The sequence below is a fragment of the Eucyclogobius newberryi genome, unplaced genomic scaffold, assembly GCF_026437365.1.
Source record: "Eucyclogobius newberryi isolate DKJ021-1_F unplaced genomic scaffold, fEucNew1.0.hap1 SCAF_10, whole genome shotgun sequence".
NCBI lineage: Eukaryota > Metazoa > Chordata > Actinopteri > Gobiiformes > Gobiidae > Eucyclogobius > Eucyclogobius newberryi.
The window spans coordinates 27,555,321-27,699,499 of NW_027315724.1; the positions used below are offsets into that span (position 1 = coordinate 27,555,321).

The 144,179-nt window shown below is 42.0% G+C and overlaps 3 protein-coding genes across 4 annotated transcripts; 1 reads left to right on the plus strand and 2 right to left on the minus strand.

Annotated features, from left to right (window-relative positions):
- The first annotated feature begins 2,804 nt into the window (after window positions 1–2,804).
- arhgap42b (Rho GTPase activating protein 42b) lies at window positions 2,805–94,954 on the plus strand. 2 transcript variants are annotated; one of them, XM_072453029.1, is made up of 25 exons: window positions 2,805–2,990; window positions 17,038–17,133; window positions 22,885–22,946; window positions 53,197–53,268; window positions 73,043–73,144; window positions 73,361–73,471; window positions 74,860–74,964; window positions 75,828–75,957; window positions 76,280–76,380; window positions 76,772–76,881; window positions 77,536–77,592; window positions 80,241–80,319; window positions 80,786–80,825; window positions 81,102–81,164; window positions 81,306–81,380; window positions 81,802–81,886; window positions 82,068–82,126; window positions 83,170–83,275; window positions 83,468–83,627; window positions 86,689–86,836; window positions 91,777–92,139; window positions 92,618–92,756; window positions 94,052–94,114; window positions 94,180–94,259; window positions 94,722–94,954. In XM_072453029.1, the coding sequence occupies exons 1-25, from the start codon at window positions 2,837–2,839 to the stop codon at window positions 94,808–94,810; spliced, it is 2,649 nt and encodes an 882-aa protein (XP_072309130.1). In that variant the 5' UTR covers window positions 2,805–2,836; the 3' UTR covers window positions 94,811–94,954. The 2 variants fall into 2 exon arrangements, with proteins under 2 accessions (XP_072309130.1, XP_072309131.1); XM_072453030.1 differs by lacking the exon at window positions 77,536–77,592.
- Window positions 94,955–96,091: 1,137 nt separating this feature from the next.
- On the minus strand, window positions 96,092–111,373 carry LOC140369899 (progesterone receptor-like). The gene is made up of 8 exons (XM_072456989.1): window positions 110,760–111,373; window positions 100,193–100,302; window positions 99,611–99,727; window positions 99,142–99,444; window positions 98,768–98,912; window positions 98,535–98,665; window positions 96,338–96,495; window positions 96,092–96,247 (listed from the first exon to the last, which is right to left on the minus strand). The coding sequence occupies exons 1-8, from the start codon at window positions 111,371–111,373 to the stop codon at window positions 96,092–96,094; spliced, it is 1,734 nt and encodes a 577-aa protein (XP_072313090.1).
- A 20,449-nt stretch (window positions 111,374–131,822) lies between these two features.
- LOC140366870 (progesterone receptor-like) lies at window positions 131,823–135,478 on the minus strand. The gene is made up of 7 exons (XM_072453068.1): window positions 135,362–135,478; window positions 134,455–134,571; window positions 133,986–134,288; window positions 133,612–133,756; window positions 133,379–133,509; window positions 132,316–132,473; window positions 131,823–132,225 (listed from the first exon to the last, which is right to left on the minus strand). The coding sequence occupies exons 1-7, from the start codon at window positions 135,468–135,470 to the stop codon at window positions 132,070–132,072; spliced, it is 1,119 nt and encodes a 372-aa protein (XP_072309169.1). The 5' UTR covers window positions 135,471–135,478; the 3' UTR covers window positions 131,823–132,069.
- Between the last annotated feature and the right edge of the window lie 8,701 nt (window positions 135,479–144,179).

Genomic DNA, 144,179 nt, shown 5'->3' on the forward strand with positions numbered 1-144,179 from the left:
CTGCTGCAGCAGACTGGGGATCCAGGAGCAGACTGACAGGGCCATATTAGAGCCACAGCCCATTCTTCCCAACAGTGATGGGAGCAGACTTACTCATGTTTGCACCAAATGAATCAGAATGAATTTTACCCTCATCATTGTTGGGGAAATCAATGCATGTTCTGCAGCCATTCGTCATCTTCATTTGAGCACACTCCCACATATGGGACAGAGTATAAGCATGTAAATATCTACCTTGGTCTAGTTTTGTCTTTGTGGACCAATGACATGTCTGAATGTACAAAAGGTGGAACAACTAGAACACATCTTTGTTAAGTTTCATCGTAATTAAAGATGATTTCACTCAATGACTCCACAGGCAGCTATTTAGGTTGTCAATTAGCCACGCGTCAGACCACACCAGTCTCACTGTGTGTTCTGTTTTCACAGCCTGAAATTACATGCAGCTGCTTCCTGTATATTTGGCCAGATATATTCTCAGAGAAATGCCTGTGCAGCCAACCATTACGTTTCCCTCCATCCTGCGACTGGACCAGGCCTGCAATGGCAGAATAATGACAGCAGTAATTACATATCCCCCAGCAAACTGGGAACCCTAACCCTCCATGGCCAATTCTGTTTTCTGAATGTTTAATATCATTTTAGCGGTATCCCCAAAGAGGGTGTTACACTTCCAAATATTTTCAGGGTTTATAGTTGGTTTCACTGCCGGGCTTTAAATTTCATCACCTCTGATGCAAATGTGTGCGAGCAGATACAGGTGCTCTGTCCTGCAGGTGCAGCCACGAGCCTGCCCCAGTTCTCTGCAGCTGTCCTTCCTCAGCCGTCTTATTGCGCTACAAAACTTAAACAAAAAAAGAACAAAAGAAGTTGTTCTTGAATAAAAAATAAAACAATATCACGGTAGCTGTAAACTGTTTTTGTATAAAATCTCCCTCTGCTTTTACCAAAATGTACTTCACTGTAGTGAGTAAATATGAATATGTTTAATACAATACACAGCATTATGTTTTAATATAATGTTGGTGTTGGGAATAGTGGATTATAGTGGCTGCTGGTGGAACATGACATTAACACAGTAACAACTGTAGAGCAGTGTCTGCATGGTGCTGCAGAGGAAGGTTATCTGTCGCACATGATTTATCTTCCTGCTTCCTCCAGTCAAACCAGGCCTCTTATTAGTAAAGGTTGTGTGCTAGTTATCAAGAAAGAGGGGGACAGGGCTGCCTTCCAAATGACATTGAGAAAAGACTACATTCTGTCTATGGTCTGGTCTGCACCTGATAGTGAGAGTGTAAATAATGTATGCATTTTAATTTGTCTGTGGCCAAGGCTGCAACACCAGAACTTCCTCTGGCTTAAGTAATGGCCCTGATGCAGCGTAAAAAAAGAGTCATGGGCTTAGTGCCACTGTAGTGACAGGGCCTCTGCTTCAAGCCCAAAATGCCATAATACTTATTTGAACAGTGATATCATTATCCAAATCTTTACCCAGCAAGAAGAGCATGACATTTCCTTCAACTCTAGTTAAGAAAAAGCCTAATTACCTCAATTTATCCAGGTTTAGCTGAAATCCCACAGCTGAGACCAGCAATAATAAATCACACTTCCTTTTCCTAAAGTTTGTGATGACCTGAATATATGGTGCAACTATAGCAAATAGTTCCCCAAAATGTGCTAAAATAATCGGCTTACAATACACACCAGTCCAACTGTGCCACGTTAATATTACGTTATTTGTTCTCAAATTTACTGTTGCCATGGGAGGCAAGGACTATTGCAGTCTCTTACTATTAAATACTGTACAACTGAAGGCAATTTGGCCAAATACCAATACAACTATTCCAGGTGACAAATTGTAACACCAGCCACATTAATATTAAGGTTACTTCTACTATTTAGCATCATACAAACGATTGGCCACTGGCTCCGTCAAAAGCCAGGATTGTTATGTATGCAACCGATATATGTATCTGCACCCACTGTCCAAGAATGAACACTGGAGTTTAAGAGTTTAATTCTGTAGTGGAATGAAATAAAAACAAATTAGCTTTATACTGTGTAAAAACGTGCATGTCGTGCTGTAAAACATGCTCTTTTTATAAGAACAAATATTTTCCAAAACAGGAAGAATAGGGGATCCAAATAATAAATAAAATAAAACAATAAAAAAGGTTAAGGTATATTGTATTATTTTCAAACTAACTAGGCCCAGTTTTTTTGTAACATGTCTTTTATTTGCTTATGATTGTTTTTCATATTTTACTGTGCACTCTGAGCTTTTTGCACAGGTTTCCCTCTGTAGTTTAAATAAAATAAAACAAAAACTAAACAACACAACACTTTGCAGAGTTGTGTTGGGCCATAGCAGAGTCAGTGATTGAAAACAAATAGCAGACATGACAAACAAATGAAAAAAAAAAAAAAAAAATGACATTCAAACTTAATTTGGAAACGGACAAATTCATTAGACCTTGGACAAAATGGGACCTTTGCTTTTCTATTATGCTCTCTGACTGTTTTGCTCTGTTTATTTTAAAAAAAAAAACATTGTGGAATTGGGTAGAAAATCTATCTACAGTATATAAAAAACAAGAAATGAATAGCCTAAAAAGTCAAAGCTTGCTCTGAGTTTCCAGCAGGAGTCAGAAGACCACCGCGCGCTCTCTGAGGTGAAGACATAGGGGGAAAGTTGAGGCGGAAGTGATGAAGAGAGAAGAGCAACAAAAAGTTTTTAGGGACCCGGAGAGGCTTGTGCACTCCTGAGTGAAGAGAAAGAAAGAAAAAACAGTTCCATGTCGAGTCCGCTTTGAAGACATCGTCCTTCTCCGCGACAATGGGACTCCCTACGCTGGAGTTTAGCGACTCCTTTCTGGACAGCCCGGACTTCAGAGAAAGACTCAAGTGCCACGAAATCGAGCTGGAGCGCACCAATAAGTTCATCAAAGATCTGATCAAGGACGGCAACATGCTCATCACCGCGCTGAGAAGTAAGTGCGCGGCGCGTCTGACGAGCGCGCCGCAAAGAATCTGCGCAGTTGACGTAAAAAGCCGCGCGCGCGTCTCGTAATTGATGCCGATGCCAGTCTCTCCTGGACCGGACTGACCACACGTGAGGTCTCCATGTCTGGGGGGGAAAAGACAAATGAAAAGCACTAAATGGATGCTTGTAGAAATAGTTGTGTAGTTAATATTTCTAGTGCGTTTATCTCCGTTTGTCTGCGCAAGGGCCGGTGGTAATTAGTTATTTATGGCCCTTGCATAAAGTGACCCACGAGCTCAATGGTTCAATATGTTCTGTCTTATAGTCTGTATCTGCACGCAACCTGCACAATATTGTAAGTCATTATTTATGACTTATTAATTAGTCAGCTGGACTTGTGCCAAATTGATTCCGGGGTTTATTAAAAACGAGCTTTGAAGATCTTTAACAGTCTGATTGTTCTTCTGAATATGCATCTGAATACAAAGACAGATTTACAGCATGTTGTTTTTGCACTTGATGACTTGATGAGCGATCAGAAAGAGAGGAGGATTAATTTAAAGTTGTGAGTCTTAAATCACACACAGTGTCAGTTGTCAGCTCTCTCAACCCACTCCAGAGTGAAACTCAGGCAGCTCCACTGATTAAACAACTTCCTGCTCAGACAACAGTGAATCAGTGGCATAGTATTTCCGTGCATTCAGTAATTTGTAACTTTATTTACCCTCAACAAATGCTGTTGGGATATTCTATTTGCTCACACGATGCGCTCATGGCTGCTAAACCATCACAAACACTGCTATATAAACGTGTGAGTTGAACTGTGCAGATGTATTTCTCTTCCTCCTGACTGTGCAGTGTTCTCCTGTAGCTCGTGACGTCCTCTCCTCAGACTACAGCGTCTTTGTCATTGACATTCAGACGTTCAGCTGCAGTTCACTGTGTCGTTACTGTGGGGTAATTTCATTTCAAGAGGAGCACTGGGAAGTGAGCAGCAGGCATTTGGATTGAAATGTTTTATCACTGTATTTAAAAGAATCTGCCATTCCAAAGGGCACCTGAAGGCCAAATCCATTTCACAAGCCTTTTTTCTTGAAAACTGCCCCGTCAGTGCAGAGCACCTCAGGTGGGCTGTAAAATTCAATGGTTTATCATGACACAAGAGTTATGGAAAAGACCCATATAAACCAGTGAGACAGTCATTGGCCTATTTTCATATGCACGTAATAACAGTTTAGATATCATAGACATTCAGTATTTCATTGGTATTTAAGGAGTTGGACATTTAGAAGAACGAGGCGAGAAGTGTGTGCGTGTAGAAGTGTGTAAAACTAGAACATAAATATGCTAAATTACAATTGTTCCATCCTAAACCAGACTTATAATCAGACTGAACGCCTCTGAAAGTCCTGCTTTAGACCTGCACTAAGAAGGTGCACAGACATGAATTATTGATGCCACTTAACTTAGGACCCCTCTAAGGTTTATGACCCTTTATGACCTGCCATCAGTGGCGACATTGCAGGCCGACCTTTAAAAGACCTTTTTAAATAGTAATCCTCTCCAGTTTAAAAACGGCGCTGTGGACCATAATTCTTTGTTATAACTTGTGCTGTGCATTAGAACAAGGCAATTGAACCAAGGTTGACTTTCATATAATACATCAGCTGTAATAGCCCCACTGAACGCTGAAACAGCAGTTTCAACAATGTGTGCAAATGAAGTTGTGTAGTATTCATGAGAACATGATTTAAGACAAAGTGAACCTTTCCCTGTGAAATGATCAGATATAATGCCATTTTACTTCATTGCTGAAACACAACTATAAAATAACATAAATAGCTACACATAAAAGGATATTATCTTCTGGTTTCAGGCGCATGTGTCCATACGACGCTCGGTCAAACTCATGCTATTTTTGTAAATGAATGTTTTAAACTATTTGAGCAATGCAGGATAACAATGCCATGTTAATGAATGACTAATGTGATCAATGTTCCCATAGTCTGGTAAACTCTGTAAATATTTACTGCCTGAACGGGAAATCTTCACCTTTAATAATTTATGTCGCTCTAAATTTCATATTAAAAAACTTTGCCCCACAACTTCCTCTGTGGTGAAAACTTGTATGTGGCTTCTGGGAAAAGCTGGCAGAGGTGAGGCGCTATCTCGTGTGCAGAAGACTGGATAAGACCGTGACTGTCTTCTTGCCACGATGATCACATAGTTCGCTCAAACCAACTTTAACATTTGACAGCAGCTCAGCGATAGGTCAGGCTGCTATACACTGGACTGCAGCTCTGTAATTAATCACATTTTAACTGAGACTCTGTCATTTCTAATCCAAGTGATATGTTTGGAGCAGAGTTCAGATTTTGAGGGAATACATTTGACCTTTTTTGAGTTAAATGTCACTGCTTAAGTTTGTCTCGCTTCTGTAATGGAAATTAATACTGAAAGACCTTTTTATTTTAGGGCTGCAATTAATAATGGACTAATCCTGACTAGTCGAGTATTATTAGTATTAGTATTAGTATTACTTTAACAAAGACATTGACATTATTAAATAAAAATGTCAAAAAATAATAAACTATTTCTGATTTTCATATGAATATCAATAGACTTTATTCGTAAATTGTCTAGAAGCCTTTATTTACCAAATTCCAACCTTTACTTGGTTAAAAATGTATTTAAAACATAATCACGGACTAGTTGGTCTCAGGCCAAAGGGACCCTGCTAAAATCTCTCAGATCTCTGTGTAACCAAGCAACTGACCAAAAAACCCACTTCGTTATCACCATTGCAACAACCTTGGTGAAAACAAAATGCTCAGTTTTTTACATTTTATTTAATTTTGAAACCTACGAACTCTATTCAAAATCCTTAATAAAGCCGCTTCACCTCCCTTGAAAAAAGATGTTCAACTTTGCTCTGAACAAACGATCCACAGCGAGTGGAAGCTGCACCGGCCCGAAAAGCTCCTCTGCCTTTGCATAATTGGCCTTTTCTTTAACTCTCAGACACTGGACAGTCTGGAATTGTCTGTAGATATTCATAACTTCATTCAGCCTAAAAAAGCCATCAGCCAAGTTACATTTTTGTTCTTGTAAATTGAGATGTTTTATAGTGTATTTTACAGTGCTAATGTTAAAAATGAATGTACTTGTAATGAAATGTGTACTTGTTTATTACTGCAGTTGTGTAATCACCTGCCCAGGGACTGCAGATGGAAAGAAGCAGTAGAAAAATCTGGTGCATCTTTTCTCTTGAATATTAATGATTTTGTTCATGGTCCTAAAGACTAAATTAAAACGAACTAGTCGACTATCAAAGAATAAATACATATAGTTGTTGTAACCCGATTTTTAATGTATGGTAATTTTGTGTATGTGTGTTGGTCCAATTAAATATTTTAATATATATATTTTTCAACCTTTTTAGACTGTTAATTGACATTGTCTGTGTCTTGGAGATTCTGTACACATAATAACAGAAAATAAGTTATTTAATGTAAATTCATAAATGTATTAACTGAACCAACAATCTATTTAAATGTGTTTTGAAATACTCGATGCCCGTATCGGTATCGGTGCCTCCCTAATATTTATGAGTGATTTTTGACAACTCACGCTGTGGGCACTTTGTCATCTGACATTTCACACCGGATTATTGGGCTGTGAGTGTTTGTTTGTCTGGGGACCGATGATGCTTTCAAGGCTTGGCCACAGGAAATGTCCTGTAAACACACTTGCATAACCTCCCCCATCCTCCCCCCATCCTCCCCCCATCCTCCCCCCATCCTCCCCCCATCCTCCCCCCATCCTCCCCCCGTCCTCCCACAGATAGCGTTTAGCTTCATGTCCTTGTTTGTGCGTTTGCGAGTGTGTGCCGTTTGCTTTTGTGACTGTGACGGCGCTGAGGGATTATATATTATTCCTATTAGCGTCAGTGTGGCCGCTGCTTTGACCATTTTGCTGAATCTTAACTCGTGTAATGAAAATGAAATCTATGAATAAATTATGTGGCTTGTTTGGCAGCAGCAGCACCACATGTGGCAGCGCGAGCCGGTCGGGGTGTTTTGGTGGGCAGATTTTGATAAAAGGATTAGACATTGTGTTCCTAAAAGCTGCTCCCTCCTCTCAGGCGGGCCACAGACATGTCTTGGTCGCCGCACAGAGTTTGTTGTGCTGAGTTTGCCCTGCCAGTCAGATGGATTGCCACGGCGAACACACTGACCGGTCCTTTTAGTGGGAGGGTCACACAACAACAATGTTCACACGATGTCAATCCAACAGAAATGTGTTAAAACATGTTTTTAGACGCGTTGGTTTAGGTTTGATTTTCAGACAAATGTTAAATGTCTGTCAAATGAATCCAAAAAGTGCAGAAATCAGCTTATACGCACTTATTTTGTCCTTTTTCATTTAAATGTGTTATTTTTGTAGCATTTTGTCTATAAATGGCAAACTAAATATTCAAATATCTTCACAACAACCTTCACAATCTGAATTACGATATATTGCCCACCTCTAGTTAAATCTACAACACTATTTTAATGTAATGATTAAAGTTGGGGGACCTTTCTCCAAGACTATTGACCCACTTTTCCCTCTTTTTCCACTTCCGTTGTAATCGCACTTCCAGTCCAGCGGGAATTCCGTCGGTTTGAATGGAGAATGAAATATGCTTTAAAGTAGATTGATTTGTGTAAAATATCCAATGTTCACGGGACCAACAAGTCAACACTGCACGATTCCCTGGGCGGCCCGAAAAACGGCCTTTTAGTCCGTGTAGAACTTATTTTTTCTTGAGGTCGGCAGCCATATATGTTAACTAATACAACGGGAAGAAGTGTGTCGTTGCTCGGACGGGCTTCCGAAATAGGGTGAATATATATACATATTGTCAATGATATTGCATAAGTCCTATAGAAACTCCAAAACTCCTGCGCCCCCTCTAACCTCTCCAGTCGTGGACAAGACGGGTGAAATGTTTCCCCCTGAACACACACACACACTGGCTGGAGCCGAGGATGAACAGCACCTTTCGCTTTGTTGATGCTTAAACCCCTGAAGTCGTAGTTGTAGATGTTCTTTAAGCCCAGAAGCATCACATTTTTTGCTGTAAATTGTGCTAGAGTCAAGGGGGACACAACTGTATGTATGTTTTTACCCTGCAACATTAAAGGAAGACCCTCCTCAGTGAAAAGCATATTTTGCATTTGCATAATGTATATTGTTTGTCCTGGGAACTCTGCGCATTTGCCCAAAAATACGCGTATCCACAACTCTCTAGTGCCATACTGTGAAAGCAATGTGTGCTGTTACTTCTCATTATTATGGGAACATGTAATGGTATTTTGCATCTGTATAGAACCACAGTTAGTGTGCTTTTATGTGTATGTATGCTATTATAATCCATTTACACATGGTATAGTGCAAAATATGTGATTTTAATAAGCATGTACCCAAGATGAAGGTGTGAAAAGTAATATACTTCACACCTCTTTCACTCAAACGTTTTGCACGTCTATTTTTGTGAATTCTTCTTTTGAATTGTCCGGGATTTATGGTGTTGTTTGTTGTTGTTTTTAATACCAGTTATAGACACGGTGTGAAGAAGTAAAGCGCACACGGAACTGTCACCTAATCAAGCATTTTAGTTGCACTCTTCATCCTTCTTTGGGGCTAAAATGAGTTTATCGATTATTGGGATGATCAAATAATTTAGTAATTGAATCATGTTCATCTGGAGAGTGTGCGCGGACTCCCAAACACGCCATGTGCTGCGACAAAAGGTTCTGTGGCTCGGATAAAGGAAACATAAGCATTTAGTGGTTTTGATGAAAGTCTATTTTGTCTGCAAATATACTCGATCAAGATGTCCTCAAGCGACGCATTTAGAAAGAATCTTAAATTCATCTTTCGCAATCCAAACAACGCATTAATTCATCAAAGGAGTAATCGCTAGATGAATCAAAAAGCAAAATAATTGTGTGTTGCAGCTCTACTCTAATGCTCTTCTCGGCTTTGCATTTTCTCATTAAGTTATTAGCAAAAGGAAACTAATTAGCATGCAAACAACCTCGCTGGAATGACTAATATTCACTGCAATATATTGTGTCACCTGTGGAAAATATCAACACTCGAAAGGCTTTTGATCTTTTTCAATAGTAAAGAGTCAAATAATAGACACGTGTTACTTTATTGCACCGGGGCTAGTACAATGCTGCATCTTGGTCATTGTTTTATCGTGACTGGACCACCGTGTGTCTCGGTGGGCTTGTTACTTGTCGGAGGCAGCAGCTGTGGGACTAAGGCGGTGGGTGGGCGCGGTGACTCCTGCCTGCTGGGCCTCTGACAGAAAGAATCACAGGCGCTCAGGTGAATGAGCCCTACCTAAAGGCGCTATCCGCGGGTTACACTCCCTCCAAATGGAATCAAAGTGCCACAATGCACCCTACTGTTGCATCAAAGAGATCTACCGTTTCTCGTTAAGTTGGTGCTTGCAATGCTCCCCCTTTGAACACCTTCTCATCTCGAATCAGTGGCGCCTCGCTGACAAGATAAAGAAGTAGCGTCGGTGTTTTCTTGCTACAGGCTGATGTGCGAAAACCCTGAACTCACTGCCTCTTCAAACCGACTGCCTTTCCACACAATCCCTTTGTGTATGCTTCTTGTTAGCGCTTATGAAAAAGAAGCATATAAACTGTGCTAGCATATATGTTAGCGACGCTGTAAATAAAGTAAAATAATTCACTTGTTATTGATGAGACTCTTTGTTGGTTTTGAATAGAAAATGTTACAGTATGTGACTAAAAAGCTCGTTCAAGTGCATCATCCTTAAAGAGGTGAGAGCCAAACACGCTGAGGTTTGTAATTATTGCTGTGTGTCATTGAGTCAAAACATGTCTCAGCTTGAGCCCTTTAAGAGGACCTTTTTCAAATAGTTTGTTACCAAATATGCGAGCACAGAATTGTGTGGCATGTAACACAAACTATGCTATACCATGTTTTGGACCATTTGTCCTGTGGCGATGGTTTGTGTCAGACACCTCTGAATATATATATATATATATATATATATATATATATATATATAATATATATATATCATATTCCTCCAAAATGTGATTTCCATGGACTTAATTCAAACCAAGCACCCAAAATGCGTTACAAAAATCTCAAATATTGACTAAAGATATAAAAAATTAACTTAATTATTAGAACTCAGATCAATATTTGCTTTTATTTCTCTTTCCAAAAGTAAAATATTATGACCCACAAATCTATAAGTCAGCTGTGAGTCACCATAGACCAGGGGTGGGCAATTATTTTCCTCCGAGGGCCATATTCGATTCCAGGCAAGTAGCGGAGGGCCGGCCTGCCATCATTGGTGTGAAAAAAAAAAAAAAAATCAAGTCAAATATAGGCTATTGAATCTATTGTTTAATTACATCATATGTATTAAGGATACACGTGCAGACAGATGCCTGAGGGCAAAAAAGAAAAAATATATATATGTATTCATTTTTTATTTTTTTAATATCACTTGGACAAACTTGGCGGGCCGGATTGAAAGGCCCTGCGGGCCGGATCCGGCCCGTGGGCCGTAGTTTGCCCACCCCTGCCATAGACACATAAATGTTCTTTAATATTAAATTGAATTATATTTGGCAAACACAATGTACATAAACCTCACGGGTGCATCATATTTTTGTATGTAATTATGTTATGTATGGGCTGTCACTACTAATTATTTTATAAGTCAAATATTTCAATAATTATCCTTTTGATTAGTCGACTGGTCAAACAATTATTTCTAATTCAATGTTTATATTTTCTTTCAACACTTTTTTAACCAGGCAAAGATAGAAATACTGTGACCGAAGGCTTTTATAACGTGTATTCTAGATGAAAATCTGAAATAGTTTTTTTCTTGTTCTACATTTTTGTTGTTCTACAGTCTTTTGGTTTGTGCTTTAGAGTCGGTATAGTCCAGATAACAATTTAGATGATCAAAAAATGACTATGATTATTTTCTCAAGTCATGATTAGTCAATAAATCGTTGCAGCCCTAATGCTTTGTGTGTTCTGTGTGTGCAATAGAAATGCCAGGGATGTTGTTTACTCCTACATGTATTGTATTCCAACAAAACGTAAACCTTTACCATTCCTCTCTGGAACTGCACGCGTGTAAAGCAGACGGTATCATCTCATTACCTGGTTTGCCCTGTGCTTAAATAGCCATTTCATCCAGATAGAGGCCGTAAAACGCTGGCTCTATCAGGCAGAGGCTTCCCTGCAGTGTTGTCTGTGTTTTGTCAGGGGTTGTCAGCAGATGGAATTTGGTCGTATGTGGTTGCCCCGGAGACAGAGATAAAGGATACCCATGAGGCCGAGCAGGGTGCGGTGAGTGACAGCAGTAGTCCTTCCTCGCACACAGAGAAAGAGAAGTGCTGTGTGTGTGGTCAGGACTTCACCTTAATTACAGCCTGTGCTCAGGATGATCCGGCCCCGTCTCTGTTTGTTCTCCACAACACGAGCAGTGCACTCTGGGAAACCGCCATTACAGAAGGTCACGCGCCACGCCACACAAGTTCCATGCGGGGTGCGATCAAAGCCTCAGTGAAGTGTAGAAATTGTACTTTTTTGTTACTGAAAACGACACACCTATAACTACTTTAAGCATCAAAATACAATTGCTGACATATAGACCCTTTAAAATGCGTCTTGAATGGAGGCGTAATGAAGTAGACCTTTCATTTTCTATAATTTACTGGGTTTAAGTATTCAAGTAAGCAACTATTTAGAGTTTTCAGGGTTAAAATGTCAGTTTGTTTGTTTGCCGATACAGTGGATAGAAAAATACTGTTTTCTAGCCTCAAAACTTATTTGTAATTTGTCTCAAAGTACTGTATGTAATATATTTGTATACAATGAAACAATATTATGGGGTCAACATTTCTGTAGTATTGTCCAGTAAAAGTAAAAACAACAAAAATCAAGATTTTGCTTTTATCAAAATGAGAAGTGTGTGTATTCTCCTATTAAATAAACAAACAAAGTAAAATACAATTTTAAATGTCTTTAAACCAGGCTCTGACATCACTGACATGTATCTGAATGGTTTTCATTTGCCAAAATCAACTTTTCACATTTGATAATATAATGCATCTAATTCTCTATTGAAACTGCATTATATGTCAGTAATTTACCTTTCATTCCAGATTTACAACACACTTTTAAAGGTCTATAGTTTTAACACATTCCCGCACTTTTTTTGTTGAGTTGTTATGGCATTATAATTGTTGTATCTTGAATCTACAATACAATTTATGCTTTACTCTACCTGTAAGTCTTTTTCTAATATGCGCTGTTCATATTTTTTACTCTTGCCATATTATTTTCTTGCTCTCCTGGAGGCCACAGCGGGACCCTGTCAGCCAAGTCTGAACGTTTTTGAAATCTTGGTTCCGTCACAGATGTAAAAAAGCATTGTGTGTAACGTCGAGGGAGCCACAGTACTGAAAGGTAACAAATACTCCCAGGCATTACTTTGTTCCAAGTGGTTTCGTTTCATCTTTTACAGCACTTTCTGTGGCTTCAGTTCAGTGAAACATAAACCATCACGTAACAACTCACACGACTATTGATTGTGAATAAAGCCAAGACTATTTCACATCATAAAATATAAAGGAAGCTCAGTATTAGGAGTACAACTGGAATATTTGACTAGAAATGCAAAGATTATTCAAGTCACAGTATAATTGAAAGAACAAAATAAAAGGAAAAAATGTAAAAGCAAAATTTTTCAATCGATTTTTCAAGTATTTCAATCTACACTAAAGTGAACCTAGATGTGTTGTGTATTTTCTTTTTTTAATTTAACCTTAACCTTAAATATATCACTGAAATTAGACATTACTGAATATCTCAATTCAAATACAATTATGCCATATCCTGACCTGGGAATACCAATATTGGAGCATATGTTATGTAATGAGAGTGAATTATGGATTTTGCTGCTGTTTGGCCATGTTGTGATGATACTGTGACATCCCTAAATTACACTGTACTATCTTTTGTTTTATTTCACTTTCCAGTTAACAAATAGTGCTCATATTCCAATGTGGCCGACTCATTTCCATATCCTTTTGTTTGGATTGATGAGTGGAAAATAATTGTTTTGACTTTCTGCTTTCGTGCTTCCTCAGTACCTCACAAAACGACACAGAATACGAATCATCTGAACTCAAATCTGGTAAAAGATATTCATAGTTTTGCAGGATCATCTTTACTGCAATCCATGTTATTGCTTTCAATCTGAAAGACATGCCTACACCTGCAGCAGCTGTACACAACCGATACGTACGCCGCGCTCTGATTATACAGCGGGTGCAACAAATGGCTCCAAGCTTCACCCCTCTGTTGGTGGATGATGCTACGAGGGAATATAAAAAAATATCAGAATTTTTCTCGGTTTCACACGTGTTTGAGTTTGAGTGACAGTGTTTTCCAGGAATTTGTTGAGTCAGTTGACAGTGTTGTTTGAAGTGTTTGTTTTTTGTTTTGAGGGTTTGGGCTTGTCTGTAAGCCAGAGCCTAAAAGATCATCCATTATTGATGACTCTGCGAGCTCTCCAGACAACCGCAACACAGTATTGATCTCAAATCTGCAGTTTTACAGTGCAGGCTGCATCGATAACAGCCTGTATATCTCCTGGGCAAAAATTAAATCATGACCATTTCAGACAATTTATGGTAGTTTAATATTTAGAAAAGTTATTTGTTGACCAATATCAGTTTTATTAACAGTTTTGCTAACTTTTTCTGAGCATGTTCTTGCCACAGTGTAACGCTTTCATCTCCCAGGGCTAGACACTGTAGAGAATTACAAAAACTAAAATGGAAAACCTAAGGAGGCTGATTGTTCTGGTGCTTTGGTTGAGATGGGACCGAAAAAGCAGCAAGATGTGAGCCAAGTTTGAGCTTTCTACATGCAAATACTACTATCACAATTTTAACACACAGCTATCAGATAAAAAAATGTATTTACTTTGCGGAGGTACAAGGCAATTAGTGCAGCTCTGGTTAAATGAGGATTGGTGCTTTGTGCTGTGCGGTTATGTTTTCTTGTGATGAATCCTTTCTGTTCGCATCGGCTTGAAGTAAAGACAGAGCAGTTAATGAGTCATTGTCAACACAGAGAAATAATAAATGCGAGAGAGGAATAAGTACTTTTCAAACTGTGTGGGCTGCTATTGAAAATGTCAGACCATTTTAGCAGCCTAAATTTGCTTTGGTTGTAATTATAAACTCATCTAAAATATAAAACCTCCCACTCTCTCCGTATAGCAGCGCAAACACAGTTGCTTTGACCCACGTGCGTGAGCAGAAGACCCACATAGGAACCTTTATGTAACTCCGATATTAGATAAGTGGAACCAGCTGCATAATAATGTCATTAGTGCAATTAGAAGAGTAACAATACATTTGATCGCAGTGTTTGAACCCCCTGATGTGTTAAAAGCTTGCCAAATTGTGTTTTAGATATTTGCTGTTCAATTACTTTTCTCTTGTCGCCTTGAATACCTAAACTCTCATTATTTGTAGTAGGGACAGGACAAACACTTTTCCCCGTGTTCACATTAGGCTAGAACAAAAAAGGGTTAAAGCCGCGGTACCTACATACCTGTAAATTAGCACGTTTTGTGTTTTCTCCCAAAAGATTATGTTAAAAGGTGGAGTATGTGACCAAAATAAGGCCGATGCACATTGTCACACTCACATAAGTAATAATAATAATACTTTCTTTCTTGTCAAGCTGGAAATTTGGCTGAAAAGATGAATTTCACTTTAAATGTCTGAAAAAAGCTCTTCTCAAACTGTGCACGTGCCTGAAATGTATGCACGTGTATATTAGAAAGAATTGCAAGGCCAAATTCGTGAACTGAACCACACAATGTGATATAAATTATGTCTAAATCTTATCTTAATCTCATTATGTAAATCTCATCTGCTCTTTTGGGAAGTGTATTGAGAGGCTTGAGAGACATGACATAGGACTAGAACTATTTGATCGGGATCTAATCCCTGTAATTCTACGTTGGTATTAGTGTTATATTGTGCTTCAGTGCTTCTCTGTTATTGTAGCCCTCGGCTCAAACACTCCTTTTTCCCTCCCACTTCTCCTATTGGTCGTCTCCGTCTCGCTCTGAGTGAGTGACATGTGGATTCAAACAATCACAGTGAAAAATAGAAACAAATTTGCTTCTATTTACAGGCAATATAAACATACAAAGGGTACACACATTGATATAAGTGATCAAATCAAAATTGTAATATAACGTTTATGACATATCTTCCCCTGATTGATTTTGTTTCCTTTTCGTTCTTTTTCTTTCTTTTTTGTCTAATCTCAGAGACATTGAGTGCATTTTGGAAGTTCTTCTCAAACCTCTGCAGTGGTGTAGCTTATGTTAGACGTCTTCAGCGCAACTTCCCTTGTTTTATTATGTCACTTTCCATCAGATCAACAAACCCTGCTCACGCTGCAGTTTGAGGGCAGGCTGCTGCACATGAATCAATAAATCCTGAATGTACAAGTAACAGAGGCAGACTTGTCACTACAAAGAGCGGTGAAGCACGCTCTGATTCAGACTGGGTGTTAAGTAACCTTATGAGACCGAGACAAACTGCTGCACTATGACTTTTGTTAAAACCCAAAACATCATGGGCAATAGACAACATCTTTCTGCCCTTTTTAATGCTTGCTTAATGTGTACCGTATTTTTCATACTATAAGTGGCTTTTTTTTTTCGTAGTTTTTGGCCGTGGTGCGACTTATACTTATATTTATATTTATACTTTTACTCCAGAGCGACTTATATGTGATATTATTTGTTATTTTCACCCTTGCAACTCCAGTGCAACTTATATATGTTTTTTTCTTCTATTATGCATTTTTTGGCTGGTGCGACTTATACTCCAGTGCGACTTATATATGTTTTTTTCTTCTATTATGCATTTTTTGGCTGGTGCGACTTATAGTCCGGAAAATACGGTAGATGCTTTTTGCAAGGGTTACGATGAATTACGATAAGTTTATTTGTCGGTGGATTATGTCTTAGTCGCTCAACGTTTGTATTTGTTGACAATTTTATTCAAACTGTAAGGATTTATATAGACAGCAGAAAAAATAAGTTATGTAGTGAGTTAGCTGGAGTTTTCAGATAATTTCTATTCGCAGTTTGGATATGAACACACTGTTTACTTTAATACACAAACTCTTTTGAGCCTGTGGTTTGTTTGTATGTTTATTTGGATCCCCACTAGCCAAAGCTTTGACTCGGTGAGTGCAATTCAGGTCACATTCCCTGTGAGATCATCGAGATACTTAATAGTTTGAGAGCTTTTTACAACACCTCGCACAGGAAACCTTTTTAGTCGACCAAAATTTGCATTAAAAAATGGACACCACAAGCAAAAAATATGTTAAAAATAGATCATCTCAATACATTTATTTCTTGTGTTTCCAAAGCACACTTATTTCGGAATAAACAACAGCTTGCAAATAATTTCACAAAGCTGGACAAGTTTAAGACCGCTATCAATTGTGTTGAGACGATGCGAGGGCTAGACTGGCTCAGCGTCTTCACCTCTTGGAGTGTAAAAGTCTTTTACGAGAGGATATCAATATCTCACCAGTCACCTCAACTATAAAGCCTTTATGGGTGTTGCAAATCTCAGCAAAAACATTTCATTATTGGTATCTATGTTTTATGTTTTTACCTATATGCCTTATCTTTGTAACTTTTCGGACGCAATGAACCACACTATGGGCATCATTGATTCCCAGTAAATCCACACGAGTATTGAACTGCATTTATTCACAGACAAGTTTGTGTACCACTATCAATGATGGACTGATTGAAGATTTAGCCAAGTTGTGCTCCACTGTGAGAAGCTCGTATAGTATCTCTCTCTGCATTTTTGAACTTATCCTGTTCAGCCAGACTTCCTCACTCATTTAACCTCTTTCTAATCTTGCAGGTTTTTCGGCCGCTGTCCAGAAGTTCTCCCAGTCGCTGCTGGAGTTTCAGTTCGAGTGCATCGGTGACGCCGAGACTGACGACGAGGTGAACATTGGTAAGTGCAGTATATCCCTGGACTCTAATTTAGATTCATTGCATTTTACTATTTATTCAAGCCTGAAACTTTACCAGACATTTCAAAGAACTATAGAAAGACCTGCTGTCAAGATTATCCTCTTCATACAAAATGAAACATCCCAAAAATATACATCTGAGTAAACGTATCGATTAAGAAAGCTATTGTTTTGGAAGATGCTGTGCAAATGTGTGCCATGTATTTTTGAATGGATCTTGGAAGTTGTCTACTCTGCATGGATAATTAATGCTATTGATTTGCTTATGATGTTTCCCCTGTTTCTTCTAAAGCCTATTGTAAATCAAAGGGACTAATTGTGATCGGTGTTAGAGATTAATGGAGGTGCCACAGCCTCCATGAGGAATATGAAAGCAGCTGCGCAGAGGGCCTTACACCGCTAATGGGCTGGGCTCACAGTCTGCTTCCTCCTCACTCTGCTTTTTAGGCTGTGCTCATTATCTCCGGCTTGAGCCCTGAGCTTCATGGGGCTTGGGCTGCTGAATTACTGTCCATCTGTGAGGGCTAGACTGGATATCGACCTCTCCGACATGGGGCCGTAATGTTCATCTGAATGCCTAATGAATAGTGCATTTTCCTCCTCTACTCTTTCAAAGCAACTGCTGTAGCATGATGGGCAGGAGAGGAGAACAGCAATTATGTATATTGGACAAATCCACACCCAAATCCAAGAATCATTAGAGTCAAACATGTGGTTGTTTGAGGAAACGTCTAATATGCCTGCTTTTTCCATTCACAACCACAATGTTTGTCCTATGTGGAGCAAATAATAGGCATTTTGTCTGACCAGCTGGTAAAGTGGGACGAGTCCAATGTTTACAAAGAGCTACCAGCGCGCTGCAGAGGGTTGACGATGATGGCACAGGCCCCATTTTTAGAAAATGAGCTTTTAGATTCGAGGAAAAGACAACAAGAAATATTTGAATGGTATAAAGATAGTAGACTTCATAGTTGTATTTGGTACACTCTTAAAATTCCCAGAAGGTTTCAGTAAGTTGAAGTACTATTAATGGTAAGTTGTATACATAGTGGAAATAAAGAAACAAGTGTTACAGTTTGTGTGAAAAACCTTGTCTTCACCGGTGTGCAGCACGTGCCCTTATCAACCAACGTAGGCCGCACATACAACTACTGACCAACAAAGTGAACGAATCAACACGAGAGCTGATGGTGCGTTCAATACATAAATCAATTGATACAGTGCATAACAACATTGAACTATTACACAGTGGTGTATGAACAAATCACAGGAATTTGAGATAACTCTAACATTAGGATATTTATTTATTTTTATTTAGGTATATTTATTTATGATTGCTTTTTATATTACTTTTCAAAAATGTATAAGCATTTTTTTAACTGGCTCAGGGTCAATCCATGCACTGTGTAATGGAGAATCAGCAGAGGCTAGTAAACCCAGGCTAAACTTTCAGCAGTCAATGTGCAGCCGAGTCCAGGACAGGTTGCAACATCCTTTAAGCAGAAACCAGAGAACAGGAAGTGAACGAAGATACAGTGCGCACATGGATGTTGCTTTAGAACCAGAGCGGCACAGGAGGAGAAGGTGATCCGTGGCCCGTGGGAGGTGTGACCCTCTCGTCACGCCGCGTGGATTCATCGCTCTCTGCTGACACTTTCTTAGGAGCAGTTGGATGAACACCTGCTGTGAAATGCTCCAATTATGTGAAATATGAGTGTCGGGGCCACATGTAAGCTAAATGTAGTCTTTTTATTACTGGAAATAGGCTCTTATAAATGTTAGATCATGATCAAACATGATATTGTAGAAATGTCAGCAGTTTTTGCCTGTCTCTAACGTAGGTTGGATCATTTCATAGCTTAAGAGCTTCAGAACTTTTACGCCTACATCTTCTCTGCCTCCAATTTAAAAATGTTGTCAAAGTTTTGCAGAAAATATTTAATGAACTTACATACGCAATGTTACGCATGCAGTAGGCTATATGCAAACAAATGCCGCTGGGTCAGTGAATTTTGGAGACGGGCTTTTCCTGCCCACGAAACAGACTCCTGTAGGTTACATTGTCACTTTCTTTTTACGCAGACGCCTGCATATGCGGTGCCTGACGAGTATGTTCTCTCTCCTGCAGTTTTCTTTGAGGTTTTTATGGTCCAGTTTGGGCAGTGAATGGCATAATAAAAGCATAAAATCAACAATGGCTGCAACCATCCGGTACCTGTAAAGGGCTGATTTCACATCATGCAGCTCCACTCTGCTCCGCACTGCGCCTTACTTACACCCATTGTGCCCAAAGTTAATGAAGGCCGTTCCCCTTCCCGTGAATGTGTTCCTCAGGTCAGCGTCACGGCTCTGCCACTCCACCAGCCTCCGACCAAATTCTTTTGCTCCCGAGTCTGGCCAGATCAAGCTCCACGGTTCAGAACACACCAAAAAGGAAAGAGTACACGAACAACGTTCAAATACGCAAATACAGTGGAACATTTCATTCAAAATAGTAACATACATGGTGAAAAGCAGGTGGCGAACACTCATAGTGCACCTTTAATACAATATGAAATCCTGAATGTCATTACCCTGTCTGAAAATTGGTGCAGTGGTCTGTTTTTAATAAAATCAGGAAAAGTAGATTAGCATTTATTCTGTGAGTTTGAAATACTAGTTTACAGATTTTGATATTACACCAGGCGGAAGGGAACATACGGTAATGTATTTTTAATGGCTTGTGGTTCTCTTGTTTAGCTCATACTGCATCGACCACATTTAGCTCATAATAAATGTTTCCTATTTTCCTGTTGTTGAAATTCCCTGTGCTCGCCCTTTGTGCTCGGCTGCCCGAGCTACCGCAAAGGCCATGGTCACACCTTGGAAAATATGAAATGCGTGTGGAAATCAATCACCTCATCAATGTCCCCAGCCTGTCAGACTGACACAGTTGCACCTCTGTGAATGCCAGACGAGAGTCAGATATCGGATCTTTGTGCTCACTTTGATGCTGCTAACTTCCACACACAACATGGGAGATTGTATGTGCCAGCTGCCCCATTCGCCTGACCTCTTATCGATTTCATTCTATGACTTCCTGCAGTGACATTCACATTCTACACCAGTTATCTAGGAATCAATGGGGGCAAAAGATTGATGTGGTCGCAGAAATTAGAATTTTCAGAAAAAGTTACATGCTCCCCTCACGGAAGGTCAAGCCTAGTGTCTCTAAGGGCCATCTCTGGACTGCTGGTATGAGACAAGGCCGATAAGTTGAAAAACACAACTCGTTACAAGCTCAAGAAAATTACAGAAAAAGAGGAGAGGTTTGACAGTATATATATATATATATATATATATATATATATATATATATATATATATATATATATATATATATATATATATATATATAATATAATGCAGCAAAATCATTACTCAATTGAAAGATATGTTTTATGACTTGACAGTTCCATTACAGAATTACTTAAGGCACTTACAATATAGCCATCGGTGACCAAAAGCAATGAGACCTTACAATCTCAACACTGAATTTAGTTTCAAGCAAAAATCGTTTGTTTTATCATCACAGATTTGATTAAAGCCTATACTTGCCAACAATAACTACTTTCTCCCCTGGTATCAATCCATTTTCCACCTAACCTTCTTGCGTTCTTTTGATCAGGTTAAAATTGCTCTATTTGTGTAAAATAGCATTAAGGTGAAAGAAAATACAATAGCAAAATCCTTCTGGCTAAATGTAACTTAACGAGAAAATGTTGACTATTAAGTTGCCGCCCCAGAACAATATAAAAAATCTATGCTGCTTTAATGCTCATGAGTCTATTTGGTAAATACTTCCACAGTAAGCACACGATACCTCTCTGCCGGTTGAAACATTTTATTCTTCTGGCTTTTTCTTTTGCTAGTAAATGGAATGCTAAATCTAAACTCCCTTTGACACTATTTCCTCTCCTCGCCGTCTAATCCTGTCCCATCACTGGCCCCTGCTGTGGCCTTTACCCCCCGAGAGGCCAGTTCTGTTGATAAAGCAGCGTTAATAGGCGGACTGGGCTGCCCGCTGCATTACGGCATAAAATCATTGCACCTCGTTCTTTACAAAGCTTTATTGTGTAAATGGACCAAAGTGTCTGAGATGATTCATGGTCTCTACTGTGCGCCTGGCCCCTGCTGTTGATAATGCTGTTACTGTGTTGGCAGGCAGGACAGCAATAATGTGGCTAACTGACGGGCTAACCAACAAAGACCCTACATGTGTGAATCTTTTAAAGCTGAGTTGGCCAATATTACCAATGTTATACAAGGCATTGTAAAACCAAAGCCAGTGACTACAACTCCCTGGAGCCAAATGTCACCACCACCCATAAGCAATTAAAGGAGCTGTACCCGATTTTCTCTAAAGAATTAAAATGAGACCACAGTGCGCTGTCAGCATCTAAATATAGGGTGTTCTAAGTGAAGCAGGAAGTGCGCTGTTAACGTGCAAGATGTTGTTAGCGTTACCGTGGCACATAAAAACATAATTAGGATTTTCATAATATATTAGGTGAGCAATACAAGGGCCTTTAACTAACATTATTATACCATGAAAACTATACGGACACGCCCTCGTACCACAAGATCTCGCTTGTAGATAAAATTGAGTGCACTGATGATGAAAGATATCATGAGATTGTACTTTCTTCTGTTCACATCGACAACAAAACAGTTAAGTGCTTGTTAGTTACAACTCTTGAGAAGCGGTAGTGTTACAATCGCCACAAAATAATAGCAAATCAAAAATGGTGAAGCCAAATTGTCAATAGATTGCGTGATTTATTTGTTGTAATGATGTAATGATGTAAAAATCTTGTCTTGCCTCAGTGTCATGGACCCAATCTTATGTCTCATCTCATCTTTGTGGACATACTAAGTCTAAGAATGCTGCTAACAAGAATATAACAACCTTTTTTTGGCGTGTTTTTATTCTTTTAATTTCCTATTTTCTATATTTTTCTTTCTTGTTTTGTATACGTTTCAGCACTGTTTCTGTACAGAGCAGGATGTACATACGGTATCTGCCACATCTGTCTAATGTGAGACCTGCTCTAGTAATGTGGACGTCCCTTCTCAAAATATACCAGCTCAATTATATTATATTGTTCCAATTTGGTCCAAAAGAAAAAACCTTTTCCCTTTTAAAGACGCAGTGGCTGTTTCGAAGCACAGTATTACAGCAGACAAGCTCCCCTGTACTGTACGCTGAATGGTTTCTGTAGACTGTAATAAGCTGCCCAAGAGAAGCCCAGATGGAGTGGACAAACAATATCTCTCTCCCAGTACGTCAGTTTATTTTAAGACCGAGCAGGGGAACAAAATAAAAGGGAAGCAATCAGCGGTCGCCGTTCAGCTGAAGTATTGTTTTTTACTACACGTCTTGAGCTTAAATTGGACAGCTGCATGATTTTATTAGGTTCTAAAATGTGCGGTATCGAGAGCGTTGGGGAGCAAACATTTCACCCCCCCATGTGCGAGAAAGCTCAAGGGGAGCCAGCGACATAACGGCCAAGCTGCTTCACTTTTTAAATATCCTTTTTATTATGAGACAACATGTGGATCTGTGTATTTGAATAATTATGACACGGTTCTACGAGCATCATATGTCGGGTTTTAAAGATTTATGGACTGATGATAAAACATATATGTACGTCTTAAAACCTGTTGTAAGCCGTGTTTGTCTTGTTTTTCAGCTCAGTCTTTCAAAGAGTTTGCCCAGCTTCTTAACACGGTGGAAGAAGAACGCCGGCGTCTGGTAAGAGTGCTCGTGACCTTTTCAAAAAACCAAACAGCAAAAAATGAAAATGCGTCACACAACTTTCCACTGCAAAATGTTACACTGTGACTTTTGGGTGTCCGTGATGCTGCAAAATGACAAAATAATTTGGTTGACGCTCATATTTTTCAGAAAGGGTAAAGCATGCAACTTGGTGACCTCTTCATTTCCATCTAAAGTAACGTGAGACGGATCAGTACATACAATATTAAAAAGGAAGTCCCCCTTGCTGTTAAAAATTACCCAACTATTCAAATGTTGCTGCTCTTTCACAGTTTCATGACACTGTTATAGTCCATAACGGTGTTTTACTGCGATAAGTTCCCAAGGTCAGCTGAATATCAAGGCTGCAGGTGTAATTTTTTATGTTGTAAGAAAAGTGGCAGCTTTGTCCCTGTCTAAAGGTCGGAAAACAGACTACGCCGCATGTCTGGAGACAAACCAGGCATGACGCAAAGGCCAAGAACGATGGAGGAGGGGGGCCCAGGGTCATATGTCCCACCTAGTATGTTAGCGGACTGCCCCCTGGGTGGTATACAGTAATACAAACCCCCAGAACACTAGACGGCACGAGGAATGCTCTTCAGCCCTATTGGTATTCACAAAGCTAACCATTGCCTCTCACTAGTTTGTCTCTCATTTAGACCAAACAACCCAAGGCGATCAAAAAGAGATGCCTTTTACTGCTATTTAGAGTAGCTTCATTTAAATGGATAGCTTTTGTACCTGTCTAGTTTGTTAGAATTTCGAAGTATTTCCCCATTGATTTGAATGGTAGGTGCGTGTGAATCGGAGGGTGGTTTTCTGTGGCGCCTCGGGGTGGAATTACCTCAATCTGCCCGGAGCACTAGAACTGCCTGTCTGACTAACCAAGTGCAATCTACATATTTTATCGGTTTGCCTTCTCTATTTCTGGAGAAAGACATGTCCACTTCCAATAAAGGTGTACGTTAAAATGCTTTGGGTGAGCAATTAGACCTTCTTGTCTCTTAACACAGTGAGTTTAATTGTTCTTGCTTGTCCCTTCACAAATCCGAATCCTCATTTAGGCTCTACTTTCGAGCTTCATACAGATGGATATGCAGAGGTTTCTGTCCGTCCTCTGCGCTGTTCTGTCCCTGATTTGGTCCAGATGTCATTTGTCTGCTCACTGCTTATGGAATGCGTCGCAGGCAGCGCTGTACATGTCCTGACCACTGGGGACAGTTGTGAACACAGCGCGACAATGGAAGAGCGAAAAACACCCTGGTCTTTGGGTGCATGGGTGTTATTGGTTTGCCATAGATGGTACACAGTATGGGATTAAACTTCTCTATCTCCATGGAGAAAAGCAGGTAAGTCGAACCAGCTCACAGTAAAAATGTTTTTTTCTAAATGATTTCCGTAATTGAATAAATGCAAGATAGATAATACCATACTATGGAATGTTCCAGGAAAAGTGATAACATCTCCATGAAGACAAGCAGGCGGAAGACTCTCCATCAGAAATGTTTTAGGCCTCACTAGCAGCCGAGCTAGTGATCCATACAACTAAACAAGGGACTCCAGATGCCTTTTGTGATTTTTACTGACAGTCCTTATATTTTGTGAAACTGCAATAAAGCACATACAAAAATGTACATCAATATACAGTGCTCAAGAGTGATTTCCAATAATAAACAGCTCAAACATTAACAAATAAATACAGACAATGTTCAAACTAACTCCAAAAAGAGAAGCCAGGAATGAGGAGCCGCCATTTTGAAAGACACATGTTTAGAAACAACTACTTCCTGTCCAGAGCTCTTCTTCTACTGATTCTAATAAGGTGTAAATTATAACAACCACTAGATAGCGCATTTTTTACCAACAAATAAACCGGAGATGACCAAACACAGTAAACACAACAAGAAAAGTTACATAGGTCGCCTTTAATTACCCTTAGTGAATACTTGTGTGTAATTTGAACACGAATAAAGTGGCAGCGCTGTCACTCAATGGGACGCCAAAGCAAGCCTTCATAGTTTCACATTTTCCCGTGAAAGCACAAGCCATGGTTCATCTCAGTAAATCGCTGTCATGTTTTATGATGTGCAGAAGTGCCCTCTGTAGATGAGGTCAACTCCATGTACGCTGTGTATTGAATATTATCATCCTAATCATTCTGACAGGCATAAAGCCACAGATGATAAATTTAAATTGCCTAACTGATTTTCTTTCCCTTCAAACTCTGACCCTTTTAAATTGTTTAACTGCTGCTGATGATGCATAGCCTATAACAGCTGTCTCATTTGAGGTTGTAATCTCGGTCTTGTACGACAAATCATAGCATACCTTGTGAAAATGAACTTGATTTGCTTCTATCTATTAATACTGTACAACTATTACTTTACTTTTAGATTAATGTGGTGAGTGTGGCATTCATTCATTTTACTCAATCAAGACTATTTCAATTCAAAGTTTTCTCTTGATATTCTCCCTTACCTTTTAAGTCATATCTCAAATATCTTAAGTTTGATCAGTACAGACTCTTCACATGTTTACGCGCTCTGTTTCATTTACGTTTAAAATACATTTCATTTGGCAAAGCAGAAGCAGAAAACATGGAGCTACAGATTACACTGGGCTGCTGTAGGCCATCTACTGTATATACTCATCCATGCAGCAGAATTTTCTATAAACCCAGAGTCTTTGCATCATCTTTTCTTTTGAGTGTGGTGCTTTTGTTTCAGCACATCACAGGAGTCTCTTCTGATCTCTGCACTTTGAGCCCGGCTGCTCTGAGGCATTCCATTGACTCATTCACTTCATGAAAAAATATATATAATTGAAATAGTAGTTTACTTAGTAAGATAGTTATTGTGGAATCAGGCTAGTCAGGTCCAAAAGGAATTCAATTGGATTATGGATATAGAGCAAAAAGTAAGTTTATGATTTTTTTGGTCCAAAGTTGAAGCAGAAGTAAGTAACTCTGGCAAGAGAGCTCCCAGCAGCTCCCTTATTAAAATACATTGTCAGGAAATGGATGCAAAAGCTTTTTCACATTTCTTCCTTCCGTTCTTTATCACAAGAGTAAAATCACATACATTTCACATTGTCAAATGTTTCAAAAAAAGAGCCAGGGTTTTGACGTGGGCAAATGTTGCAATGGGGGTTTTCTGCTCAGAGACAACAAGGAGCAACAACGGACACTTAAAGACGTTCTATAAGTTAAAAATGTTACTTGGTTTGAATTAGATGTGTCCATTCATTTGCAGCTCTCACAGGACAGAGACAAATCCCCTTGTTCCCCTGGCTACAACTCATCTAAGTATCAGACTTTTGAATGTAAAATTAATTAGGTATTGGACTGATGGCGCCAATTTCTGGATTTGTTCGGACTTTGACTCAGAGCCAATCTACTGCTAAAAAAAATATTTATACACTTTGTGGGGGAAAAACCTAACTGCTTATGACCTTAAGTGTGATCACTTAGCTTTGAGCATCACCTTTGGAACTAATTAGCCACAAGCTGCAGCATGTTTGTTGTGGCACTGAGCAGAAACATTTGTGTCTCAAAAGTTCCACATCACTTCTAGAACTTTATTAAAGCTGTACCGTTACAGCAGTTACAGTAAATAACTCAGAATGCTCCAGTCAGAGTAATAAGGCTGAATTTAAGATGAGAACTTTCAAATTACACTTCACATCCCGGTCTGAAGCAGCTCCAGGGTAGGTGGGGCTGTCATAGAAATAGCACTAGTGGAATCATCTGCATCTGTAGAAGTAATAAGCTCAGTACTTGTTGTAGAAGTATTGTAGTTATACCACTACTCTGAGATTGTGGCTGGGTACTTTGATGGGGCACCACTACTTGAACAATACCTGTTTTGAGTACTGGTACCTGAACTTGACTGGTATATTGTCCTGTAATAATAATGAACTAGAAAAACAAATAAGAATGAAAATAAATAAGTTCCTTGAAGAAAAAGAGTATTTTTTTCCCACTAGTGGCCATAGCTGCTTGCCAATGCCCGATCTTGTCAGCTCTCAGACGCTAAGCAGGACAGGGTCTGGTTAGTACATGGACGAGAGAACGCTGGAACACCAGGTGCCACAGTGGGGCGCTAGAGGAAATGTCGTTGTGTCCTTAGACAAAACACTTTACCCACATTGCCTAGTAAAGCCCTTTGATTGCACAGACAATGGGAACGCGCTATGTAATTACACTTTAATAATAATTTAAATAAAATAACATTAATGTGTTGTAACTTTCTGCTCTCCCAGCACCCAACAGGCACTTGTTATACATATTTTTTTTCAGTACCATTAATTTCATTTACCACTTTCTACCTTTTTTTGTGCCATACTGGTACCTTTAAACTAAAAAACTAAGCTTGGTAAAATATGCATTCATTTTTGCCTGGCCAGCATATCAAAAGCATACACATTTCTTCAATAATACTTTATGAAGTTGACAGGGATCTCCTGTACAGAACCTACAGAGAGAACCAGTCTGGGTCTCATCTTTATTATCTTTATTTGAGCATTGTCCATGAGCTTCTTGTCCACTTAAGGCTCCCGTTTCCATGAATTGATCTACAAAATGTATTTATTTTTACATTGCACTGGTATTGTAGTGTTTGTACATGAGAAAACTTGAGGACTTGAAAGGTATTTGTGCATGTTCATGTTAGAAAAATAAAACAACACAAGCTCCACTTCACACCGACACTGAGTCAGTGCCTTTCACAGTCTTATTTACCAGATTCATAGAGCCATCCGAGGATTTGGTCACATTTGTTTACTTTGCTGCTTATTCACAGTCACAGTGTAATGCCAGCTCAAGTAAGCCCACGTTTAATGACACGGCCACCCTCAGTGACCTCTCTGTGTGCGTGTGTGCCAAGTGGAGTTAGCTCAGTATTCACAATTACACCACAACAATATTCTCGTCCAATTCAGGGGTCACAGATCCTGCCAGAGCCAATATCAAGTGTCATGCCTTTGTAAGAGAAACAAACATTACTCATTTTGGATCCGATATCATTTTGCACCAATAACACTATAATTGCTCGACCTGGACTGACAGCGGAATCTCATTAGGCCAATTTTAATCTGTGTATTTGATCTTAAATTAAGAAGTGGCTTAAAGATAATCATCAATGTGGTCTTTAGTGATCTGTCTGTAAGAATTATTATAAATATTTAAATCTGTAGTTAGAGTGTTTATGAGGTGGTCCCGCTGCTGGTGATGGGTTGGTGGTGTTTGTTTGTCTTTTTTAAACTGTATTTTAAATATTATATGGCACATTTTTGGATCACTGTTGACCTTCTGTCACTTTGCCTCTGCCCAGGGATGACACATGAAAATTAGCGTGTAGTTTCTGGTTTTATTGTGCAATGTCCCTGTCAAATACATAATTAAGAGAGGATAATCTGCTATAGATACATTAGTTAGCATGAGTATAGTTTATTCAAAGTTTCACAATATGCCATACTTGACTTATTATAAACCAAATCAAATATCATACTATTGTGAAAGTTACTACCTCTGCTAGTATTATTTTTGCCATATTCATCCACTTGGCTGCAGCTTCATGGATGTTGCTCCAAAACAAATACGACCCACTTAATTTGTTTTCTAGTGCAGCCTGTATATTCTAATTGACTATCATATGCAATAAGGCGGTGATAATGCACTTGGTCCGCCCACTCACTGGTAACCAAGGCTACACACACTCTGCAAATTTTCATGAATCTAGAAACGGGTCTAAACATCTCCTATAAATCCAGTTTCTCATATATCAGTGTTTTCTGCTCTGAAGATGCAATCGATCCATCACAGTCTGCGGCTGAATTGCCTCCAGTCATTGAAACCTGTAGCAATTTAAGCATGTTTGGAGCTGATAAAGAAGAGCAGCGGTTTGTCTTTTAATCAGACTCTCTTCACTGGAAGCTGCTGGAAAGCCACAGTGAGCTTAGCATGTTTTAGTCAGAGTAATTAAAATCGTTGGTGTCTGGTTAAGAGAATAAAGTTACTTTGAACCAACAGCAGAAACAACAGTGACCAACACGATTGTAGTGACTAATCACAGCAGTACTTAAACATATAATTTCTATGCATATTAGTATCGTAAATAATTCAGATATGTTAACATTAGTACCGATAGAACTACAGTCTAATAGTATTCTGGTATTTGCAAAGAAGAAACACAAAAACAAATCATATCTGAAGGGAAAGTATAAGTGTTCGAAGCGTTTAATGTTGTTGCTATACTGTAAAACGTTTGTCACGACAGACTTACTAACAGTGGGAAGAGAAATAAGTAGGAGCACTGTTACTTTAAACCAAATATAACTCAAGTAAAAGCAATGTATTAGAAGACTACTCTGAAAAGTATCATTTCTCCAAAAAGGTTGTGAAACACTGTTTAAACCATGGGTTGGGTCCAGAAACAGAAACAGTGAGCGCTTATTATGATTCATTCATATTATTGTCGCTGCTAAAAGCCTTTTTACGAAGCACAAGGCGAAATAACCGTCCATTTTCATAATTTAGAAATTTGGCAGCTGTTAAATAATAATTATGCCAAAAAACTGTGTTAATGGATTGAAATGTATTGTGAATACAGAGGAAACTAGAATATGCAGCGAGATAGTATTCTTTTTCACGACATTGACTGCACAACAAGCTGCATTCAGTCCATCCATTACTGTGATAAAGACAAAGTCAAAGTCGGCAACAGAGGAATAAGAAAAAGGAGAATGTTTTTAACCAAGCCAATGCCAGAAACTTCCTAAGCATTAGATTCCTCCCTGCTTTGTATTCATCTTGTTTCTGACAGCTGTGTCTGTGTTAAATGTAATGAATGACATTTCCAAAGAGTACACTGCATCTTGAGCAATAGAGATAAAAAATAAAGAATGACAGGTAAAAAGTGCAGAGCTGAGTGTTGTGTAATGGGAAACTGTCGGGAGAGTGTCAGATGTGCATAATCACATGTCTGTCACCGCGTTAAGTGTCAGAGTTTGAAAGACTAAAAGGTGTTTTGTTAAAGCACTCGACATTGGACATTTACCGTAGGTTTAGAAGTCACTTGAGTGGGACAAGGCGTTTGTTTGTAGCTTGTTTCATTTGAACTTGGGCCTTGTCTTTTCTTGTTTATTTGAAATGGAGTGTGGTGTTGACTGCTGTCTGACTTCTGTGCTTGTAGTAATGTTTGCAGCTTTGACTTGCAATGTTCGAAGACAACTCAAATAAAAGCATGCACACGTAAAGCAGTAGTACCGGTAGTTCAGCTGGCTGAGCAAAGTGGTTAATGTAGTAGTTTAATGCATTTGTGCCCTTAGGCAAGACATTATTGTGCCTGTGCAAACACTTGACTATGAGAGCTTTGCTGGGTGGAGCTCTGAACGCACTAATGATTATTTTATTCTTAAACTCAAAATAATATTTCTACTGCTCTTCAATTTGTTTTTATAAACTGTATTCAGAAAAGAAGCTAAAGAAGTAGCTAAAGAAGCTAAAAAAAAAAAACATTTACAAACGAGTGACATGTAAACAAGTTATAATTTCATGAAGAGGTGTCTAATGTCACCTGCTTCTTCTGAAAGTTCACACTTCCTTCATTGCAATTGGTTAAAATTGTCACTCACTCAAAGCATTCCTGAGGCTGACCAATAGGAGGAGTGGGTGAGAAACATTTTTTGTTAGTTTCTTTTTTTTTTAGAACAAAGAGCAGAATTCAAGAAAAAATGCTGAATATGGCGTTTCGATTTGATTATCTATCAAACATATCGCCCAGCTAACTCTGTTGTTTGTCCTTTAAAATGTCCAAATGCATGTTCTTCTTGTCTGATGCCTGATCAAACCTGTTGAAAAATAGTATAGATTTAATCCATTGGCCTTGCAAGGTTAAAACTGATGGAAATGTATCAGAAAAGCCATGCATCAGTTTAATTAAGTGATATCCAATATGGGAATACAACCCTTTTGCTGTGAGGCTGCAGCACTTTCCACACAGCTGCTGATGAACACTTGTGAAAGAATCAACTGTCAAACACTGTATTGACTGGAGTGTCAGAGACAACAATCGGTGCCAGATGGTGTCTCCGTTTTTAAGGTTAGCTGCTCGTGTATTACAAGAAACATATGTGACATTCAAAGCCACACGCTCTTCACAAATGACTCTGAACCCCAACAAAGAAAGGGTTATCTCTTTGACAACGCATCGTCTTACTTTCAGTCACTTCTTGAGATAAAAATAGAAAGCCTGGCTGATGAACTTGAACCCAAATATCTCAGGGCACCAGGAAAAACTATGTTGATTTTAAAGCCTAACTTGGTGCAAGAAAACGGCAAGTGTAGCCCACGTCTATTCTAAAAAAAGCCACTTTCTGCTGCTGTTGTCAAGCGTAAAGTATTTTATTGTTTACTTACTCGGCAGGGGGGAGCGCTTACACTTTTTTTAGCCAGCCTGTCACTCATCCAAGTGTGCGATTCATTACAATAATTCCCAAATTCTGCTGCGAAAGACTCCTCGCGAGCCCTTTTGAGCTGCATAAAAAAAAGAGTCAATGTGGTTCAAGTTCTGCATGGTTTGAGCGGGTTCAGCACTGCCGAGCACGGATGGCATTTGGAAGGGAAGGCCAGTGCCCCGGTGTTGTGGCTTTTGGAGTGGTGATTGTGTGCCCCCAGGAGGTTGCCTTTTATGGTCGAGCTGGAAAACAGATACTGTCTTCCTCTTGTTGTTGGGGCCTTTGTGAATGAAAGGAGAAGGGTGTCAGGTCTGCCTCTTTGTGTCAGTCAGGAGCTACAGTCAAAGCCGAAGTGAGACCTTTCTTATAGATTTTTTTTGAAAGCCATTAATATTGTATCAGTGCAATGGAAACTTGAGTCACTCCTTCTTTGCTAGGTTTAGTATTGGAAAAATCGCCAACTAATCAGAATAATAAACGCGAATATCCAGGTCACCATATGATCTTGACAACTAAAAATAATCACTGTGAGAATCGTTGGCAGCAACAATGAGACATATTCTCCAAAAAACAAGTATTTTTTTTACTGGTCTGTTTATGTGTTGCCTGGAATATCTCTCAGTATTTACAGATTGATTTAAATCTCTCTGCGAGTTCAATTGGGCGTGACTAACAGTTGGATTAGCCGAACATGCATTGTCCATCCGTGTCAACGCAAACATGGCTGCTAACGAGTAAAAACGATTATAGAAAATATCACAGGGCACTGAAAAACATTTTAATTTTTTTTTAGATTTCTGCAGAATCAATGAGTGAAGCAAAAAAACACTGATCTGAGAAGTTTGCTTTTGTTCAACGTGATAAATCAGCAATGAACTCCTCACACGGAAGTCACGGAAATAAACAAACCCGATTGCACATTTCTGTTTGAGTTTGGCTCGAGGCGCTCTGGAGGAAGAGGTGACCAGACTCATTCTTCATAAAGAAAACTGTTTATTCTGGATCAAAAGGTAATATTAGGTAATAAAGGTAATATTTAGGTGACAATGATATTACTTTTACATTCAGAAAGTAACATTTCATGAAACTAGTGAGGAATGGCGATCCATTAAACGTGTGAATGAATGCGGAATGTGGATTTCTCTGTTTGGTCAAAATTTCAACAACCATAAAATTGTGATGTTTCTTCTCACAATAATCACAACATTAAAAGATGATATTGTGACATTACTAATACAGAGATATTGAAGAGATCTTCCACATTTTTATGACAATGTTGTTAGATGGGCTCCAGACGCTCTTTTAAGAAAAGACAGTGGTGCAGCTTGTCAGACAAATCCTCTGCCTCTAACAAAATATGTTTGCTATAAATCGTCTAATCCATGTCAATCTGTCAAAAGAAAAAACACGTAGGCCTTCCTGTAAAAGCTTATATAAACTGTGAAAGCACAGACTCAGAGGCGCTGCAAGTTTTAGAATATTTTAACGACATGAATCACAATACATTTATTCACTTTTGTTAATGTAAAATGTTTGACAGTGGCAATTTAGGATCACTTTCCTTTAGCTGTCAAAGCAAGATACATCTTGTGATTCCATTTGTCAGGCAGAGACAAACATCAGAAACACTCTGAGGCTCTTAAGTGCTGATACTTAATACAAGGCCTGACTGATAAGATGATTACAAACTGTACCAGAAATACATCAGGGCCGCAACGTCTGATTTCACATAAACACCAGTGAAATGCCTCGCCACATCAAAATCTGTGAGTAGTTTAAACAGTTACATATTGGACTTCTTACATCAACAAGAGCGTAGGGCAGCACGATATGGGAAAAAAACCTTCTTCACGTTTTAAACTCGTCCAGGAGATTTTACAAAAAGCAGCTAAAATAATCACATTTCATTCTTACAGATTGTACAGATTTAGACTTCAGGGTTATTAAAATGTATGCAGGTTCTGATTCTGACCATTTTGTCCATTTAAATTGCGATTAAAAAAAATATTTCAACTTCTACAGCTCGCTTTTCTACTTGACATTTTGTGTGTGAGGCCATTTTTATTACCTTTTGTTAATCTCTTATTATACTTTTTAAAGAGAAACGTTTGATTGAACTAACGCTAAAGACTGCTCGAGGGCTTCATATGGGTGCTGTATGTAAAATTACACCTTCATAAAGTTGAGTTAAAAATAAGTAATATGTGAAAGTGGAGTGATAGCAGCCACTTCTCCAATAAAAGCCCGACTATATCACACACATAAGCTGTGCCATGCGCCATCACAGTTCAATATGTGTGGGAAGTCTCACACCGAATAATATAGAGTGTATAAGTGGTGCACTGACTCATTTAGCATTACATTTTCACCTATATCATAAAGTGTCGGTGTAATCCCTCATTCGTCCAGGCGTGTTCCATAGTAGAAAAAGCTTCAGTTGTAGTCATCTGGACTCAGTTAGAAAAAATAGACGTTTCGACTCTCATCCAAGAGTCATTGTCAATAAAAGAATTTAGATCGAGAACTCCGATATTAATACTGTTCTGTGGTAAGACCCGCCCATTGGGCGGAGCCTTCCTGAAGAAGAAGGAGTTGTTTGTTTCAACAGAAACTCCCCCCTTGTATCTACCGAGCTAGCCTATTCAGAATTTTAATGGGCTATTAGAATCCTCTTTGTCTTTGTGAGACCCTGGCTCAACCACCCTGAGGACCTGATTAGCATCTAAATGTCCTGGTCCTGGTCCTCTACCTTTCCAAGGGTTCAGTATACCATTATAGATACCAGGAAGATTGAATCTTAGCCCTCCATTTCTGTTTAAAGAAGGTCTTTCTTTTTTAACAAAAATAGCTTCCTTCACTCCTCTTTCAAACCATCTTTTCTCCCTGCTTAAAACCTTCACCTCGCCGTCTTCAAACGAGTGATTAGAGGCTTCAAGATGGAGATGCACGGCGCTCTGTGGTCTTGTATTTCTTCTGTGCTGATAGAGCCTCTTGTGCAGAGGCTGTTTCGTCTCACCTATGTAACGTTCTTTACAGCTTTCTTCAAATCAAATCAAATCAAATAAATTTATTTTTTTGAGGCCCAAAATCACAACAACAGTTGCCTCTGAGGGCCACAGGGAGAAATGAATCAACAATGTCTGTGGTGGCGATGAAGTCAGACAATGTCTGTGGTGGCGAGGGAGTCAGACAATGTCTGTGGTGGCGAGGGACGATGTCCCAGGGTCCTCTGTCCTTAGACTCTCCTTCTCGGCCAGGAAAAACTACAAAAAAAACCTCTTTGGGAAAAAAGCGTAGAAACCTGGAGGAGTTCCAGTGAAGGAGAGATCCGACTCTCACAGACGGACAGACGGACACGAGGGAGACTGGAGCTGGACCCACTCTTCAGGCAGATGAGGGACCGACTGAGGCGAACTGGACCCACTCTTCAGGCAGATGAGGGACCGACTGAGGCGAACTGGACCCACTCTTCAGGCAGATGAGGGACCGACTGAGGCGAACTGGACCCACTCTTCAGGCAGATGAGGGACTGACTGAGGCGAACTGGACCCACTCTTCAGGCAGATGAGGGACCGTCGGAGGCGAGCTGGACCCACTCCTCAGGCAGATGAGGGACCGTCCACACAGGGCAGGGACCACTTCACCAGGGGAGGGGCATCTGGGTCCACAGGTCCTCAGGAGTGAGAGAAAGAAAAAGAAGGCGGTGAACAGTTTGCAAGTGGAATCAAAAAATAAATATTGTTTGATAGTATAAGTAGTCAGAAGAAGAGGATAGTGCTCAAGCTGTCATACTTCCCCCAGCATAGTTACTCCTAGGGCAGCGTAGCTAAAGCTGTGGGTTTATGTTTCTGTTCCTAACTAGTCTGACCATAAGCGATTTCGAAGAGGAACGTTTTAAGCCTGGACTTAAATGAAGAGACTGTGTCAGCATATTTAACATGGGTCGGGAGCTGATTCCATAACACAGGAGCTTGGTAGCTAAACGCTCTACCGCCTACAGTACTTTTAGAGACTCTTGGCACCACCAGAAGGCCGGCATTCTGAGAGCGAAGAGCTCTGTTTGGATGATATGGTTCTATAGCATCTTTGAGGTAGGATGGGGCCATGTCATTTATGGCTTTGTAGGTCAAGAGTAGAATTTTGAATTTGATTCTAAACTCGACAGGGAGCCAGTGAAGAGACTTCAGCACTGGCGTAATGTGCTCTCTTCTTTTTGTTCCTGTTAGTAATCTTGCTGCTGCATTTTGAACCAGTTGAAAGCTTTTTATGGAGCTTTTAGGACACGCTGCAAGCAGGGAGTTACAGTAGTCTAATCTAGTTGTTACAAATGCATGAATAAGTTTTTCGGCATCACTTTTAGGCAGGATTCTTCTGATTTTGGCTATGTTGCGCAAATGGAAATAGGCTGTTTTACAAGCTTGATTTATATGAGCTTTAAATGAGAGCTCCTGGTCAAATAAGACTCCAAGATTTCTTACAGTAGAACTGGAGGCTACACTGACATTGTCCAGTGTGACTATCTGCTCAGATAGATCGTCTCGTAGATGCTTAGGGCCAAGCACAATGACCTCGGTTTTTTCAGGGTTAAGAAGCAGGTAGTTTAGTGTCATCCAGGTTTTTATCTCCTTCACACAAGTACTAAGTCTGTCTACTTGATCGCTCTGATCAGGTTTCATTGATAAATACAGCTGAGTGTCATCTGCATAGCAGTGGAAGTTAATGCCATGCTTTCTGATAATGTTGCCTAATGGCAGCATATAAAGAGTAAACAGAATTGGACCGAGTACCGAACCCTGTGGCACACCGTAAATTACTTTAGAGCAAGGTGAGGAGCTCTGGTTTACATTAACAAATTGGAACCTATCAGATAGATAGGATTTAAACCAGCTGAGGGCTGTTCCTCCAACACCTACATCACATTCTAACCTCTGCAGTAGAATGTTGTGGTCAATGGTGTCAAACGCTGCGCTGAGGTCCAACAGAACCAGGATTGAGACCAGTCCATCGTCAGCGGCTAATAACAAATCATTTGTGACTTTAACTAGTGCAGTTTCAGTGCTGTGGTGGGCTCTGAACCCTGACTGGAAAACGTCAAATAAATTGTCCTGCAGGCGGCGACAAAGCTGTTTTACTACAACTTTTTCAAGGATTTTAGAGACGAAGGGAAGATTTGAAATAGGTCTGTAGTTTACCAATAGGTCGGGATCTAGATTAGGCTTTTTCAGAAGAGGTTTAATGACTGCATGTTTGAAGGACTGTGGAACATAGCCACTTTCGAGTGAAGTATTTATTATATTAAGAATAGGGTCTATAATTAGGGGGAGAATGTCTTTGAGGAGTCTGCTTGGAATGGGGTCTAGGACACAAGTTGAGCTTTTAGAGGACATAATGGCTGAAGTTATCTCTGCTTGATCAACAGCTGTGAACCTTTCTAGGTTTACAGGTGGATTTATATGGGACGTTAGATTTACAGCTTGGGCTAGTTCAGGGCTAATAGCGGGGGTAATTTCATCTAATTTATCTCTGATTGTTTTTATTTTATTGTTAAAAAATAGGAGGAAATCATCAGAGCTGAGTGTAGCTGGGATTGAGGGCTCTACTGCACTGTGACAGTTTGTTAGCCTAGCTACAGTGCTGAAAAGGAATTTAGTGTTACTTTTGTTGACTTCTATTAGATTTGAATAATATCTGGTTTGGGCCTTACGCAGAGCCTGCTTATAAGACAGCAGGCAACTTTTCCATGCTTTTAGGGATTCTTCGGTGTGAGAGCAACGAAATAATCCCTCTAACTTTCTAACTCTTTGTTTATGTGAACGCAGTTCTTGGTTGTACCATGGGGAGGCACGCTTTGGCCTAATGACCTTCTGTTTTAACGGCGCGACAACGTCAAGAGCAGACAGAGAATTCATGGTCAAGTCGACAAATTGATCACTTAAACTGGGACTAAAGCTGTTCTCAGCAGGATCACATGACATGTCACTGAATATTGGCTCTATTATTTCTTTGAATTTTGAGATAGATTTTTCAGATATTGTCCTTTTCATTATAACTTTATTTTGTGGGACTGGATGATCTTTAAGAATAAACTGAAAGGTAATTAGGAAATGATCTGACAATATAGGGTTTTGAGGGAGGACAATGAGGTCACTAATCTCTGTTCCATACGTTAGGACAAGATCCAGAGTGTTCTTGTGAGTGTGAGTCGGTTTATTTACATTCTGAGTGAAACCAATGCTGTCTAACAAGGCGCTGAAGGCATTACTGAGAGCGTCATCACTCATGTTCACGTGGATATTAAAGTCTCCAGCTATAACTATTTTATCCCAGGCTAACACTAAGTTTGATGTAAAGTCAGAAAACTCTGTTAAAAACTCTGAATAGGGACCAGGAGGTCGGTAGATAACTATGAACAAAACTCCTTTTTGGTTTTTCATATTTGGACATGTGATCGACAGCATAAGGCTTTCAAATGAGTGAAATGTTAGTTTTAGGGCTCATGAGTAGGCTTGAGTGGGAGATCACTGCCACACCACCACCTCGGCCTGTGCTCCTGGCAGTCTGAAAGTTAACATGGGTGGGTGGGGTGGACTCATTTAGTCTGACGTAGTCGTCTTGTTGAAGCCATGTTTCAGTTAGAGCTAGAAGATCTATGTTATAGTCACTAATTAATTCATTAACTAAGAGCGATTTGGAGGAAATTGCTCTAATGTTTAGCAGTCCACATTTTACGTGTTTATTCATTTGTATATTTGTGTCATTTGTGATTATTATTTTCCTTAAGTTATTTGGTCTGACGCCTGAAATATTTTTTCTGAGATGTGACTTTTTGGCATTATTTGTACGAGGGACACGTGGGACGCACACAGTCTCTATTTGTCTTGAATCTGAACACTTCACATGTAACAGAACGGGCGAGAGTTCAGCGACAGAGGAGCGTCTTAAACTGCTGCTCTGCGCCCAGGGCTCATCCCTAGATGGTCACTTAACACGACTAAGACTGTCGGTCAAATTCCGAACTAATAGGGATGTACCCTCCGAAGTCGGATGGATGCCATCCCTGCGTATGAGCCCGGGCTTTCCCCAAAACACACTCCAGTTATCAATAAAGACAACGTTGTTTTGTTCTTCACTGCATTGGATCGAATAAACTACATTGCTCTGTTTTTGAGTCGGCAACTTGTCCTTAGGATGAACCAGTTTTTGTCTTAAAGTGTTTCCTGGTTTAAAATAAACAGGGACATTGTGTTGTCTAAAAATTCTCTGCAGTTTTTCCGACAGGCCAGACACATAAGGGATAGAAACACCCTTCCTTCTCTGTTCAGTTTCCCTTTTGTCCTGCTTCTTGGTTCTCTTCACTCTGTTGAGAGCCCAAGCGGGGTAACCACAGGCTGAGAGGGCATTTCGGACATGTTTTTCCTCTTTCTTCTTGCCCTCTGAGCTGGTGGGCACACCTTGAGCTCTGTGTTGTAAGGTTTTGATCACACCCAGCTTGTGCTGTAGTGGGTGGTTGGAACCAAAGAGCAGATACTGGTCCGTGTGTGTAGGTTTCCTATATACTTCTATTTGGAGTTTCCCGTCCTCTCCTCTGATCGTGGAACAATCAAGAAAGGCCAAGCGATTCTCCTTAGCATCTTCTCTTGTAAACCTGATATGTGGGTCCACAGCATTGATGTGATCAGAGAAGGTTTCCAGCTCTTGTTTCTTGATTCTTACGAAAGTATCATCGACATAGCGAAGCCACAGTTTTGGGGCTATGCCTGAGAATGAGGCCAGTGCCTTCTTCTCAAAGTGCTCCATGTACAGGTTGGCCACTATGGGAGAGACGGGCGAGCCCATGGCACAGCCATGAATCTGTCTGTAAAATTGTCCCCGGAATTGAAAGTAAGTGGTGTTCAGACAGATGTCCAACAGTTTACATATGTGTTCAGGTGTCAGTTTGGTCCTTTCCTGTAGGGTGGTGTCTTCCTGCAGTCTGATCCTCACTGCTGCTACTGCATCAGAGGTCGGGATGCAGGTGAACAGGGACACAACATCATATGAAACCATGAGGTCATCTGGGTCCAGTTGGAGATGTTTCACTTTATCCACAAAGTTGTGCGTGTTTTCCACATGATGTTCCGAATTCCCCACAAGTGGAGCCAATATAGTTGTTAAATGCTTGGCCACATTGTAAGTGATGGAATCTGTGCTGCACACTATGGGTCTGAGTGGAACATCCTTTTTGTGTATTTTTGGAAGGCCATAAATGCAAGGCATGGCTTCACCAGGATACAGTCTGTAATACAGAGGCCGGTCTATCGCTTCCTCTTTTTCCAGCCTTTGTAAACAGTCTATCACTTTCTTCTTGTAGCCACTGGTCGGATCTCTTTTCAAGCGCTCGTATGTGGTCGTGTCCTAAAAGAGGGTGTGGACTTTGGCTTCGTAATCAGCTGCGTTGATAATCACAGTGCAACGTCCCTTGTCTGCTGGGAGGATGTTGATACTATGATTTTTTTCTAGTGCTGAAAGTGCTTTTCTCTCTTCAGATGTGATATTTGAAGGAGGTGGTTTGGCACTCTTCAGAGTCGCTGTGACACGTAACCTCAGGTCTGCAGCCTCCGATTCAGTCATTTTGTTGTTCCTAATTGCCGTTTCAGTGGCTGTGATGTAGTCCTCTGTAGGGATGTGTTTAGAGGTGACAGAAAAGTTGAGCCCTTTAGAGAGCACCTCCTTTTCTGCCTGTGTCAGAACATGATCTGATAGGTTCTTAATCCAATTGTTTTTGCTGGTCGCTAATTTGTCTGTCTCAGTCCTAATGTCTAGCTCGACCTCACCTGCATTCTTTTTGTTCAAAAGAATGTTGAACTTCTTGATTTGGCGTTCCTTGCTCTTCTTGTGCTGTGCTTCTTGTGCTGTCTGTGTAAAATCCAGCACTCTTTTGAAAGCTTCTTCAGGGAGTATGCTGGTTAATTTCTCCTGTAAAGTTCCTGTTCTGTCTTTCAATTTATCAATTCTGATGTTGTTTTCCTGGATCCTTTCACTGAGCATCTGCATAAGGCTCCTTCTCCATTCTGAATAGGCTAGCTCGGTAGATACAAGGGGGGAGTTTCTGTTGAAACAAACAACTCCTTCTTCTTCAGGAAGCCTCCGCCCAATGGGCGGGTCTTACCACAGAACAGTATTAATATCGGAGTTCTCGATCTAAATTCTTTTATTGACAATGACTCTTGGATGAGAGTCGAAACGTCTATTTTTTCTAACTGAGTCCAGATGACTACAACTGAAGCTTTTTCTACTATATATCATAAAGTCTTAACAATTAGCGATCTCTTAAAAATGACGAGATAAGAATAAATCAAACGCTGGCCCTTGTGGATGTGGAGCGCATGTGGGTGCCTTGTGTGGCGTTCTGTGAGCTGAGGAATGTCCCATTGACCCTGAGACAACACTGTGAAATGAAGGCAGCCATTGTTCTGGCCAGAGTTCATGGAGGCTCGTTTAATGAAAGTCTGACAGTATCAAACCTCTGTGAAGTGAACTGGCCAGAAAAAGTCCACTTAAGTTGCTGTAGCGTACACCGAAATGAACCTTTGTGAAATACGAACTGAGACACGATTGGACAAGATTGTGCCATTATTTATGTTAATAAAGCTCTGGTCCTGTCTTTTTTGTGTGTTTGTTGTTTTTTTTCTTTATTTTGAAGTCTATAAATCTGGTTTTAGTGCGGTCACATGCTTTGAAACGCATCACCAACAGTGTAAGCACATTCAGGTAACGGCACCATTAAAAATACATAACTGAATAAGAAACATTGTAAAAACATGAGTGATCATCAACATCAACACCATGAGGAAACCTCTGAGTCACTGCAATCATACATTATTCATGTGTTTACTTTTGAATAAGCACAAACCATTGCTAATGTTTATTTTCAGTAAGAACACTGGTTGTACAGAAAATGATTATGATTATTACACCTAATCTGTCTAATGTAATGTTTTGCCTGTGTTGGTGGCAAATCAAGATAAATCACAAGATCGTTCTTCATTTCGGGACGAGAAACAGTTGCCGTTGGATGTCACATAATCTTTTCTCCAATCATTCATTGCAGTTGTGTCCGTGCCATCTTTGCTATAAAGAACGGAGTTAAAAAGCACTTCCTCTTTGTATCCTATGACTGTATTTTGAAATTTTGTTGTCACAGCTACAGTTCTTCCCAGTGAACAGATATATTTTTATTTATCCGCATTGATTAGATTCTGTTGCTTTGTGGCTCTCATAGATATTGCAAATCCCGATATCCACCATTTTAAAATGAAAATATCAACCTAAAAAGGAAGTAAAATAAGACGTTTTTGGTTATCTTTCCTACAGAACAAAAAACAATTGATTCAAAAACAATCAATTCACTGAAAAATCCTCTCTAGAGAAGCATGACCTCCTTGGCATAATTAACAAAACCCAGAAATATAAGATCAATGTACACTCTGTTCAGCTGCTGTTGGTCTCCCCTCGTCTCTTTGTGCAGGGGCTGCTCGTGCGCTGATAAACCAACAGAACAAATCTCTTAGGAGCTGATCAATGTTACTACTTTAAACCCCGTTCGTGTCGCACTCCATTGCCTCTTCTTCCACTCACTGTTGTCATCGTCGAGTGGCTTTCTAGTTGTTATGTGTCACTTCAGTCTCACAAGGTCGTGATAGCAATCTTTTTCTGCTCTTATGATGCAAACCTGAAGATGGCTGTTTGGTGTAGTTGAAGGGGAACATACTTGGGCCATAGTCAAATCATGGTGGAGCAGAAACTGAAATATTGTATTGTTTTTGCAATTAGTCCTGTCAAGATAATTACTCTATCGACTCATCATTCAATAAATACTAGGTGGAACAATAGATTTTGGAATTCATTATATAGTTTGTGTAAAGGTGTCTATGGCTCATTATTGTTTTATTCTTTGATTATGGCTGCTCATGTTTTTTAACAATACTGTACATCTAGAAAAGGATTCACTGGGATTATCCTCCTGACTTTTATTGTGTTTGTGGCTAAAACTAGTTTCAATTTTATCATTTATTGTGATATTTTCTGTGGTACAAAATGTGGTATTTGTGACAGGTTTCCATGCAATTAATAGCTCTTTCCAACAGTTTATTTTTTTTTATATATAGTTTATTTTCTTTTTAATTGCTTTACGATATTACAAAATAATTACAGAACAAAACAAAAAACAGCACAGAACACAGAGTTAAAAAGCACTATTCTATTTGTACCTGGAACAACAATTATGTTGGTTGCTAACAAGATTTCGTGTCAATAGAAAATGCACCGTGGTGTTTGGTTTTGGTTTGTTTCGAGCTCAAACTGTTTTATACTAAAACAGATAAACAAAAGAAGACATCTACTTTCAAACCAGCGATCAAGCACAATTATGCATCCAAAAACCAAACTGTTCTAAACAAACAAGGGGACGCTCTTTGGGGACTCACAAATCAGCTCCTTTCCGCCTGTAACAACTTCCTCATATCCGCCCTCAGTCGTATGCTTTTTATGTGCAGGGTAAATGTGTCACACTCACTCAGTCGCGGCCCAGTGTCTGTCTGTTAATGCTTGTTTTGGTTTCCACACCTCATAAAAGTTTAGACTAATGTGAGTGTTCGAGTAGCTTACGGAGCCAGTGCTGCTGCAGATGAGGATTCAGCTGTGAGATTGTTCCCCTTTGACACACATCGAAGTCGACTTTTTATATCGGTCGCAACAAGGCATCACCATGAGACAATGAGGGCAATAGTGTTGATTATCGTTTACACCTTCTTTAATAAGTCGGGGTAATTCTGTGCGCTTGTCATTGCACTTATTGGTACAAGTGTATAGGGGATATTTTGAATTGATGCCTCTGGCTATCATTAACTATAATAGCACACGAGACAAAGCCAATGCAAAGTGGCTGTAGCAGGTGAGATACTTCTTCTCTTATTCAAATTCTTAACTAGATATTTCAGCGTCTCTGCATAGACATTCTCACTTTATAAATTAGCACAATTGAACATCTAAATAAAGTATCACTCATAACATGTCAAGCTAATAATGGAAGTGTGATTGCCAATCTGCAGCTGTAAGTCCCCTCTACCACCGCATCACATTCATAGGCAACAAAGTGTTTTATCCAATGACTTAAAAACAGTATGCTCTAGAAAGTAGAGTCTAAGTCACACAACCAGATACTAATCGATACTAAAACAAGTATTGAAACTAGAATCAAGTATCAAGTCTGAGAAGGGGGAAAAAATCTGTATAGGAACTATTATAAGGCCACATGAGAAACTGCTATTATTTAGTCTTCAGGTCTTTGCACTGGCTTCAGGCTCAGAGAATGGACTTTAAAGTAGCTCAGCTTGTGTACAAATCTCTCCCTGGCCCACCAAAGAACATCTCAGACATGTTTGTGCCATATGAACCATCTCGGCCAATAGCAGCCCTCAGACTATGTGTATCCGTACCTACAATGGGAATTAAAGACAACTACTGATTTCACTGTCCTCAATATGATTTATTCTCCCTATAATTTGAATACTAAAATTGGATAAATGGAGTTTGAAATATTTTTATTGTTAAAAACTTTTGTGTTTCTGGGAAAGCGTTTTAACTCCTGAGCCACAGCCACAATCTTGAAGCAAAAGAAGCAAAAAGTTCTAAGCAAATACAGTAGGTCTGAGCCTCCTACAGGATAAATGCTGCAGGTGATGTTCTTTCATCTGCAACACAGTATTTAAACCCAACTGATGCAGTCTCTGGCTTCTCATTTCTGAAACAAGCATGTGGAAAGACAAATCCTGTTTGAGAAGGGTCAAATCATTGGCATCAAACAGAGAAAACATCTAAGGAGAAGCAGAAACTAATCTACCACAGATCTGAACCCCAGTGAGAGTGTTTGGGACGAGCACAAGGATTTGTGCAGTGGTCACTCTCTCACAGCATCAATACAAGATCAACTGGTGGAAAATAATCTAACGCTGGATTGAAATACATGTTTTAATATTGCAGGAGCTTATGGAAATTATTTCACAGTGAATGTTTGCTGTAATCAAAGCTAAAGGCGCTCTACAAAATGTGTCCCTTTTTTCCTGTGGCAACTTTTTTTAGTCAGGCAGTGTATTACTTCATTGTAAGAATTGAGAGAAAAATGTTCTGCTATTACTAACACAACTACAGCTGCTACACTACCATTGCCTACTATTTCACAGAGCTCTTCTCTTTTCCTGCAATCTTGGACTGACCATACACAACATGACCTTCTTCAACTTGAAGCATGAAATACAGACAAGTCTATGTTGCTCTAGTCTGACTCAAGTGTCTCTCATATATATATATATATATATATATATATATATATATATATATATATATATATATATATATATATATATATACATATATATACACATATATATATATATATATATATACATATATATACACATATATATATATATATATATATATGTGTATATATATATATATGTATATATATATATATATATATATATATATATATATATATATATATATATATATATATATATATATATAAAGTTACCTGTACTTTTATTTATTTTTTGAGATTAATGTTCCATCAGAGTTTCCATCTTTATTGTACAGACTTCACATAACAAGGGCTCAGGCGCTTCTAAAGCAGACTGTCTCTTCACTGAAATCTCTTCCCTGCTGACTTTCATATTGCGAGAGGGAAGTGCTTAACTAAACAAACCCTACTTTTTCTTTTGAAATACAGTGACCGAGAAGTCTTTTATGACACCTCCAGAGCTGGGGAGATTGGACTGTGTGCATTTAACTACAGACAGATATTCTTGATTTGTTGCCAATGTAAAATGCTGCAGGGTACATTAAAGCAGCTTTTTATTGTGAGGACAGTGAAAGAAATACAGGGAAAACTAAAATATATGTGCGGTTATGGTCTTGCATACTGCCACCCATGTGGCACAGCAACCAATGTGTAACCAATACAAACTGTTCATCCAGTCAAAGGGTGTCGAGCATTTAATAAAGTATAGTTGTGGAGCGGATTGTCAAGATTAAGGTTAAGAGGTTGAAGGGTTAGGGTTATCATTTGATTTATATTTACTCAAATTAACCCACAGATTGTTTAAAATATTACACTATATACACTGCCGGTCCTTATAAGAAGTTGCCACAGTAAAAAAGGGGAACACGCTCTATTATTAGGTAGGACCACCTTTAGCTTTGATTACAGCACACATTCACACATTATTCATTGAAATAAGTATTTTAATATTGCAGAAGCTTGTCAGCTTCTGCAATATTAAAATATTTATTTCAATCCAGTTTTGCATTATTTTCCACCAGTTGATCTTGTATTGATGCTGTGAGAGAGTGACCACTGCACAAATCCTTGTGCTCGTCCCAAACACTCTCACTGGGGTTCAGATCTGTGGTAGATTAGTTTCTGCTTCTCCTTAGATCATTTCTCTGCTTGATGCCAATGATTTGACCCTTCTCAAACAGGATTTGTCTTTCCTCATGCTTGTTTCAGAAATGAGAAGCCAGAGACTGCATCAGTTGGGTTTATACTGTGTTGCAGATGAAAGATCATCACCTGCAGCATTTATCCTGTAGGAAGCTCAACCTACTGTATTTTCTTATTTGAATCCAAGTGACGACTTCTTTTTTGGACAGGCAGTGTATTTGCGATACAATATTAATTTTTATTTCTTAAATGCCATTGATTTATCTTAATGATCTCCTTTCACAACACAGCAATTTAAATGTATTTTACTCTTTTAAACTCTATCCATGTATTAACGTCATGTCATTTTTTATTTATTTTTTATCATTGCACAAAATAAAATTAGTTTTTTTAAACTTAGAGAATTCATCCATTTAAATCAAACCACTGTTTAACGTTTTTGTGCTCTTCGTTTACTACTTTTGTATATTTCTTCCAGAATATAAAAAAATATTGTATTGTATGATCTCATCAGATAAAATACTTTTACAAAAATCATAAAATAAATACTTTTGGCCCAAGAACTGAAGCTTATTTTGTGTAATTATAGAAGAAAAAATAAACAATTTCAGTTCAATCTGTACTCCAAAAAAGTGCTGTTTTGAACCCCCCTGTTGACATTGGGGAAAAGTATTTCTAATATGTTGAAATGAAGCAGCCTACGTGCGTCGGGTGACAAGTTTAGCAGGCACAACACTGCTGCTCATCATGCCACTATCATCAGATTTTTAACTGATTGTGCATGTCAAAAATCATGACTTTTCAATGAGAATGTTTTATTTCACACAGCTGGTCATGGACTTAGATTTTGATGGTCTTGGAATCAATTATAGTGAATAATCCTAAAATATTCCTCCTCACAATAAAAGTCTAAATTTTGATACTGCGACATCCCTAGTTGTAGAGTTACTTTCATAATCATGTTTTTACAATACGGCTTACAAGTATCAGTAAAGTATCAGTCATTTTAGCCTTAATGTTATGAGTTAACTCTTTGTTTAGTTACCAGAAGGATATCAAGTTTGTATTATTCACCCATTCATCTTTTGATTTGATTCTTTTTAAGTCAGGTATTGATGATGTACTAAAACACTGGCATTTTGTTCTCATGGTGTCTCTGAACTAACCGTAAAGCAATATTTTGGACCCGCTTGATTCATAGATGGTTAAAATATAGCAGCAGCAGCAGCAGCAGCGACAAAGTGTGGGCACATTGACATTCCTCTCTCTATCTGGTAATGAAATTGCTTAGCGCTATTGCATCCTTTCAAGCATCACACTGTGCTCGCTCATATGGATTTAATCCTGTTGAGAGGGGCTGTTGCTGAGGGCATTTGGCACAATGCCAGTTTGAAAGTAATCCATTGAGTCTCAAATAAGTTGCCCTATTTCTTGTCTAAATATCTACTTTGGTTCATTGAAAATGTAATTCACTCAAAACCTTGATGTGGTACAATCAAAAGTCAAGATGGAGTGGTGAATAAATGGTATAATAAAATATATGTATCAGTTAGAATTACACAGTTTTTATTTTCAGAAAGTTTCCTCTTGGAACGTTAACATAGGATTATTGTGATCAATTATTTGTTCTTGTTGGGGGTCGCGGATGACTGCAGCCTATCCCAGTGACCTTAGGCGGGGTACACCCTGGACAGGGACCACCTCGTCGCAGGGTTAACACAGCATTTACAAATACAGACAATCTATTTTCGTTTGCAAACCCTAAATTATGCAAACCCACTTCAAAAAATGCTCTGAAACTATAACATTGCTGCCGACTCAATGACAATGGCATTTGACGATAAGGTGAGGAGAGTCTGCTGTTGACATAGCACATAACCTGATGATTTAGATATGGCTATGGATTATAACTCCTTATCTTCTACTCCACACACAATCTTGGACATACAAACCTATTCCCCATATGTTTCAATGCTCTTTCACAACTTCCTCCAATTCACATTTGTTTTTTTGCACACATTTCATCAGAAACCTCACCTTCTTTGAGCATTTTGAGCTTTGCCAGTTTGAACCACAAAGGATGGCTTTTCCAAATCACCTGTCAACAGTTCACCAATGTGTTTTTGGTCGATACAGACCAGTGCAGACAAAGCAACATTTACTACCCCATTTTTAAGTACCGTAATTTTCAGGCTGTACAGAGAAAAAATTCTACAAAGAAAAAATAAATGCTACATATACCTGATCAATAGTTGTAACATGAGATATTTACACATAGTACACAGTAGTTATGTCTTTTGAACCCGGGGTCTCGCAGCGCACCTGCAGCTGAATTGTAATAAAACACAGCATCTTGAAGCTTAACAAACAGAAAAGACATCACAGCTGTCCCTACTGTCCCCTCTGTCCTTGATTACTCTGTGTGAGCTGATTTACCTGTGTCTTCACATCTGGATCATCTGCTCTTGAGCTTGTGCTTAGCGAGTGAGTGTTGCCAAACCAAATGTTCCATCAGTTTACTAATTGATAATCTTGGATTATAAGGATTTCGGCACAACAGCAGAAAGGGTAATACATGGAGTTTTCTGGTGTTTTGGGAGTGACTGGACAGTTTAATCTGCCATTTCACTTATGAAGAGGCTGTTTACTGGTACTTCTCATCTATAGTTTTTCTTTAAATCCAAATAATTTTGAGTTTTTAATAGTGTCCTTTTAATCAAAGGATCGACGCACAGGGCTTTTCTTTAGTCAGCCAAAGATTACTTTTGTTGACTACAGCCTTAGTTGATGTTAATGTGCAACAGTGCTTTTCAATTTCTCTGTCTATTTAGTGTGTATTAGTCTCATTACGATATACTGTACACAAGGCCGTGGGAAGGTAGGGTGCTGGCATGGATCGCCCTTCGTGTATCACTTTGGCGTGGTCAGTGCATCAGTCTGTGAGCACAAGTAGGAACTAATGTGTGGCCTATGGCATATATGGCATTTAAGATGAGACACATTGAAATTCAATTCAATAAAATGTAATTTTGTATTGCCTGAAATCACAACAGCAGTTGCCTCGAAGGGAACTGTTCATAGGAATTTAGCAATGTCCCAGCGTCCCCTGTCCTTAGACAAATGTCCCAACGTCCCCTGTCCTTTGACCCTCCTTCTCCGCAAGGAAAAAGTACAAAACATATCTGGGATAAAGTTGAAACCTCACAGAGTTCTACAGTAAAGGATAGATCTGACTACCTCGGACGAACAGGCGGACGCCACAATTTGCAGATAAAAGATGGGACATCATATTCTGTGAGTGTCAACAACATCAAGCTTGTAAGTGTCTCCCGTCTGACTGTGTGCTTATAACATACATGAAAGGAAGAAGGCTGGATAACACCCAGGACACTGGGTTCACAGAAGCATTTCACCATTTTCTTTTTCCACGCACAAAGTGATAGAGTGGAATTTTTCTAAACACACTTGACTTTGCTCTGCGAAGCCAAATAAGGATCGATGAATGTTGAATTCACTACAGCCGAATGTCATAAGTACTAGCTGTCCGTTTCCCTTCATAGTTCTGGTTTATGTGATTGGATTATTGGGCAGTTTAATGTGACGGACAATGGTGTGTTGATTTGCAAAGGTACGCACTGTGGACACTGCAGCTGGGACAGAGAACAGAGATCAGTATGTGTGAGCTCCTCTGTCTCCTGCAGCTGGTGCATTCCGAGTGGGGTGTGGCCCCTGTGCATCAGGGTCATCAGGATATGCACGTGCGTTTTTGCCAATAGCACTGCCCTAAACACGGACTGTTGTGGCTGTTGACGGTGCATTTGATCACATTTTAATTCATTTAATCAAACCTTCAATCTTCAAACCGTACAGGTTACCATGGAAACGTGTGTCAAAGGGGGTTGCTCTTGTGAAAATACAGAGGAGCACATAAGCTGGCACCATGTCAAGCCACGTGTCATTAAAGTCCGACAGGGTGTAATTATTCTGCGCTGATTAATACCTTCTATCATTGTAACACACTCATTATTTCAGCCTGCTTTGTCCGATCAGCTGCGCTTGTCTTTGTACTTCCAAAACTTTTAGAACAGTACTTGTCAATAAAAAGCCCTACTTTTAGAGAGACACGCAGTTATATTAACTATTATGGACAGTTTCTAATCCATCATTCCTAGTTCATCTGTAGAGGTTAAATTACCTAATCACATCTGATACAAGCTTTGACAAAGCCTCATGGATGAGAGGCCAAAGAGCTTCAACTTTTGTTACTGTACTTTTCACAGGACAATGTTGTTGTATTGGACTGGTTTCGAGTAAAATGTATGAATCAGTATTAGTTTTAACTAGTTTCACTCTCAAAACTATACAAGATTACTCTGATCGCTCTGGAATAGTCACGTAATCGGACATGGATTTACACAAACATGATTTACTTTGGAATTTGAAAGAAAATGTGTCACAATCATTCGAAAATTTGCTTATTACTGTACTTTCTGTGCACATTCTGTCTTAACTCGGTGCCAGAATGAAATGACCATGTTGTCTGTCATATTTCTTCATTTCGTCCAGTTATCCAGAAGACATTGTCAGTAGAGCCTTCTAATCACAAATTGTTACAACTCTTATTGAAATAGTGTTCTCGTGCATGGTTGTTGACAGGCCGTGCGTTTAATCTGAATATAATGATGAATGTAACCATTATATTCTGCAAAAGATTATGATTTCAAGTGTGAAATGCATATCTCCAGTTGAAGGACCATGGATTAATTCAATTACCACAACAGAGCCACACACATTTGCATCGGGAGGTTCTATCTTCCTACAACATTGCAAAAGAAACAGAAGGCATTACAAGCTCGGGAGAGATTGTGGCAGGATTTTGAAGTTGCACGCTCCGCACGGATGATGGAATTGACAAGGTTATTTTGGGACGAAGAAAATGCATTGTGATTAACGGGACCAAAGAAAGTGCTCAGAAGACCGTAGCAAGAAAGTGGATAGACCGTTTGATGCAATACCTTTAAATTAGTGCTCCTATCATAGATGCCGCATAGATCCCAGGCCTGCTTCATCATGCACACTCACTACACAGGATAACACCTTAAATCACGCTTAGAGTCGCGTCATTCGTGACACCGGCGCCCATAAAGCAAGTCTTACAACCAGCTGATGGGCGGGAACGAGGATCTATCTTAGGCACTAAACTTTAAAGTCACATTTAACGGCATCAAGTTCAGGCCAAACGATCGACCATTTATATCGTCTCATAATGTCATTGTAGCTTTAACGTCCAGATAAGACATATTTATACTGAGCAGTTAAACAGGTGAAGTCAATGTTGTTTTCCATCTTGAGTTGGATTAGTTCATACAATTAGCTCAACAACAGATTTTAAACTTACTTTACTGTTTTGTGAGCTTGAATATGAACTCAATGTGATAAAAAAAACTGACAGTGGCTCAGTGGTTAGAGGTGCAGATCAGTCCACCCCAGGGCTGCTGTGGCTACGGAGTGAATTAATAATGTATTGTAAAGCCCTTTGAGTGTCTTTAAAGTCACTGTAGTGTTTTTAATTGTATTTTGTATAATGGGTTGGGCAATGTTGTCAAAAAAATATTATTTGAGGTTTAATTATCAGACAAATGTGAAATGTCCGTCAAATGAATCATAAAAGGCCAGAAATATCACCTAGCAAACACCGATCTACATGTCACACACAAAAGATAGCATCCCAAGTAATAACAGAGAATACATATAAATGACTGGAGATTCATAGAGTTAGCCGCCTTGATCGCCCTTGGGATAAAAGAATTCTTAAAGATATTTTATTTTTCTGATCTTACTCTACGCCTCCTTCCAGAAAGTAAAAGTTCAAAGTGGCTGTGCAAAGGAACGTTTTCCTTTAGGGCTCTTCATAGACTCTGAAGCCATCCCACGATATGTGAGCTCATGTTCACGATGCTCTACAGTTTGTTCTGTTTTTTGTTTTGTTTTTTTAAATCAGCTTTTTTTTTTAAATTTTATATAAAAGATACCGTATTTTCCGGACTATGTGTCACACCTTTTTTTATAGTTTGGCCGGGGTGCGACTTATATTCCGGAGCGACTTATATGTCATATTATTAACTCGTTATTTTCACACTGGCAACCGCATTTCACATGTAGTTTATTTTCACACTGAATCTGCACTTCCTCTACCTCCGGAGTTTGTGGAGTTGTTTAGAAGTGACACTGAGGAAGAATAATTCAATGGAGTTAGTTATTTGGGGTAATACTGATGCTTTGGTAAACTTGTTGGCATGTTGTTTATGCTATAGTTATTTGAATAACTCCGGTGCAATTCATAGTCCGGAAAATACGGCATACACATTTTGCATGTCTTCAAAACGACATTCTCAATGTTATTTAAATTTCAACATATTGCCCAACTCTATTTATATATCACATATGTACAGTAAATATATTTGACTGACCTTGCCCCAAAGTAATTGATAACTGAATTTTTACATGATATTTATCAAATTGTGTCACTAATTTTTCAAAATAGTACCGTTCATCACAAAGTCACAGCAAGAAGTAAAGAAAAAGAACACACACATTTGAATTTCCTCCCAAAAAACATTGAGCCTTCTTCCATTTTTGCTGTTGTTGATGATGATGATGATGATGATGTTGTTGTTGTTGTTGTTGTTGTTGATGTTGTTGTTGATGATGATGATGATGATGATGATGATGATGATGATGTTGTTGTTGTTGTTGTTGTTGTTGTTGATGTTGTTGTTGATGATGATAATGATGTTGATATGGGGTTGTTGTTATTTTTGATGTTGTTGATGATGATGATGTTGATGATGATGATGATGTTGTTGTTGATGCTGTTGTTGTTGTTGTTGTTGATGATGATGATGATGATGATGATGATGATGATGATGATGATGTTGTTGTTGTCGATGATGTTGTTGTTGATGATGATAATGATGTTGATATGGTGGTTGTTGTTGTTTTTGATGTTGATGATGTTGTTGTTGTTGTTGTTGATGATGATGATGATGATGATGATGATGATGATGATGATGATGAAAGATGTTGTTGATGAAAGATGTTGTTGATGTTGACGATGACGATATCTGGTCATTTTGATGAAAAGCTGATTGTCGTTCTTTTGAGATGTTTTATTTTTGTTACTTCACCGTTTGAACAACACATTTAGCATTGTGTTTACTCTAACATTTAAATGGTGGAAAATCACGTTGTAATGATTCCAAACCACGAGTTGTTCTGATATCTGTCTGTCTGTTTCTCTTTCACCAGATCCAGAACGCAGATGATGTTTTGATTACTCCCTTGGAAAAATTTAGAAAGGAGCAAATTGGTGTGGCGAAGGTAAGAGACCACCTACACACACTTAGCATAGGAACAGTGGGTGGGGTTTCATGCTCTCGCCTCGTCACCCCTTCATGGCTCCTCCACGTTATTTGGAGCATAAAGAAATGCAAATTTTAATGAGGGCCTTACATAAATGTTCTTTGATTCAAGTGATATTAATGTTGCCAACGCTGTACTTATGTGGCCTATTAGCATTAGACGATAAATGCATATTGTAACCCACTGCTGATTATACAAGAAGGTCCACAGTACATACAGTGGTCGCGTAATTGTCATCTATGTAACAAAACAATCATAAAATGCCTGTGAATATTAGATTTTTACAATGTTTGATCAAAATGAAGCTAAAAAGATGCACATGAAAACATCTATGTGCAATTAAACTGGTTAATTACACATTTTTAGTGTATTAATTTGAGTGAAACTAATTTTCTATTTTCTCTCAGCACTAGATACTTTTGTGCTCACTACACTGCTTGGACTGTTAGACCATACGCTATACACTCCCATCAATAGTTGAGGCGTAGTTTGGTGCTTAGAGGCATGCTATAGTTCCACAGTGGGTGCACGCAGGAGCAGGAGCTGACTACAGAGAACAGTGTGGGTTCATAGCTACCAGCCATGCTTTCATTCACAGCCAAAGCAGAAGAGTCAAATGAAAGTAGAGGTGCCCAGTTTGTGGTCATTCCCTGGGTGAGATCACACATGCACATGCAGATCCCTCCCACAAGTTTCTGCTTCTTTGTCTCTAAGCCCCACTGTTGGTTGGACCTTTGCTATGAATCATATGCACATCCTTACTTAGTATTGACTATGTGAGTTTGTCTGTCCATTAAAGTCACTTGTTCCGTTTGCAAGGGAAAAGGAGCTCATTAATCTTCTCTCCTACATTACTATTCTCACATTCAAACTAGAAACATGAAACAACTGATACTAGTGCTGATAAAGCTCAAGATCATTTTCAAACTGTTCACAAAAGGTCAAATGCGAATGTATTTTTTTAGCATTGAGTGAGAGAGAGAGAAAAAAGCGTATATAGTTTCAATACTAGTTTTTGTATTGAATAGTATCTGATTTTATATACGTTTGACTACCCTACTGCCCAGGCAGCAGAAACTTCAGTCGGCCAACTTTGTATTTCTAACGATAACAGCTACTGTAGCTTGTAATATTCTTTTGTTTTTACTAACTTCTGAGACTAACTTTGTCGTTTAGTCGATAAAGTTAGATAAGATAAGATAAGATAATCCTTTAATGTCCACACATGGGGAAATTTCAGAGTTACAACGCAGTAGATACAGGGGGAAAGGACAGATAACTTAAACTAAACAAAACAAAAAACTCTTATTAGCAAAACTCCTCTCATATCTTAATAGGGAGTGGAGGGGGGAAATAAAAAGATAAAAATAAAAATAAAAGTAAAGTAAAGTGAAAATAGCTAGCGTAAGACTACATAAGACTAATACTAATGGTAAGTTAACACTCTTATTTACATCAGTTATATGCACATGAAAAGGTAAAGTAATTATTTTCTATTAATTTGAAAGGATTTATGTTGACAACAGCTGAAAAGACGAGGTGGTCTTGTCGGTGCACTTTGGGTACAGATGGTCAAATCATAGAGATGTCAAATTGTCAAAAGAATCGATGGCCAGCTATCTAAACTACATACTCATTTGATCAGGTATCTCAAATAGGATGGAGATTGAGGGGGTTTAAAGTTTTGATTTTTACCTGCAGTACTAAAAGACAACATGGTAATGACCCTAAACCTAAATAAATGGCTCTTATTTTGTATAGAAAATTTGTGTTTTAATGATCATTGTTGTGTTGAAATCAGTATTGAGTATCAGGCCTCTTTCTATGGACTGAAATTGATTTTGAAATGTTAGCATTGTAACAAACTAGTATCATCCTACTTATACATCGTCATTTTGCTTTCCCGTCTCCGGTTGTAGAATTGTGATGCAGGCGGACTCGGGCAGGAGACATTCTAGCCTAGATACACAAGCACTGCTGCTTTATTCTGTCCATAATTAAATCAAACATTTTGCTGTCTTTCCCTCGATGCCCAGCGTTCCATCTCATTTCTTCTGTTTACAGAATGGTTCCTTAAAAGCCACAACCCCAGTTACTCCCACTACCTCTTCACTTCCCCCGACCACTTCTCCCTAATTGCTCGCTCTCCGCTGGCGGCCCATCCCCCACCGAACATTAACTCAACCAGAGAGAGAGATAAAAGCAGGCATCACGAGTGGCTGAGCAACTTTCCACAGTTCGCTGAAATTTGAGATTTGCCGCTGCCTTACCCAGTCCAGTTTTTGTGCTTCATGTGTCTTCCCGAGTCACTCTGCCAAGCGAGGAGGCTGCCCTTATTTGGGTATGCTGAGAATAATCCCGCTGAGGTCATGGAGCAGTGTAGCAGCTTTTAGTGGCTCCCACACTGCAGCAGATTGAACACAGGACAATTCAGGCTCACACGGCTTCATACAAGGCTAAACCAACTGTTTGGAAGAAAACGCTTGGAATCTGTGCAACAAATACATGAAAGGAGTGTGAACAACAACAGTGGAAATCTGTATGTGTTCAATGCAGTACAAACCATATACAAGCCTCACATAATGTTTGCAGACATCCATTACCTAACATGAAAAGAATGTTTGTCTGGTCATTCCAGGGCAGATTTAACCCTCTTAAAGTAAATTATTGTTTCCTTAATGGGTTTTCTGTGCTTATTTTAGAAGTGATTAGGGCCTGAACTTCATTTAACCTCAAATAGAATAGTTCTGGACATTGCATTTTTGGATCCACAAATATTTGGCAAAGTCATTTTTTTCTTTAACCCATGATCAACTATTGAAAGAAAGATAAAGACAACGTTCACTGTTGCATTGTTAACAGGCCAGGACAAAAACGTGACTTGATCAAATTTGAGACTAACACACAAACAACACCACCAACAATACAAGTGCATTTGAATCAACATCACCTTTGAACACAAAATAGGAGACCAGAAAACCCAGAAGTGATTTGTTTTTTTGTTATTGCATATTCCCAAAGCATATGTGCACTAAACTTGTATAAATGAATGGAGACAAGCAGGTGGCCAAGTTACAGGTGAGATCTGTGGAGAGGCGACCCCACTCACAGTAAGAATGTGTGATTTTCAAGTATAATGAAATAAAAATGTCCCAAACTATGGAACAGTCTAGCAAAAGCCATAACATTTCCATTTAGAGAAGCAGATGGCAGATTCTCTACCTGAAAATATACACCGTGCACCTTTAAATATGTAAACAAATCATGTTTAAAAGAGTTGCATACAGTGGATGGAAATAAATATAGACTAGACTAATATTTACTTATTTTTTATCATGACTCATGTTCGTGTTTCAAGGTTTGCAAATGCAGACCCAGAGACACTTTTCCAGAACAGAAGAGCGATGCAAACAGAATCAGATGAGAATTAGAATGCCAATCCATAACTTGAGCCTCTTCATTCTTCACTGCAAACACAAACTTGGGGAATTCTTATCTTGTTGTGATATTGCATTGCGCTTAAATCTCGAAATATAGCCACGAATAGAGATCAATGCAAGGATACACTGCCATATATAACAACCAGCTTGAGGCGCAACTTTATAACTTTTCTGGAATACAACTATTCCATAAAAACCCTGGGATTTCCATCAAGATCTCTAGGCCAAGGTAAGTGCTGTATGTGCTGCACATGACTGAAGCTGCCAGCACCACGCTCTGCCTTTGAACATACTGCTGCAGAAAGCAAAGTGTCAAAGCCTCTGCAGGGAAATGTTATTATTACCATGCCACATAATATTAATACAATCCAGGTTTAGTGAGTAATGCCGCCAACACAGTTATAGCTGTAGATAACTGAGAACATCAGACAAAAGGATGAAATACAGTCCATGGTTTAGAAAACAGATACGATCAAATCCCATGAATTACATTTTGTTATTAGATGTTTGTCTTCAAACTGTTTTTTATCTAACCACTAAAGCAGAGACACAAAGAAAATGATTTTTGAAATGAATGTAATTACTTGTGGGCAGCGGAGTTTGCCCGTTTGAAGAAAGCAGCCAAGCACTGACTTAATATACTAAATTGCTTTTTGCATAATACTCACTAAATGTAACTTTATATCACCTCACAAAGTTATGATGCACTACCACTACTAGCACTATTACCACTGCTACCACTACTACTACTACTACTACTACTGCTGCTGCTGCTGCTACTGCTGCTGCTACTACTACTACTACCACTACTACTACTACTACTACTACTACTACTAATACTACTACTACTACTGCTGCTGCTGCTACTGCTGCTGCTACTACTACTACTACCACTACTACTACTACTACTACTACTACTACTACTACTACTACTACTACTACTACTACTGCTACCACTGCTACTACCATTACTACTACTACTACCACTACTACTACTACTGCTGCTGCTGCTGCTACTGCTGCTGCTGCTACTACTACTACTACTACTGCTACCACTGCTACTACCATTACTACTACTACTTCCACTACTACTACTACTGCTGCTACTGCTGCTGCTGCTACTACTACTACTACTACTACTACTACTACTACTACTACTACTACTACCACTGCTACTACCATTACTACTACTACTACTACTACTACTACTACTACTACTACTACTACTACTACCACTGCTACTACCATTACTACTACTACTACTACCACTACTACTACTACTACTGCTGTTGCTGCTGCTGCTGCTGCTGTTGCTGCTGCTACTGCTGCTGCTACTACTACTACTACTACTACTACTACTGCTGCTGCTGCTACTGCTGCTGCTGCTACTACTACTACTACCACTACTACTACTACTACTACTACTACTACTACTACTAGGCAAGGCAAGGCAAGTTTATTTATTGAGCACATTTCATACACAAGGCAATTCAAAGTGCTTCACAGCAGGAAAAATGCATTCAAATCACAAAGAAATTACAGAAACAGAAATACAATAAAATTAACTAATTTAAAAATTATCAATCCAACTGATTTTCTAAACTAATAAAATCACAAACAAAAGAGAAGAGTGCAAAGAAAAAATCCTTTCAGTCATATGCGCAGCTAAACAAAACTGTTTTTAGCTTAGATTTGAACATTGTCAGAGTAGAAGCCTGTCTCACATCTTCAGGAAGACTGTTCCAGATTTTAGCTGCATAAAACTGAAACGCAGATTCCCCATGTCTGGGCACCAGCAGGAGGCCGGTCCCTGAGGTCCTCAGAGTCCGAGATGGTTCATATGGCACTAACATATCCAAGATGTACTTTGGTGCTAGGCCATGGAGAGACTTGTACACAAGCAGAGCTGCTTTAAAGTCTATTCTCTGAGCCACAGGGAGCCAGTGCAGAGACCTGAGAACAGGACTAATGTGATCATACTTCCTGGTTCTAGTCAGGACCCGAGCAGCAGCGTTCTGGATGTACTGCAGCTGTTTTACAACTCGTTTGGAGAGGCCAGTGAGCAGGCCGTTACAGTAGTCTAATCTACTGGAGACAAACGCATGGATAAGTCTCTCTAAATCTGGTTTTGACACTATATTTTTGATTTTGGCAATGTTTTTTAGATGGTAAAAAGCTGCTGATGTTATTGATTTGACGTGGCTATTAAAGTTCAAGTCTGAGTCCATTATTACCCCCAGATTTCTAATTTGGTTTGTAGGTTTTAGAGGGAGACTCTGGAGGTGACCGCTAACACTTTCTCTTTGTTTCTGTGGGCCAAAAACGATTATTTCAGTCTTGTCTGAGTTCAGCTGGAGAAAGTTGTTTTGCATCCACAAACTGATCTGTTGGATGCAGTGACAGAGTGAATCTACTGGTCCATAGTCACCTGCCGATAGTGAAACATAGATCTGAGTGTCGTCTGCATAATTGTGATAGGACACATTTTCACTGCGTATCAACTGACCTAACGGCAGCATGTAGAGGTTGAACTGAAGGGGACCCAGGACTGACCCTTGGGGCACTCCACAGGTCAGGGTCATGTGGTCTGAGACACAGCTACCAATTTCAACAAAGTACTTCCTGTCTTCCAGATAGGACCTTAACCAGTTTAGGGCAGTGCCAGTGATGCCCACCCAGTCCTCTAGTCTCTGTAAGAGGATCCCATGATCGACAGTGTCAAAAGCAGCACTCAGATCTAACAGAATTAAGACTGAGGCTTTGCCCGTGTCAGTGTTCAGGCGGATGTCATTTGTCACCTTGACAAGAGCAGTCTCAGTGCTGTGATGAGGTCTAAAACCTGACTGAAAAACATCAAATGAGTTGTTTATTAGGGTTCATGGGAGTTTGCCCAACCAGTCCACATGTGCTTTGTGGATCTGGAGAAGGCTTTCGACCGTGTCCCTCGGGGTGTCCTTTGGGGGGGGCTCCGGGAGTACGGGGTCCGGGGCCCTTTGCTCAGGGCTGTCCGGTCCCTGTATGACCGGAGCAGGAGCTGTGTTCGCATTGCCGGCAGTAAGTCAGACCTGTTCCCAGTGCATGTTGGGCTCCGCCAGGGCTGCCCTTTGTCACCAGTTCTGTTCATAATTTTTATGGACAGAATTTCTAGGCGCAGTCAGGGGTCGGAGGGTGTCCGGTTTGGGGACCACAGGATCTCATCTCTGCTGTTTGCAGACGATGTTGTCCTGATGGCTCCATCAAACCCGGACCTGCAACATGCACTGGGACGGTTTTGCAGCCGAGTGTGAAGCGGCTGGGATGAGAATCAGCACCTCCAAATCCGAGGCCATGGTTCTCGACCGGAAAAAGGTGGCTTGCCCTCTCCAGGTGGGTGGGGTGTCTTTGCCCCAAGTGGAGGAGTTCAAGTATCTCGGGGTCTTGTTCACGAGTGAGGGAAGGATGGAGCGTGAGATCGACAGGCGGATCGGTGCAGCGGCTGCAGTGATGCAGTCGCTGCATCGGACTGTTGTGGTGAAGAGGGAGCTGAGCCGAAAGGCAAAGCTCTCTATTTACCGGTCGGTCTACGTTCCTACCCTCACCTATGATCGCGGATACAAGCGGTCGAAATGAGTTTCCTCCGCCGTGTGGCTGGGCGCTCCCTTAGAGATAAGGTGAGGAGCTCGGCCACACGGGGGGAGCTCGGAGTAGAGCCGCTGCTCCTCCATGTCGAGAGGAGCCAGCTGAGGTGTCTCGGGCATCTATTCCGGATGCCTCCTGGGCGCCTCAGGCATGTTTCAGGCATGTCCCACCGGGAAGAGGCCCCGGGGAAGACCCAGGACACGCTGGAGAGACTATGTCTCTCGGCTGGCCTGGGAACGCCTCGGGATCCCCCCGGAGGAGTTAGAGGAAGTGTCTGGGGAGAAGGAAGTCTGGGAGTCCCTGCTCAGACTGCTGCCCCCGCGACCCGGCCCCGGATAAAGCGGCAGAAGATGGATGGATGGATGGATGGAGTTGTTTATTAAGAGGAAATCTGTGAGCTGTTGGTAAACAACCTTTTCAAGGACTTTGCCCAAAAATGGCAGATTAGAAATGGGCCGGTAATGACTCAGTACTGCGGCATCAAGAATGCTCTTCTTTAGGAGAGGCTTTATGACCGCAGTTTTCAAAGACATTGGGAATGTTCCAGATTGAAGCGACATGTTAACTATGTGAGTGAATGGTGCTAACAAACTGTTCAGCACAGACTTTAGAAATCTGGTGGGTAACACATCAAGGCAGCATGTAGATGAACTCAGACTGGTGATGATCTCATGGACAGTTTTGTCAGTTACTGGTGCAAAGTGAGTTAGCTCTAAGTGTCTTGGTGGTTTTAGGGTAATTTTTTGCATTGTGGGATTCATAGCATTTTTAATGCCCTGAACTTTGTCATTAAAGAATAATGCAAACTCATTACACTTGGATGTGGAAATGAGTTCTAACGGCAGCTGAGCTGGAGGGTTTGTTAATCTGTTTACTGTGGCAAACAGGACACGCGAGTTGTTACTGCAGCTTCCAATTATTTCAGAAAAATATCTTTCCCTAGTTCTACATAAGATTAGGTTGTACATGTTCAGCTTTTCTTTGTAAATCTCTTTTTGAACCTGGAGCTTTGACTTGCGCCATTTCCGTTCGGCCCTGCGGCACTCCCTTTTCTGTGCCCTGACCGAATCATCATTTCTCCACGGCGCCTTCTGCTTATTTTTAACCATTTTAGCCTTTATAGGGGCGTTGGTGTCCAGAACATTCAAAACACTAGATGTAACAGAGTTCAACAAATCATTTACATTAGAACATGAGACATTTTCAAAGTCTATCATTTCCATAAACAGTGCACCTGTGCCATCACTTATATGTCTCCTCTGAACAACTGCAGGACCAACCGGAGGTTGGGGAGAAACAGACAGGTCAAAGAAGACACAGAAATGATCAGACAGAGCAACATCGATCACATTAACATTTGAAATATTTACCCCCTTTGTAATTATGAGATCTAGAGTGTGTCCTTTGCTGTGGGTGGGGCCTCTCACATGCTGAGTAAGACTGAAGGTTTCAAGGACAGCATCAAGCTCTTTAGCATTTCTGTCACAAATATTATCAACATGCACATTGAAATCACCTGTAATGACCAAACCATCAAAGTCTGTGCATATGACTGAAAGCATCTCAGTAAAATCATCAATAAAACTTTGGCAGTGCTGGGGAGGCTTGTATAAAACAATGAAGAGAATGGATGGAGACCGTTTTAGCTCCATTTTAAAGAATACATACTCAAATGATGAAAACACCCCAAAAGACAACCTGCGGGTAATTATTTCATCTCTAAAGACAGCACAGACTCCACCCCCTTTTTTGTTTTTTCTCGTATTTTAGATTCAAACTTAAAGTTGGGTGGAGCAGATTCTATCAGAACTACATTTCCTGTGTTTTTGTCAAGCCATGTTTCAGTTAAAAACATAAAATCAAGATTATAAGAAGAAATAAAATTATTTATTAAGAGAGATTTGTTACATAAGGATCTGACATTTAGCACAGCAAGTTTCAGACTAGTTTCAGTGGGACTGGGCTTTATCTTTTCACAGGGAATATGAATCACATTTCTCAGATTGGGCCTGACTCGCATTTTGTTTTTCCATCTGTGTGACGATATGACTACAGAAATAGCACTAGGGGGGCTCTTTTTACATAGGGCGCCGGGTTGGTTTGATTTTTAATGTGACAATAAGTCCCGGCAACGCTGAGACCCAGTGCATCCTAGCTATGGGAGATACCAGGTAAAAGGCGAGGTTGGATGGGTGGTGGGGCTTTTGTAGCCAAGGAGAGTTTGGGACCAGGTGAGAGGCGAGGGGGGATGGGTGGTGGGGCTTTTGTTGGTGTAGTCGGCATAGCCCTTGCTATATTGGGCGTGAGTGGAGCCATCTTAATGCCTGATTTGATCAGACTTTCAAAATGGCTGGGAAGGCCCATGGGTGAGAGTGGAGATGAGAAGGAGAATGATGAATCTTTAGTGGGAGTAGATGTTGCAGGGGGAACCCAGGGCTGGTGTGAAGGCAGGGGCGATGACAGGGATGTTGTTGGGCTTGTCACAGATGGGTCCAAGGCCTTTGAAGATTGTTCCTTTGCTGGAGGCGGTGGAGGTGAATGTGGAGCAGCTGGAGCTGAATCCTTTGCTGGTGGTGGTGGAGCAGCTGCTGATGAATCCTTTGGTGGAGGCTGAGGTTGTGGTGCTTTTGATGTTGAAACATTGGCTCGGTCTCTGGCTGAGGGAGCAGGAATTCTTCTCACATTCCTCTCTTCTCTAACTATCTGCTCAGGACCCTGTCCAGGCCCAGTCCAATGCCTCAGAGCGTGGAGCAGGTTCTCTGTCAGCACCCTCACTCCACCTTTGCATAGGTGGGGGCCATTTCTCTTAAACAGGTCCTCTCGTTTCCAGAATAGATAGAAGTTCTCAATGTAGTGTAGTCCTCTCGGGGAAGACTCTTTGGACAGCCATGTGTTCAGCTGAAGAAGCCGGCTAAACTTGTTTATCCTCCTGTCGATGTTTGGAAGAGGTCCACTTATGAAAGTTTTGATTTCCATTTTATCAAGCACGTCGAATAACTTCAAGAAGTCTTTTTTCAAAACTTCAGTCTGTTCCCGCTGCATGTCCACTGCACCCACCTGCACAATCAGCTGTTTAGCTCCTCCATGCTTAGCCATAATATTTGGAAGGAGTGACGTTATCTCAGAAACAGTGGCGCTACTACTACTACTACTACTACTGCTGCTGCTGCTGCTACTGCTGCTGCTGCTGCTGCTGCTGCTGCTGCTGCTGCTACTACTACTACTACTACTACTACTACTACTACTACTACTACCACTGCTACTACCATTACTACTACTACTACCACTACTACCACTACTACTACCACTGCTACTACCACTCTACTACTACCACTACTACTACTACCACTGCTACTACCACTGTTACTACCACTACTACTACTACTACTACTACTACTACTACCACTGCTACTACCACTCTACTACTACCACTACTACTACTACTACTACTACTACTACTACCACTGCTGCTACCACTACTACTACTACTACTACCACTACTACTACTACTACTACTACTACTACCACTGCTACTACTACTATTACCACTGCTACTACCACTACTACTACTACTACTACTACTACTACAACTACCACCACTACTACTACTACTACTACTACTACTACTACTACTACTACTACCACTGCTACTACCATTACTACTACTACTACTACCACTACTACTACCACTACTACCACTGCTACTACCACTCTACTACTACCACTACTACTATCACTGCTACTACTACTACTACTGCTGCTGCTGCTGCTGCTGCTGCTACTGCTGCTGCTACTACTACTACTACTACTACTACTACTACTACTACTACTACTACTACTACTTCTACTACTACTACTACTACTACTGCTGCTGCTGCTGCTGCTGCTGCTGCTGCTGCTGCTACTACTACTACTTACCATTACTACTACTACTACCACTACTACTACTACTACTACCACTGCTACTACCACTGCTACTACCACTACTACTACTACTACTACTACTACTACTACTACTACTACTACTACTACTACTACTACTACTACTACTACTACTGCTGCTGCTGCTGCTGCTGCTGCTGCTGCTGCTGCTACTACTACTACTTACCATTACTACTACTACTACCACTACTACTACTACTACTACCACTGCTACTACCACTGCTACTACCACTACTACTACTACTACTACTACTACTACTACCACTGCTACTACTACTATTACCACTTCTACTACCACCACTACTACTACTACTACTACTACTACTACTACTACCACTGCTGCTACCTCTACTACTACTACTACTACCACTACTACTACCACTGCTACTACCACTACTACTACTACTACTACTACTACTACTACTACAACTACTGCTACTATTAGTACTACTGCTACTACTACCACTGCTACTGCTACTACTACTACTACGACTACTGCTTCTACTACTACTACTACTACTACTAATACTACTATTGATCAATAATAATGTTTGTTCATTTGTCCTATTTAAAATGGATAAAAAATAATAAATAATACCCATAATATTACACATTACCATTTCATTCCAAAAACCTTTTCCCTTCCAAAGTCTGATCTCTTCTCCAAAAGTAATGCTTTTACTGACATATGATCGGCTATGGACCTCTTGATCAAAACATAATTAACTTCATAGCCCTAGTACTACAACTACAACTACAACTACTACTACTACAACTTTTACTACTCAATGGTGGAAGAAGCACTCAAGGTTGTTACTTAAGTAAAAGTACAGATACCTGAGCAAAACAAATCTTAAAAGAGTAAAAATGAAAAAAGTAAAAGTAGAACATTAAAAAAATCTACTTATATAAAGATATTGTAGTATCTGTTTTGAAAAAGTACTCGAGTAAAAAAGTATTTCCCACAGATTTTGAGAACTGTATTAAAGGTCGTGCCGGACAGGGCACAACATGAACACCAGGTGCCACACTGGGGCGCTAGAGGGAATGTTGTGTCCTTAGGCAAGACACTTCACCCACCTAAAATGGTGCGGTGCAACCTCATCCTACTGGTCAGTACTGGTTTTATTGAAACATATGGACGAAACGACTGACAGGATAATTTCCGTTCCAGTTAGTCCACTGTTTCATGGTGCGTATTTGACATAAATATCATAGTAGTTTTATAGCATCATGAGAGTTTCATTTTCTCCCACAAACTTAGACGCTGAGTTACATCATGTAGCTGTCCCAACATTTTTTGTAAGCACAGACGCATCTCCTTGAACTTTGAAGGTTTTGGTGATTTTTCTCCACTAAATGAAGACTGCATATTCTGGTTCAAAGACAGTTTAAAGTTGCCTTTCCTATCTTCAGTTCTTGAGTGAGAAATACATACATCTAAAGGATCTTGTTTGGTGTAACATTAAACAGCATTTTGAACGTGTATCTCTAAAAATATATCTGGCTGATTGGTCTGCAAGATTTAAAGTGTAACTTGATTGGTTGTAATTAGGAAATCGGAAAAGCTGCTCATATTTAGATGAAAACATGCTCTCTATGGCGTCATATTTTGTAGAAAATATTGCATTAGTTCAGCGGGCACTTAAAATGTGCAGCTTGAACTGAACGTTGAATTTAAAAGTACTTTTCTATTGAAATCTCATAGTACTGAAACATAGTGATTGAATCATTTTTGAAAATTGCTCAGCCCTTTTTCCTGTGGACGTCAACGTAATTTTATCGTATTCAAGGAAACTGTCAACTGAATTGCCGTTCTGTCTGGCCCGATGTTGTCTTTTCAGTCCGAACTGCTGGTGATTTGAACAATGTCTTGACAGCGAGCATGTTTTATCCAAAGCCACTTTTTGCAGGTGTATATTGTGACCTTTGAAAAGAGATATACACGAAAATATGTTGCCAAAAAAGTTGCTTTGTTGAACTTATACTTTTATAACAACAGCAACAACATTATTTTTGTAACGGGCTAAATGACATATTTGTAGCTGGTGCTGCATCTCATTATCCATTTTACTCAACTTGAATCTCCCAGCTGTTTCTGAGGACAGCGTGTGACTAGATCATCTGAAATTTGGCATTGACGCATCTGGAATAATACATTTTAATTAGCAAGACCTGAGTAAATTGCAAGAATTTATCGCTCTCATTGGGGCAGAATATATTCTTAGACTCTGAATCACACACAACCCGTGCTCTATTTTTCCTCATTGGAGGTGTTTTGTTTCCCTCTGAAGCTGAAATTTCTCATTAGTTTGTGTTAATTGACCCGCTCCTTTAAGCGTCTGATCTATTCTTGTGGTGTGTTAGCTAAAGTGAGGAGGGACGTGTTTTGGCCTGACAGCAAAGTAACCGAATTCCAGCTCGAGTCCTATTTTCTTTGGTCCCGTCTGTAAAATGGAAATGAAAGGAAATTGCGTGCGGTGAGCATCGGAATAACCTGGCTATTTTCTATTTAATCACCATTCTGGACCCCTGCTTCAATTAGCCTCCACTAATAAGCTCATGGGGAAAGGCGGCACAGTTCTCCACTTCTCCAACTCACTTCAGGGGGAATCCATTATGAGCTGGAATATCCACACGCGTGATGCATAGCGGTAGCATTGATGTTTGTGTCATTCCACATGTACAGTTACACACATCGTCGTACATGTGGGCTGCTTACTACTGTTACCATAGCAATGGGAGGCTCAGATGCTTTGGCCCTGAGGATCGTTAGGCCTGTGTCAAACTGGTGATGTGGAGCAACTGTCCAAATATTGCTCCTGCTGTCGCTCCCATGTCCGTTCCTTCCTTCTGCATTTTTCCTCCAGTGAAATGCGAGCGTCTGATGGACAGTTTTGGCTCACTTTTCTCGGTGTGTGACCATTAGATCTGGGACTAACAATCCACAGGTTACATAATAATTCAGCACACAAAAGGCAAAGGGAACTTAGAGTACAGTTTTCTCAATTTAGAACTATATATATATATATATATATATATATATATATATATATATATATATATTACTACCTCTATATATATATACTATACCTCTATATCTTCTTTATAAAGTATGCATTCAACTTAATGTTGCATTCAACTTAATGTTGCATTACAACCTGAATTTACCTTTAAATGGAAAGTATATTCTTTATTAATCATTCATGTTATTTTGGAAATGTGTTCACTCTTTGATTTTGAATGTAACTCGTTATTCAGCAGTGAAAGCTCAGTCAAAGGAGGTTTTACAGGTTTAGTCCTCACATTAGCTTTCTGTCTGTCTGGAACAGAAAGTTCCAGCAGTTGCTCGAATACAAATTAAAGCATTGCTGCTAGATGTGGGCGATATTGCAAAAAAATGAATAGTTCAATGTCTTTTGGAATATCCCGCATAATACCATTCAGATTAAATGATGTCAACCCAAAATAAATGTGTTAAAACTGTCCTTAAACCAATGTTGTAAAATGAATCTCAAAAACGATTACATATAACCTTGTACCTTTTATCTGAAAGTAAAATACATATTTTTCTATCAGCTCTTTTACTAGTATTTGTTACTATAATTGATATACAGTACTCGATATTTAAATGTTGTACATCTTCAAAATGATATTCACTATGTTGTCCAAATTTCAATATACTGCTCTAATACTAATCTCTAATTGCCACTAATAATGAAGAAGCACAATAAAGTAAAACTAAGTCAAAACGAATACTCCCAACAATGATCAAGTTTTGTAGTTCAGCGCAGATCCTCACATTTACTACACATACTATCACAGCCGGTACGAAAGTACTGTTAAAATCTCCGTTGGGTTTGCCAGTTCCACATTCCACTCCAGAGGAATGCGCCTCACAATATAGTCCTCTGCATCTGATTTATTCATGAGCGAGAACAAAGCAATCAGAGGAATAAATCCGTGCAGTGCTGGATCTATGTGTGTTTTAGCCCCTCCCCTTCTGACTGATTACCCCGGTCCTTAACCACAGCATTAGTTTTCCCGTCACCAACTCCCAACAACTCCACGCGTGCTCCGGGCGCCCGATCCATCCGCATCTTGGTCCCCTGCCACGTGTTTGGGGTTTCAAAGTCTCTCTCCTCCTCCCCTGTGCTCGCCCTCCTCTCCGCCATCACTCTTTGCAATTTAAATGGCGTGTATATATTCCTCCTCTGATTGCACAAACACATCCAGAGGGCGGGTGCGAGCACACAGAAGCACCAACACCTGCTTTTTTTTTGCAAAGGTTGTCATTACCGTAGCGCACGTTTGCACACGTCCGAGCCCAGACCGAAACAGCCGGGGCACAAGCGGTGACTTAATCAGGCTCTCAGCTCCTCTTTGCGTCTGACTCACTGGCTTTGGATGTCGAAAAAAACTTTTTAAAAAAACAAGATGACAGTGGTCAGCAGGTTCCCACTATGTCTACAGGGCTTTGCAGAAACATAGCTCTTAATGTTATGTGATTCCTGGTATGAGTGCGTGTTTGTGCATGTGTGTCTATGCAACGTTTTGTGCATCATATTTCCTCTTAACCTTCAGCTCAAACAGTATCACACTCAAACAGTCACATCCTCTTTGTTCTTGTCTAAAACCCCAGGATCCTTTTGGGAAATTTGTTTTCTGTCAGCATGATATCATATTTAATCATATGCTTAATTTGTCTTCCACCTGTTTATTGTCTCTTTGTTTCTCTGATGCAGATGTACTCAAAATACATTTAACCCTCTTCTAATAATTCCTGGCTCAGATGTGAAAAGGAATGCACATCGGAGATGTCTGGTGGGAATGATGTATTGATTTGGCATCTGTTGTAATAGTCTTGTCCTGTGGTGACAGTCACTTGGACCAGATGCAATATGAAGGATTTGGGAGAGAACTGCATCATCCCAAAGGGAATGTCTCCTATTTTGTAGATATTATGTCGCTCTTTGCTAAATTTGGTCCGGTTTTCACATGTCTTTTATTCCAAACACGCAATTCATGTAATAAAATCTTGGATCCTTTTGCAATTTATTAGCCATTAGGCAATAAGTGCAAAACTGGTTGTAAGGCTAGTGTGCTACCCCCTTCTGCTACCATTATTTAAACATACTTACTTACTGACTTACCATTTGATTTCATTTTAAGCAATGTTTACATTATAGCTCAACTTGTAGTTCAAATGTTTAAAGGACAATTTACTTTTTTGAGCTTTTAACTGTGAAAAACATACCTGGAGTAGCATTTAGTTTCATTCACACTAGTTTGATGAATCCTGGTTAGACAATCCTCACACCTCCGAGCGTCATAAACACCCCATTCTGAATCTCCTTGATAGCTGATGTTTTCTCAATCTGTGATGTGGTGATGCAGAATTTTCTCTGTTTTTTAAGTCCATAATTTATCAGCGGACTCGTTATGCGAATTCCTCCCGTCTAATCACGATCAGTGCAACTTTGTTTCAAGACCAGAAAGTGAGAGGTCAGCCTGACAGGAGCCTGACATAAACTACATGTAATAGATTGCGCCAAAACACAGGTAATCCCAGGTTAAACAGCAAACGGCAATTTGTTTGTTATAAACTTTTTTGTCCTAAAACATGAGATGCCAAACTGAAGGTATTCAGGATCATGTTTGAAGGCCTATAACAATACAAATAATGTATTATATTTGCCCTTTAAATGCAGATGTGGATGTTTTCTTTGCCATTATATGCTGTATATTCTTTATTCTTTTGATTAAGACCTATCACAATAACACCTTTTTTTTTTTTTTTTTAAACATAGAACAACCAGAAAGTGAATTTTAAAATAAAAATACAACTATCAACTAAACAACAAAAGAAAGGGCAATCATTGCACAATTGAATTAAAATAAATCAAAATATATAATCAAATTGGAGGCTTTTACCTATTGTATTTGCTTGGTTGAATCTAAGTGGCAACCTTTTTTTGGGACAGGCAGTGTATGATATTGTTCATAAGAAACTTTACTTAACATTAGTCAGATCCTTCCTATAATGATCTGCTAAAGCTCAGACATTTACATACTACAAAACAAGTCTGTATGATAATGATTGTAACATTCTTCAATACAATAAAGTGGCCACTCTGGACGTCACGTTAATATTAAACTACCGGTACATGCTAATATGAACACATAAAGATAATGGGGGGTTATATCACACAAATGGGACATAGTTTGACCTTTTGAGTTTTTTGAAGTGTTCTAATCCATATTATACTTTTACACAACCCTCATAGTGAGTACCAATACTTAAAGAAGTCTCATATATGGAACACGTATAGACTATTTTGTTTTTTGAATCGTCCTAATCCACTATTATATCTATGTAAATATGTGTGTAAGATATCATTGCGGTATCGTAGTGGGCATTGAGTACACCGAGGCTTTTCCTTAGTGCAGTGAATGCAGTTGAAATGCAAAATGGACTTGGTCGTATCAGCAGCAAGTATTAATTGCTAAATTTCCGGGCCATGGGAATAAAAGCAAACGGGTCAGATCTGGTTACATTAGTTCACTTGTCCCTCCTCCTGCTCCTCCTCCTGCTCCTCCTCCTGCTCCTCCTCCTGCTCCTCCTCCTGCTCCTCGCTCCTGCTCCTCGCTCCTGCCTCTGTCCCTGTCTTCTTCTGCCTGTGTAAAAGTTTGCATAGCGAAATGGGCAGGGATCCGTTTGGAGGTCAGACTTGCAGATGAGTTCTCCAACAGATGCAGTCCTTCTTCTCTCAACTCGGCTGCAGATTGACTAAGGCCTAAGGAAGGTTTTTGGGGTTTGGCTGTGTAATTTCCTAGCTCATATCGAGGTCTCGGAATCTAAAGGGCATAAGTGACATTCAGCTAACTTTATGGGCAAGAAAAAGGTCCACTACATGAAATAGAATGCTAATGGCCTACAACCAATGCGATTTCATTTAATTATGGTTTGGATTGAATCTTGTGACATGCACTGGTCTTTATTTTGAAAAATATTTATAAAGATGTATTTGTTTTTGAGAAGATAATTATTTCTGGCTGGTATTTTTGTTCTGTGTAGAAAATGCAGGGTTACTATCAGAGGTGATGGAAGAATAAATGATAGTAAGGCAACAATAAAACTCTAAAATGCAAAGGCCAGCCGGAGACCTCGAAGCTGTTCAGTGTTAAAAAAAAGAATTATTGCTACTTTGTTAAGTACACTCTTGATACCGTGTTTCCTTCAGGGTTTTTCACTTATTTAAAATGTAATCACCAGGGCTGCAACTAAAAGGTTTTTAGCAATTGATTAATCTAGCTGTTATTATTTTGACTATTTTAGTTACCGTATTTCCTGGACTATAAGTCGCACCAGCCAAAAAATGCATAATAGAGAAGAAAAAAACATATTCAAGTCGCACTAGAGTATGAAATGTGGTTGCAAGTGTGAAAATAACAAATAATATCACATATAAGTCGCGCCGGAGTATAAGTATATGTATATAAGTATAAATATAAGTATAAGTCGCACCCTGGCCAAAACTATGAAAAAATAGACTTATAGTCCGGAAAATACTGTAGTTCCCTAGAACATGACAGTTTAACATTTGACCCAGTGGAAGCTGATGAAGCCGCTTAAGGAGTATATTTACAGACAAAGAGTATTTTTTATCAAAAACATTAAAAATACACATTTCTGGTGTAATTTTCATGCAATTACTCCTAAATCCATTACTCTCAGCACATGGCATGTTTTAGTGTCTGTTTATATCAGTTAACAATTATTTGATCATTAAATGACTCACAAATCGATTGGTTGTGATTAATCAATGAACTCGTAGTTGCATTGCCATGTTTTGAGTAGATGGTCGGTCAGTAACAACATATAACACAATGTGTATTTTTACAACTTGCTTATGGACAGAATCATTATCTTATTATTTGGAACATGACTAAAATCCTGATTATTTGTTGAAAATAATATACATTATATCAATGATTAGTAATTGATTCAAATGATGGGACACTCCTGGACGAATGAGGGATTACACCGACTAATTGATTCAAAGTTTTAAAAGCCACTCGAGTTGACAAGTGGCTTTGCTCCAAGGGCAGAACAAACACTCATCAGAATGGAATTTGTTTAGTTTATTCTTGCACTACAGATTGTAATGGATTGGAGCAACAATATTTATTCAAACGGGATTAATTCAGTGCTATACTAAATGTCAAATTGCTTCATATACTCTTAAATTTGTTCCATTGTTCACATTTCTTTCATGTTTATTTCATGCAACAAGTCACATTTTGTCCTTTTTTCTGTATAGAAGGGCACGTGATGTCTAAAAGCTCTGGACTTTTGTATGTTTTTGTGACTCGTCTTTGCAGGTGGAGCACAGCACATAGAAACGGCTGAGTGCTCTAAACCACATGGATTACTGCTCTGAGCTTTATAGTCAATGTACTGTGTATTTCCTTTGCCACTGGACTGTGGGAGTAATGGCTTATATTTCCACAAGCCCTTATTGATAATACTGCTCCCTATTGACCGTGGCAACATGTCTCCTAATCATTACACACAGCCTGATGGCCATTTTATGACCTGCTGCTGTAATGTATTGACAGGGATTTTAGATGACACGTCTGTGATGGAGCAAATGCAGCTACACTTCCCCCTAGTGGCACTTTTCTCAACACTCACAATGTGTCTCCTTTTTTTTCTTCAATATTTACAGGAAGGAAAGAAGAAATTCGACAAGGAAACCGAAAAATACTATTCAGTTCTTGAGCGGCACCTCAACTTGTCATCTCGAAAGAAGGAAACTTATCTGCAGGAGGTAAAAACAAAACAAAGTGGTGCCCTAGTGTGACTGTGAATAAAGCTTTTATAGCCACTTCCAAACCACAATATGCGTTCTCTGCACTTATTATCTCTCCAGGTGGTCTCCATACTCACCCATTGTAACCAGAGCATTTGGGAATGATGACATGGCCCTTTGTTGCGGCTCTAACCTCAGAGTTTTTTTGTTTTTTTGTTTGCTTTGCTTTCTCAGGCTGACACTCAGATTGATAAGGAGAGACAACTCTTTTATGATGCCTCCCTCGAGTACGTTTTCAAAATCCAAGAAGTGCAGGAGAAGAAAAAGTTTGAGTTTGTGGAGCCAGTAAGTAAATCAACCTTTTCCAGAGTGATGTTAAATGTGCTTTGACTCTACAGTAATGGCATTTTTGTTTTAAGTTTACATTCTGTTGAAAAGTGTGTTTTTGTAGTGTAGTTGATTAAGCTGTAACAAAGATGGATTTTATGCTTGTGTGTATTTTTGCTTGATTCAGGTAAAATAATGAATTCATCAGTATAATTCTCACATTTTTCATAAGTTATTTAGTCAGTAAAACAATGGGCAAAATTAGATTATTGTTTTTGTTGAACAGAATAGAGGTGGGCAAACTGCCAAAACATAATAACACAATTGTCTCGGAGCCAGATTACAAATTTAGTTTTTTTTTCATCACAATTCATGTGAAGTATGAAGAGATGCACCAATCCAGCTTTTTAATTTTCTAATATTAGTTTGACCGATATTGATACTTGGGCTTAGAGTATTTGCTTGTAATGCACTGTAAAACTAATTCTAGGACTGAATTCCAGGTCCTGATCTTTACAATAAGATAGCACATGTCATTTTTTATTGGTTCGAAATTGGTAAAAAACAAACAAACAAAAAAACAATATCGATAGTGGTATTGGTATCGGTGCATCCCTTGTATATGTATATTACCATATCGTCCCATCAAATCAATGTAACTGTAAGTTTATAGTCTAATCTAGCATATTATATTGTTAAGTTCTCAGGGTGTTAATAACCACATGAGGTTAATTCTCCCGTGTGTTAACCCCACTGGCAGTTCATCCAGACCAGACATGTAAATCTCCTCAGCCCCAGGTAGAGCAGGGCAAAAATATGACAGGGCTCAACCTTGCCTGTGATGAATCTGGACCGAGATAAGATGATGGTTCATCCTTGAACATTTTGATATAGCAGCGCCGAAATCAAATCAGCGGCGAGGATTTGACTGAGAGCAGCTCGATATGTGTGGGATCGCTCAAGTTGGAGATGGGATCAGTTTCCGCAGCCAATAATACGTTTCCTAATTTTCTCACCAGTTATAGACAACTTGATTAAAAATTAAGTATTAAATTAAACTATTATTAAAAATTAAACAAATATTATTCTGGTGATATTAGAAAAACTTAGTATGGCACAGAAATAGCTCCAAGATTAGACACTACATAATACTATTGTCATGCAGCTTAGATACTGTAACACTGAGGTTCAGATTATGTTTTGCTCAAGAATTTAACATTAAAAACATAAAACTTATCTTCACTGATGAAAAGTGCTACTTTGTAAATAATCCTTTGCTTACTTGCCCTTGACTAATACTTATTTATTCCAAAATGTGGCCTAAACTAACTAACTTTCCAACCCTTTGTTGTATAAAGTGTATCACATTAAGCATGTAAATCCCTCTAACTTTGTTTCCTCTGCAGCTGCTGGCGTTCCTCCAGGGCTTGTTTACCTTCTACCATGAAGGATATGAGCTGGCTCAGGAGTTTGAGCCATACAAACAGCAGCTCCAGTTCAACCTACAAAATGTGAGTCCTGGCACCTCTGGGGCTGCAGACGAAGGCAACCAGCCACATAATCGCATTCTGCAGCTTATCATAGTCGATGTAACAAGACTTTTCACAAGTGGATACCTTTATGAATAAGTGAGATTGTTTGCAGTCCAAGAATCAATATTTTCAGAGTGCTTGAGTGTAGGATGCCACTGCAGGCATTTAATAGTGCTATATCAAAAAATAAACTTGGTATTGAACAGCGCTAGCTGCTCTCCTAGCCCGTGCCTCCATCAGTACTACTTTCTGTTTTCAGCCTGAAGCCTTAATTGTTTTGACCCCACATTTCAGCAGCTCTGCCAGGCATGGTCTCGCTCTTAGCCCCTCCGTGGCATCAGGCGTATAAGCACTAACACAAAGCAAGGCTGCTATTAAAGGCATACAAATCCTGTAGTTCAGTAGAACTTGTAGTTTGTTACAATCTTCTACAAATATTATCATTGTAGATTATGTCTCGTAGATTTTATTAATTAGTTAGTTAGATGAAATAGTTTGGCTTTTGAAAAAAATACTCTACAAAGATTAAACTGTAAGCCTCCAATGAGTTTTTAAAATGGCTGTTATCTGTTTTTGCAAATGAACTCTGTGTGTGTTGTACTGGAGGTTTTTCTTGTGTTTGACATATTTGCAGCTACAGTACATTAGTATTAGAATGGGACATTGCTTCATAATGACCTCCAAATACATGTGTCAAACCAGAATATTGCATTTTAATATAATTTCGATGTATGTCTAAAAAACATCATTGTCCATTTTTAACAACAAATATCATGCATTTTGTTCCATGGCTAAAGGGGGAAAAGTCTCTGCTTATTTAGTTACACTGTATTTCCTGACAGACACGCAACAACTTTCTGAGCACGAAGCAGGAAGTGGAGAAGCTGATGAAGAGGATAAGGTCAGCTGATCAGGACTACAAACCCCCGGGCCAGTGGACGATGGAGGGCTTCCTGTACGTCCAGGAGAAGCGTGAGTCGTCCGATCACTGGCCTTTCCCAGACAAACACGTATCACCATAAACATGACGGCAGCTCTCCCAGGCTTCTCCTGCAAACAGCGTCTCACACAGAGCTCATAACTCATCCTGTTTACCCCTTCACTTTGATGTTCTCTAAACAAGAAAGGGAGAAAACCACAAACGGTAGATTTTTATCAACACTGATAAACAGCTTTTTATTTATCATGCGTAAATTGCTAAATTGATTTTTAGAAGCCTCTCCAGACGTTTGTGAAATGAAGTGGAATAAAAGAGTGGCGTAGTCTTATTTTCTTGTTTAATTTGTCTTCCTAGGTCCTTTGGGGTGCTCTTGGACGCGTCACTACTGCACGTATGATAAAAGCAACAACACATTAGCTATGATCAACACTGAACACAAGTCCACTGGAAAGCAGGTAGCGTATGTTATAAAGAAAATGAAACATAATTTGTGTGGGTGTACGGAATAAAGAACAACGTCTAGGCTTTCAAGAAACCACCAAAAAAAGAGAAGGCAACATGGCAGAGCGAGAATTGGGCACCAAAAACAGGGAACTTGTTGACTTAACTCTAAAAATAACAAAAAAGCCACTCAGACCTTAGAGTAATCTTTGTACTAAGAACATAGATTGAATTGATTTTTTTGTCCCTGTCAACACACAACATTTTAAAGATAAATAAATAATGGATTCCAGAAAGATCAAACCGGCACTTGGATCCCCCAGTAGACTTGGACTTAAACGTCTGCTTTGTTTCTGCTTTGCACAAGAGAACTTCACCTTTTGTGTGTTGCTTCCGATGTTTCAGAATGGTGTGGTTCCGAACCAGCCAGAAGTGTTCAAGCTCAGGTCCTGTATTCGTCGGAAAACGGACTCCATCGACAAACGCTTCTGCTTTGACGTGGAAGTGGTGGAGAGGTTTGTGAATGCGGTTGTTATTCTTTTCTTTGTCACGTCTGAACCCGTCTGAACCCGTTTACATGGTTGCTAGGACAGCTAGAGCAATTTACCCTTAGCTTTTTGTATCGAAAGCCCAGATAAATAAACACAAGAATAAGATCGTGGGTTCAATTCCCGGGCGAGACCGACATCACATGATCTCTAACTAACGGTGGAGTCTGCATGTCATCCCCGTGTTACCGTGGGTTCTCTCCGGCTTCCTCCCACTGCCCAAAGACATTAACCCTGCGACGAGCTGGTCCCTGTCAAAGGCTCCAGTCACCCGCGACCCCTGATGGGAACAAACGGTAGAGAATGAATCAATGGTAAAATCAGGTAGAATCAGGACATGCTAGAATATGTTCCATAAGTGATTTCACAAATAAATACTCACAGTTTGATAAACAGAGTCAAAGACATGTTATAGCGCCATTTATGTTTGATTTAGCTATTTAGTACTTGAATAAAAAGTCTGTTTTATTTGTATAACACTCAAAACCTTGTGTGTTTTCAGCCCTGTATGTCATGCATGTTCTTCACCTCTTCTCCTCTCCAGCTGCTCTCCAGTGAACATAACATTTACCCCAGTTTTGAAACCTTTTCCCTCTTTTGTCTGTGTCCATGTCGCTGTAGAAATGACACCTGTCGTGGAACTCTTTTCAGACCCCTTCGGGTTTTCTGTAAAGTCCGGTATGTGAACTGACCAGTGCTGCATGTGCTGCATGTCTGCACCTAATCAAAGCACTCACTCAAATTCTATATCAAACCATTTACAGCCCTTGAAAATACTCCTTTTGCAATGTTACGTTTTATTGAACAAAAGTTTTAGCCAACTTAACAGAAGAAAACAGAATACACATATTTAATGAAGTACTTTTATAAATGCCCAAGGTGTTGGGCCTAATGTTCATTCAGAAGTACTCAACAGGCTAATGGAGACTTCTCCAGTGAGAGCTACACAAGCTCACAACATTGAATCAAGTTTAAAGTGTGTTGAGGCAAGACACTGCAGGTGAATAGGAAAAAATGATATTGATTTGAAACATCTTCTGTAGATGTAGATGTAGAAGACAAAAAAAAATCGGCATGTAATGTTTTCATATATTTATATATATATATATATATATATATATATATATATTAGCCTGTAGTGTCTCACCTTAAGAGAGAAACTATGGCCAATGCAGCATTAGTAATCCTCATCTCAGTCTGAGTACATGAGTATTAGTAATCCTCGTACTCAGTCCGAGTACATGAGTATTAGTAATCCTCATATCTCAGTCCGAGTACATGAGTATTAGTAATCCTCATATCTCAATCAGAGTACATCAGTATTAGTAATCCTCGTACTCAGTCCGAGTACATGAGTATTAGTAATCCTCATGTACTCAGTCTGAGTACATGAGTATTAATAATCCTCATGTACTCAGTCTGAGTACATCAGTATTAGTAATCCTCATGTACTCGGTCTGAGTACATGAGCATTAGTAATCCTCATGTACTGAGTACTGAGTACATGAGCATTAGTAATCCTCATGTACTCAGTCTGAGTACATGAGCATTAGTAATCCTCATGTACTCAGTACATGAGCATTACTAATGCTCATGTACTCAGACTGAGTACATGAGGATTACTAATACTCATGTACTCGGTACATGAGGATTACTAATGCTCATGTACTCAGTACATGAGGATTACTAAGTACATGAGCATTAGTAATCCTCATGTACTGAGTACATGAGCATTAGTAATCCTCATGTACTGAGTACATGAGCATTAGTAATCCTCATCCCGCACCATGATAAGACTGGAAATAATCCAACAGCTGTCAAGTCAGATACTTAAAAGTCAATAGGATGCAAAATTCTAAATCTACTTCATATGCGCATTGATTTCTGTCACTTTATGAATTAGCCGATCATTGCTTGTCCCAGTGTGGGTTTTAATTTCGTAGCTCAATGGATCATAGATAATTGATAGATATAGCACTTGACTATGAGATCAATTAGACCATCATGGGGCATTCGGTGCATGGCTAAATCCGTGCCGGTGCTGCCCGCCTCGTCACAAGTGCCGGCTGACCATGAACGGTAACTGTGCTTTATTTGCAGGACAAGTCATTTATCATAAGCGCCGGTGCCCCAAGGTGCTTGTAGCAACCACAAGGACAACCTGGGCCAAGTCGAGTCAGCTTCAAGCTCAGCCATTTATCCTCATTAGAATAAACACATAGTTTTCCACCTGCAGCCCAGACGCAATCAGGCCAGGCATTTGAACCGCTCATCTCCAGTCTAACTCGGGGTTACTCGAGCCAAAACTATACATTATTTAATTAGTGCAGCATGCCCATACTTATTGTGTAATCCTCATTATCATTCCAGTCAGATTATATGGCCTGTATTTCCTATGCCGTATTTAAATGATAAAATATGTTGCTCAGAATTAAAGGTCTTTGTTTTTGAGCACAAAACTATGAAGCAAACAGCACCCTAGGGTCACATTTTTGGCTGATTTTGCAACAAATCTGTCACTTTGAAATTTGTAAAGCATGACATATTTTAGACATTTCTCACGATCTCACAATATTGTTTTTCTTTTTCTAACACATTTATTTGTACTGTCACCTCACAAATTGTGTTGCTTATTTAAGACTGTTAAGTTGAAACTTATGTTGGTCATACTGGTCATAATGTTTGGCCTGGTTGTAAATCAATGTCACTTGATTTTTTATAAATCCTAAAGACATTTAAAATGAAATGTCCTAAAACCTTCACTGCCGTAACAATAAAAGTTACTTATCTATCAGCCTTAAAGTTATGGCTTTATATATGGCTTTTCTCGTTTTGATTTGGTTTATAGATTTGCTTAATTAATACCTCAAAGATCCAATTAGTACATCGTTAGGTACCGGTAGTTTCATTAGTTTGAAGAAAAGATTGGAATAAAAGAATCATTTGTTGCAGCGCTGCCTCTACTAACTATCACTTCTCAGTGGGGTGTAGCTCGCTGCGGCTTCTTCAAACAGTGTGGTGTCACATTACTACTACAGACCATGCTTCAGCAGCGCCCTGCTTTACACCAAAGCACAATGTGGATGTAGATCAGACATAGGAGCTTGCATGTTGGGTGTGAGGCAAAGAATCTCTCTGTATTACTGCTTTAACATGAAAGTAGATTTTACAAAGTGTGCACTGAGGACACAGTTTGAAATGTAGCATTTGCACATGGGCTCTGGTCCTCTTATCGAGGCCTGAGCCAGTGTAAACAAACATGGTTTGTCCAGGGCCCCAAGGCAATGAGATCAGACTGAGAGCAGCTTTTCTCTGAATCTCTGCAGGCACGGCATCATGACACTGCAGGCGCTGTCTGAGTCCCACAGAAGACTGTGGCTGGAGGCCATGGATGGCAAGGAGCCGGTGAGGGCCTTACATATCCTCCTCTCTTTGGCTCTTTCACAAGTGTGAGCTGTTTGCCTGGAATAAAGTGATAGGTGTGTCAACAGCACCCTCTTGTGGTGAACTTGTGTTGACTTCACACACCAATGAGCTTAGCATACATGTTTGTTAAAGTTAGCCTTTATACAAATACAAGTAACACACAAATGGCAAAGAATAGTTTATTAGAATAGAATTACAAAGTTTTGCAATTATTTTAGGATTAGACAAACTACTGTGTGGAATTACTTTAACACAAAGCCCTGAGGTTTTAAATCTTGGAACTAATGTCACATTGCTGGATATTAATCATCAAGCCTATATTATATTCATCTGGCGTATTTTAATATTCACTACTTGTTAAAAGTCATATTACTTCCTTATCCCCTGCTAATGTTTAATCTCTCATGAACCCAACCTAACCCTGTCTCATTTCTCATCCATTCAGATTTATAACCTTCCATCAATCTTGAGTAAAAAGGAAGAAAGTGAGTATATCATTACACAGCTTTTTAAAGTGGAGCAAGGCAACAGATAAATCACATACATACAGTAAATCTGCCTTTAACCTACACATATTTATATTCATTAGCACAATTACTTGACATCCTCCCACACATCTGACATAGTGCAGCCTTCAGCTCTGCGCTTGTATCTTATTAGTTAAACCACTGGCATAAGGGAGCATTTATTATTCCTGTACGGTGCGTGGTTAACCTACGGTGTAATTGTCATGTAAAACCTCTTCTCCTGTTCTGTCACAGCGTTTCTAAATGAGGCCGGCTTCAACTTTGTGAGAAAGTGCATGGACCTGGTTGAGTCCAGAGGTGAGGCTTTTAAAATCTACTCCTCTTTCAATTGTCAAACATGACTTGATCGCTGCCCAGACGCGTGATTTTGAATATGAATGTGCTGGTTTCCCCTTGAATTAGCAGCAAATCAGTAAACGTTTACATTGTGTTGTGCAGGCCTCAATGCCATGGGGCTGTATAGAATCGGAGGAGTCAACTCAAAAGTACAGAAGCTGATGACCACAGTGTTTTGTAAGTTGTTTTTCTCTCAATTTTAAACACCTCAAACACAGAAAATAGTTATTATTGATAATTATTTTTGTATTCAACCACACACACACACACACACGCATGCACGCACACACACACACCTACACACACACACACACAGTCTTAAGTGTCTTGTAAGGTTTTCTCTTTGTGGTGTCGCAGTGAAGCAGCCTCTCTCCACTTGCCGTTATCAGATCACTAAAGATAATCCTGTTTCTTCACACTTAATGCAATTGCCCTGGAAACGTCTACGCGGCTCGCACGGACCACTCCTCGATATTATAGCGGCCCCCTGGAAACGACATCCGCCGTTACCTCGCACCCGACAATGAATGTGTTTTTTTTTCTTCTCTTTTGTCAGTTTGCCATGCGTTTAATCAAAATCCTCAATCTCCTCTTTCAGCGTCAAAAGCCCCAGTGGATATGGACCTGGATCCTGAGACGTGGGATAACAAAACCATCACCAGTGGTCTGAAGAATTACCTCAGGTCAGCGTGCCCTGCCGGTGCCGTCCTTAGCTGTCAGGAATAGTCATTACCTCCATAATGCCTCCTCCTCCTTGGTGTTTGCGGCGCTTGGAGAGTGCTGACTCACGGGGGGGAAGGGGACCTGCGTGAAAAAGTCATATTACTCTGGAAATAAATGGCAACCGCTCTCCCTCTTTACCAGGTGTCTCTCTGAGCCACTAATGACCTTCAAACTGCACAAAGATTTCATCATGGCTGCCAGTAAGTTGTCCGAAAGTACCAGGTTTTGAGGAGGTCATGCATTTCTCCTCCCGGTGTGAGTGATGTGGTGGAAAAGCTGTATTTCTTGGACATGTCAGATGGAAATGGTTGAGGGCTGTAGATTTGAACTGGATCAAATTTAAGGGAATTTGTCGACTTAATGTGTTTAATATTGACTATAATAATATAATATAATAATGATTATTGAGAAAGAACATTCAGTAAAGGAAAATTATGATTTGATTGTGACTTGTTTTTCTCCCAGCCAGTGCGTATTTGTAGGTAAATACGCTACTATAATTCAACATTTACAGTAGTGGAAAGTACAAACGTAAAAGTACTTTACTGTGTGTTTACAGTGGATACTTAACTTTTATTTCTACACCACTAGATGAAGTACTTTCACATTGTTTGAGAGGCTATTTTGTAGTATTTTGATGGTGACATTCAGACTAAAAGCTTTGAATTCAAGTCCTGACTTAATACAATTATATATCAAAAGACTAGAGATGAATTGACTAAAAAAAAATTCAAAAAAATCTAGATCACCACATTTCACTCTCTGATAGTTGAGAACATAATGTATTTCTCTTTTTAACTCTTAAACACGTATTCAAATACTTTTACTTAAGTAGCTTTTTATATGAGATTACTTTTACAGGGTTAGATTTTATTTAATTAAAGCATATTTTACCATTACAAATAATGATACACTTTTGATGCCTGACAAATGCACAGTTTGAAAACCACTGTCTGAGACCATACTACAGAAAGTTAGACTAATAAAACAAAAGTAAATCATTAATAATCAACATAGTTCTACTCCCAATGCCAACCACTTCCCAGACTACAAACTTTTAACCACAATCCACACTAAGTTCAAGCTTGTAATTAACTTGTTTCAGTAAGTGCATTTTGTCTACCACACCCTTTCATTCATACCGGCACATCCACTTAACGAAGACATAAAAAAGGTGCCTCGTATGTGCATGTCAGCATCTTTTGTTATGTGATTAATTCTTTGTCTGTTCACCTATCCTCAGAGTCTGATGACCAGAATTACCGAGTGTGTGCGGTCCATGCCCTGGTGCATAAGCTGCCAGGGAGGAACCGAGAAATGCTGGAGCTGCTAATAAAACATCTTGTCACGTACGTTTTGGTGTAATGAATGGCTAACCCTGTGGGCCTATGAGAAGAGATAAAAATGGTTTAGACTGATTAAAGTGTCCTCACAGTCCTGGGACAGCTTAATGCACTTGTAGCTGTCAGTGTGTGTGGTAAGGAATTACATTTGGACATATCAGCCGTGAGCAGGCCAGTAATGCTCGGCTGCGTTTACAGAGTTTCCACCCAGAGCCAGTTCAACCTGATGACCGTGTCCAACCTGGGCGTCGTCTTCGGGCCCACACTGATGAGGTCACAGGAAGAGACGGTGGCGGCCATGATGAATATTAAGTTCCAGAACATCGTGGTGGAGATTCTCATCGAAAACTGCATTAAGGTAAAAAATAATTAAAAAAATAATAATACAATGTAAGTAATGTAATGTATTTTTAGTTTGATGGGATAGTCCCTGAGGTAAATATTTATCATAGTTTTACATCAGTGAAGTTGCAGTATTTTGGACAATGATATTAGCTTGGAAACTATCATATTTACAGGTCTGATCTGACTTATCTATCTTCACTTCTCAACTCATTTTCCTGGATGAATTTTGATGGTCTTTTTATAAGAATTATTCTTCATGAAAACAAACACTGTTGGAAATGTTTTTTCTTAGGTAAAGGAACCCACTTACCTTGGGTAAATGGGGATCTTATTCATATTCATATATAGAGGGCAGAGAGAGTTCATGGAGCTACTATCATCACACAAAGCTCCTGCAAATGCAATGAAGAAATGAATGCACTTCAACCACAAGAAACTCAAATGAAATGAATTAACAAATGATTAACCCACCCGGGAAATCTGGTGGAACGATGATCAATATCAGTACAAATAATTAAGTTACTAATGATCCTCCCACCTTTGCTAGTGCTTTTAGTTTGCACTTACCCAAACTTAGAGTAATAGGTGAACTTTCCTTTAACAGTGACTCTGCCATTCAGATGAAGTTTATTAAACTAGGAGCCCGTGCCCTCTCATCCCCTTTGGCTGTACTTTTTAACTTATCTTTTGCTACCTACAAGTCTCTTTACCCTAGAATTGTGCCAATGTTATTCCATTGCATAAATCTGGAGAGTTCTTGCTCTCCTCCACAGCATCGCATTATATTTATTCAACAATCTGATATTTAATTGATATTGAAAGCCTGTCAGGGTTCAGAAATGTTTTTCTACAACTACTGCTCTTTTTAAACATACAAAGGACATGTTCTCTTGTTTTAATAATGGTATGTGTACTGGTGCTATGCTCATTGATCTCACTAAAGCTTTTGATTTAGTAGATCATTATCTACTGCAAATTGCATAATATTGGTCTTTCTAGGTCCGCTCTATTATTGTTCCACTCTTATTTGCACTACCATCACCAGAGTGTCTTTTGGAGGCCACCAGTCCAATCTCAGTTATAAACAAAGCCATTCCACAAGATTCCTCTTTTGGTCCTGTATGTTTTTCTATATCCATGGCTCCCAGGCAAATTAATCCTTCCTGATTTGAAGGATTTTTTGAGAACCTTTCCCCATGATGAAGGTCAGACGGGCCGAAACCTCGTCTTCATAAATTAATCAAGAGTGAGACAGTGTGCGGGAGTTTGAAATCTCCATTCAAAATACATAATATTATCATTTGAAGTGTGCTATTGCGATGATGCCAAATCCTTCAAATCAGGAAAAAATCCTTATTCCTGAAACCAATGAATTAATTAATGACCCTCTGAGTAGCTGAACTGTGACATTAAACTGCAACATATCCAATTCCTTACTAAATTATTTTAACTTAGTTTAGCATTGGCTCTTGTCCAATTAGCTACTACTCAACAAATCCAAGTCATATGCTTTTTTCTTTTCATAGATCTGAATAGAATAGTTCAAGCACTTGGGCCTTTGGTTGGATTCAGATCTCTTTTATTTATGTAAACAGCATTGCAAACAAGCTTAATTACTCCCTAAAATTACTGTCCCAATCTTTCAACAACTCCAAGCAGTTAGGTTACTTCCCGTCCTAGATCATGATTAGATTATTACCAAGGTACTACATCCGTTTATCCCTAATCACTTTATATTGTATACAACGGCCTGTGCAGATTCATACTGCCCCTACAGGACACACCACTGTGCTATGTGCCAACACCTGTCCTGGCCCAGCAAGAAGGCACACTCATCCTTAATTAGCCTTCATATTTTATACAATATCTAATACTGTTTAGCTCCTCCTACAGTCAATGCCATACAATTCACCTCTTTTTCACACACCCAAAAAGAGGAATGGGTAAACATGCATTTCAATACAAATCAACTGACTGGAACCTCCTCCCAGTTTCCATCTGCTCCTTGACCTTCTTCCCACTGTTTAAGAATGCTGTTTTAGAAAATGTCAAACATGTGTGTGATTGCTTCTAACCCTGATTGTATCTGTAATTTACCTATTTATTTGTTTATTTGTTAATTTACTTTTTATTTATTTGTATGTATGTGTGTAGCAGTATGTCTTGTTAATGTTTTTTTTTTTTTCATTTCTATTGTATATTTCATGTAATCAAATATCAAAATTTTACTGTCAAGGAAAGAAAAGTTGAAAAATCAAAGTTGAAAATGACTTTCCCTCTATTCTGAAAATACAAAGACAATTTATGCCCAACTAACATTTTTTCTGATAGTTTAAACAAACATTTAACAAAATGAAGGTTTTATCTGTGTTATTTAATTTGTAATTATTTTTATAACTGGTATTACAACATGTAATTACCTCTACCCATGTCACGTCTGCTACCCAGATGTACCAGGAAGTAACATAATAAATGTTACTAAAATGGTCAAATGGGAAAAATTGGCAAACTTTCAAATATAATCATGTTTACTACGTTTTACTGAAATGTTTGGTCTAACTTTTCATACACTTCAAGTTAATGTGATCATAATAATATAATCCATATGTACTACAATGTTATGTATTATTTTTCTTTTAATTCTGGTTTTGTCTAGTCCTAGTATTATCTAAAAAAAATAAAAAGAAGGAAAGAAATATTAGATCCTTACTGAAGAAAAAACCCTGTTAGAGTAAGTTTTATGGGAGTTCTCTTCGTGGGTTTCAGTTTCCTGTTTATTGGTGATAACAAAGGAATTGCTCACCGCATTCTTGTATTCATGTCAGCAAATAAAAAAACTACCGTTGCACAAATACCTAGAGGAGTGGATTAGGAGATATTTCAGCTATCAGCAATGGATGCCTTTTGAATGTCTCATTTTATATTATGTCCTTATCGTCTTCTTTAATTCCTGTTACTAATCATCCCCTAATCCTAAAAGCCTCTGTAAAGACAGTTTGTACTTTGCATTCAGTACATCAAGTAATCTTCTAAATTCTATCTCTGGTTGATTAATCGTTGGTCTAAACCTGCAGATATTCGATCAGCCTCCGGACCCGAACGTGCCTCCGCCTCAGCCCCAGAGTCGGCCGGACTCACGTCGCAGCAGGGCCATGTGTATGTCGACCAGCACCAGGAAGCCCCGCATTTACGCCCCGACGCTGTGCCTGTCAGACGCAGAAAGTGAGGACCAACGAGAGCACTGGGACGCACGATTCCACTATCTACTGATTTGTGACCTAAGAGCATAAAACAAAACCATTACCAAACTCTATTCTTCAGTGTGAATGCAAATTGTAGGGATACTTTATCACAATTATGTTAAGATAAGATAAGATATTCCTTTATTGTCAAGAGCCTACTATGAAAATGCATACATGCCTTTGGGCTTGCACAAATCCTTACATTTGTGCAAAATCTGTCTAATGTTCTGTTCACTTGTTTAATGTAAAACCATCAAATTGACTCGATATTATTTTATTGATTCAGTTTGTACAAAGTAGTTTTTCAAGCCCTTATTGTTTTTGTGTGCTAGTATGACAGTAACAAATATCAAGTGCTATATATAAGTCAAATTAATTAGTTATTAGTAGTATTAGTTGTATTAGTTGTATTAGTATTAGTAGTTTCACAGACAGAAGTCACAAAGTGCTAGACAAAAACTGTTGAAACACAAAATAAAGTAATAAGATAAGATAAGATAAGATATTCCTTTATTGTCCCACATGGGGAAATTTCATTGGTGCAACGCAGGTAGATACAGAGGTAGATACAGAAGAACAGATCACTTATAGGAAGTCTGAAAAACACTTTCAGTAGAAGATCTCCTATAAATAAATAAAAACTCCCATAGACAAATAAATAAATACATAAATACCATTGCATGTGATCACGACAGTAATTGCACATGAATATGTGTCACGACAGCACATAGATTGCACATGAATTTCACAGTAATTGCACAGTAATTGCACATGAATTCCAACAGCAATTGCACATATGACAGAGTTGCACATCAGTATTAGGTTAGGTCAGTATTGCGGGTGTTCAGTACTAACAGTTTTTGTTATAAAGTCTGACAGCAGCAGGAAGGAAAGACCTACAGAACCTTTCCTTCACACATCGAGGGTGGATCAGTCTCTCACTGAAGCTGCTCTCCAGAGCGGAGAGAGTGTCCTGCAGGGGGTGACACTCATGGTCCAGCATAGATGTGAATCTAGCCAGGACCCTCCTGTCCCCCACCTCCTGCACCGAGTCCAGAGCACAGCCCAGGACGGAGCTGGACTTCTTGATGACTCTGTCCAGCCTCTTCCTCTCCCTCTCTGTGATGCTGCTGCTCCAGCAGGCCACACCATACAGGAGGGCTGATGCCACCACAGAGTCGTAGAAGGTCTTCAGGAGTGGCCCTGTCACTCCAAAAGACCTGAGTCTCCTCAGGAGGTAGAGCCGACTCTGGCTCTTCCTGTACAGTGCGTCTGTGTTATGAGTCCAGTCCAGTTTGTGGTTCAGATGAACACCCAGGTACTTGTATGAGTCCACTCTCTCAATGTCCCGTCCCTGGATGTTCACTGGGGGCAGTGGGGTGGCGTCTGCGGAAATCCACCACCATCTCCTTGGTCTTCCCCGCGTTGATGAGGAGGTGGTTCCGCTGACACCAGTCCACAAAGTCCTGCGCCAGTCCTCTGTACTCCGCGTCATCGTCGTCCGTGATGAGTCTGATGATGGCAGAGTCATCAGAGAACTTCTGCAGGACACAGCTGCCCGTGTCATGTCTGAAGTCTGCAGTATAAAGGGTGAAGAGAAAGGGCGCGAGGACAGTGCCCTGGGGCGCCCCCACACTGCAGGTCCGAGTGTCAGACACACAGTTCCGGGCTCTCACAAACTGGGGTCGGTCTGTGAGGTAGTCCAGGATCCACTCTGCCAGGTCATACTCCACACCAGCCGTCTCCAGCTTGTCCCTCAGGAGCAGCGGCTGGATGGTGTTGAAGGCGCTGGAGAGATCGAAGAACAGGATCCTCACAGAGCTGCCAGGCTTTTCCAGGTGAGAGAGAGAGCGGTGCAGCAGGGAGATGACGGCGTCCTCCACTCCGATGCCAGACCGATATGCAAACTGCAGCGGGTCCATGGCTGAGCTCACGGTGGAGCGGAGGTGGTCCAGGACCAGCCGCTCCAGTGTCTTCATCAGGTGGGACGTGAGAGCCACTGGCCTGAAGCTGTTGAGGTCTTTGGGGCGCGGTGTCTTAGGCACAGGTACCAGACAGGAGGTCTTCCAGACCTGTGGTACCACCCTCAGCTTCAGGCTCATGTTGAAGACATGCTCCATCACTCCACACAGTTCATCTGCGCAGGACTTAAGGAGCCTGGGGCTGATGCCATCAGGTCCTGCTGCCTTCCTCACTTTAATCCTCTTCAGCTCACTCCTCACCTGTGCTGCTGTGACAGTCAGTGGTTGGCAGGGGGACCGTGTGCTGGGGGGATGGGTGAGTCCAGGCGAAGTGGGGAGCTGATGGTCCGGGGCAGATAAGCGAAGAGGAACAGATGCAGGGCATTGTCCAGCTGTGGAAGAGGGAGCATGCAGCTGTGCAGGGGGAGGGGCGGGTGACCGATCAAACCTCAAGAAGTGAGCATTTAAATCATTCACCCACTGTAGATCCCCCTCTGTCTGGGCAGGGGGGATTTTGAAGCCCGAGATGGTTTTCAGGCTCCTCCACACTCCCTGAATGTTCTTTTGCTGCAGCTGCTCCTCCATCCTCCTCCTGTAGCCGGCCTCAGCCTGCCTGATCTTCCTCCTCAGCTCCTTCTGCACAGTACTCAGCTCCTCCTTGTTCCCTGACCTGAAGGCTCTCTTCTTCTCCTTCAGCAGAGCCTTCAGTTCACGGTTAATCCATGGCTTGTTGATTGGAAAACACTGCACCGTCCGGGAGGGAACAATGTTCTCAAAACAGAAGTTGATGTAGTCCGTGATGCACTCTGTGATGGTGTTGATGTCCTCCCCATGTGGGTCATAAAGCTCAGTCCAGACAGTGGTGCTGAAGCAGTCCCTCAGAGCCTCCTCGCTCTCAGCAGACCACATCCTCACCTCACGGGACACCACAGGCTGCCTGCGCACGATGGGTTCATACACAGGCCTCAGATGTACAAGGTTGTGGTCCGAGCTGCCCAGGGGAGGGAGGGGGGAAGAAGAATAAGCCTCCTTGGTGTTGGCAAAAAACAAGTCCAATGTTCTATTCTCTCTGGTGGGGCAGGTAACATACCGGGTGTATGTTGGTAGAACAGAAGAGGGAGAAGCGTGGTTAAAGTCACCAGAGATGAGGAAGAGAGCCTGTGGATGCTGTGTTTGCAGCCTACAAGTGCAGGAGAGCAGTGCTTCACAAGCATTTTCAGCATTGGCAGACGGGGCCACATAGACTGCGATCAAAATCACATGTGAGAACTCCCGGGGCAGATAATATGGCCTCATGCCAATAGCCAATAGTTCAATATCCTTGTTACATAGCTGCTCCCTCACTGTGCAGTGTTCGGGTTTGGACCAGCTCGTGTTCACATACACCGCCACACCTCCACCTCTTTTCTTCCCGGATTCTCTCGTTCTGTCCGCCCGCAGCAGATGAAAATTGTCCAAACCTACAATAGAGTCTGGCATTTCTGCTGTTAACCAGGTCTCTGTGAAAATCAAGACGCTGCTGTCCCTATAAATCCTCTGGGACCGCATGAGGCTCGCTATTTCCGTCATTTTATTTTGAAGGGACCTCACGTTACCTATGACTACGGCGGGAACCGACTTCCTGTTTGTCCCTCTCTTCTCTCGGAGTTTACGTCCAGCCCGTCTGCCTTTCCAGGTGAGAGAGAGAGCCTTTCCTTAGGAAAACGCAACGAGGCAAATAAAAACACAGACTTACCGTGAGCAATACACATACAACAATATACAGTCAAATCAGTCCCTAAAGCAATTGTGATTAAAAAGCCTGACTGAATAAAAAGGTTTTAAGCTGAACCTTGAAAGTAACAACAGAGTCCAGTGACTGGTGGCAATGGCCTGGAACAGGGCCGGCCCCAGCACATTTGGTGCCCTAGGCGAGCTACTCCCCTGGCGCCCCCCCAAAAAAAAATTCTGCCAAGCAACAACCATTTTCGTTGATTTATTTGTCAATTCCAAATAGTGTTTGGATACATAGAAGGGGGCGCAACATTTTTTTTTTTTTAATCCAGAGGGCCCCCCCCCTAGTGCCATTTAAACACCCACTTTATACTTGCCACCCCCAGGCACCCGCCATACTAGGCCGGCCCTGGCCTAGAAGGATCGGTCTGAAAACGAGTGCGAGGAACCGTCGGTGTTTTCTGATCCAAAGACCTCAGTGAGCGAGGGGGAGTCTACGGTTTGATCTGATCGCTGATACACAAAGGCACCTGACCATGCAAGGCTCTGAAAGTTAGCGCTCATATTTTAAATCGTATGCAATAGGAAGACCGGCAGCCAGTGAAGGGCTTTGAGAATGGGTGAAATGTGTGCCTTTCTATTTGTGCCGGTCAAGGTCCTCGCTGCAGAGATCTGGACTAGCTGCAAACGAGAGAGCTCCTTCTTGTTTGGACAGGAAAACAAGGAAAACAAACTATTACAACAGTCGAAACGTGAAGACACAAAAGCATGATTTATGAGTTCCAGATCATTTTGACACACCATTTTTCTGAGTTTAGACATTTTTCTCAGCTGAAAAAAAGACCTATTCCTGGTCAACTGCTTCGAGTGGAGCTCTAAAGACATGTTTTTGTCAAAGATATTACCTAAGTTTTTAAGACTTGTTTTGCAGACCGGCCTAGATCCCCAAATACTGATTTGTCCCTGGAATGGAATTTTCTTAGCACTCAAGCCTTGGATGCAGGACAATAGATAACTCAAACATGCATGAATCAATCAAAATACAACATTACTAAGTCAATAATGACAATTGTAGAAAAAGGTTCAGTTGTAGTCATCTGGACTCAGTTTTAAAGCTCATAAAGGTTCATTAAGCATAGCATGTCTCCTTTAATTGTGTTAATATCAGTTTCATTCCGGTTTTGTTATTTTGACGGAGCAGATTTTAATGAGAGCCTTATGTGCCCGTCTCCTGGTCCCTGCATAGGTGACACGCTGAGCAGTAGCCGCAGCAGCACACCCACGGGCAGCCTGGAGTCGCTGTCATCACACTCCTCAGAGCAGAACAGCTCCACCAAAACCACCTGTCCCGCTCAGGACCTGGACACGTCTCTGCTGGACCTGCTCCAACTGCCCGGGCTGCTGTCCAACGGTCCCGGGGCCAGGGACGCCGTGAGCAGTGGCGAGTCCAGCTCACGGGAGGACGCGGGACGCACGGACGGGGAGTCCGAGGACGCGCTCAGCCTGTCCTCGGTCAGCACCTCGTCCCAAATGTCAGCTGCCCCGAAAAAGGCCCCGCACAGCCACAGCAGCCTTAACATGGCGCTGATGAAGCACTTTGCAGATGAAAGTGAGTGTGCATATACAAGAGGAGAGTTCATTTGCAAAATCAGATAGTGCCATTTGAAATAAAAAGGTCAGAGGCTTACAATTTACTCTCTAACTTTCAAAAGCTAAACCGATTTTTATTCCATCCCTTCTTGAGGAAATCCCTCTACTGTTATAATATGTAGAATATAATGTCAAAAAGAAGAAAGAAATACACGGAGACAGAATGAACTCTTCATTGATACTTACAACATAAGCTTTGGAAGTCTTTACACTTATTTCATTTGACCAATTTAAAATAAAGCTGGGCAATGTTTCATGTTTCAAGCATATTTGAAAGCATAAAAGCACATTTGTTATCTTGATTTATAAGGAAATGAAAACCAGTCTTCATTCAAATAGAATATAGCGTACAGTATATTTTACAATAATGTTTGAAATTATAGATATTATTTATTTTTGTGCTGGATCAGTTTCATATGAATTTGTTTTTCGTCCAGGCGATAGGCGCTGCTCTGCATCTGTCCCAAGTCTACCGACACTGGAGTTCAAGGACAACCCCAAACTTCCTCCCAAAGATGTGATTCGCCGCAGGATGGACCCCTCCGTCAGCAATGGTTACCAAAGACCAGGCTCAATGTAAATATTCTTCATCATGAATAACAAATGCAGACAAATGTACATGATTCAGGTCATCTTAACTCACTTCTGAGTTAATGAGCCTGAGCTTGTGCTTGTGCTATTCAAATCAGCATTAAAAGCATCATGCAAAACGATCTTCTGAGTTACAAAACAAGCACATTTGCCAAATAGCCACAACCTCAGGGAGAACATTATTTAAGACCTTTCAAAACAATGTCTCAACAAATCAGAAGACTTAGATACTATGTTTAACAGTATCAAATTTTATAAACCACTCTTTATTTTTACTCTATTTTATTAAAGCGCACATGTGTTCTCTTTCAGTTGGCATAAGACATAAACGTTGCTGTTGGATCATCTATACATGTTCACATAACAGCAATAAATAACGTCTTGACTCTTTTACACAGTAGTTTTTTGTCATCAAGACGTCAATCGTGTAAGAAAATCCCCGGTTGCAGTTGTCACATCCACATGTAGGTTGTTTAGAATCACACTGCACTTCCTGGGAGCCTTTCTGTCTGCGTGTTATAAGTCAATAGTCCTGGAGGTTTGGAGGCCTTCATCAGTCTCTCGGTGCAGTCAAGCCTGTCTGTTTATGCGTACGCAGCATAAAGAGGATTTCGGGATTGGAGGAGTATGTGCACCCAGATTTATGTATTTTCCTCCTGCAGTGGGAGCCTGGTTTTAATTACGTACATTCTGGCTTTTGTTGGGTTGATGTGACCCAGCGGCAGCATGTGCTCTGCCGGGACAAATAGATTGTTTGACTTTCCATGTCTGAGAAAGCAGGCGAGTCGCACAGTTTCTCAAGTACGCTCCCAGTATAGCTCCCGCCGCACACTGCCCCAGGTTGTTGTGCTCAGGGTCAAGTGGCGCCTTGTTACACAGTTTTACTCAACCGGACTTTAGCGCAGACGCGGCAGGAGGAAGTCTCCCACTCTGTTTTTACTTTCTCCAAACAAAAGAGACGATGTCAGTGCCAGTTTCAAGTTACAATCATAAAAATAATATCAAATAGTTAAGATTCCTGTCCTGGCAGCAGTATATCAATACCGGCTCTACTACTTTTATCAACCCTATAAAAGCAACTCATGCATGATAATGGACCAAACAGGAGGATCAAGATTTAGACTTTTATTGTTGGTACTTTTATGTTGCAAATGTAAATTGCACAGTACAATGTTATGATTTAATTTAATTTAATTTAAAAGTACTATATTGTAAATTGCACAGCACAAAGTTATGATTTAAATTAAATTTAATTTAAAAGTACTATATTGTTATTGCAGTGTTGCAGCACGTGCACTTCTTTTTGAGGGTGCCACATCGTCTGAGCCTGGCCCAGCTGGAAGGTATGCAGTATTATGGCACCGTTCTAAGATTCATTTCATCTTGAAATATGATTTTGTCTTTCCAGAGAGGCCAAGGCAGTGTACTCATGTGAGGCTGAGCACAGTCATGAACTGAGCTTTCCACAAGGGGCAAACTTCTCAAATGGTGAGTCAAATCAAAACTGGGTCAAAGCATTGATCAAAGCGTTTGCACTGCCCAGATATGACACTTTGCCCAAATGCACATGGCTGACTTTGACTATCAAATGAATTACTCACTAGATTTGAAAAGGAAGTCGTTTTTTTTTCTTCTATTTCTTCATACCATTCATCCTTTTCTGGAGACTTGGTGAACAATCTGTGCAGGTCACTGTAACCTTGTGATAGAAGGCTCTGGTGCCTGTTCCAACTTAACCCAACCCTCAAAGAAGAATGTCAACAAATGCTCCCTATTTAATTGTAGCTACAGTGATCCAACTATGCCATTTTCTTTTTATTCTGCTTTCAAGCTGATCTGTCTGTGTGACTCTTGTTGCATTTGCATAATGATGATGTGGTTTAACCCCAAAGGATCAAAAATCTTGTTCTTTGGGTTTTACTTATGTTATGTTTTGTTTCTATTCTTTAGTTTATCCCTCTGTTGAACCTGGCTGGCTCCAAGCAACATACGAGGGTAAAACCGGCTTAATCCCAGAGAATTATGTCGTCTTCCTCTAAAACGCTGGTTAACATAATATTATTTCATGGTATCCATGGAAGAGACAAACAAGGTATTATTATAATGTACTTTGTTGTTGTCATGTTGTCCTTTTGTATTGCAGTTATTATACAGTATATTATTATTATAGTATAAAACATAATTTGTACGAGATGAGTCACACTTTTGATCTGTTTACTGTAGGTGTGTTTCAGTTTGAATCATTCACTCATAAAAACACATTTAAAAAAATCTTGCGCTGTTTAAATTGTTTTATTTAACAAATAAAATAAAAATGTGTTAGTTGTAACTTTTCGACCAAAAAAAAGCTATTTTTCAGACACAAACTACTAGAAAGCTGCACATTAATCTTACATTAATTTTGTTTGCACATTAATCTTTATCTATTTGTCTGTAATAATTGAACTTGTTCACTGCTGTATTGCACTTTGAGATCACACACAATAATGTACTGTTACTGACTCTTTTTCTGTATTTCTGTAAATGATACTTTCTGTATGACCACTGGCACACTGGTGTACTAGCCAAATAAATACACCACAATATTCAGTTAAAGACAACTTTTATATTTTATTAATTTTAAATTATTGTCACAGAATTTTGAAAGATACTTTTACAACAACAAAATCAAGCTGTTGTTGTTCCAAAATAAGACTGAAGCAGAAATGTATCTGTGAAGCTATTCACAAAGTGTTGAGTGTTCTTTAGTATTTACATCTATTCGAATGTGAAGTGGCCTTGAACAAACTCTCTGACTGACCAAAACTGTATGAGAAGGGTTTTTTTTTGTCCAAATATTATCCATAATATGTCAATATGTTACATTCACATTATGATGTCAATTTCAACATATCTACTGTTCTCTACAGCTTTCAATTTAACTGAATCCATGAACTCACTTGTTACTCTAGAGACTGCGCTCATACTGTCAACATTAGGTGTGTAAATACAGAATAGGCCAGCTTGTAAATTAATGAAACATCAAGTTTTTTCCACATGTTTAAGGCTACGGTGTGTACTTTTAAAATAAATATACCCACCCTGAAGTTCATCACAGTGCTCCTTTCGTTTTCATTGTTGCATTAAATTATAGGGTTGTCCACATCACTGTCTGGTGCAACCTGTCACACGTATGAATAGTTTGTTATGTTGACTAACACACGGTAGGTTTACTTTTGAATGTATTTCGCAGCATTTGGGGAACAACACAAAACTCTGAGGCAATTTGGCAGAAGTAACTTGTACTGTGAGTGGGGATGGACCCAGTGGCTGTGGCACATTCACTTGGTGTGGAACAGCAGTAGCCTCACCATGCCGGCCAGCACCTTGGGCAACTGCGAAGCAATGACTTCTGACATAAGTTTGGGGAACTCCACCCTCATGGTGTCAGCCCGGATGAATGTGCTCAGACAGGACAGGTTGGCCTTCTTCACTATCTGCGCAAAAAGAGACAGACAAAATGCAGGAGTCATCTAACTACAATACAATAATTACAATATCACACGATGATTACAAAGAATTCTTACATCGTGTATGCCGTCCATCAGCTTGGTCAAGTGGTAAAATCTTTGTGAACTTCCCACGGCGCCCTTTTCCTTCATGTGGATGGCTTTGCTCAGCTCTCGGATGTAGTTCTGCCTCATCTCTTCAAACGCTGCTTGACTCTTGAGTCCTTCCAGAGGCACTAAGAAAACCATTCAAAGTAGTGTGAGAAATCAGACGGCACTATTAGACTATTAGATATGAACTAAAACTACACCGAAGCATTTCCCATGAGCAATAATGACCTTTTTATCTATCTTATTGTACAAATGATTTCACAGATGAGCTTTGTTACTGTTGGAAACATTTCTTCTTAATCCTGTTATAATTGCCTCTTAAATATAATGGCATGCCAGGCCGGTATGCAGTTTGCATAATGGCCTGGCATCGGAGTGGAGGACGCCGTCATCTCCCTGCTGCACCGCTCTCTCTCTCACCTGGAAAAGCCTGGCAGCTCTGTGAGGATTCTGTTCTTCGATCTTTCCAGCGCCTTCAACACCATCCAGCCGCTGCTCCTGAGGGACAAGCTGGAGACGGCTGGTGTGGAGTATGACCTGGCAGAGTGGATCCTGGACTACCTCACAGACCGACCCCAGTTTGTGAGAGCCCGGGACTGTGTGTCTGACACTCGGACCTGCAGTGTGGGGGCGCCCCAGGGCACTGTCCTCGCGCCCTTTCTCTTCACCCTTTACACTGCAGACTTCAGACATGACATGGACAGCTGTGTCCTGCAGAAGTTCTCTGATGACTCTGCCATCATCGGACTCATCACGGACGACGATGACGCGGAGTACAGAGGACTGTCGCAGGACTTTGTGGACTGGTGTCAGCGGAACCACTTCCTCATCAATGCAGGGAAGACCAAGGAGATGGTGGTGGATTTCCGCAGACGCCACCCCACTGCCCCCTTACCAGTGAACATCCAGGGACGGGACATTGAGAGAGTTGACTCATACAAGTATCTGGGTGTTCATCTGAACCATAAACTGGACTGGAGTCATAACACAGACGCACTGTACAGGAAGAGCCAGATTCGGCTCTACCTCCTGAGGAGACTCAGGTCTTTTGGAGTGACAGGGCCACTCCTGAAGACCTTCTACGACTCTGTGGTGGCATCAGCCCTCCTGTACGGTGTGGCCTGCTGGAGCAGCAGCATCACAGAGAGGGAGAGGAGGAGGCTGGACAAAGTCATCAAGAAGTCCAGCTCCGTCCTGGGCTGTGCTCTGGACTCGGTGCAGGAGGTGGGGGACAGAAGGGTCCTGACTAGATTCACATCTATGCTGGACCATGAGTGTCACCCCCTGCAGGACACTCTGTCCGCTCTGGAGAGCAGCTTCAGTGAGAGACTGATCCACCCTCGCTGTGTGAAGGAAAGGTTTCGAAGGTCTTTCCTTCCTGCTGCTGTCAGACTTTATAACAAACACTGTTAGTCCTGAACACTCGCAATACTGACCTAACCATGTGCAATTCTGTCATATGTGCAATTACTGTCGTGATTCATTTGCAATTACTGTGAAATTCATGTGTCGTTGTGACACATATTCATGTGCAATTACTGTCATGATCACATGCAATGGTATTTATGTATTTATTTATTATTTATCTTTATCTTCATTATTTTTCCCCTCCATCCCTTGTTGGGAAATGGGAGGTTTTGTCTGTGGGAGTTTTTGTTTATAGGAGATCTTCTACTGAGAGTGTTTTTCAAACTTCCTATAAGTTATCTGTTCTTTTCCTCTGTATCTACCTGCGTTGCAACAATGAAATTTCCCCATGTGTGGACAATAAAGGATTATCTTATCTTATGCACTCATAGTTAAATTAAAGCTCAGTGATATTGTTGATGAGATTTTTGAGTCATACTATGTGAAGGTGAAATAATATGCCTACAGTAAATGTGACTCTCTCTCTCTCGTAAACTGACTGCACATCATTTAGGAGCCAGAAACAGATAAACTTGACACACTTTTGCCCTGATAAAACTGCTTGATTGATACAACATATTTACTAAGCGGACTTGAGTATAACTGGTGGGATAGAAATGTTAGTTTTCTATCAGGCAAATCGTAAGAGTAGATGACAATAACAATCTGCTCAAGGTCCTGAAACATTGATGTTATTGTGCTGTAAGTTTACAGAAGCTGCTGTAAAAGTTGAGATGTGAACCTGTTGTGCTTTTACCTGTGTTGAGGAGGATTATGGCTTTCATGCAGAGAAACTCCTCTCGAGTGACCTGCAGGTTCGCAAACTCCTGAGGAATGAACTGGATTGCCAGGCAGGGGTCATGGATGGGTGACTTGCTCAGCTGCTCCCTGAAAAAGGCAGCAGCAATAGACATGCATTTGTGATTGTTTTATTTATTCAACCTAAAACTGAAATTAGCTTCAGAAAAAAAGAAAAGAATGACTACTTACTGACTGAGAACAAGATCAGGAGCAAAGTACAAATATTCACTGGTGACGTTCTGAAAGGTGCGCCAGCCCAGAGAGAACACTATTATGTTCATCCATGAATACTGGATCAGGGTCATCTGGTCGTTGAGGTGCAGATTACCAAACCCTTTGAAAGGCATTAAACCCATATTAAATTAGCTGCTCCACTTGTAAATGCATAAAGTAAACAGCTTTGCTTCGTGACCCAACATTTTTGTTAATGTCATCATTGAAACTTTCCCCCCTCAAGTTTTATTGTGATGTAATCTATAAAATGTATTGTTCCTGATGGCGAGCTACATCCTGCCCTCCTGTTACCATAGATATGACAGTAGTGACCCAGGACAGTGTGTTACCTGGCAGAGACTTGGACCATTTGACGATCCACAGCAGCTGTTTCTCACACAACCGGTTCAGACTGTTGAGCAGTATGTGTGGCACATCGGGTTGAGAGTTGTCGAATCCAGAATAAACCATCTCCGGCTCAATGTTCTCCAGGATATTGTGGATTTGATGTAGCTGTACATCTTGTAAGCTAGGGATGAGGGACATGGAGTTCAGGGCCTGGTTTTCTCCTGGCATGGCCAAGTTTGACTGGAACATGAGGGAGGGGGACAAACCCAAGGCCTTTAAGGCCCCAAAACGTTTCAGTTTCCTGCCTATGACACACACACAAGGTCTAGTAAGAAGTGATTAGAGACAGTAGAATTTGTGCCTGTAATACATCACCAAGCTAAGGTTTTTATGTTCTAACTAGCCATGTGTGAAAATTAACCACAACAAAGTCTGGTTTCCCATTACACTTGACATTTTATCAACAATTACCTCCAAGCACCATCCCAGCCTGGTAGCACTTTCTGAGGCGGCATGCTGGGCAGTTTTTCCTCCTTATTTTGTCCACAATACAGTCATTGCGGCCGGCGCACAAATAGCTGTGATGGCCTGTTGAGTAAGAGCGAATACAGTTTATTTTTACAGATGTAATAGATGAGGTCCATTTATGACGACAGAAAAAGAACTTTGATATGAGGAGGATGAGATAGAAGCAAGGCTGTGAGGACAAAGTGACTCTCTTATATCAGCCATCTTGAGATAACAAGCAAAACAAGTCAAAGATGGAGAACACAGGGAACACTGGTCAATCATGCACTAATTCCCCTTTAACAACTGCCATAGAAGGTCAGGATATTGCGGAAACAATCCCAAAGCTTCAGTCAATTCTTATACTGTGTATTTAACAAAAGGAAAACAACAAAACAAGATGGACAAGTAATTGTATGTGTCAGGCTGGAACTGAAAAGGAACTTTGGAACTTTAGTGAAAACATGTCTTAAAAAATACACAAATTTGAAAGGAACAACTCCACAGACCTCATTAAATGGACATTGAGGCATTTATTATTCTCACCTTCTACAGCTCTCTTGAAAAATACTTTGCAGCTCCCGCAGGTTAAGACGCCATAGTGACAGCCTGATGCTTCGTCGCTACAAATCACACACTGTCTCTGAGGGGGCATGCTGGAGATAAACAGTATTTTCATAGTCAAATATTGAACCACATTCAAACATTGGCAATTGACTGTGTTCTTGCCCTTTTAAAGATTGAACATTTACTGTAAAAAAATGATATTTTTTTTCAAAAAACACTCACTGAAGGACAGTTTTTTTTATTTCATTTTGAACAACATTCTTGGCTTGAGCCATTCCATGGAATAGAATGCGACGAGTCTTCGTTCTTGCCTGGTTTCTTATTATTATTATTATTCATGGTCATTATGCCACAACTCGGGCAAATTTGACCCCCTGAACATCGATGAAAAGTCACACATGGGGACATAGACGCATAGAACAGTGCCGAAAAAAGAAAAAATATGAAACGCCTAATCTTTTAGACTTGGAATGGTGATAGAGCCTACCTTTGACGAGTAAACACACCTGGCAGAGTCGCTGTATGATAAACAGGAAGTCAGCCATGTTGAATCAAAGTGGCGCCGCCACGTGTGACTTTTTTTTCAAAATGCCCTAGGTTTTTTGTCCTATTGAGCTCAAAACAACACTTTTTGCAATTGAAATTTAATAAATATTCCAAAAATGTTTGATATTAACACACCCTAAAAAAAGGCTTAATTTCCTGTTTTTTCAAGGACAAATCACGCCTAATGGAATTAATCTACGGAGCTCATGTATCACTCACTAATGCGTTTTTAGGGTCTGATTGGAAATAATTAATACCTATGTAATAAATTTACTCTATAGCGCCCCCTACCCATTGTGTGAAAAACTGATGAGACTCAACACGTCTGATTTGTTTAAAACTCATGGGTTATATTCTCCTCAAGACGCCATGAAAAAAGTGCATTCCTCTTCTATTAGCATCACCATTAGCGGCAGGTCTCTTGGTACGGCGTAAAGTCTAAAGAATAAAGTCTAAAGAACAAAGTCTAAAGAACAATGTCTAAAGAATGAAGTCTAAAGAACAAAGTCTTTCATTGGGTAAATCAAGAGATATGAGTTCAATGTAATGAGATTATGTGACGGAGCAGCGTAAATGCCGTGACAAGTTGGCCCCGACCAAACTGAGAAAAACTGGCTTTTACCTTTTTTTCCCAACATTTGTGATTTTCGTTTTTTGCAGAATGTGAAAGTTGAAGTTATGAAGCAGCCCCTCTGTGCTTCAGATAACACTATTGGTTGTCTTAAACATATACATTAAAGGTTGAATGGACGATTATTTTGGCACGAATCTGAGTCTTGTTTCCTCGTGGTGTGGACTGCCGATAAGTCCTGCCACGTATCAATCATAAAACGTACCTACCGCTCACCTGCAGCCACGTGCGGCTCGTCCCCACGTTTCCGTGTGCCTAAGCGCATGGATCTCTCATAATATAGTTCCCTCAGTGTACGAGGCAAAATGAAGACGGAGAAAGACAGTTCGAGCTGACGCAGAAGTGGACGGAAATCTACGGGAGACGAGATGCGATGTGATCCGTCGCGCTAAAAACAAATGCACGTGTGTGTTGTATCAGTCCGCACGGGGGAGTGCGCATGCGCACTTCCGCCTGCGTTCTCAAATCGCCAAAAAATCGTCCATTGCGCCCTTAAGCTGTTAAAAATTGGTAGTTTTAGGGTCTTTTTCCAGCGCTCCTGGGGGGCATCACCTTTTTCTAGCCAGGTATTGTTGATCTTTTTTTTCCACCAATCAGCTGCGAACCACATGGCTAAAGCTAGTGTTCTCCTCTCAGAGACATTATTCATTACTCCAGACTGTCTTCAGAGCTTACATTCCCTGGACTGCATTGCAACGGAACTGAGGTACTTTTACTCTAAAGTATTGCTTTAACACTGTGTTTTAAGGCGGTCTCGTGATGTCACTTTAGCCTCGTCACTTTTGCCTCGGCACCGGAGCAGAGATGGAGCAATGCTAAGCTAACACGCTGCTTCAGTGCACTCTACATTATAAATACGTGCTTGAATTTAATGTGACCACTTTCTGAAAAATTAACATCACTTAGTCTCTTGAAACTAGCTGTTTTGGGATGGTATAATGTCTGTATCTTTGTGCTTTTTACTGTTTTTTACTATAGCCTGCATTAGCTGGTTTAGCTTGTTAAATTCCATCCATCCATCTTTTGCCGTTTTATCCGGGGCCGGGTCGCGGGGGCAGCAGTCTGAGCAAGGACTCCCATACTTCCTTCTCCCCAGACACTTCCTCTAACTCCTCCGGGGGGATCCCGAGGCGTTTCCAGGCCAGCCGAGAGACATAGTCTCTCTAGCGTGTCCTGGGTCTTCCCCGGGGCATCTTCCCGGTGGGACATGCCTGAAACACCTCCCGAGGGAGGCGCCTAGGAGGCATCCGGAACAGATGCCCGAGCCACCTCAGCTTGCTCCTCTCGACGTGGAGGAGCAGTGGCTCTACTCCGAGCTCCCCCCGTGTGACCGAGCTCCTCACCTTATCTCTAAGGGAGCGGCCAGCCACACGGCGGAGGAAACTCATTTTGACCGCTTGCATCCGCGATCTTGTTCTTTTGGTCACTACCCAAAGCTCATGACCATAGGCGAGGGTAGGAACGTAGACCGACCGGTAAATAGAGAGCTTTGCCTTTCGGCTCAGCTCCCTCTTCACCACAATGGTCCGATGCAGCGACTGCATCACTGCAGCCGCTGCACCGATCCGCCTGTCGATCTCACGCTCCATCCTTCCCTCACTCGTGAACAAGACCCCGAGATACTTAAACTCCTCCACTTGGGGCAAGGACTCCCCACCCACCTGAAGAGGGCAAGCCACCTTTTTCCGGTCGAGAACCATGGCCTCGGATTTGGAGGTGCTGATTCTCATCCCAGCCGCTTCACACTCGGCTGCAAACCGTCCCAGTGCATGTTGCAGGTCCGGGTTTGATGGAGCCATCAGGACAACATCGTCTGCAAACAGCAGAGATTAGATCCTGTGGTCCCCAAACCGGACACCCTCCGACCCCTGACTGCTAGAAATTCTGTCCATAAAAATTATGAACAGAACCGGTGACAAAGGGCAGCCCTGGCGGAGTCCAACATGCACTGGGAACAGGTCTGACTTACTGCCGGCAATGCGAATACAGCTCCTGCTCCGGTCATACAGGGACTGGACAGCCCTGAGCAAAGGGCCCCGGACCCCGTACTCCTGGAGCACCCCCCAAAGGACACCCCAAGGGATACGGTCGAAAGCCTTTTCCAGATCCACAAAGCACATGTGGACTGGTTGGGCAAACTCCCATGAACCCTCGAGCACCCGATGGAGGGTATAGAGCTGGTCCAGTGTTCCACGATCGGGACGAAAACCACTCTGCTCCTCCTGAATCCGAGGTTCGACTATCGGTCGGATTCTCCTCTCCAGTACCTTGGAATAGACCTTACCCGGGAGGCTGAGGAGTGTGATCCCTCTGTAGTTGGAACACACCCTCCGGTCCCCCTTCTTGAACAGAGGGACCACCACCCCGGTCTGCCAGTCCAGAGGCAAGGTCCCCGACAGCCACGCGATGTTGCAGAGACGTGTCAACCAAGACAGTCCTACAACATCCAGATACTTGATACTTTAGGGACTCAGGGCGGGTCTCATCCACCCCCGGAGCCCTGCCACCGAGGAGTTTGCGAACAACCTCAGTGACTTCAGCTTGGGTGATGGATGAGCCAGCCTCTGAGTCCCCGGTCTCTACTTCCTCTTCGGAAGACGTGACTGAGGGATTAAGGAGATCCTCAAAGTATTCCTTCCACCGTCCGACGACATCCCCAGTCGAGGTCAGCAGGCCTCCACCAACACCGTTTACGGTGCGTAAACGGTGTTGGTGAGACACTGCTTCCCCCTCCTGAGGCGCTGGACGGTTTGCCAGAATTTCTTTGGTGCCGACCGATAGTCCTCCTCCATGGCCTCCCCGAACTCCTCCCAGGCCCGGGTTTTTGCCTCTGCGACAGCACGAGCCGCGGCTCGCTTAGCCTGCCGATTCCTGTCGGTGACCTCCGGAGACCTACAAGCCAGAGTGGCCTGATAGGCCTCCTTCTTCAGTCTGACGGCATCCCTTACTTCCGGTGTCCACCACCGGGTTTGGGGGTTGCCGCCACGACAGGCACCGGAGACCTCTCGTTCACTGGGGGTAAACTCCAACACGTGGCGGCTGAGCTGAGGGGCTATAAGCAAGCCCACACCAGCCCGCCGCCTCTCCCCGCGGGCAACACCAGAGAAGTGGAGCGTCCAGCCCCTCTCGAGGAGATGGGTTCCAGAGCCCAAACTGTGCATGGAGGTGAGACCGACTATATCTAGTCAGTATCGCTCAACCTCCCGCACAAGCTCAGGCTCTTTCCCCCCCAGCGAGGTGACATTCCATGTCCCCAGAGTTAGTCTCTGTGTCTGGAGATCTGGTCGCCGAGGCCCCTGCCGTCGACTGCCGCCCAGATCTCTCTGCACCGGCCCCTTATGGATCCTCCTGCGGGTCGTGGGCCCACGGGAGGGCGGCCCCACGTCGCTCTTTCGGGCTGTGCCCGGCTGGGCCCCGTGGGGTAAGACCCGGCCACCAGACGCTCGCCATGGAGCACCCATCCCAGGCCTGACTCCAGGCAAGGCAAGGCAAGGCAAGTTTATTTGTAGAGCACATTTCATACACAAGGCAATTCAAAGTGCTTCACAGCAGGAAAAATGCATTCAAATCACAAAGAAATTACAGAAACAGAAATACAATAAAATTAACTAAATTCAAAATTATCAATCCAACTGATTTTCTAAACTAATAAAATCACAAACAAAAGAGAAGAGTGCAAAGAAAAAATCCTTTCAGTCATATGCGTCAGAGTTGAAGCCTGTCTCACATCTTCAGGAAGACTGTTCCAGATTTTAGCTGCATAAAACTGAAACGCAGATTCCCCATGTTTTGTCCTGACTCTGGGCACCAGCAGGAGGCCGGTCCCTGAGGTCCTCAGAGTCCGAGATGGTTCATATGGCACTAACATATCCAAGATGTACTTTGGTGCTAGGCCATGGAGAGACTTGTACACAAGCAGAGCTGCTTTAAAGTCTATTCTCTAAGCCACAGGGAGCCAGTGCAGAGACCTGAGAACAGGACTAATGTGATCATACTTCCTGGTTCTAGTCAGGACCCGAGCAGCAGCGTTCTGGATGTACTGCAGCTGTTTTACAACTCGTTTGGAGAGGCCAGTGAGCAGGCCGTTACAGTAAGCAGGCCGTTACAGTAGTCTAATCTACTGGAGACAAACGCATGGATAAGTCTCTCTAAATCTGGTTTTGACACTATATTTTTGATTTTGGCAATGTTTTTTAGATGGTAAAAAGCTGCTGATGTTATTGATTTGACGTGGCTATTAAAGTTCAAGTCTGAGTCCATTATTACCCCCAGATTTCTAACTTGGTTTGTAGGTTTTAGAGCGAGACTCTGGAGGTGACCGCTAACACTTTCTCTTTGTTTCTGTGGGCCAAAAACGATTATTTCAGTCTTGTCTGAGTTCAGCTGGAGAAAGTTGTTTTGCATCCACAAACTGATCTGTTGGATGCAGTGACAGAGTGAATCTACTGGTCCATAGTCACCTGCCGATAGTGAAACATAGATCTGAGTGTCGTCTGCATAATTGTGATAGGACACATTTTCACTGCGTATCAACTGACCTAACGGCAGCATGTAGAGGTTGAACAGAAGGGGACCCAGGACTGACCCTTGGGGCACTCCACAGATCAGGGTCATGTGGTCTGAGACACAGCTACCAATTTCAACAAAGTACTTCCTGTCTTCCAGATAGGACCTTAACCAGTTTAGGGCAGTGCCAGTGATGCCCACCCAGTCCTCTAGTCTCTGTAAGAGGATCCCATGATCGACAGTGTCAAAAGCAGCACTCAGATCTAACAGAATTAAGACTGAGGCTTTGCCCGTGTCAGTGTTCAGGCGGATGTCATTTGTCACCTTGACAAGAGCAGTCTCAGTGCTGTGATGAGGTCTAAAACCTGACTGAAAAACATCAAATGAGTTGTTTATTAAGAGGAAATCTGTGAGCTGTTGGTAAACAACCTTTTCAAGGACTTTGCCCAAAAATGGCAGATTAGAGATGGGCCGGTAATGACTCAGTACTGCGGCATCAAGACTGCTCTTCTTTAGGAGAGGCTTTATGACCGCAGTTTTCAAAGACATTGGGAATGTTCCAGATTGAAGCGACATGTTAACTATGTGAGTGAATGGTGCTAACAAACTGTTCAGCACAGACTTTAGAAATCTGGTGGGTAACACATCAAGGCAGCATGTAGATGAACTCAGACTGGTGATGATCTCATGGACAGTTTTGTCAGTTACTGGTGCAAAGTGAGTTAGCTCTAAGTGTCTTGGTGGTTTTAGGGTAATTTTTTGCATTGTGGGATTTATAGCATTTTTAATGCCCTGAACTTTGTCATTAAAGAATAATGCAAACTCATTACACTTGGATGTGGAAATGAGTTCTAACGGCAGCTGAGCTGGAGGGTTTGTTAATCTGTTTACTGTGGCAAACAGGACACGCGAGTTGTTACTGCAGCTTCCAATTATTTCAGAAAAATATCTTTCCCTAGTTCTACATAAGATTAGGTTGTACATGTTCAGCTTTTCTTTGTAAATCTCTTTTTGAACCTGGAGCTTTGACTTGCGCCATTTCCGTTCGGCCCTGCGGCACTCCCTTTTCTGTGCCCTGACCGAATCATCATTTCTCCACGGCGCCTTCTGCTTATTTTTAACCATTTTAGCCTTTATAGGGGCGATGGTGTCCAGAACATTCAAAACACTAGATGTAACAGAGTTCAACAAATCATTTACATTAGAACATGAGACATTTTCAAAGTTTATCATTTCCATAAACAGTGCACCTGTGCCATCACTTATGTGTCTCCTCTGAACAACTGCAGGACCAACCGGAGGTTGGGGAGAAACAGGACAGGTCAAAGAAGACACAGAAATGATCAGACAGAGCAACATCGATCACATTAACATTTGAAATATTTACCCCCTTTGTAATTATGAGATCTAGAGTGTGTCCTTTGCTGTGGGTGGGGCCTCTCACATGCTGAGTAAGACTGAAGGTTTCAAGGACAGCATCAAGCTCTTTAGCATTTCTGTCACAAATATTATCAACATGCACGTTGAAATCACCTGTAATGACCAAACCATCAAAGTCTGTGCATATGACTGAAAGCATCTCAGTAAAATCATCAATAAAACTTTGGCAGTGCTGGGGAGGCTTGTATAAAACAATGAAGAGAATGGATGGAGACCGTTTTAGCTCCATTTTAAAGGATACATACTCAAATGATGAAAACACCCCAAAAGGCAACCTGCGGGTAGTTATTTCATCTCTAAAGACAGCACAGACTCCACCCCCTTTTTTGTTTTCTCGTGTTTCAGATTCAAACTTAAAGTTGGGTGGAGCAGATTATATCAGAACTACATTTCCTGTGTTTTTGTCAAGCCATGTTTCAGTTAAAAACATAAAATCAAGATTATAAGAAGAAATAAAATTATTAATTAAGAGAGATTTGTTACATAAGGATCTGACATTTAGCACAGCAAGTTTCAGACTAGTTTCAGTGGGACTGGGCTTTTTCTTTTCACAGGGAATATGAATCACATTTCTCAGATTGGGCCTGACTCGCATTTTGTTTTTCCATCTGTGTGATGATGTGACTACAGAAATAGCACTAGGGGGGGCTCTTTTTACATAGGGCCCCGGGTTGGTTTGATTTTTAATGTGACAATAAGTCCCGGCAACGCTGAGACCCAGTGCATCCTAGCTATGGGAGATACCAGGTAAAAGGCGAGGTTGGATGGGTGGTGGGGCTTTTGTAGCCAAGGAGAGTTTGGGACCAGGTGAGAGGCGAGGGGGGATGGGTGGTGGGGCTTTTGTTGGTGTAGTCGGCATAGCCCTTGCTATATTGGGCGTGAGTGGAGCCATCTTAATGCCTGATTTGATCAGACTTTCAAAATGGCTGGGAAGGCCCATGGGTGAGAGTGGAGATGAGAAGGAGAATGATGAATCTTTAGTGGGAGTAGATGTTGCAGGGGGAACCCAGGGCTGGTGTGAAGGCAGGGGCGATGACAGGGATGTTGTTGGGCTTGTCACAGATGGGTCCAAGGCCTTTGAAGATTGTTCCTTTGCTGGAGGCGGTGGAGGTGAATGTGGAGCAGCTGGAGCTGAATCCTTTGCTGGTGGTGGTGGAGCAGCTGCTGATGAATCCTTTGGTGGAGGCTGAGGTTGTGGTGCTTTTGATGTTGAAACATTGGCTCGGTCTCTGGCTGAGGGAGCAGGAATTCTTCTCTCATTCCTCTCTTCTCTAACTATCTGCTCAGGACCCTGTCCAGGCCCAGTCCAATGCCTCAGAGCGTGGAGCAGGTTCTCTGTCAGCACCCTCACTCCACCTCTGCATAGGTGGGGGCCATTTCTCTTAAACAGGTCCTCTCGTTTCCAGAATAGATAGAAGTTCTCAATGTAGTGTAGTCCTCTCGGGGAGCACTCTTTGGACAGCCATGTGTTCAGCTGAAGAAGCCGGCTAAACTTGTTTATCCTCCTGTCGATGTTTGGAAGAGGTCCACTTATGAAAGTTTTGATTTCCATTTTATCAAGACTTATCAAGTCTTTTTTCAAAACTTCAGTCTGTTCCCGCCGCATGTCCACTGCACCCACGTGCACAATCAGCTGTTTAGCTCCTCCATGCTTAGCCATAATATTTGGAAGGAGTGACGTTATCTCAGAAACAGTGGCGCTTGGAAAAGAATGTGTGTTTATCTTTTCATGCGTCATGTGACTTATCGCGCCGTCCCCAACTAAAACAATCTGCGTGACCTTGGCAGATCCTCCTCGCTGTATTTTGGCCACGTCATCTTTCCTTTTTTCATTTAATTCCATCTCTGAAAGTGGTAAAAATCTGTTGGTGAGCTGTATTTTAGGTGACTTCACGTTATCTTTGTATCGTTTAGGCTTTGCTCCAAGTTTGTTCCAAGAAACAGCCTGGTCTTTCTGGTTTTTAGACAGTTTTGGAAACGACACAGAGTCACTGCGGTTTAGGTTGAAAGTAGCAGTTTTTCTTGTAAAAAGTGTGCTCTTCTTACCGTCGGTTGACACAGGAATGGTATCGTGAAGAACTTTTTCAGATTCCAAAACAAATATCCGTGTTTTCAGCTCATTAATCTCTTGTTGATATTTCCGACAGCGTTCACAGTCTTTCTCACTTCTTCTCCCGGACATGTCGCTGGCGTCAGATATGTCGTTAAAACTGGAAAAATGTTCTTAAAATCCTTGGTTTACTTGAAAAAGTTTAAAGCAAAAATGTTTGGAAGACAAAAACTGATTAAAAAGCAAAATAAATAAGGAAAGCAGCGATAGCAAGCGGAGCGAGCAAAAAAGCGTGTGCACTCTTCGGAAGCAGGAACGTCTCCAGGATGCGGCCCCGGTGACGCCGATCCGGGCGACGTAAACGGCCTTGTTATTTGCTTACAGCTTTGATGCCAAGAGACCAGGTGTGGTGCTTGCAAAAAGTCACTGTGAAGCAGAACCTGTGGAATTTCAGCTACTACGCAATTCAGCTGTTCTGCCTCCAGTTGACAATCTCCATGTCCTGGTCCCACCTGGACTGAACATTGACAGGCAGACCTATCTGCATGAAAAAATCAGGCCTTTCTGTACTGACGAGGCAAAAGACATCACATGCCCAGCGCCGAGAGTCACAGCACAGAAGAGTGCTTCCTATTGCACTACATAACTTTATACTTTTTATATTTCGTTATGTACATATCATGCCGTTTAGTGCTCAGTGTTCAATGTTTTGCTGTTTGTGTTGCACTGAATCACCGATCATCACAATCGACAAATGGCAATAAACCCTATTCCAAATTCCGATTCTTGGATTGTAAAAGGCCCTGAATAGCATCACTTTCATCATCAAGTATTTCCATTTCAATATAATAACTTCTAATTCTGATTCAAGTCCAGTTCACATCAATAACAACACTCCTCTTGAGTCTTTAGTGACAGCTGTAGGGGGAAGGTGCTGTCAGTGTGACAGGGGGGAGGGATTATCCCAATGAGATGCAAATAAGCCACCCTGTGACTCTGGGCTCACTCAGGTGAGAATCTTTAGAGGCTTTTCTCAGTGAAAGGGTTTTGAGAGTTGTATACATTCAAATGACCACAACTTACTCAAATATTATCAGATGTGCATGAATGAGACATCATTGTATAGCTTTGAAGTCACACTTTCAGAATCTGAATAACTCTCCGGGTAGACTTGTAACTGGTTTATCCATGGTCAGTATGTTATTATCGGTATGCACATATTCATTATTACATATTAGTTTGTGTTGTCGTGTAAGTGGCGCAGAAACTAATTTAGAATACATTATCATTAGTCCTGGGCTTTATTCAATTTAAAATGTGTCATCCGATAAATGCCCATTTAATCCCCATGTGTTAAATGAAAAGAGAGTTACCCTGGGAAAGTAGAGAAAGGTGAGGGGTTCCTCACGACCAGGCTCTGGTTCGGGTGGCCCTCGTAGGGTGCATGAGTGAAGGGCTCCCCTGGGACCCCCGTGGACTGGCCCCAGTAGTTCGGCTCGGCAAAAGTCGTGTGCATCGGCCAGCGGGACACCTCGCTCTTGAACATCTGGTGGTGCGGTGGAGGGGACGTGTGCGCGCTCACGTCAAAGCTGACCAAAGGTTTACCGGACTGAGGGCTCCTGGACCTGACCAATGCCAGCGGCTCCAGAGGGTTCATGTCTATCAGAAAGTTGGGAGATCCGTCCTGGACCGACCGTGAAGCCACTGCGCTGAAAGCGTTGGTCTCGCTCCCAGGCAGAGTCAACAGCTGCTTTCTCTGGGGGTCGCAACAGGTGTCCAGTGCGCTCAGGTCTGCGGGGGTGTCCATAATCACCAAGGGTTCCTTCTCGTCCTTAATGAATCTACACGAAGAGGAGAGAACGACCGGGTTTGAAGCTCTGTATCTTTTCGTAACGTCCTCCCAGGGACCCACGTCGCACTTGAGATACTCAGTACTAATACTACTGCAGCTGCTGGTTGGTTGGTGTTGTTTTATGGCGGTTGGCATCCGAGTGTTGCATTACTCAGACTTTGTCGTAGTCCTTATAAGTTCTTTTTCCATTGCTTTTACAAAGCCCATGAGGTCATGAGACGTCTTTGTTGTTGTATCCTTTAGAAGTTCTTCTTCCATCACTTTGGTGTTTCTAAGCCCATGAGTTCAAAGCGCGTTAGAACATCCTCTTGCTCCTCATCCTCGGCTCAGTCTCCAACACACCCCAACTCTATAAACGTTTACCCAACCCTGTGCTATATAAGTAAGCAACCACAGCCTGTGGTTTCGGAATAATGGGCGGGAGTTCACTCTGCGGAACGTTCTTGCAATCCAGTCACAGGGTTTCTGTGAGGCTGTGGTTGCTTACTTATATAGCACAGGGTTGGGTAAACATTTATAGAGTTGGAGTGGGTTGGAGACTGAGCCGAGGATGAGGGGCAAGACGATGTTCTAACGCGCTTTGAACTCATGGGCTTAGACACACTATAGTGATGGAAGTAGAACTTCTAAAGGATACAACAACAAAGACATCGCATGACCCCATGGGCCTTGTGACACCTAAGCAATGGAATAAGAACTTTTAAGGACTTCGACAAAGTCTGAGGGGAAGGAGAACTTCTAAAGTTGTTGTTGTTGTTGTTGTTTTATGGCGGTTGGCATCCGAGTGTTGCATTACCGCCAGACTTTATTCCATAGACTGTTGTTGTTGCTGTTGTTATTGTTTTATGGCAGTCGACATCCGAGTGTCGCATTACCGCCAGACTTTATTCCCTAGACTTTGTCGTAGTCCTAAAAGTTCTTCTTCCAGTGCCCTGACTTCCAGTGCTTTGACAAAGCCCAAGAGGTCATGAGATGCCTTTGTTGTATCCTGTTGTATAGCCTACATGTCTGCGGCAGAGACTAACTTAAAGAAGCTTGATGTGGAGCAAGCCCAGGCCTTGCGCATCTGCTGTAGGGCTTTTAGGACCTCCCCTGTCTCGGCGCTGCAGGTTGAGTTGGGGGAATTGCCGTTACGGCTCCGGAGGCTAGAACTTCTGTCAGCTTACTGGGTGAATGTGCAAGGTCATACGAGCTCTCACCCGGTGAGGGACTTTCTCAGGGTTGATGGGGGGCAGAATGAGGCTGGCAGTATGTTTTTTAGCCAGGTAGGAAATGCGAAGGCGCGGCTTGCGGGGGTTGGTGATCTGCGTGTGAGCCCGTCGGTGGCTTTGTCTGCTATAGCTCCGTGGAAGTTTGTCCCGGCTCCTGTTGATGTTAGCTTGCATGGCAAGCTTAGAGGAGTCGCTGGGAGGGCACTGCAGTTTGCCGTTCAAGCGCTCATCGATAGGCACTCAGGTGATGTGTTTATTTATACCGACGGGTCTAGGGATCCTGAGAGTGGGCGTACTGGCGCTGCTTATTTTGTGCCTGACCTGGGGCTGGCGGTCAAGAAGAGGTTGACAGATCGCCTTTCTGTTTTCACGTCGGAACTCATAGCGATACGGCTGGCATTGGAATGGGCGGAATCTGCTTTGCAGTTGTAGGGTAACATACTAGTACAAGTACTGTAAGGTTATGAATGTCCACCCACTTGTGAAGGGGGCGGGGCATTCAGGTTTGATATTGATTAAAGAATTGTTCAAGAATTCAAACATGACACACTGCCTAAATGTGGGTAAGTTTGAGTCGTATTTTTAAGAGAAGAATGGGGCACCAGCCGGATAATCGGCAATTTAACAACTCTAAAATCAGATATCTAGATTAATTGATTAATTAGAAATTAATTTGCTCGTTGATCTAAAGGTTTGAGAACGTAACCGTGACATTGACCCCTTTTCTGGAAATGAAGGAACACTTAACCAAATGTGGGTTATGAAGATTTAATGACCAAATAATTAAACAGATAAATATGAATTAGGAATATGCAAATGAGTCGATAACAGATGGAAAACACTAGACATGATGGTTCTAGATCTATCTAGGTGTGTGTTAGAGTTAAGTCTAAGATGAAATTCAGCCAGCCTGTGAAGTGCATCATACGAACGGAACCAGAAGCTGTGATCCTGAGGAGACGGGCCTGCTTGGGGTCCAAGGGCCTGCTTGGGGTCCAAGGGCCTGCGTGGAGTCCAAGGGACTGCTTGGGGTCCAAGGGCCTGCGTGGGGTCCAAGGGCCTGCGTGGAGTCCAAGGGCCTGCTCTGGAGCTCGGCTCTGACGTTGTCTGGCCAAAGAAGGACTGGATCGGTTCTGCGATCTGCGTTCTCCTTGGCTCTGAGGCGTTCCAAATGAAAAGGCCGTCGTGCTGCTCCACCGATGTGGCTGATCTAAAAGGCTGTGGACTTGAAAAGTTGCAAAAGGTCCTTGCTTGATTTTGCGTGATGCAGCATCAATCACGTTTTTAAAAACGGGCACAGGTTTCTTAGTTCCGGGAGGGAACATTAGCTTCTCTTGGAATAGTCTTTGTCCCGTAGCGTAGCATCGCTCACGCTAACTAGGCCCGAGGCCTGCTCCCAAGGCCTCATGGACCTTGCTGGTGGGACCCTGGATGGAGGGTCGAGCTTCAAAAGAAACTCGGATGGAACTCGCTCTGGAGCTCGGATGGAACTGGTCTGTAACTCTCTGCTCTTTCCTTTTGTCTTTCCCCGCGGGGGTTTTGGCACCCTGGCTTCAGCCAATCAGCATGCACGCTGGGGTCAGAGCTGATGAGGAGACGAGATCTGGCTTTAGGCCACAAGAGTTACACAAAAGGTAAAATTGTCCACAAAACAAGTTATGAAACAGTTAAAATGACATGTTAAACACAATGACACAATATGTACATGTAAAGTCATCTGGTGGACACATTTTTGCAATCTGATGATTGTCTGTTAAAACCACTAAAGCCGCATAGTCTTTCAGCGTTTTAGCGTTTGTCTTGGAGAGATTGTTACTCTCTGTAATCCAAAAGGAGTCATTTGATGAAGAGTTATTTTCAAAGTTCAGAGCGTCTCTGTTGTCGCTATCACGTCCTCTTTCTTCTGAGGGCAGTAAAACTCCACACGGGCAGTACATAACACCTAGCCCGCATTCCTGTCACCATGGCAACAGGGGGAGGGCATCTGCATATCCTACATCCCCCCCTTTTGTGGCAATCTTCGCCCATGATACGAGGTTGGCACAACTTGGCGCTGATGAAGATGTCCATGGTCCGTTGTCACAGAGGTGGCTTGGTTCTACGCTAACTGTGTGGCAAGTTAGGCTAGGATGTGCCTCACTAAAGCTAAGGTGTACATAGACTAATGTTGGTTGAAGTCTTTAAATGCTAAAATAAATTTGCAAAATCAAAGTTTTGCTAATTTATTTGGAGAAATTTCAGCAAAACTACCTGTCTTTGGAGGTGGTAGCTAATGCTAAGCTATTAGCTGAAAGCTGATAAAGGCTGTGTTCTTAGCAGGGAGCTAAGTTCACTGCTATTAGCGATGGCTAATAGTAGAGAAGTTGTGGCTATGCACATGAATTTATCAAAATTTTGAGATTCATAAATTTTGAGATAGCTGTTGAGCGATTTACCGAGGCAGTCTTATCAAAACAAAAACAAGGTTGAAAACTAAGCCTATGAAAGCTAAGGTTTACATCAATACAAGAATATTTTGCAAAAATTGATAAGAAAAAGATTTTTGAGCAAAATCTGAGAATTGTTTGTTTGCTGACTGTATTGAACTATGTTGTTCAGAGTTTGGTTGCAGTCGTATTGAAAACATTAACCTCAGTAAAAGAAAGGTGCATAAAGATTAGTTAGAGGGTTGGAAAAGAGGTTAGTAGAAGTTAGAACTGCTCCCCCCGTGGTTGAAGAAGGGATTGTTGTTTAAGCAGCTTAGCGTTGCTTGTGTAGACGCTGAAAGGTTTGTGGGTTTAGGTTCACAAGGACAGGCTTTACCCTATTTTGTGTCTATTTACAAAACAGAAACTGTACGTTTCATGTTTATGTACAAGAGCGCAGCTTGAGCTCTAAATAAAGTCCGTTGTTCTGGACTTTCGTCGGTCTGTTTTATGTTTTAGGGCAGTTATGAACTAACCATTGTACCTGGCAAAATACTATGCTGTGCTGGTGTTGTTAAAGCAAGTATTTTGTTTTTCTGCGTCCGCAGGATTGGCTACAGGTGCATTTGTTTCTCGTGTCTTTTATCACATGCTCTTAAGCATGTAGACAGCAGGGTTCCTCCTAATGCCAATGTCTTTGTCTTGTTTGGGTGCCTTTGGGACTTGACAGAGGACTTTACTGACTGGTTAGCTACCCCCCTGTGGTTTTGACACATCACGAGGGCAGGCAAAGTGAATGTGTCTTGGAACACAAAGAGCAGACACTGTAGGGCCTGTGGGTGGGACCAAAGGCCGAACATGTGCATTAAGGAAATCTCACGAGCAGCATTTGTATCAGTGATGACAAGAAAGGAAGATCAGGGCTGATGCAGGTGTGACATTGGCCGACAGGGAAAATAAGGAGTGGGTGGAGGAGGGACCAGAGGTGGTCACAGAGGCTGCAGCAGAAGAAGGGGTGGGATGGGTGGGTCTGGGTTGAGCAGAACCACGAGTTGTGCGCTTAGGTTCTGAATCAGCCTAAAAAGAGAGTGTCATACTTGATAACTGCTGTGCTATGACGATTCATTTTGAGATTAGTCTTGTTTGTCAGGTTAGTCTTGTCTAAGTCTGTCTGTGGGCGTTTCTGCTCCAGTGGAGTCGTGTCCCGGCACAAGACGTTGATTTGGGCTCTTAAAGAGATGTTTTGTGTCAATTTGAGGCCTGTTTTTCTATCTTTCTGATCCCTGTGGTTTGGGAAAGATCTGTGTGCCGCTGAGGCGGTCTTATAAGTCTGACTCTTGCTCTTTCCGTTCACAAAAGGAAAAGGTTTCTGCACTTGTGCTGAAGGTGTCAGTTGTTTAAAATCGATTAGGGGTTCAAACCGATTAAGTAGATCTTGACCTACAAGGAGAGGAATTGAGTTGAGTGAAGACAAGAAGAAGGGATGGACTACAGTCACAGGTCCGATTGTTAAGCGGATTCGAGCCATTTTGGTGAGGACAATGTTAGTGTCCGCGTACGGCTGGACTTCAAGGGAGCATGAACTGCAGTTCAGTTTTCTTCCGTTCACATCAAATGCTCTCTGCAATTTGTTGAAAAGCACGTGTGCTATAACACTGATGTCAGCAGCTGTGTCAAATATTGCTTCTTGTTGGAGCTCGTTGTCAAGGATAGTGGGCAGATAAAGTTTTTGATCTGGGCCCTTTTTAAGAAGGTTGCATAAAAATCGTCTGAAAGGACGTTTGGTTTGGTTGTCAAGTGCATAATAGTTTTGAAGTTCGTTTTCTGAACTCACTATTTGTGATGCACTGTTTTGACTAAGAGCATGTGTTGGGTTTGATGCTGGGTCCAATTTCTGCTATGTTAAGCTCAGATTGGCTAATTGGGCTTAGCATGGGCTCTGGGATGCCCGGGCAAAGTTCACCATCCTTTATCAGCTGTTCAGACTGCTGTAAGGAGGTTTCCACTTTGGTCTGATGGGTTGAAGTGGCTGTCGTGACTAGCTCAGTTTTACCATCACTGTAAGACAGGTCGGTGTCTTCACCTTCAGAATCACTGCTTTGTTGCTCGTGTACTTCTGGTGAGATTGTTTCAAAGTTTTTGTTATACTTTGATTTTCTGTTCTTATCATGGATGGTGAAGTGACCCCCCTTTTGGAAATTATGTTTAGTTTTGCAACTCTTTGCATAATTAGGGTCTCGTTCACGCTCATTGATATGAATTGTCTCAAGGTTGTACAGTGTGCTCACACGCTTTCTATGCTCTTGTTGACTTGGGACCTGATTTGGATAATTTCTTCGCTTCTTTGTTGGGCGAGAAGTTGTTTTTGAGCTGCAGGTGTCACAGTCTGGAGTCTTAAACTGTTTTTGGCAGTTTGACTCGAGATTAGAGTCCTCAGTCTGCTCTCTGTGGTTTAGCACTGTTGTGTTTAATAAACGCTCGGTTAGCTAATTCACGCAGCTGGCGACTTGTCTGTGTACGAGGACATGCAGCAATACCAAGGTGATAGTTGGTGGTGGGATGAAGATTTTCAATGAAGAGCGATTTGAAGATCAAATCTTCCTCCATTTCAAACTCATTTCTAGGACCAAAATACGTGTCACGTAGCCTGCAAAAGAAAGCCAGAGGAGACTCCTGTCGAGATTGCTTTACTGTGAAAGCTGCAAGGAGGAATGTGTTCTGCCCGTCTGAAAACTCTTCGGTGAGAGCTTTGGTCAGAAGACGATAGTCAACCTTGACATGGGAAGACTGTCTGTCAATGAATTTACTAACATTCCGACTGGAAGTTAATTTTATCAAAGCGATTTTGTCTTTTACTGTGGCATGGGGGAATATTTCCCAGAAAAATTGAACTTCCTTCAGATAGCGACCCGTCAAATTTGGGTTCAAAGTGTGAAATTCTCTCTGCCATGCGACAGAGATCTTTGAATGAGACGCTGTAAATAGTGTCATTTCTGCCACCATTTTCTGGAGTTGACGTTTCTGATTTAAAACGTCTCAGCTCTAAGTTCTTTTGATCAAACTCCTTTAGAGCTGTCTTGTTTAGCTCAGCGCGTGCTTCGGCTAAATCCTGTTGTTGTTTGGAGATGATTTCTCCTGCTTTGTCAAGATCTGAATATGCAGAATTCAGTTCTTGTTTGACCTTTTCATGTTTTGATTTCATGATCTTCAGGTCATCTGAAAGAATGTTCTTTTCCTCTTTGAGAGATGCAACTTGTGTGGCAAGTTCATCCTTTTGTTTCTCTGCATAAATCAAAGCTTTTTCTTTCTCCTGAAGTTGCTTATTTGATTTTTGTAGTTGTAAGTTCCTTACAACTGCCATTTGTCCTAACGGCTGGGTTAGGTTATGGTCTTGTTGACTTTCTCTTACAGCCCCAAAGGCGATGCTTGGTATTTTAATTCAGAGCGGTCATGTGTTTGCAATTTACCCAAAAAGAGTTTTTCAGCTAAAATCTCTAAAACTCGGTCAAGGACGTCTCCCTGACCAATAATAGAGGGTGCTAGGACTTCCATTTTGTATGGAGACTCTAGTCTGCTGCTTTGTTAAAACTCATGTAGCAAGAACATTTGAAATCCGCTTAATTAGGACAAAGGTTGAAATTTAGCAGTTTATAGCTGTCCATCAGTTATGCAGCTAAAGGAAGTGGATGAAGTCAAGTTGCCTAATCGTTAATGAGTTGGAATTAACTATTTAGGTTTTGTTTGTGAATTATCAAATTGGTTGGAATTGCTTGGATGGGAATTTATCACACTGAGGCTTGAATAAGCTTGTAACGTGGAGTCGTAAACAAGCTGAAATAAATCAAATCAGATGAATTGATAAGATTAGAAAGGGTTAGAGAAAAGTCAGATGGTGAAACACTGAGAAGAGAGGAGAGGTTTGTTTTCAATAAACCTGTAACCAAACTCACAGAACGTCTCCCCTTTTTCCTTGGTGGGAGGAGCACGTGGTGTTCACCAGAAGCGGCGCCGGTAGGCGGGCTTAGAGAAGTGACGTCATTGAGACGTCCCACTCTCCGAATTTGAATCTTAGACCCCCCTCTGGGTCTCTGGTTCTGCTGGAGGGTAATCTAGCTCAGAGCACAGACAAAGGGTCGTAAAATCAGCAGGAGTCTGTGACGTGTCACAGAGGAGAGGGATTTTGCAGTTAGTATTTTATAATTCCTGGATACTCGCAGACAAATTAGTAATCAATACTTTGCAAGAAATATCGGTAATAAACTATAATACTGGAAACTCGCAGCTATTAATTATTCACCTAAAAGGCCTTAAAAAAAATTCTATTCAGCATAGAAAAATAATGTATGCCTGTGCAATATATTGGACTAGTCAAAATAGAGAAAAATGTGGCACCTTTTTCGGTATCACAGCGATCGCATAAAAGGAAGCTAGTTAGGAAACTAGAAGCTAGAAGACTGCTCAGCAAATCATGGACTTTTGGCATTATTTCCGTCACAACAGCTTTTGTTTGCTTAGGTCAATAACTCATCATTAGTGATTCAACATTTCCAGAATAAGTTTACTCACGGCCTCGCACGGGGGCATCAATTATGTAGGGTAACATACTAGTACAAGTACTGTAAGGTTATGAATGTCCACCCACTTGTGAAGGGGGCGGGGCATTCAGGTTTGATATTGATTAAAGAATTGTTCAAGAATTCAAACATGACACACTGCCTAAATGTGGGTAAGTTTGAGTCGTATTTTTAAGAGAAGAATGGGGCACCAGCCGGATAATCGGCAATTTAACAACTCTAAAATCAGATATCTAGATTAATTGATTAATTAGAAATTAATTTGCTCGTTGATCTAAAGGTTTGAGAACGTAACCGTGACATTGACCCCTTTTCTGGAAATGAAGGAACACTTAACCAAATGTGGGTTATGAAGATTTAATGACCAAATAATTAAACAGATAAATATGAATTAGGAATATGCAAATGAGTCGATAACAGATGGAAAACACTAGACATGATGGTTCTAGATCTATCTAGGTGTGTGTTAGAGTTAAGTCTAAGATGAAATTCAGCCAGCCTGTGAAGTGCATCATACGAACGGAACCAGAAGCTGTGATCCTGAGGAGACGGGCCTGCTTGGGGTCCAAGGGCCTGCTTGGGGTCCAAGGGCCTGCGTGGAGTCCAAGGGCCTGCTTGGGGTCCAAGGGCCTGCGTGGAGTCCAAGGGCCTGCGTGGGGTCCAAGGGCCTGCGTGGAGTCCAAGGGCCTGCTCTGGAGCTCGGCTCTGACGTTGTCTGGCCAAAGAAGGACTTGATCGGTTCTGCGATCTGCGTTCTCCTTGGCTCTGAGGCGTCCTTGCTTGATTTTGCGTGATGCAGCATCAATCACGTTTTTAAAAACGGGCACAGGTTTCTTAGTTCCGGGAGGGAACATTAGCTTCTCTTGGAAAAGTCTTCGTCCCGTAGCGTAGCATCGCTCACGCTAACTAGGCCCGAGGCCTGCTCCCAAGGCCTCATGGACCTTGCTGGTGGGACCCTGGATGGAGGGTCGAGCTTCGAAAGAAACTCGGATGGAACTCGCTCTGGAGCTCGGATGGAACTGGTCTGTAACTCTCTGCTCTTTCCTTTTGTCTTACCCCGCGGGGGTTTTGGCGCCGTGGCTTCAGCCAATCAGCATGCACGCTGGGGTCAGAGCTGATAAGGAGACGAGATCTGGCTTTAGGCCACAAGAGTTACACAAAAGGTAAAATTGTCCACAAAACAAGTTATGAAACAGTTAAAATGACATGTTAAACACAATGACACAATATGTACATGTAAAGTCATCTGGTGGACACATTTTTGCAATCTGATGATTGTCTGTTAAAACCACTAAAGCCGCATAGTCTTTCAGCGTTTTAGCGTTTGTCTTGGAGAGATTGTTACTCTCTGTAATCCAAAAGGAGTCATTTGATGAAGAGTTATTTTCAAAGTTCAGAGCGTTTCTGTTGTCGCTATCACGTCCTCTTTCTTCTGAGGGCAGTAAAACTCCACACGGGCAGTAGATAACACCTAGCCCGCATTCCTGTCACCATGGCAACAGGGGGAGGACATCTGCATATCCTACACAGTGTTGCGGCATTGTGGTGGCCTCTGACAGCCTTTCTGCATTGCAAAGCATTAAATCTGGGAAATCGGATTGCAGACAGGATGTGTTGAATGGCATCTTCTGTCTGATGCTCTCCCTGTCCAGGAAGGATGTGAGGGTTTCCTTCATTTGGGTCCCTGCGCATGTGGGGGTGGATGGTAACGAAATGGCTGATACACTGGCTAAACGTTCCCTTAGGCGGCCATCAATTGATGTGGCGGTTGAGTTAAGCAAATCTGAAATCAAGCCCGTTATCAAGAGTCATGTGGTGGCCTTTGGCAGGAATTTTGGAGCCACTGTGTTACTGGACGGCATCTCTATCACATACAGGGTAGTGTGGGTCCTTGCAGGTCTATGGGCAGGAACGCGTGGGAGGAAAGGACCTTCGCCCGCATGAGGATTGGCCATGCTGGACTCAATTGGTCACTGAGTAGGATAGGCAAACATCCGACCGGTCTGTGTGGTCACTGTCGGGTGCCAGAGACTGTCGAGCATGTGCTGATTTGCTGTGAGGCTTATGATAGAGAAAGGGCCGGGTTGGCCTTGTGGTTTCGGAATAATGGGCGGGAGTTCAATCTGCGGAACGTTCTGGCGATCCAATCACAGGGTTTGTGTCAGGCTGTGGTTGCTTACTTATGTAACACAGGGCTGGGTAAACGTTGTTGTTGTTGTTGTTGTTGTTGTTGTTTTATGGCGGTTGGCATCCAATTGTTGCATTACCTCCAGACTTTATTCCTCAGACTTTTCGTAGTCCTCAGACTGTCGTAGTCCGTAAAAGTACTCCTTCCATTGCTTTGGTGGTGTTGTTGTTGTTGTTGTTGTTTTATGGCGGTTGGCATCCGAGTGTTGCATTACCGCCAGACTTTATTCCTCAGACGTTTCGTAGTCCTCAGACTCTGTCGTAGTCCGTAAAAGTACTCCTCCCATTGCTTTGGCGTTACAAAGCCCATGAGGTCATGATGTGTTTTTGTGACTAGAATAGTTTTTGTGTAGAGACCAACCGGCCTTATTCCAGGGAGACTCTTCTTCACCTTCCTCGCCCTCTTTGACGTTCGGTGCTTTGGAAGTACAAAGCCCATGAGATCATGGGACGTCTTTGTTGTTTTACAAAGCCCATGAGGTCATGGGACGTCTTTGTCGTTTTATCCTTTAGAAGTCCTTCTTCCATCACTTTGGCGTTTCTAGGCCCATGAAGTCCAAGCGCGTTAGAACATCCTCTTGCTCCTCATCCTCGGCTCAGTCTCCAACACCCCCCACCTCTATAAACGTTTACCCAGCCCTGTGCTACATAAGTAAGCAACCACAGCCTGACACAAACCCTGTGACTGGATCGCCAGAACTTTCCGCAGATTGAACTCCCGCCCATTATTCCGAAACCACAAGGCCAACCCGGCCCTTTCCCTATCATAAGCCTCACAGCAAATCAGCACATGATCGACAGTCTCTGGCACCCGACAGTGACCACACAGACCGGTCGGATGTTTGCCTATCCTACTCAGTGACCAATTGAGTCCAGTATGGCCAATCCTCATGCGGGCGAAGGCCCTTTCCTCCCACGCGTTCCTGCCCATAGACCCGCAAGGACCCACACTACCCTGTATGTGATAGAGATGCCGTCCAGTAACACAGTGGCTCCAAAATTCCTGCCAAAGGCCGACCACATGACTCTTGATAACGGGCTTGATTTCAGACTTGCCCAACTCAACCGCCACATCAATTGATGGCTTTGGTGTTACAAAGCCCATGAGGTCAAGACACGTTTATAGAGTTGGGGGGTGTTGGAGACTGAGCCGAGGATGAGGAGCAAGAGGATGTTCTAACGCGCTTTGACTTCATGGGCCTAGAAACGCCAAAGTGATGGAAGAAGGACTTCTAAAGGATAAAACGACAAAGACGTCCCATGACCTCATGGGCTTTGTAAAACAACAAAGACGTCCCATGACCTCATGGGCTTTGTACTTCCAAAGCAATGGAATAAGAATTTTTAAGGACTACGACAAAGTCTGAGGGGAGGAAGAACTTCTATGAGTCTGAGGACTACGAAAAGTCTGAGGAATAAAGTCTGGCGGTAATGCAACAATTGGATGCCAACCGCCATAAAACAACAACAACAACAACAACAACATCTATAGGATACAATGACAAAGGCATCTCATAACCTCTTGGGCTTTGTCAAAGCACTGGAAGTCAAAGCACTGGAAGAACAACTTTTAGGACTACGACAAAGTCTGGGGAATAAAGTCTGGCGGTAATGCGACACTCGGCTGTCGACTGCCATAAAACAATAACAACAGCAACAACAGTCTAAGGAATAAAGTCTGGCGGTAATGCAACACTCGGATGCCAACCGCCATAAAACAACAACAACAACAACAACAACAACAACAAGTTCTTCCTTGTTGTTGACAATCCAGACATATCCTGTCTGCAATCCGATTTCCCAGATTTGATGCTTTGCAATGCAGAAAGACTGTCAGAGGCCACCACAATGCCGCAACACTGTAAAGCAGATTCCGCCCATTCCGATGCCAACCGTATCGCTATGAGTTCCGACGAGAAAACAGAAAGGCGATCTGTCAACCTCTTCTTGACCGCCAGCCCCAGGTCAGGCACAAAAAAGCCAACAGAAGTTCTAGCCTCCGGAGCCGTAACGGCAATTCCCCCAACTCAACCTGCAGCACCGAGACAGGGGAGGTCCTAAAAGTCCTACAGCAGATAAGCAAGGCCTGGGCTTGCTCCACATCAAGCTTCTTTAAGTTAGTCTCAGCCGCAGACATGTAGGCTATACAGCCATAATCAATAGCCGCCCTCATGATGGCCCGATAAATACCCAGGAGCGACCTCCCCCCCCCCCTCAGACGTTCAGCTTCAATCGCCTTCCTTTGCTGAGCCACGTCTTTGCACACGACCAGCAGCGAGCCATCCCTAAGGACACTCGCATGCTTGACCACTCCCACAGCTACAGTTAGGCTCCTTGTCAACGCCATCGGATCCCACCCCTTAAAGGACGCATTATCCTGCACGAGCTTTATGAACACCTTACACTCTGAACTCACATCCCCGATATCTGCAACCCCCCGCCCTGCTCCTCACTGAGAGAGCCCTCCATAGACGAGCAAGAGGACACCCTACGCTGCACGGGACCAGTGACTCCAGGGGAGTCCTCCCCGATATGATTTTTTCACATTTATTGTGCTTTATCTTCTATATTTTGTAAATATGTTTTTCTTTTTTACTGTATGATAGGGACACGCTCTGGAATTGTTTTTAATTCAACTGTTTTTGACTTTTTTCGGCTGGAATATTGAGTGTTTTTCGTCGTGTCGTCGTGATGTGAGCTAGTTCCGAGTTAGCTCCCGCCCCCCCGCGCCCTCCGGCCGCAGCTGACGTACGGTGTGCCGCGGTACATGTTTATATAAAAGAGGAACTTCACGAACGTTCGGGACACGCACTGGAATCGCTTTAATTCAACTTGTTTTGACTTTGTTCGGCTGGATTGAGTGTTTTCGTCGTGTTGTCGCGATGTGCCGGCCCCCCGCTCCCCCCGGCCGGCGCCGGTGCGTGTTTACTCAAAGGAAGAACTCATGAAACTGCGGAGTAACGTTGTCTTACCCGGAGATTGTCACATTATCCCGGCGGACATCCTAAGGAAAATGCAAAGAAGCAGAAGGGCTGGACGTAAACTCCGAGAGAAGAGAGGAGGAAATAGAAAGCCGGTTCCCGCCGTAGTCATGGGTAACGTGAGGTCCGTTCAAAATAAAATGACGGAAATAGCGAGCCTCATGCGGTCCCAGAGGATTTATAGGGACAGCAGCGTCTTGATTTTCACAGAGACCTGGTTAACAGCAGAAATGCCAGACTCTATTGTAGGTTTGGACAATTTTCATCTGCTGCGGGCTGACAGAACGAGAGAATGCGGGAAGAAAAGAGGTGGTCTGGCTGTGTATGTGAACACGAGCTGGTGCAAATCCGAACACTGCACAGTGAAGGAGAAGCTATGTAACAAGGATATTGAACTATTGGCTATTGGCATGAGGCCATATTATCTGCCCCGGGAGTTCTCACATGTGATTTTGATCGCAGTCTATGTGGCCCCGTCTGCCAATGCTGAATATGCTTGTGAAGCACTGCTCTCCTGCACTTGTAGGCTGCAAACACAGCACCCACAGGCTCTCTTCCTCGTCTCTGGTGACTTTAACCACGCTTCTCCCTCTTCTGTTCTACTAACATACACCCAGTATGTTACCTGCCCCATCAGAAACAATAGAACATTGGACTTGTTTTTTGCCAACACCAAAGAGGCTTATTTTTCTTCCCCCCTCCCTCCCCTGGGGAGCTTGGACCACAACCTTGTACATCTGAGGCCTGTGTATGAACCCATCGTGCGCAGGCAGCCTGTGGTGTCCCGTGTGGTGAGGATGTGGTCTGCTAAGAGTAAGGAGGCTCTGAGGGACTGCTTCAGCACCACTGTCTGGACTGAGCTTTACGGCCATGGGGAGGACATCAACACCATCACAGAGTGCATCACGGACTACATCAACTTCTGTTTTGAGAACATTGTTCCCTCCCGGACGGTGCGGTGTTTTCCAAACAACAAGCCATGGATTAACCGTGAACTGAAGGCTCTGCTGAAGGAGAAAAAGAGAGCCTTCAGGTCAGGGAACAAGGAGGAGCTGAGGACTGTGCGGAAAGAGCTGAGAAGGAAGATCAGGCAGGCTGAAGCCGGCTACAAGAGGATGATGGAGGAGCAGCTGCAGCAGAAGAACATTCAGGGAGTGTGGAGAAGCCTGAAAACCATCTCGGGCTTCAAAATACCCCTGCCCAGACAGAGGGGGATCTACAGTGGGTGAATGATTTAAATGCTCACTTCTTGAGAATTGATCGGTCACCCGCCCCTCCCCCTTCACAGCTGCATGCTCCCTCTTCCACAGCTGGACAATGCCCTGCATCCGTTCCTCTTCATTTCTCCGCCCCGGACCATCAGCTCCCCACTTCGCCTGGACTCACCCATACCCCCAGCACACAGTCCCCCTGCCAACCACTGACTGTCACAGCAGCACAGGTGAGGAGTGAGCTGAAGAGGATTAAAGTGAGGAAGGCAGCAGGACCTGACGGCATCAGCCCCAGGCTCCTTAAGTCCTGCGCAGATGAACTGTGTGGAGTTATGGAGCATGTCTTCAACATGAGCCTGAAGCTGAGGGTGGTACCACAGGTCTGGAAGACCTCCTGTCTGGTACTTGTGCCCAAGACACCGCGCGCCAAAGACCTCAACAGCTTCATGCTGGTGGCTCTCACGTCCCACCTGATGAAGACACTAGAGCTCAGCCATGGACCCGCTGCAGTTTGCATACCGACCTGGCATTGGAGTGGAGGACACCGTCATCTCCCTGCTGCACCGCTCTTTCTCTCACCTGGAAAAGCCTGGCAGCTCTGTGAGGATCCTGTTCTTCGATCTTTCCAGTGCCTTCAACACCATCCAGCCGCTGCTCCTGAGGGACAAGCTGGAGACTGCTGGTGTGGAGTATGACCTGGCAGAGTGGATCCTGGACTACCTCACGGACCGACCCCAGTTTGTGAGAGCACGGGACTGTGTGTCTGATACTTGGACCTGCAGTGTGGGGCGCCCCAGGGTACTGTCCTCGCACCCTTTCTCTTCACCCTTTACACTGCAGACTTCAGACACGACACGGACAGCTGTGTCCTGCAGAAGTTCTCTGATGACTCTGCCATCATCGGACTCATCACGGACGACGATGATGCGGAGTACAGGGGACTGGCGCAGGACTTTGTGGACTGGTGTCAGCGGAACCACCTCCTCATCAACGCAGGGAAGACCAAGGAGATGGTGGTGGATTTCCGCAGACACCACCCCACTGCTCCCTTACCAGTGAACATCCAGGGACGGGACATTGAGAGAGTGGACTCATACAAGTACCTGGGTGTTCATCTGAACCATAAACTGGACTGGACTCATAACACAGACGCACTGTACAGGAATAGCCAGAGTCGGCTCTACCTCCTGAGGAGACTCAGGTCTTTTGGAGTGACAGGGCCACTCCTGAAGACCTTCTATGACTCTGTGGTGGCATCAGCCCTCCTGTACGGTGTGGCCTGCTGGAGCAGCAGCATCACAGAGAGGGAGAGGAGGAGGCTGGACAAAGTCATCAAGAAGTCCAGCTCCGTCCTGGGCTGCGCTCTGGACTCGGTGCAGGAGGTGGGGGACAGAAGGGTCCTGACTAGATTCACATCTATGCTTGACCATGAGTGCCACCCCCTGCAGGACACTCTGTCCGCTCTGGAGAGCAGCTTCAGTGAGAGACTGATCCACCCTCGCTGTGTGAAGGAAAGGTTTTGCAGGTCTTTCCTTCCTGCTGCTGTCAGACTTTATAACAAACACTGTTAGTACTGAACACTCGCAATACTGACCTAACCATGTGCAATTCCGTCATATGTGCAATTACTGTCGTGATTCATTTGCAATTACTGTGAAATTCATGTGCCGTTGTGACACATATTCATGTGCAATTACTGTCATGACCACATGCAATGGTATTTATGTATTTATTTATTATTTATCTTTATTATTTTTCCCCTCCATCCCTTGTTGGGTAATGGGAGGTTTTGTCTATGGAAGATTTTGTTTATAGGAGATCTTCTACAGAGAGTGTTTTTCAAACTTCCTATAAGTGATCTGTTCTTTTCTTCTGTATCTACCTCTGTATCTACCTGCGTTGCAACAATGAAATTTCCCCATGTGGGACAATAAAGGAATATCTTATCTTATCTTATATATGTTCATATTTGCACCTTGTGGTTCAGTTTGAACCATCTTAAATGCTTGGTTGAGCATGTTTGAGGGTTTTACAATTAAAAAAATACACATTTTTTATAGACAGACTTTGCGTTGTCTGTGTGTGTTTAGGTCCAGTATGTTGAAATAGTATGTAAAAGTGAAAAAACTAACTAATTGATCATATACTTAATTTCTGTCATTATCATGTTGGTGTGTGACATGATATTGTTAAGATAAGATAAGATAATCCTTTAATGTCCACACAAGGGGAAATTCCGTTGTTACAACACAGTAGAAACAGGAGGAAAGGACAGATTATAGGAAGTTTCAAAAACACACTCTTAATATAACTCTAATAATAATAATAATAATTTGGCTGAGCAGAGGTGTGTGTGTAAGAGGAAGGGATGGGGTGATGTTTATGTGTGCCATGTGTATGTTGTGGCTCTTTGCGGTAACACAGTAAAAATGTGGCTCTTAGTCTGGTTGGCCACCCCTGAGATGGACTTATATATATATACCGTGACTGACCGTGGATAAACCAGTTACAAGTCTACCAGGAGACATTTTGAGTTATTCACAGATTCTGAAAGTGTGAATTCAAAGCTATGCAATGATGTGTCACTCATGCACATCTGATCATATTTGAGTAAGTTGTGGTCATTTGAATGTAAACAACTCTGAATTCCTCTTACTGAGAAAACTGCCTCTAAAGATTTTCACCTGAGTGAGCCCAAAGTCACAGGGGGGCTCATTTGCATCTCATTGGGATAAACCCTCCCCCTGTCACACTGACACCACCTTCCCCCTACAGCTGTCACTGAAGACTCAAGAGTAGTGTTGTTTTATTGATGTAGTGTCAGGACTTGAACTGGACTTGAATCAGAATTAGAAATAACTATATTGAAATGGAAATACTTGGATTACAAAAGGCCCTAAGTAGCATCAAAGATTCAGAATCATAATCAGAATAGGGTTTATTGCCATTTGTCGATAAACAGAATTCACAGGTGATTCAATGCAACACAAACAACAAAACATTGAACACTTGGCATGAGATGTACATAATGAAATATAAGGTACAGTGTTCTCGCTGGGCTGAGGTTTGAGGATGGCAGTGGGACACCAAAACATGTTCGCCGCTCCATGCTGCCCGCGTCGCTCCGTGCTGACTGCACGCGCTTCGCTCCGTGCTGACCCCGCGCACATCGTTCCGTACTGACCCCGCGCGCGTGTCACTCCGTACTGACCCCGCGCGCGTCGCTCCGTGCTGACCCCGCGCGCGTCGCTCCGTGCTGACCCCGCGCGCGTCGCTCCGTGCTGACCCCGCGCGCGTCGCTCCGTGCTGACCACGCGCGCATCGCTCCGTACTGACCCTGCGCGCATCGCTCCGTACTGACCCCACGCGCATCGCTCCGTGCTGACCCTGCGCGCGTCTGTGTCGCTCCGTGCTGACCGGCTGCAGAGGGTTTGAGGGAAAGTGTATCCGTGGAAGACAGAGGGAGAGAGGGAAGGAATTAGATTAAGACATGTGACATTTGATAAGATATTCCTTTATTGTCCACACATGGAGAAATGTCATTGTTGCAACGCAGGATGATACTGAGGAAAAGGACAGATAACTTATAGGAACTTTAAAAAACACTCTTAATAGAAGAACTCTTATAAACAAAACCGCTAGTTTCAAGAGAGTATGTGCTGGTAATTATTCAGTAGTAGTCACATTAAATTCAAGCCCGCATTTGTTATTTATAGCATTGCTCTGTCTCTGCTCCGGTGCCCGAGGCAAAAGTGACGAGGCTAAAGTGACATCACGAAACCACCTTAAAACTTCATTCCAACCAAGATTTAAATGACTGGCAGGTCAGCCAAATGCTCATTTTTCTCATTAAAGGTAGGGTCCAGGACCCTATAAGAAAAGTAAAAGAAAAATAATTAAAAGAGAAAAGTTCAGAGAAAAGACTCTTGATTTCTGAAGATGTGGACTTTTTTTCTGGAAAAGTAGGCCTTCATTTTTTGGGGCTGGGGCCTTCTTATTTCAAGAACAAAGATTAGAGAATGTAAAGTCAATGCTCTGTTTGCACATTTTAGTTATTTAAGAGAACAATTAGTTATTCCACTTTGTACTTTTTTTTTCTTTTTTTTCTGAGGTTTCTGTTTTCTTTAATCTGAAATAAAGGCCTTGAATTTATTTGCCTGGGATTACTTTTATATATGGTAAAAGAGATAGTTATGCACCCAACCCTATGAAAATATCCACACAAGCTGGACATCGGTTCGGACCTTCTACTTGAAAAAAATGTAATAACTGGACCTCAGTGACTTTTAATTGAATTCCCCTATTTTAGAGCTTAGGTGTCAAACTCTGGCCCGCGGGCCAAATCCGGCCCGCCAGATGTTTTAATCCGGCCCGCCGAACATTTCAAATTTATATTTAAAAAAATATATATATGTATTTTTTTTTTTTAAATCGATTCATAGAACCGTATTTACATGGGGCTCTGCTGCACTGCTGTGTGAGCTGCCGACGGAGAAGTGCACTTTAAGCACTTTTGAGCAGAAGTTTAGTGGTGTGTCAGTTCAGGTGTACAGATAACTACACAGACGTGGAAATGTTAGTACATTTAAACGTTTTTTTTTAGATCTTGAGAAGTTTATTTTGTTATAAAGTCAAATGTTTATCTCTGTGTAGAACTGTAGATCAACTCTGAAGTTGTAATGCACATAAACTGAAGCACAGCGTTGGTGAAAATACATTTCAGTTTTTTAGAACAAACGTTTTGTAATTTTTTTTTAATCAATCCAGTAATTGCTTCAAAACAGCGTTCGCTGTATAAAGCTTTTTATATCTTACATTTTTAATAGTTTTATGTTTTACGTTATGTTCGGCCCGCGACACAACCTGAGCGTCGAAATTCGGCCCGCGGCCCAAATGAGTTTGACACCCATGTTTTAGAGGATAATAAAGTATAATTAAATATGCTTTACTTGGTGGTGGGTAGAACAGAAAGACGTCTCCACTGTTAGAACCTCTTTTTTCTGGTGTTGATATTTACCTTGCTGGACGGTGCGATCCAGTACAGCACGGCCAAGACGGGCAGTCCCAACGCCACGCCAAGAACAAGCAGCAACTTAACTGCGGTTGTTTGCTGGCGAAGACCGGACAAGTTGCTGTTGATAGTTAGGGCGGCCATGACGGGATCCTCGTTTGCAGATATCACTCATAAAAATACATTTTAAAATTCTTGCGCTGTTTAAATTGTTGTATTTAAACAAATAAAACAATGTGTTAGTTGTAACTTTTGGACCAAAAAAAAGAGATATTTTTCTGACACACATTACTAGAAAGCTGCACATTAATCTTAAATTAATTTTGTTTTCTTTATTTGTCTGTAATAATTGAACTTGTTCACTGCTGAATTGCACTTTGAGATCACACACAATAATGTACTGTTACTGACTCTTTTTCTGTAAATGATACTTTCTGTATGACCACTGGCACACTGGTGTACTAGCCAAATAAATACACCATTCAGTTAAAAACAACTTTTATATTTTATTAATTTTATACTATTGTCACAGAGTTCAAAAATACAACATTTGGCAATAATTTTGAAAGACACTTTTACAACAACAAAATTAAGCTGACTTTTTGTTAAGGCTTTAATTGTTCCCAAATAAGACTGAAGCAGAAATGTATTTGTGAAGCTATTCACAAAGTGTTGAGTGTTCTTTAGTATTTACATCTATTCGAAAGTGAAGTGGCCTTGAACAAACTCTGACTGACCAAAATTGTAAGTTTTTTTTTTGTCCAAATATTATCCATATGTCATTATGTTACATTCACATTATGATTTGTCAATTTCAACATATCTAGTGTACTGTACAGATTTCAAAATAAAATCAAGTATTTACAACTTAACTGAATGCACAAATTCACGAGTTACTCTAGAGACTGCGCTCATACTGTTAACATTATGTGTGTAAATACAGTATAGGCCAGCTTGTAAATTAATTAAACATCAAGTTTGTTTAAGGCAATGGTGTGTACATATACCCACCCTGAAGTTCATCACAGTGCTCCTTTCGTGTTCATTGTTGCATTAAATTATAGGGTTGTCCACATCACTATCTGGTACAACCTGTCACACGTATGAATAGTTTGCCATGTTGACTAACACACGGTAGATTTACTTTTGAATGTATTTCGCAGCATTTGGGGAACAACACAAAACTCTGAGGCAATTTGGCAGAAGTATCTTGTACTGTGAGTGGGGATGGACCCAGTGGCTGTGGCACATTCACTTGGTGTGGAACAGCAGTGGCCTCACCATGCCGGCCAGCACCTTGGGCAACTGCGAGGCAATGACTTCTGACATCATTTCGGGGAACTCCACCCTCATGGTGTCAGCCCGGATGAATGTGCTCAGACAGTACAGGTTGACCTTCTTCACTATCTGCGCAAAACGAGACGGACAAAATGCAGGAGTCACCTAACTACAATACAATAATTACAATATCACACGATGATTACAAAGAATTCTTACATCGTGTATGGCGTCCATCAGCTTGGTCAAGTGGTAAAATCTTTGTGAACTTCCCACGGCACCCTTTTCCTTCATGTGGATGGCTTTGCTCAGCTCTCGGATGTAGTTCTGCCTCATCTCTTCAAACGCTGTTTGACTCTTGAGTCCTTCCAGAGGCACTAAGAAAACCATTCAAAGTAGTGTGAGAAATCAGACGGCACTATTAGACTATTAGATATGAACTAAAACTACACCGAAGCATTTCCCATGAGCAATAATGACCTTTTTATCTTTCTTAGTTGTACAAATGATTTCACAGATGAGCTTTGTTGCTTTTGGAAACATTTCTTCTTAATCCTGTTATATCTGCCTCTTAAATCAAAACACGTGTTCATGCACTCATAGTTAAATTAAAGCTCAGTGATATTGTACTCACTGAACTGTTTCCCCACTGCCCGGACATTTTTCCCAGCTGTAAAGCGTTCGTGCACACTCGGCGCCTACGCACCACGCTCACCTGCTGCGGCTGCTGCTGCTGCGGCGGCTGCTGCTGCTGCTAATGCTGAGTTTTGTGCTATGAAACTTGTGAACATTAAAAAACTGTTATATGTGCTAAATAACTATCTGTACATAAAATGTCTGCCTTGCATATGTGAGTTATGTTCATGTGCTTGAACATACAGTAAGCTATCTTGATCTGAACCTGTTTTTTTGACAACTCATTGCTATAAATATCATTGTGTACTTGTATATATGTTTGAAATAAAGTTATTTCTGAGAATTTTCATGTCATTGAATTGTAAATTTGTATAACAATACTATGGCAATATGTTTCAGTGCACTTTTCTAACTTTTGAAGTGAAAAAGGGTATATTTTCAGGCTTTGTCAATGAAAAGGGCAACTTTTTGGTTGTGGTCAGTGAAAAGGGGTACTTTTTCAGGGATAAGGAGGTCAGTGAGTAGGGGTTTTTTCAAACCTGTGTACGAGCATGGGCACTCTAAAGCTCTATTAGAGTCGGCCCCCCGGGTGTAAGTTTACAGAAGCTGCTGTAAAAGTTGAGATGTGAACCTGTTGTGCTTTTACCTGTGTTGAGGAGGATTATGGCTTTCATGCAGAGAAACTCCTCTCGAGTGACCTGCAGGTTCGCAAACTCCTGAGGAATGAACTGGATTGCCAGGCATTGGTCATGGATGGGTGACTTGCTCAGCTGCTCCCTGAAAAAGGCAGCAGCAATAGACATGCATTTGTGATTGTTTTATTTATTCAACCTAAAACTGACATTAGCCTCAGAAAAAAAGAAAAGAATGACTACTTACTGACTGAGAACAAGATCAGGAGCAAAGTACAAATATTCACTGGTGACGTTCTGAAAGGTGCGCCAGCCCAGAGAGAACACCATTATGTTCATCCATGAATACTGGATCAGGGTCATCTGGTCGTTGAGGTGCAGATTACCAAACCCTTCGAAAGGCATTAAACCCATATTAAATTAGCTGCTCCACTTGTAAATGCATAAAGTAAACAGCTTTGCTTCGTGACCCAACATTTTTGTTAATGTCATCATTGAAACTTTCCCCCCTCAAGTTTTATTGTGATGTAATCTATAAAATGTATTGTTCCTGATGGCGAGCTACATCCTGCCCTCCTGTTACCATAGATATGACAGTAGTGACCCAGGACAGTGTGTTACCTGGCAGAGACTTGGACCATTTGAAGAGCCACAGCAGCTGTTTCTCACACAACCGGTTCAGACTGTTGAGCAGTATGTGTGGCACATCGGGTTGAGAGTTGTCGAATCCAGAATAAACCATCTCCGGCTCAATGTTCTCCAGGATATTGTGGATTTGATGTAGCTGTACATTTTGTAAGCTAGGGATGAGGGGCATGGAGTTCAGGGCCTGGTTTTCTCCTGGCATGGCCAAGTTTGACTGGAACATGAGGGAGGGGGACGAACCCAAGGCCTTTAAGGCCCCAAAACGTTTCAGTTTCCTGCCTATGACACACACACAAGGTCTAGTAAGAAGTGATTAGAGACAGTAGAATTTGTGCCTGTAATACATCACCAAGTTAAGGTTTTTATGTTCTAACTAGCCATGTGTGAAAATTAACCACAACAAAGTCTGGTTTCCCATTACACTTGACATTTTACCAACAATTACCTCCAAGCACCATCCCAGCCTGGTAGCACTTTCTGAGGCGGCATGCTGGGCAGTTTTTCCTCCTTATTTTGTCCACAATACAGTCATTGCGGCCGGCGCACAAATAGCTGTGATGGCCTGTTGAGTAAGAGCGAATACAGTTTATTTTTACAGATGTAATAGATGAGGTCCATTTATGACGACAGAAAAATAACTTTGATACGAGGAGGATGAGATAGAAGCAAGGCTGTGAGGACAAAGTGACTCTCTTATATCAGCCATCTTGAGATAACAAGCAAAACAAGTCAAAGATGGAGAACATAGGGAACACTGGTCAATCATGCACTAATTCACACTGGCTCCCCATCAAGCAGCGCATAAACTTCAAAATACTCCTCACCTTCAAAGGTCTTCACCACCTAGCCCCCCCCCCTACCTGTTTGACCTCCTCATCCCCCACCGCCATAACAACATTTAAATCCCGCCTAAAAACATAACTCTTCACCCAAGCCTATGACCTACCCTACCCCTAGCCTCCTCTACCCCACTGACTATACACTTCTACCCCCTGTTACATCCCCATAATTTTCTTTCTACTTCTTCTGTCTTGTTTATTTTATCTGTACATTATTGCGTATTGTATGTGCTGTCCCCCCCTGTCTGTAAATATCCCCCCTTTTTTGTATATGTCAAAGCGTCTTTGGGTCTCTGAAAAGCGCTATATAAATAAAAGATTTAACAACTGCCATAGAAGGTCAGGCTATTGCAATGAGAAAACAATCCCAAAGCTTCAGTCAATTCTTATACTGTGTATTTAACAAAAGGAAAACAACAAAACAAGATGGACAAGTAATTGTATGTGTCAGGCTGGAACTGAAAATGAATTTTGGAACTTTTGTGACAACATTGAGGCATTTATTATTCTCACCTTCTACAGCTCTCTTGAAAAATACTTTGCAGCTCCCGCAGGTTAAGACGCCATAGTGACAGCCTGATGCTTCGTCGCTACAAATCACACACTGTCTCTGAGGGGGCATGCTGGAGATAAACAGTTTTTTCATAGTCAAATATTGAACCACATTCAAACATTGGCAATTGACTGTGTTCTTGCCCTTTTAAAGATTGAACATTTACTGTAAAAACATTTTTTTCAACCTAACACAAAAAGGACGCTAAAGGACAGATTTTGTTATTTCATTTTGAACACAATTTTTGTGTTGAGCCATTCCATTCCATGGAATGCGACGAGTCTTTGTTCTCGCCTGGTTTCTTCTTATTATTATTCATGGTCATTTTGCCACAACTCGGGCATTTTTGCAATTAATGCCTTCACTTCCTCTTTTATTTTGATGGAACATTTCCTCTCATGCCGTGGTCTTAGCATTAGCATCACCATTGGCGGCGGGTCTCTATCTGTACGGCGTGAAGTCTAAAGAAAAAAGTCTAAAGAACAAAGTCTGAAGAACAAAGTCTAAGAATAAAATCTTTCATTGGGTAAATCAGTGATATGAGTTCAATGTAATGATATGTTATTATCGGTATGCACATAATTCATTATTACATATTAGTTTGTGTTGCCGTGTAAGTGGCTCAGAAACTAATTTAGAATACATTATTATTAGTCCTGGGCTTTATTCAATTCATAATGTGTCATCCGATAAATGCCCATTTAATCCCCATGTTTTAAATGAAAAGAGCGTTACCCTGGGAAAGTAAAGAAAGGTGAGGGGTTCCTCACGACCAGGCTCTGGTTCGGGTGGCCCTCGTAGGGTGCATGAGGGAAGGGCTCCCCTGGGACCCCCGTGGACTGGCCCCAGTAGTTCAGCTCGGCAAGAGTTGTGTGCATCGGCCAGCGGGACACCTCGCTCTTGAACATCTGGTGGTGCGGTGGAGGGGACGTGTGCGCGCTCACGTCAAAGCTGACCAGAGGTTTACCGGACTGAGGGCTCCTGGACTCAGTCCTGACCAATGCCAGCGGCTCCAGAGAGTTCATGTCCATCAGAAAGTTGGGAGATCCGTCCTGGACCGACCGTGAAGCCACTGCGCTGAAAGCGTTGGTCTCGCTCCCAGGCAGAGTCAACAGCTGCTTTCTCTGGGGGTCGCAACAGGTGTCCAGTGCGCTCAGGTCTGCGGGGGTGTCGAAGCTGGGACAGTGTCCGTCCATAATCACCGAGGGTTCCTTCTCGTCCTTAATGAATCTACACGAAGAGGAGTTTGAAGCTCTGGATCTTTTCGTAAAGTCCTCCCAGGGACCCACGTCGCACTTGAGATACTCAGTACTAATACTACTGCTGCTGCTGGTTGGTTGGTTGGTTGGTGTTGTTGTTTTATGGCAGTTGGCATCCGAGTGTTGCATTACCGCCAGATTTTACTCAGACTTTGTCGTAGTCCTTAAAAGTTCTTCTTACATTGCTTTGGTTGTTGTTGTTGTTGTTGTTGTTTTATGGCGGTTGGCATCCAATTGTTGCATTACCGCCAGACTTTATTCCTCAGACTTTTCGTAGTCCTCAGACTCTGTCGTAGTCCGTTGTTGTTGTTGTTGTTGTTGTTTTATGGCGGTTGGCATCCGAGTGTTGCATTACCGCCAGACTTTATTCCTCAGACGTTTCGTAGTCCTCAGACTCTGTCGTAGTCCGTAAAAGTACACCTTCCATTGCTTTGGTGTTACAAAGCCCATGAGGTCATGATATGTCTTTGTGACTAGAATAGTTGTTGTGTCAGAGACCAACCGGCTTTATTCCAGGGAGACTCGTCTTCATCTTCCTCTCCCTCTTTGACGTTCGGTGCTTTGGAAGTACAAAGCCCATGAGGTCATGGGACGTCTTTGTTGTTTTACAAAGCCCATGAGGTCACGGGACGTCTTTGTCGTTTTATCCTTTAGAAGTCCTTCTTCCATCACTTTGGCGTTTCTAGGCCCATGAAGTCAAAGCGCGTTAGAACATCCTCTTGCTCCTCATCCTCGGCTCAGTCTCCAACACCCCCCACCTCTATAAACGTTTACCCAGCCCTGTGCTACATAGATGAAGAAGAGTCTCCCTGGAATAAAGCCGGTTGGTCTCTGAAACAACAACAACTATTCTAGTCACAAAGACATATCATGACCTCATGGGCTTTGTAACACCAAAGCAATGGAAGGAGTACTTTTACGGACTACGACAGAGTCTGAGGACTACGACAAAGTCTGAGGAATAAAGTCTGGCGGTAATGCAACACTTGGATGCCAACCGCCATAAAACAACAACAACAACAACAAGTAAGCAACCACAGCCTGACACAAACCCTGTGACTGGATCGCCAGAAAGTTCCGCAGATTGAACTCCCGCCCATTATTCCGAAACCACAAGGCCAACCCGGCCCTTTCTCTATCATAAGCCTCACAGCAAATCAGCACATGCTCGACAGTCTCTGGCACCCGACAGCGACCACACAGACCGGTCGGATGCTTGCCTATCCTACTCAGTGACCAATTGAGTCCAGCATGGCCAATCCTCATGCGGGCGAAGGCCCTTTCCTCCCACGCGTTCCTGCCCATAGACCCGCAAGGACCCATACTACACTGTATGTGATAGAGATGCCGTCCAGTAACACAGTGGCTCCAAAATTCCTGCCAAAGGCCGACCACATGACTCTTGATAACGGGCTTGACTTCAGATTTGCTTAACTCAACCGCCACATCAATTGATGGCCGCCTAAGGGAACGCTTAGCCAGTGCATCAGCCATTTCGTTACCATCCACCCCCACATGCGCAGGGACCCAAATGAAGGAAACCCTCACATCCTTCCTGGACAGGGAGAGCAGCAGACAGAAGATGCCATTCAACACATCCTGTCTGCAATCCGATTTCCCAGATTTAATGCTTTGCAATGCAGAAAGGCTGTCAGAGGCCACCACAATGCCGCAACACTGCAAAGCAGATTCCGCCCATTCCAATGCCAATCGTATCGCTATGAGTTCCGACGTGAAAACAGAAAGGCGATCTGTCAACCTCTTCTTGTTGTTGTTGTTGTTGTTTTATGGCTTCTTGACCGCCAGCTCCAGGTCAGGTCCGTAAAAGTACTCCTTCCATTGCTTTGGTGTTACAAAGCCCATGAGGTCATGATATGTCTTTGTGACTAGAATAGTTGTTGTTGTTTCAGAGACAGGGCTGGGTAAACGTTTATAGAGGTGGGGGGTGTTGGATACTGAGCCGAGGATGAGGAGCAAGAGGATGTTCTAACGCGCTTTGACTTCATGGGCCTAGAAACACCAAAGTGATGGAAGAAGGACTTCTAAAGGATAAAATGACAAAGACGTCCCATGACCTCATGGGCTTTGTAAAACAACAAAGACGTCCCATGACCTCATGGGCTTTGTACTTCCAAAGCACCGGGCGTCAAAGAGGGAGAGGAAGATGAAGAAGAGTCTGAGGACTACGAAAAGTCTGAGGAATAAAGTCTGGCGGTAATGCAATGAAGGGAGGTGCCTGCCTAGTAAGGTGTTCATTGGGTACATGTGCTATAGCGTCAGGCCATATGTTCCGCCGCCCCTGCGTTGCTTTAAGTGCCAGCGCTTTGGGCATATTGCAGCGGTCTGTAGAGGGAAGCAAAGATGTGGTAAATGTGCAGGAGACCACGAGAATGGGAAGTGTGACGTGGGTGCAAAACTGAAGTGCTGTAACTGTGGGGAAGAACATAGCTCTGCCTTCGGGGGATGCAGGTTTAGCAAAAGAGCTGCAGAGGTGCAGAAAATAAAGGTCTCTCAAGGTATATCCTATGCAGATGCAGTCAAGAAAGTTTCAAGTAACGAGTTTAGAGTAAATACAGAGAGGGGAGCCAGCGTTGCTCCCAGCCAGGGCGAAATGAGAAAGGCCAGCGTGGCTCCCAAGAAGTGTGAAGGTTTCAAGAGTGGAGGTCCCAAGTGTGCAGGTTCCAGAATTAATGAGAATACCCTGGTTGTGGATAGAGAGGATTTTGTACTCTTTATGGTGGATGTTGTAAACTGTGCTGCTCAGACTCAAAGCAGAACTGAAAGGATCAGGATCATTGCTAAAGCTGCAGGGAGATTCCTTGGAACAAAGGAGCTTGATTGGGCAGATATAGAAAACAGGCTAAAGGCGCTAAATGGGAGTCGGAGTGATGGGGGTCTGCTTGTGGGGAGTCAGAGTGATCAGAGTGACGAGATGGGGGTGGGGGTGGTCTCCTGTCCTCGCCCAGTCTCGTAGACGCACGGCTACCAAGCAGCGACATCAGTGGACATATTAAAGCCTATAGAATGAAGCCTAAAGAATAAAGCTGTACGGTGGAAGCACCGAACGTCAAAGAAGGAGAGGAAGATGAAGAAGAGTCTCCCTGGAATAAAGCCGGTTGGTCTCTGAAACAACAACAACTATTCTAGTCACAAAGACATATCATGACCTCATGGGCTTTGTAACACCAAAGCAATGGAAGGAGTACTTTTACGGACTACGACAGAGTCTGAGGACTACGACAAAGTCTGAGGAATAAAGTCTGGCGGTAATGCAACACTTGGATGCCAACCGCCATAAAACAACAACAACAACAACAAAAACAAAGAGGACTACGACAAAGTCTGAGGAATACAGTCTGGCGGTAATGCAACACTTGGATGCCAACCGCCATAAAACAACAACAACAACAACAACAACAAGGTCAGTCTGAGGACTAGGAAAAACAACAACAACAACAACAACAACAACAATACCTCGTGCACTTGGACGCCAACTGCCATAAAAAACAACAACGACAACAGTTTGGATATTACGGCAACATAGAGGAACGCCTCGGTCCGTATGGCGGGGAAGAAGAAGAGGAAGGGTGACCTGGTCGGTGACGATATGAACAGCGGGGAGGACTCCCCTGGAGCCACTGATCCTGTGCAGCGTAGGGCGTCTTCTTGCTCGTCTATGGAGGGCTCTCTCAGTGAGGAGCAGGGCGGGGGGGTTGCAGATGTCGGGGATGTGAGTTCAGAGTGTAAGGTGTTCATAAAGCTCGCGCAGGATAATGCGTCCTTTAAGGGGTGGGATCCGATGGCGTTGACAAGGAGCCTGACTGTAGCTGTGGGAGTGGTCAAGCATGCGAGTGTCCTTAGGGATGGCTCGCTGCTGGTCGTGTGCAAGGACGTGGCTCAGCGAAGCAAGGCGATTGAAGCTAAGTGTCTGGGGGGGAAGGACATTCTTGTGTCTGATGCTGTAAGAGGCACGGTCAGGGGAGTTATAGTAGGCGTCCCTACGACGACATCTGTGGATGACATAAAGGAGAATTTGACTGGAGCTAAGGTGGTGGATGCTAGGCGGTTGAAGATGACCCGGGATGGGGTAAGGTGTGACAGCCTGTTGATAATGATTAGATTTGAAGGTGGGATCCTGCCTCGTGTGGTGTGCGTTGGGTACATGCGCTATGGCGTACGCCCATATGTTCTGCCGCCCCTGCGTTGCTTCAAGCGCCAGCGCTTTGGGCATATTGCAGCGGTCTGTAGAGGGAAGCAGAAGTGTGGTAAATGTACAGGAGACCACGAGTATGGGAAGTGTGACGACGGAGCAAAACTCAAGTGCTGTAACTGTGGGGGAGAGCATAGCTCTGCCTACGGGGGATGCGTGTTCAGCAAGAGGGCTGCTGAGGTGCAAAAAGTTAGAGCCTCTCAAGGCATATCCTACGCGGATGCGGTCAAGAAGGTGTCTGGTAGTCAGGTGACGGTGGATGCAGTGGGGGCTGCCAGTGCTGCTGGTGTCCTAGGCGACAGGGGAGGGGGCAGCGTTGCCCGCGGCCAGGGGGAGGTCCCCACTGGGATGCCTGTGAGTGTGGCTTCCACGGGCAGAGGCCCTGTGGGTGCGGAGGATGTACTGGTTGTGAAGAGGAAAGATTTCTTCCTCTTTATAGTGGAAGTGATTAACTGTACTGGGCAAACCAAGAAGAGATCCGAAAAGACTAAGATCATCGCTAAGGCTGCAGGGAAGTACTTTGGAGCTGGGGGCCCCGAGTGGACGGAGATAGAGGATGCGCTGCGGGAGGGCGCCCTGCCCCATTCTGGCAGTGGGAGTGGGGGGGGCTCCCGATGCGCCGTCAGGTTCCGGGGGCTCATAATGGCGGTGGTTGTCTTGCAATGGAATGCGCGTAGTCTTCGTGCTAATGGCCAGGAATTTAAGCATTTTGTCTCTACCTTGTTGAACAAGCCTCACGTTATGTGCGTGCAGGAGACTTGGTTACGACCTAGGTGGGGTTTTGGGATACAAGGGTATGTGTGTGTTAGGAATGATAGGGAGCAGGGTAGAGGCGGAGGTGTGGCTGTGTTTGTCCGAGATGACCTAAATTACGTTGTTGTCAGTGTGAGTAAAGCGCCGGAGGCCCTGGCGGTGAGGGTCTGGCTGGGTGGTGAAGCTGTTACTGTGGTTAACCTTTATAATCCGTGTGGTGAGTTAACGTTAGAGTCCTTACATAGTATCGGTAAGGATGTTCGGGGAAAGGCCGTGTGGTGTGGGGATTTTAATGCGCATAGCGCTTTGTGGGGCGGTAGTGGTACCGATAGGTATGGGCAGGTGGTAGAGGGTTTTATCAATCAAAGGGAGTTGGTTTGTCTGAATGATGGGGGTGGGACCCGCTATGATATGGGGACCGGTGCGGAAAGTGCAATAGATCTTACACTTGTGTCCAAGGAGTTAGCTGGTGTTTGTAGTTGGGAGGTTCTTGGTAATCTTTCTTTTGGTAGCGATCACTATCTAGTCCGCACCGTGATTGGCTTTGGGAGCTGTGTGGTCAGGGGGACGAGGATCCAGAGGTGGCAGTTGGCAAGGGCGAACTGGGAGGCTTTCCTGAGGAAAGCTGATGATGGTTCTAGGGTTCTGCAGGAAGGAGGATTGACTCAGGTGGATGATCTCAATAGTGCAATTGTCTCGCTCATCACGCAGTCAGCGGTAGGCACGATTCCTAAGAGTGGTGGTAGTGGACATAGGAAGCGGGTGCCGTGGTGGACTGAAGCATGTGGTCATGCTGTTAGGGCGAGAAATGCGGCGTTTCGCCGGCTAAGGGTTGCCCACACTGAGGGTGCCCTCATTGACTACAAGAGGGCCCGCGCTGTTGTGCGGAAAACTGTGAGAACGGCCAAGAGTGCCTATTGGAGGCGGTATTGTTCCAAAATTGGGAGAGAAACGCGTCTCGGGGATGTTTGGGGGATGATTAAGCGGATGCATGGGGTTGAGCGCCGTCATGGGACCCCGGTCCTAATACTGAATGGTGTTGAAGCAGTCAACGACGTTGACAAAGCTGAACTGTTGGCCAGCACCTTTGTGTCGGTGCACAGCTCTGACAATCTCTCACCTGCGGAAAGGCACTACAGGGAGAGTACTTTGGCCCAGAATTCTGAGCTGATTGGGCACCAGCCTTCGACTCAGGATGACCTTGACCTTCCGTTTAGTTTGTTTGAGCTAAGGAGAGCACTTTCTAAGGCGAAACAGACAGCCCCGGGTAAAGATGAGGTGTGCTATGACATGCTCTCTCATTTGACTGATGACACGCTTGGGCTAGTCCTGGGTCTTTTCAACCGTGTTTGGGATTCAGGTTGTGTTCCATCTGCGTGGAAACAGTCTACGGTGGTGCCGGTTCTGAAGCCGGGTAGGCCAGCGTCTGACCCTTCAAGTTATAGGCCGATTGCCTTGACGTCGCAGCTCGGGAAAACGATGGAGCGCATGGTTACCGAGCGGTTGGATTACTTCTTGGAGAGTCAGGGTTTGCTTCCCGCGCACCAGAGTGGTTTCCGTAGGGGCAGGAACACCATGGATTCCGTGTTGTGTTTGGAATCTGATATCCAGCTGGCCAGGGCTCAGAAAGAAAAGGTTATTGCGGTGCTCTTTGATGTGGAGAAGGCGTACGATATGGTTTGGAAGGATGGGCTCCTCATTAAGCTGCGGAAGTGTGGTGTGAAAGGTAAACTGTTTAACTGGGTCCGGAGCTTTCTGTCTGGCCGGCGTATCCAAACCAGAGTGGGCGCTGCTTACTCTGGGGTCTATGGGGTGGAGAATGGGATCCCGCAGGGGAGTGTGTGTAGCCCTATCTTGTTCAATGTTATGATTAAGGACATCTTTGACGACGTGGATGGGTCTGTTGGGAGGAGCCTTTATGCTGACGATGGCGCTCTATGGGTGAGAGGAAGGAATCTCCGGTTTTACGAGGCGAAACTGCAAAGGGCAATACAGCAGGTGGAGCAGTGGACCCTGAAGTGGGGGTTTAAACTGTCCGTACGGAAGTCTCAAGTGATCTGTTTCTTCAATGGGCATAGGGACGTCTCCCTTCGACTGCATGGGCAGGTGCTCGAACAGGTCAGGGAGGTGAGGTTCTTGGGGGTCACCTTTGACGAGAGGCTTAGTTGGCGTCGGCACATTGATGAGGTCAGTGGTAAATGCAAAAGGGTGAATAACTTGCTTCGTTGTCTATCCGGCCAGGACTGGGGGGCCAGCAGAAGGTCGCTCCTGGGTATCTATCGGGCCGTCATGAGGGCGGCTATTGATTATGGCTGTATAGCCTACATGTCTGCGGCTGAGACTAACTTAAAGAAGCTTGATATGGAGCAAGCCCAGGCCTTGCGCATCTGCTGTAGGGCTTTTAGGACCTCCCCTGTCTCGGCGCTGCAGGTTGAGTTGGGGGAATTGCCGTTACGGCTCCGGAGGCTAGAACTTCTGTTGGCTTACTGGGTGAATGTGCAAGGTCATACGAGCTCTCACCCGGTGAGGGACTTTCTCAGGGTTGATGGGGGGCAG

What these genes read in the sequence shown, in the direction of transcription:
- LOC140366870 (XM_072453068.1), bottom strand. Translation starts at nt 135,470, where the DNA reads ATGCCCCCTCAGAGACAGTGTGTGATTTGTAGCGACGAAGCATCAGGC. An exon ending in GGCTGGGATGGTGCTTGGAG is followed by an intron (nt 134,289 to 134,454) that starts GTAATTGTTGGT and finishes TGTGTGTCATAG; the next exon opens with GCAGGAAACTGAAACGTTTT. An exon ending in ATGGTCCAAGTCTCTGCCAG is followed by an intron (nt 133,757 to 133,985) that starts GTAACACACTGT and finishes TGCCTTTCGAAG; the next exon opens with GGTTTGGTAATCTGCACCTC.
- arhgap42b (XM_072453029.1), top strand. Translation starts at nt 2,837, where the DNA reads ATGGGACTCCCTACGCTGGAGTTTAGCGACTCCTTTCTGGACAGCCCG. An exon ending in CTTGAGTAAAAAGGAAGAAA is followed by an intron (nt 80,826 to 81,101) that starts GTGAGTATATCA and finishes GTTCTGTCACAG; the next exon opens with CGTTTCTAAATGAGGCCGGC. An exon ending in AGGGGCAAACTTCTCAAATG is followed by an intron (nt 94,260 to 94,721) that starts GTGAGTCAAATC and finishes TCTATTCTTTAG; the next exon opens with TTTATCCCTCTGTTGAACCT.
- LOC140369899 (XM_072456989.1), bottom strand. Translation starts at nt 111,373, where the DNA reads ATGCCAACCGCCATAAAACAACACCAACCAACCAGCAGCTGCAGTAGT. An exon ending in GGCTGGGATGGTGCTTGGAG is followed by an intron (nt 99,445 to 99,610) that starts GTAATTGTTGAT and finishes TGTGTGTCATAG; the next exon opens with GCAGGAAACTGAAACGTTTT. An exon ending in CATAATCCTCCTCAACACAG is followed by an intron (nt 96,496 to 98,534) that starts GTAAAAGCACAA and finishes TGGTTTTCTTAG; the next exon opens with TGCCTCTGGAAGGACTCAAG.